Source organism: Staurois parvus, unplaced genomic scaffold (genome assembly GCF_062004578.1).
Source record: "Staurois parvus isolate SC_StPar_1 unplaced genomic scaffold, SC_StPar_1.0 ptg000347l, whole genome shotgun sequence".
Taxonomy (NCBI): Eukaryota; Metazoa; Chordata; class Amphibia; order Anura; family Ranidae; genus Staurois; species Staurois parvus.
Window position 1 is genome coordinate 5,207,089 of NW_028318143.1, and position 121,896 is coordinate 5,328,984.

Sequence of the window (121,896 nt, forward strand, 5' to 3'; positions counted from 1 at the left end):
TAATAATTTTGGGGGTAGAAAATAACCACATAGCTCCTTCTACCAATGAACTGGATGAGCTGGAAAATGTTGTATTCTCCGTGTAGTTCCACTTCCTGCGTTGTTAGGCTGTTAAAAATAAAGTAAACCTTTCCTAAAATAAAACGAAATATGAGAACTGTCACTACTGATTTCCTTCTGAAAATGCCAATTCCCTGGCTGATCTACTTCTGCAACACCATCTGAGTTGGTAACCTGAAACAAGAAAAAAGATCCTGAAACTCAGAACCGCTTCTGGGTCAGTGACTCAGAATGTACTGAAGCCAGCCGATCTGCAGGACATTCAACGAATGAACGTCAGCCTCTTTTCTTCTTCAGAAAAATCTCCTTTAAAGCAACTTTAGTTTCTTTTCTATCAAAGGTTTAGAATGATCATGTAATATCTGGCAGACAACATTAATGACCTTGTTATTACGTTGCACAATAAGATGGCTGGAGGGGACATGGTTGGTGATTGTAGTAATGGGTGCCAGAAAGATCTTATCTGCGTGTATACAAAACAGATTGCTTGCTCAGCAACTATGCAGATCTGGAGTCTTGGACAATGGTATAAACACGCACATAATCATTTTCTGAATCACAAGCAGATTCTCTGTAGGATTTCTATAAGGCATTGTTGTAGAGCAGGGGTCTCCAAACTTTCTGAACAAAGGGCCGGTTTACTGTCCTTATGACTTTGAAGGGGCCGGACTGTGGCCAGCGTGAGTAGAAAATGTCCCGGCGTCAATGGGAATAAACAATGCTTCATTATTGGTATTAGTGGGAGGAATCGTGATCCATTGTTGGTAGTACGGAAAGGAATAGTGCCCCATCATTGGTGTCAGTGGGAAGAATAGTTCCATACCATTGGTGTCAGTGGGAGGAATAGTTCAGTAACATTGGTGTCAGTGGGAGGAATAGTAAGGGAAAATGTCACCAGCACACCGAGGATCACCAATATGGGTCCAAAGGTTTTAATGAACGATCACATAGCAAGGACCCCTTCATCGTTTCGGAGTCTCGCAGGACCCCTTCATCAGGCATGTCACATTCCATATGAAAGGGTCCTGCGAGACTCCAAAACATTGCCTTGCTGTAACTATGTGATCGTTCATTAAAACTTTTGGACCCATATTGGTGATCCTCGGTGTGCTGGTGACATTTTCCCTTACTGATTCTGTTCGGTTCCAGCCGACGGTCACTGCAGCACCCACTTATACACACAGCTATTTTTAACGCAGGAACGTGTGCATTTGGATTGTACACTTGCATTCTGGAGTGGTAGGAATAGTGCCCCATCATTGGGATCAGAGAAAAGAATAGTGCCCCATTGTTGGTATCAGGGAAAGGAATAGTGCCCCAACATTGGTGTCGGTGGGAAGAATAGTTCAGTAACATTGGTGTCAGTGGTAGGAATAATGCCCCATCATTGGTGTCAGTTGTAGGCATAGTGCCCTATTGTTGGCATCAGTAACAGTAATTATGCTCCATTGTTGCTGTCATTAGAAGTAATAGTGCCTTGTATCAGTGGGTGGAATAGTGCCCCAAGGGCCTGATAAGGGCAAGCAAAGGGCCACATCCGGCACCCAGGCCACAGTTTGGAGACCACTGTTGTAGAGGAATGCCTCTAGAAATTTAGATAAACTTTCCTATTGAAAACTGTACACCACCAAGTAATACAAAAATATATTTTGAGCGAAAGTCATGGGAGAAGTATGGGGCTGCCGTTGCATCATGATATTACATGCTATTGGTTTGATTATTTTGGGGCACTGGCCATTTGTATTTTTACAGCACTCCTGATGAAGCCACAATTTAATGTGGCTAAACCTGTTGAATGAAAGGGGGGTTTTGTATTAATTTGGTGCTCCTTTTCTTAGGAAGGTGAATTGTGAGTTGGTTCTTGTTTTTAGATTGAGACTAGTTAGTCCACTTTAAGAGATGGCAGAATAGTGAGTACAGGACAGTCATAGGCCTTGTTGGATAGGAAAGCGAGAGTACTAGCTAAGTGAGATATGTGAAAAATAAAAATGGCAGGAGTGTGAACAAGGGACAGTTGAGGTTCCATTTGACAGTAAGAGAGATCATTACTTTAGTGGGATAAGTGATAAGAGTAGGTACTAAGATTTGACAACTAGGAATAGAGTACCTTGAACAATTAGCAAGGAAGTAATTGTAAGCCCTGCTAGGGATATACAGTATTATGAGAAATAGGACCTCTTCTGCCCAAAGGTAAGATCTCATAACTGCCTGCAGTTCTCTTCTTTTGTAAAAAAAAACAAGTTAAAGTGGAAGTATAGTCAAATCTAACTAATCTTAAACCTGCTTTCACCCCCATTCTAAGCCCTATACTAACTACCCTGTAAAGCACATTTGTCAAACACAAGGCCCACGGGCCGAATCCAGCCTGCCAAGCCATTTCGTGTGGCCCTTCCATGCCATTTCGTGTGGCCCTTCCATGCCATTTCATGTGGCCCTTCCATGCCATTTCATGTGGCCCTTCCATATCTCCTACAGCTGCGGTAACCCCTTCATCTCCACCCCCAGTTGACAGCAGAGAGTAGGACAGAACCCCTCTGCCAGATCCTCTGCTTCCCTGTTCATCTCATCAGACAGCAGCAGAGAGAAGGACAAGGAGGACAGAAATCCTCCTACAGATCCTGCGTCTCTCTATGCAGCCACAGCACCCCCTAATCTCCGTCCTCTGCTCTCAGCATTCATCAAACTCCGGCCCATGACTCCAGCCATCCTCTGTCCTTCTCCAGACCCTGAATTTTCTGATTCCCAACTCCGCCTTCCCGACAGCAGCACAAGGTAAGGTGGGTGCATTGTGATGTAAGGGAGGGTGGGGGACTCTTGACTTCTGATGGCAGGGGGGCTCTTAACATCTGATTTGAGGCCGGGGAGGGGGGTGCTCTGGACATTTAGTCTTACAGATACAACTGGCAACCATAATGCTGATGTGGCCTGCAATGAAATGGAGTTTCAGACCCAGCAGCCAGCTTCAGGGGAAAGGAGAGAGCAGTGACAATGGCTGCAGAACCTGTATGGTGACTTTGCCCATAGGCTTACTATGGGGCATCCATTGTCCGCTGTCCCTCCTCTCCCCTGCAGCGCTGAGAGCAGATCAAGTGACTGTATTGGAGCACCTTGAGAATAGCTATGTATAAGCATCTTTCCTTTACAGGGTAGTTGAGGTGGGAGCAGGTTTAAGCTTTTGACTGGACTTCTACTTTAAGTGAACTAGATTTTCTCATTTTATTAAAATAGATGTGAGATCCAAAATCCAGCTTCCAAAACAAGAATTATGTGAATAAGTGAAAACGTGGAAGCATTCTTACACTGTACATTTGTAACAATTAATAATTATAATAAAGTCTGTTCCAGACTGCGGTGGGAATGGACATGCACAGGGGCATACATGTCACCAGGGGTGGACTGACCATTTGGAAACTCGAGCACTGCCCGAGGGCCCGGGGTCAGTAGAGGGCCCCATGAGATGCCCCTGGTACCCTTTTCATAGGCTTTTTTGAGTTTGGCCAAGGACACAGGGGCCCCATGATCCCCTATTGCCTGGGGGCCCCATGAGTTGTCAGTCCGCCCCTGCATGTCACATACTATATGCAAAGTATTTGAGATCAGTATCTCTTCTGAACTGACCAGATCAGTCTAGGACTCCCTGCTAAGACAGTACAGAGGGTGTCCATGTGAAATGGGCCTGTGAGCCTGAGAATAATCTGTGTAAGGAAAGAGCTCTTGGGAGATGTAGTTCTGGGAGTCATCCCTACATCAATAGGAACTATGCTCCCAGCAGCTGCCCCTGCAATAGTTTTAGTCATGTTGAATGAATCAATACCAATACATGATCCATAGCAAGAAAGGGGGGTAAATTTGGGCCAAGCCTATATAAATCCTTTAAACTTGTTGACTTGTCCTCTCCAAACAAGTTGTAAGTAAAAGCTGTGTTGTCACCTGAGATCCAGGGATTTCTTTGTGAAAGGCCTCTGTGGTTTCCTTCACCAGATCTGTAAGAGCATAATACTCGGGTGTATGTGGAAATACTGGCTGCTCGATGTCCAAATTGATCCCATCCATGTACTGAGTCTTGGCCAGCTTCACCTTCTCTCCAATCCAGGCAGCTCTCTTCTTTGGGTCTACAATTTCCTTCACTGATACATCACCTGAAATGCAAAACAAGAATTAGGGCCAGTTCACACCACAAAAACGCCTTCCAGATCCGTTCCACATGCGTTTCCACATGAGCTTTTTTGTAACGCTTTTCTGATGAACTCAAGTGCGTTTTTGATTAGTTCCAGATGCTTTTTTTTTCTTTTTTTGTTCATTTCAATGGCAAAATCTTTATTTTCACCAAGACAATGCTTTTCCTTTGCTTCCCTTTCCTGTTTTTTTTCCATTTTACTGGGGTCCATTTCTTTGTATGCTTTTTACTGCGTTCCAGTACAGTTCTGTGCAGGAAAAAAGCATCATGTTTTACTTTTTTTTTCTTGAACTGAAAAACACTGTGCTGGTGTAAACTATGCCATTGGAACCCATATAAACTTTTTTCCATGCTTTTTTGATGCAGAAAAAACTGCACTGCCTGTGGTGTGAACGAGCCCTTAATGCAAAGGAGATTTATACTGTCACTTGGGAAGGTTACAGCGTTAAAAGGACAAGTTCAGTTTTGTAACAAAAATTTCTCTTGTTCTCCAGCCCCTTCATCAATTAGAACTACACTGCATCTAGCAGCACAAAACTCTATTTTAGATTGTAAGCTCCATGGGCATTGCCCTCCTATTCCTTCTGTATTGAAGTGTATTGTAATTGTACTGTCCTCCTTTATATTGTAAAGCGCTGCACAAACTATTGGCGCTATATAAATCCTGTATAATAATAATAATTTATTAATGTATAATATTCAAATCAACCCCCTCCCCCCCATCCATGTCTCCATGCTTTATTTTGCTGAGAAATCAATTTTAAAAACACTCCCCTAGCTTTCCTGGCTGTGACCATCATGAGTAAGGGCAAATGATTCATGTAACATTAACTGTACTTCCTGTAATCCATCTGCCCTTAGCTCAGGCATGCAGACAGAAGGGTGTGTTTAGCAGAGAAAACCTCTCCTCCCCTCCTGAAGACTCCTGGGATGTATGACATCATTTGCCTAGACCTGGAAACCAGGAAGTAACTGAAGAAATGTAAAAAAAAAAAGTTTACAACAAGTAAATATATAATTTCCTACTGTTAGCAGAATAAGGATTAAAAATAGTCAATGCTGACAGACAGTGAGGTTCTGCTTTAAAGGGAATGTTTAGTGGTTCTGTATATATTTCCCTTAGGACTTTATTTTGGTCTGGACTTAAAAAAATTAACATTTACTTTGAGAAAGACATTGTAGGAAGGGAAATCCCTTCCGTAGTCTCTCTTTTCAAAAACCCATATTAATTTGCCAATTTTCAGCCATTTTTAATTGTAGCAATGTAAAAAAAAAAAATCACACAGTTGACCCAAACCATAATAGTTTCCATATAAATTAATATAATAAATAGTTTTTATATGGACCGGGACCTTTTTTTTTTTTTTTTACACACACATTCTCTTTGTCTTACCTGCCTGTTTTACCTGTTTTTGGGAATGTACACTGAGGTGGGAATGTACAGGTGAGTGTATGATCCCCGCATCTACCAGCATGAATTAACTCCTGTGCAAGTGCCATGGGAGTTTATTCACCCTGGGCCAGTCCTTCATGGTGGTTGAAGATGCCTAACCTGGAAAACGATCAGGCAAAGCTGTCAGGAGCAGTGCTGGAGCAATGAGGGTCATCACGCCCGTCATAGCCCTGTAGTCCGGCGCTTTGGGAGACAGGTCTGTCATATTGTACAAATATGCTGTTCAAATGCACACATCATGGCAAAAACCCTGGGTGCCAGCAGCAGAGTTTAATTCTGCTTTGAACTTTCTCACAAGCTGTAAAGAAGCTCTCACTGACCTTTGTGGCTGCAGGCACTGTGAAGTAATTAATCCTCAAAGATCACAATGGAGACTCTGAAGTTGGGTTTCAGGTCATTGCTAACTGCTTACAGCACCTGCTGCTTGTTTACACTAGAGGCCTGGCAGCCCGCTCAGTTTATGGTGCATTCACGGCTGTGCGTCCATGTTACTCTGGAAGTCTGTGCATTTGCTGCATTGCATGTGGGAGTCTGCACATTTGCTGTGTTGCTTGTTGGAGTCTGTGCATTTTCTGCATTGCATGTGAGAGTCTGTGCATTTGCTGTATTGCATGTGGGAGTCTGTGCATTTTCTGCACCCCAATTGACTCGAATAGGACTACCCACATGGGGATACACCTGTGCATCTCTGTGCGGGTAAACACAGCTGTCACACAGGGTATGAATGTATGCACCCCTTGTAAATGAGGTCTTAGCTTTGATCTCCCCTCATCCAGTCACAGTTGAATGTCATGGTCTCCCCTCTTCCAATCACAGAACACCTTGTATTGCATGAAAAGGATACAAAACATTTTCTGTATGGATGAGGCAGAGCATGAGCGACCCCCTTCCATCACTAGTAGTAGAACTCACAGCAACTGAGCTGGAAGATCACAGCTGACATAAATCCACCATTATTACACGTATGATTTTAGCATCCTAAGCAGCCCTCTGGACGCAGTATGCCGAGCATTTGAGGTAACTAAACTGGGTCTAACAAATGTCAAAAATATTTTTCCCTTTAACACCATTTGATGAGCCATGAACAAGCCATTTCACATGCCATTCTCACCCGTTAGTACGAATCTTGCTCCTTTGGAGTGTGCAAAGCACATCAGTTCGGGGTCATAAGGTGCAAATAAAGCCACCGTGGTCACCGCAGACCAGTCATAGTGATTCCAGTTTTTGCCGTGAACATAGAAGACATAGACCTATAAAGAGGAACAGAATGATATCATCAGTGCTGTAAAATGCTGCTAATCCGGAATAAAGACATGCTGGGAGGTGAATTGGCCCCAGTATGTGTATGTATGAATGGGAGTTATATCTGACAGCTCACTGTGTTTATTCTGAGGACGAGCGTCCTGGCTGCACTGGGACACATACATGTATGTCCAGGTATAGGGCAACATTGTCCATTCACACACAGAATGCAGCTCGGCCCCAACCCCTGCTGCTGTGTGAGCCAATGAGGGCAGAGATACCTCAGAGAGTTGCGGTTCTCATGCACATCACTTGATTGTGAGGAGGCTAAGGTGAGTATAAAGGGGGAGGGGGGCACACAGAAGATTTTTTTACCTAAATGCCTAGAATGCTTTATAAGGTAAAAAACCTTCTGCCTTTAGAACAACTTTAAAGTAGCTTAAATATATAAATTTTGCCGCGCTCCTGTGTATAAATAATTACAATATTCACTATTTCAAATGACAATCCAAAGTAAAAAAAAATAATAAAATGATATATATACTTATATCTAGTGTATAAAATACAATTATCTTCTGCTTATAACATCATAAATAAATACCGCATACTGTGCTGGTGACAATAGTAAATAGTGATAGTGATAAAAACAATATATATGAAAAAGTGCTCATAGACAGTCCTCTTTCAATTTAAATTATGATGGTGCAATGCCGCTCCCATAATCCACGTGCAGTGTGCTTTTATTATGCGCTCACCTCAGGTTTTGCCTTATAAAAAGGCAAAACTAGCTTTTTGTCCTTATAGGACTGCTGGGATGATCACCAGCACAGTATGCGGTATTTATTTATGATGTTATAAGCAGAAGATAATTGTATTTTATACACTAGATATAAGTATATATATCATTTTATTTTATTTTTTTTACTTTGGATTGTCATTTGAAATAGTGAATATTGTAATTATTTATACACAGGAGCACGGCACAATTTATATATTTAATTTTCTCACAGAACACTGTCTAATGAGTAGGTGTGAGTGCCAGCGAACCACAGGTGTATCATATATTGTGTTTTGTTTGTCAAATTAATTAATGGTAATAGTTTAGACAAACACCATAGTAGCTCACAAGTACACTCATTTATTTTTTTGCACAACTTTAAAGTAGCGCAGTGCCGAATGACACAAAATGGCCTGGTCATAAAGAGGGTAAAGCCTTCCAGAGCTTGAGTGTTAAAGTGCTGTGTAAAGTGTCCGCGTTATATAAATACTTCTACTAAATAAAACACAGAGGAACCCTTGAACAGACTTTCTGGGCTCAGGGACCCTCTGCTAATAATGACTATATCTACAGCTCACAGCACATTAGTGTAATGATCGCCCTGTTCAGCTCCTGACATTGGTGGTCAGTGGGAAAAATACTCCTTACATCTGCAACCCCCAGATCAACAACCAATCAGATGTCAGCTCTCCTCTCCTAACTCTGCATCCCCCAAAGCAACAACCAATCAGATGTCAGCTCTCCTCTCCTAACTCTGCATCCCCCAAAGCAACAACCAATCAGATGTCAGCTCTCCTCTCTTAACTCTGCATCCCCCAAAAGCAACAACCTATCAGATGTCAGCTCGCCTCTCCTGACATCTACAACCCCCAGATCAACAACCTATCAGATGTCAGCTCTGCTCTCCTAACTCTGCATCCCCCAGAGCAACAACCAATCAGATGTCAGCTCTCCTCTCCTAACTCTGCATCCCCCAGAGCAACAACCAATCAGATGCCAGCACTTATCTCCTTACTCTGCAACACTCAGAACAACAACTATTCAAATGGCAGAACTTCTCTCCTAACTGCCCCCAGAGCAAAAACCAATCCATTAGAACAATCTTATAATGCTGGGAAAAATACCTTTTACATCTGCAACCCCCAGATCAACAACCTATCAGATGTCAGCTCTCCTTTCCTAACTCTGCATCCAGCACAGCAACAACCAATCAGATGCCAGCATTCATCTCCCAACTGCACACAACAGAGTAACAGCCAATCAGATGTCTACACTCATCTCTTAACTGCATACAGCAGAACAACAACTAATCAGATGCCTGAACTCATCTCCTAAGTGCATCCAGTGAGCAACAACCAATCAGATGATAGCATTCATCTCTCAACTGCATCCAGCAGAGCAACAACCAATCAGATGCCAGCTCTCATCTCCTATCTGTGCATATTCCAGACCAACAACCAATCATATGCCAGCTCTCATCTCCTATCTGTGCATATTCCAGACCAACAACCAATCAGATGCCTGCACTCATCTCCAAACTGTGCACCCTGCAGAGCAACAACCAATCAGATGTCAGCATTCATCTTCTAGCTTGCAGTGCAGGAAAGACAGCTGCTGACACTGTAGCTCCTCCCCCCCATGACGCTGAGTGCAGCGATCAGTGCGATGTCGGTGATTGGAGGAGGAAGTTACAATGTAACAATATGAGGATGGGGTGGGGTCGGGCTGACAATACCTCGAAGTCCCGGGAGTGTTGGATGGGCTGACAGAGAGCCGGATCGGAGCAGGGACAGGCAGCCAGGCACACAGCAGCCCCGATGATGAGGATGAGAAGCGGCACCCCGCACACAGCGCACAGCCCCATCCTTCCCGTACACTGACCCGGCCCCGCCCAGCCTGGGAGAGGCACCTGGGGGGCGGAGACTAACCGGCTAGGGGCGTGGCCCGGTGCTGGGTGATTGACAGGTCAGCTCCTTCTCATTGTACAGAAAGGGGACCCCCTAGCGGTCGCTGTAGGACACAATCAGTTGACAGTCCGCGGACCTCCACTGATCCATGAGTTGTAGTTGGATAGATGGAATGTTCTATATCAGGGATCTGCATACTGTATGGTCCGTACACTGTATAATCCGTACACTGTATGGTCCGTACACTGTATGGTCAGTACACTGTATAATCCGTACACTGTATAATCCGTACACTGTATGGTCCGTACACTGTATAATCCGTACACTGTATAATCCGTACACTGTATGGTCCGTACACTGTATAATCCGTACAATGTATGGTCTGTACACTATAATCCCTACACTGTATAGTCCGTACACTGTATAGTCCGTACAATGTATAATCCGTACACTGTATGGTCCGTACACTGTATAATCCGTACACTGTATAATCCGTACACTGTATGGTCCGTACACTGTATAATCCATACAATGTATGGTCCGTACACTGTATAATCCGTACACTATAATCCCTACACTGTATGGTCCGTACACTGTATAATCCGTACAATGTATAATCCGTACACTGTATAATCCGTACAATGTATGGTCCGTACACTGTATAATCCGTACCCTGTATTGTCCGTACACTGTATAATCCGTACACTGTATGGTCCGTACACTGTATGGTCCGTACACTGTATAATCCGTACACTGTATAATCCGTACACTGTATGGTCCGTACACTGTATAGTCCGTACACTGTATAGTCCGTACACTGTATAATCCGTACACTGTATGGTCCGTACACTGTATAATCCGTACACTGTATAATCCGTACACTGTATGGTCCGTACACTGTATAATCCGTACACTGTATAATCCGTACACTGTATGGTCCGTACACTGTATAATCCGTACACTGTATGGTCCGTACACTGTATAATCCGTACAATGTATAGTCAGTACACTGTATAATCCGTACACTGTATAATCCGTACAATGTATAATCCGTACAATGTATGGTCCGTACACTGTATAATCCGTACAATGTATAATCCGTACACTGTATGGTCCGTACACTGTATAATCCGTACAATGTATGGTCCGTACACTGTATAATCCGTACAATGTATGGTCTGTACACTATAATCCCTACACTGTATAGTCCGTACACTGTATAGTCCGTACAATGTATAATCCGTACACTGTATGGTCCGTACACTGTATAATCCGTACACTGTATGGTCCGTACACTGTATAATCCGTACAATGTATGGTCCGTACAATGTATGGTCCGTACACTATAATCCCTACACTGTATGGTCCGTACACTGTATAATCCGTACAATGTATAATCCGTACACTGTATAATCCGTACAATGTATGGTCCGTACACTGTATAATCCGTACACTGTATGGTCCGTACACTGTATGGTCCGTACACTGTATAATCCGTACACTGTATGGTCCGTACACTGTATAATCCGTACACTGTATAGTCCGTACACTGTATGGTCCGTACACTGTATGGTCTGTACACTGTATAATCCGTACACTGTATAGTCCGTACACTGTATGGTACGTACACTGTATAATCCGTACACTGTATGGTCCGTACACTGTATGGTCCGTACAATGTATAATCCGTACACTGTATGGTCCGTACACTGTATGGTCTGTACACTGTATAATCCGAACACTGTATGGTCCGTACTCCGTACCAGGGGAGGACTGACAACTCAAAACTATAAATTAAAAAATCCTTTCCTCTGCGGCATTTTTGCTCCAAAACTGTAGTTCTGAAGTCCTGAAGCCAGGCATTGTTGACAATCTAGTATATTTTTCTGATGACAGGTGCAGGGGCGGACTGACAACTCATGGGGCCCCCGGGCAATAGGGGATCATGGGGCCCCTGTGTCCTTGCCCAAACGCAAAAAAGCCTATGAAAAAGGTACCAGGGGCATCTCATGGGTCCCCCTACTGACCCCGGGCTCTCGGGACTGGACATGTGCTTTCTTGAGCAGAGGGACCTTGCGGGCACTGCAGGATTTGAACCCTTGTCGGCGTAGTGTGTTACCAATTGTTTTCTTGGTGACTGTGGTCCCAGCTGCCTGGAGATCATTGACAAGATCCTCACGTGTAGTTCTGGGATGATTCCTCACTGTTCTCATGATCATTGACACTCCACGAGGTGAGATCTTACATGGAGCACCAGACCTAGAGAGACTGACAGTTGTTTTGTGTTTCCCCCCAATACTCTGCTCCAGGGGCAGACTGACAACTCATGGGGCCCCCGGGCAATAGGGGATAATGGGGCCCCTGTGTCCTTGCCCAAACTCAAAAAAGCCTATGAAAAAGGTACCAAGGGCATCTCATGGGGCCCCCTACTGACCCTGGGCCCTCGGGCAGTGCCGAGTTTCCAAATGGTCTGTCCGCCCCTGGACAGGTGTACTATACAGTATTCAGTTTGGTCGGTGATTTTTGTGTTGCACTGAACAACCATTTGACTCATTAATTGAACAATCAAGTGCCTGAAAAATGAGTGCATGTATGGCCAGCATTAGCCATGAGCCCTGGATCCCTCCTGATGGCACTCTATTCATTTCCCACAGAAATTCAATTGTCACTCGTATTATGGAATGTCCACAAATCTTGGCCAGATCAGGCAGAGATTTTCTTGCCCACATCTTACGGGATATAGTAAATCCTCTGTACATTTATCTCGCTTAATTCTGCAAAATATTGCATTGTCTCCTGTTCTTTTGAAGTATACAATGCCCATGGGTTGGTGGTCAGTGGAAGTAAAAATTTACCTAGTGTCTGTGGTCAGTGGGAGGAGAAATAATGGATCAGTGTCAGTGGAAGGACTAGGGATGAATTATTGGTATCATTGTCCCTTTGTACTGTAGGTATCAATAATGACCCAGTGTTGCTGTCAGTGGAAGGAATAGTAACCCATGAAAAGAAGTCAGTGGGAGAAATAGTGCCCCATCATTGGTGTCAGAGGGAGAAATATTGCCCCATAATTGGTGTCAGTGGCAGGAATAGTGTCTCATCATTGGTGACAGTGGGAGAAATAGTGCCCCATCATTGGTTTCAGTGGTAGGAATAGTGCACCATTATTGGTGTCAGTGGCAGCAATAGTGCACCATCATTGGTGTCAGCGGGAGAAATAGTGCCCTATTATTGGTGCCAATGAGAGGAATAGTGCCCCATCATTGGTGCCTGTGGAAGGAATAGTGCACCATCGTTGGTGTCAGTGGGAGAATAGTGCCCTATCCTTGGTGCCAATGGGAGGAATAGTGGCCCATCATTGCTGTCAGTAGGAGAAATAGTGGCCCATCAATGGTGTCAATGGGAGGAATAGTGCCCCATCATTGGTGTCAGTGGGAGAAATAATGACCCATCATAGGTGCCAGTAGGAGGAATAGTGCCCCATCATTGGTGTCAGTGGTAGGAATAGTGCACCATTATTGGTGTCAGTGTGAGAAATAGTTCTCCATCATTGGTGTTAATGGAAGAAATAGTGCCTCATCATTGGTGTCAGTGGCAGGAATAGTGCCCCATTATTGATATCAGTGGGAGGACTGGTGTCCCATCATTGGCTCCCATTGCTGTGTCAGTAAGGAGGGAGAGACCTGGGAGAGCCGCTGCTCCCGTGCACATTGCTAAATCGGACTCAGGCTTGGGGAATTTCTAGGAGGATTCTGGAAGGGAGCTGCACACAGAACCTTCACCCTTTACAACCACTTTATTTGCAGTAAAAGATAGAGACCAGGCTGTGCTGCCGGCCACTTTATTAGGTACACCTGTTCAATTGTTTGGTAACACAAAATGCTAATCAGCCAATCACATGGCAGCAACTCAATGCATTTAGGCTTCTAGATGTGGTGAAGATGATTTGCTGAAGTTCAAACCGAGTATCAGAATGAGGAAGAAAGGGGATTTAAGTGACTTTGAACATGGCATGGTTGTTTGTGCCAGACAGGCTGGTCTGAGTATTTCAAAAACTTCTGATCTACTGGGATTTTCACACACAACCATCTCTAGGGTTTACAGAGAATGGTCCGAAAAAGAGAAACTATCCAGTGAGTGGCAGTTGTGTGGAGGAAAATGCCTTGTTGATGTCAGAGGAGATTGGGCAGACTGATTTGAGATGATAGAAAGGCAACAGGACCAGATTTTTTTTTTTGTTTATCAGCAGCGGTTTACTACCGCATTAACAGTCCCTACATAAGATGACTGCATTAGTTTTCTTTTTTTAAGGCTGCTTTTTCCTTATTTTCACCTGGTTATCCTGCCAGAAAACACTTGCTGTTCTAGGGTGACAACACTCACTTACCCCTGGTTCACATATCCGCATTCCTGCGGGCCGCATTTTGCTCAGTCACGAGAGCCCATTCATTTGAATGGACTCCTGTGCCTCAGGACACGCAGGGAAGAAGTCCCTGCACTTCTTCTGAAAACGCAGCCAGCGCAGGAACCTCGGTTCCCAGTACGGTTACGATTTCCAGTGTGGGCGGCGCCATTAGAATTAATGGCACCCGCCCGCGGGTCCGCATTCTTCTGTGTGGGTGGTGCGGCTGCCCGGATTTTTGTGCGGATCCACAGTGGCACCACCCTCACAGATAGGAACCTAGCCTTACTGCTCCCTGGGCTTTAACCCCAGGCTGCTCTTCTGATTTGGACTACCAACACCTCCCCTTCTCATCTATATTACACAAGGAGGTGTTATGTAGTTTACAGAAGATTGCTTGGACAGCTAATAATATTGTTTTAGAATTCAGTTTGGTACACAGAATATTGCAAGGAAACTCAGTTTCTATCAGGATCATTGAGTACTTTTCTGTAGTTGCGGAAAATGTTCGTAGCCTGGAAAAAAAAATAGGAATGCAGCGACCACCCTAGAGGCTAGCAAGCTACAATAGATGTGGAAATGATTCGTTTAATTCTATCACAGAGAACAAATTTTCCCATTTTCCATCTTCTTGCAGTATAATAGAAGAGTTTGGACAATCTTTGGCAATCTTTGCACTGATTTAAGTCCTATTTTTTAGGGTGCTTGTGTTTATTTTGCTTACAGTATGTATTTTAGGTCTACTAGTTACTAGAACCATAACCATCTGAAAGACAAAAATAAACTTTAAAAAATATTTTATTTAAAAAAATATTCAGTGAGGTAAACAGTTGATTATTTTGATTGATTAGCCATCTTCTTTTTTTTTTTTAACTTCAAATCTGCAGCTTCTCCTTTGTAGTGAGGCTGAGCTTGCACAGCAAGGGTTAACTGCTCATTTATTCCAGGGGAGAGTAAAAGCACTTTTACTTACCTCATCCTCCACTGCCCCAGCAGATGGCTCTCCCCCATACTCTGGCAGTGGACTGTCCCTCAGTGTCATCACATCTAATGTAGGGCTTTGGACGCTGCATTGGTTTTGTTGAGGTCAGAACCTTAGGCACTTGGAGCATGGGGGAAAAGACGCTGTGGTTACCGGTCTAGCAGCATGGAGAATCGGGTAAGAAAATGTCCTTTTCTATGCCCCCCTAAACCTAAACTGGCAGTTAACCCTTGCAGTGCTGGTGCAGCTCCACTATAAGGCTCCAGTCACATTAAGGGAATTTAGAATTGTGGGCAGAATTGGCGTGATTCTGCCCCCGATTCCAAACCGCGGTACAATGCGAGACACGCGTTTGGGCGCCATTCATCCAATTTTGCCATGCAGCAAAACGCACATACAAACACACCTGGCCCAGGGCCAACATTGTATTCTGAGCTTCTTTGGCATGACAAACGCACATACTGTAGCCAATTTAAGTGAATGAGCTGCTCTATGTGCGACACACAGAAAAGCGCGTGAATGACGTTTTTAAAATTGCGAGTGGGAACCCATATTCTCGCTACGCAATATGTGAATGGGGCCCATGGGAGAATTTCCAAGTTTCCCAGAGTTGGGCTTTAAATCACCATAATTTTACACCAGTAAATGTAATTTCCAGACTAGCTGATTAGGATGAAGATCATAAAATTGTGCTTTAGGATCATCTACAATGTAATACCCAGCAGTAAATCATTTGTGTTCCTGGGCTCTAGGTGACGGGTCACCAGCAGCAGTTATGGTATTAACGCCTTCCACATGGCCTTGGTTTGTTGCTGGGCTACTGGATCATCAGAATAATCCAAGAGGTCTGCACTCCACATCCCAATCCCTCGGAGGCCGAGCTTCTTGACGTAGGCTGCCTTCAGTGTTATACTCTCTGGGTCGTCGTACCACACCTGATGGGTTTTCCCCGCCGTGTCCTGGTAAACATGTTATATAATGAGTCTCAGTGATCGTAATGGAAGGAAAAAAGAGCAAAATACTGCAATGGAGCAATCATACCAACCTTGTAATTATAAAAAGGAGCCTTCTGCTCATCATTCCATAACCGCCCTGTCAGAGAACTGTTCACCTGCTTCATAATTGTCCTGTAAACTACTTGGTGACTTACTTCATTGCTGTATGGAGCACCTTGGATTGGACATTTCTCCAAATCACACTTGTTATCCTTAGAGAGATGCAAAATGTTATCTGTTAGGATACAAATCTGACCAAGTTTAAGGCTAGGTTCACACCTATGCAGGTTGCGTTTGAACCGTCTCTGCATTGCGTTTGCGTTGCGTTTTTGCTGCGTTTTTGATGTGTTTTGCAATTTTTTTTAATTTTTCTTGTTGCTAGGCAGATTTAAAAAGCATAAAAAAATGCAGCAAAAATGCACTACATGCTCTTCTGCAGCGTTTCCATTGAAGTCTATAGAACCAAAAACGCAACTTTTTGTGTTAAAAAAAAAAGTTCCTGACCCTTTCCAAAAAAAAGCACCGGGTGAAATAGCACCGGGTCCCATAGGAAATCATGTTAAATGGACTGTACTGCATTTCTTCAAAACGCTGCAGAAAACCCTAGGCATGAACCTAGGGCAGGGGTAGGCAACCTGTGGCTCTCCAGCTGTTGCAGGACTACAAGTTCCATCATGCCTCTGCAAGTCATAGCTGTAACTGTCAGTTTTGTAATGTTGCAATGCCTCATGGGAGATGTAGTTCCACAACAGCTAGAGAGCCGCAGGTTGCCTACCCCTGACCTAGGGTAACAATTGGCAGTTGATGAGATTACATGCACCATTACTTTACAAGTTCTCTGCAACTTCCAGCATTTGCAGATTGGCAGTTGGTTTTGGGAGTGTACTTGTAAGTCAGACTACTGTAGTTTGGAGGACTCTGTGAAGATAGCTTTAAAAAAGTGTCATTCTCCACTAATAAAAATTGGCCAGATTCAGTATCAGCAACTCTGAGCTACCTTAAATGCCCAGTCATACTGGCACGATTTGTGAATTGAAATTGCGCCTGAAATCGCATCTAATGAATGTGAATGTCAGTGTCTTAACACGTTAGATTGCTGCAGCGTGATTTCTAAAGTAGTTCTTGCATTACTTTTTCTGCAGTTTTGTTGCGATTTCATATACATAGAATATAATGGAAAATCGCACAGCAAGTTGCAAGAAATCGTTGAAAATCTTCACAAGTAGCAATAAATTCTTCAGAAATCGCGTTGAAATTGCACACAAATCGCAACGATGTGACCGGTGACTAAATGTACCCATGAAATGGATTTCCCTTGCAGTGCATGGGTTAAATGCTCTTTTGGCTAGGGTATGGAGGGGGGTAGATTAATAAGAATACTTACCTAACTCATCACTCTCCAGGCAGCCAGCACTCTCCTCCGCTTCCAGTTCTCTTGAATGTTGGTAGGTCTTTGCCCCTCCATACAATGCAGGACTGCTAGAACTGCATTGTACGTGATGACATCAGAGAGGACTGGTGGCATGAAAAAGGAAAAGTCTGCAGGAGTGAGGAATAGGGCAAGTATTTGTACTTATTCCATTCACCCGTGTACCCCCCCAGCTAAAAAAAAATCTTTTAACCCATACAGTCCAGCTGTCACTAGATCATGTGTCCCCAGTGGAAGATTTCCCCTTAGCTCCATTCTGGTAACAGCTTCAAATTTTCTTGACTTCAGGTCTACATTAGATGACTGTTTTATTTTTTTTATGACATCCAGTTTTTTTTCTACAAAAAGAACCACAATGCATTTTTAGGGAGAACACAGGTTGAGTTATTAGTGCAAAGTTTTTCTGAAAGTCATTTTTGATGCACCTTCCACATATTGCACGCTCGTTGCTCTATATAATTACATTTCATACTTAGGGCTTTAGATAACTCCTGGTGGCTACGTACTGTATGACCCAGAGACAATAAAACGTTCTAATCACTATGGTTCTAAGTGGACCCCTAATTGTGCTAAGGTGAGAGCCTAAACAGACAGCATGCAAATACAATAGGTGACAATTTAATTCCGGGAATGCCCTTGGTGTAGCACTATGGTGGTGAGTCACACAGTCATTCGCACTTCAGCGTGTTCTGACATGTTGTAACATGCACTGTCCTTGGTCGCAGACCACTTGACTTATGCAGGCCACAGATGGGTCGAACATCGGCCGATTTATCGGCCGAAAAAAAAATCGGCTGTTTTTCGCACCATTAATGGGTTAATTGGTAGAGATGAGCGAAGAAATGAAAAATTCGATTCGACTGATTCGGCGAATTCGTGGACAATATTCGATTCGAGTCGAATAAATTCGCTGTGAATTTAACTTAAAAAAGGGTGTTTCTAGGCTTCAGAGAGACTTAATATTAGTGCAGAACACTGTACCTTTAATTTAAATGCCCTTGGAGTCTGCTGGGGAAGAGAAATAATACTGTCACTCAGTATGACATGCAGATGAGTGCCGTCGATCTTAGAATCACCGCACACTTCACTCATTTGGCCAGTCACGGGGCCAAAACCAGTGTTTGGAGCCACAGTGTGGCGGTGGAGCCAGCAGCAATGGGAGGCCATACAGCAACCTATGACAAAATGGAAACCAGCAGGAGTGTGAGGAGACCTGAAAGTGGCACATGGCAGAGTGGGAGCAATGGGAGGCGGTACAGGGACCCAGGTCACACTGTGGGCCCAGCAGCAGCGTGACCAGGCGGTACGGGGGCCCATGGCCGATTTGGGGCCTGGTGGCACCTATGGAAGGCCTGTAATCTGCCAGCAACCTATGACAAAATGGAAAACCGCAGGAGTGTGAGGAGACCTCAAAGTGGCACATGGCAGAGTGGGAGCAATGGGAGGCGGTACAGGGACCCAGGTCACACTGTGGGACCAGCATCAGCGTGAACAGGCGGTACGGGGGCCCATGGCCGATTTGACCTCGTTCATCCCATAGTCCTGCCGACTCACGAATAGCGTGGCCTCCTCAAAGGGCCTGAGCAAGCGCAGGTGTCACGCATGAGCTGACAATGGCTGACATCTAAGTTACACAGGGAGTACCTTTATCCGCTTTTAACATCAGGAAATCTGTGATGGCCTTTAGCTGTTCGTAAAGGCGGTCTAACATATGTAGGGTTGAATTACACCTTGTTGCAACGTCACAGCATGAGGAGTCGGTACGGGGGCCCATGGCAGATTACGTGCCTGGCAGCAGCAATGGGAGGCCCGTAATCTGCCAGCACCCTATGTCAAAAAATTTAACACACCAGCAGTGTGAGGAGACCTCAAAGTGGCACATGGCAGAGTGGAAGCAATGGGAGGCCGTACAGGGACCCAGGTCACACTGTGGGCCCAGCAGCAGCGTGACCAGGAGGTACGGGGGCCCATGGCCGATATGGGGCCTGGCGGAACCTATGGAAGGCCTGTAATCTGCCAGCAACCTATGTCAAAATGGAAAAGCACAGGAGTGTGAGGAGACCTCAAAGTGGCACATGGCAGAGTGGAAGCAATGGGAGGCCGTACAGGGACCCAGGTCACACTGTGGGCTCAGCAGCAGCGTGACCAGGCGGTACGGGGGCCCATGGCCGATATGGGGCCTGGCGGCACCAATGGAAGGCCTGTAATCTGCCAGCAACCTATGACAAAATGGACAACCGCAGGAGTGTGAGGAGATTTCAAAGTGGCACATGGCAGAGTGGAAGCAATGGGAGGCCGTACAGGGACCCAGGTCACACTGTGGGACCAGCAGCAGCGTGACCAGGCGGTACGGGGGCCCATGGCCGATATGGGGCCTGGCGGCACCTATGGAAGGCCGCTAATCTGCCAGCAACCTATGACAAAATGGAAAACCGCAGGAGTGTGAGGAGACCTCAAAGTGGCACATGGCAGAGTGGAAGCAATGGGAGGCCGTACAGGGACCCAGGTCACACTGTGGGACCAGCAGCAGCGTGACCAGGCGGTACGGGGGCCCATGGCCGATATGGGGCCTGGCGGCACCTATGGAAGGCCGCTAATCTGCCAGCAACCTATGACAAAATGGACAACCGCAGGAGTGTGAGGAGATTTCAAAGTGGCACATGGCAGAGTGAAAGCAATGGGAGGCCGTACAGGGACCCAGGTCACACTGTGGGACCAGCAGCAGCGTGACCAGGCGGTACGGGGGCCCATGGCCGATATGGGGCCTGGCGGCACCTATGGAAGGCCGCTAATCTGCCAGCAACCTATGACAAAATGGAAAACCGCAGGGGTGTGAGGAGACCTCAAAGTGGCACATGGCAGAGTGGAAGCAATGGGAGGCCGTACAGGGACCCAGGTCACACTGTGGGACCAGCAGCAGCGTGACCAGGCGGTACGGGGGCCCATGGCCGATATGGGGCCTGGCGGCACCTATGGAAGGCCGCTAATCTGCCAGCAACCTATGACAAAATGGAAAACCGCAGGAGTGTGAGGAGACCTCAAAGTGGCACATGGCAGAGTGGAAGCAATGGGAGGCCGTACAGGGACCCAGGTCACACTGTGGGACCAGCAGCAGCGTGACCAGGCGGTACGGGGGCCCATGGCCGATATGGGGCCTGGCGGCACCTATGGAAGGCCGCTAATCTGCCAGCAACCTATGACAAAATGGAAAACCGCAGGAGTGTGAGGAGACCTCAAAGTGGCACATGGCAGAGTGGAAGCAATGGGAGGCCGTACAGGGACCCAAGTCACACTGTGGGACCAGGAGCAACGTGACCAGGCGGTACGGGGGCCCATGGCCGATATGGGGCCTGGCGGCACCTATGGAAGGCCGCTAATCTGCCAGCAACCTATGACAAAATGGAAAACCGCAGGAGTGTGAGGAGACCTCAAAGTGGCACATGGCAGAGTGGAAGCAATGGGAGGCCGTACAGGGACCCAGGTCACACTGTGGGACCAGCAGCAGCGTGACCAGGCGGTACGGGGGCCCATGGCCGATATGGGGCCTGGCGGCACCTATGGAAGGCCGCTAATCTGCCAGCAACCTATGACAAAATGGAAAACCGCAGGAGTGTGAGGAGACCTCAAAGTGGCACATGGCAGAGTGGAAGCAATGGGAGGCCGTACAGGGACCCAGGTCACACTGTGGGACCAGCAGCAGCGTGACCAGGCGGTACGGGGGCCCATGGCCGATATGGGGCCTGGCGGCACCTATGGAAGGCCGCTAATCTGCCAGCAACCTATGACAAAATGGAAAACCGCAGGAGTGTGAGGAGACCTCAAAGTGGCACATGGCAGAGTGGAAGCAATGGGAGGCCGTACAGGGACCCAGGTCACACTGTGGGCCCAGCAGCAGCGTGACCAGGCGGTACGGGGGCCCATGGCCGATATGGGGCCTGGCGGCACCTATGGAAGGCCGCTAATCTGCCAGCAACCTATGACAAAATGGAAAACCGCAGGAGTGTGAGGAGACCTCAAAGTGGCACATGGCAGAGTGGAAGCAATGGGAGGCCGTACAGGGACCCAGGTCACACTGTGGGCCCAGCAGCAGCGTGACCAGGCGGTACGGGGGCCCATGGCCGATTTGGGGCCTGGCGGCACCTATGGAAGGCCTGTAATCTGCCAGCAACCTATGACAAAATGGACAACCGCAGGAGTGTGAGGAGATTTCAAAGTGGCACATGGCAGAGTGGAAGCAATGGGAGGCCGTACAGGGACCCAGGTCACACTGTGGGCTCAGCAGCAGCGTGACCAGGCGGTACGGGGGCCCATGGCCGATATGGGGCCTGGCGGCACCAATGGAAGGCCTGTAATCTGCCAGCAACCTATGACAAAATGGACAACCGCAGGAGTGTGAGGAGATTTCAAAGTGGCACATGGCAGAGTGGAAGCAATGGGAGGCCGTACAGGGACCCAGGTCACAATGTGGGCTCAGCAGCAGCGTGACCAGGCGGTACGGGGGCCCATGGCCGATATGGGGCCTGGCGGCACCAATGGAAGGCCTGTAATCTGCCAGCAACCTATGACAAAATGGACAACTGCAGGAGTGTGAGGAGATTTCAAAGTGGCACATGGCAGAGTGGAAGCAATGGGAGGCCGTACAGGGACCCAGGTCACACTGTGGGCTCAGCAGCAGCGTGACCAGGCGGTACGGGGGCCCATGGCCGATATGGGGCCTGGCGGCACCTATGGGAGGCCCGTAATCTGCCAGCACCCTATGACAAAATGGAACCCTGGGCTGGGGCAGGCAGAACCGCCGTATCTTTATCACGTTTTTCCCAGGCCACCGAATGGCGACGATGGATATGCTGACGCAACGCTGTAGTCCCAACATGGGCCCCCTGGCCACGCTTGACTTTCTGGCCACATAGTCGACATTAGGCTACGTTTACTTCCTCGGGCGGCTTGACGAAAACTTGCCACACCGCCGAGTAGGAAACTTTGCACCCGCTACTCCTCACTGGCTGACTGCTACTTCCTCCGTGCACACCGGCACCACTACTGGCTGTGGTGGTAGGCTGCAGTGGAGCTGCTGCTCTACTCCGTGGCCGTTTGCCTCCACTGACACAGCTGCGACCCTGCTGCCTCCTGGCAGCAGCAATGGGAGGCCGTACAGGGACCCAGGTCACACTGTGGGCCCAGCAGCAGCGTGACCAGGCGGTACGGGGGCCCATGGCCGATTTGGGGCCTGGCGGCACCTATGGAAGGCCTGTAATCTGCCAGCAACCTATGACAAAATGGACAACCGCAGGAGTGTGAGGAGATTTCAAAGTGGCACATGGCAGAGTGGAAGCAATGGGAGGCCGTACAGGGACCCAGGTCACACTGTGGGCTCAGCAGCAGCGTGACCAGGCGGTACGGGGGCCCATGGCCGATATGGGGCCTGGCGGCACCAATGGAAGGCCTGTAATCTGCCAGCAACCTATGACAAAATGGACAACCGCAGGAGTGTGAGGAGATTTCAAAGTGGCACATGGCAGAGTGGAAGCAATGGGAGGCCGTACAGGGACCCAGGTCACACTGTGGGCTCAGCAGCAGCGTGACCAGGCGGTACGGGGGCCCATGGCCGATATGGGGCCTGGCGGCACCAATGGAAGGCCTGTAATCTGCCAGCAACCTATGACAAAATGGACAACCGCAGGAGTGTGAGGAGATTTCAAAGTGGCACATGGCAGAGTGGAAGCAATGGGAGGCCGTACAGGGACCCAGGTCACACTGTGGGCTCAGCAGCAGCGTGACCAGGCGGTACGGGGGCCCATGGCCGATATGGGGCCTGGCGGCACCAATGGAAGGCCTGTAATCTGCCAGCAACCTATAACAAAATGGACAACCGCAGGAGTGTGAGGAGATTTCAAAGTGGCACATGGCAGAGTGGAAGCAATGGGAGGCCGTACAGGGACCCAGGTCACACTGTGGGCCCAGCAGCAGCGTGACCAGGCGGTACGGGGGCCCATGGCCGATTTGGGGCCTGGCGGCACCTATGGGAGGCCCGTAATCTGCCAGCACCCTATGACAAAATGGAACCCTGGGCTGGGGCAGGCAGAACCGCCGTATCTTTATCACGTTTTTCCCAGGCCACCGAATGGCGACGCTGGATATGCTGACGCAACGCTGTAGTCCCAACATGGGCCCCCTGGCCACGCTTGACTTTCTGGCCACATAGTCGACATTAGGCTACGTTTACTTCCTCGGGCGGCTTGACGAAAACTTGCCACACCGCCGAGTAGGAAACTTTGCACCCGCTACTCCTCACTGGCTGACTGCTACTTCCTCCGTGCACACCGGCACCACTACTGGCTGTGGTGGTAGGCTGCAGTGGAGCTGCTGCTCTACTCCGTGGCCGTTTGCCTCCACTGACACAGCTGCGAACCTGCTGCCTCCTGGCAGCAGCAATGGGAGGCCGTACAGGGACCCAGGTCACACTGTGGGCCCAGCAGCAGCGTGACCAGGCGGTACGGGGGCCCATGGCCGATTTGGGGCCTGGCGGCACCTATGGAAGGCCTGTAATCTGCCAGCAACTTATGACAAAATGGACAACCGCAGGAGTGTGAGGAGATTTCAAAGTGGCACATGGCAGAGTGGAAGCAATGGGAGGCCGTACAGGGACCCAGGTCACACTGTGGGCTCAGCAGCAGCGTGACCAGGCGGTACGGAGGCCCATGGCCGATATGGGGCCTGGCGGCACCAATGGACGGCCTGTAATCTGCCAGCAACCTATGACAAAATGGACAACCGCAGGAGTGTGAGGAGATTTATAAGTGGCACATGGCAGAGTGGAAGCAATGGGAGGCCGTACAGGGACCCAGGTCACACTGTGGGCTCAGCAGCAGCGTGACCAGGCGGTATGGGGGCCCATGGCCGATATGGGGCCTGGCGGCACCAATGGAAGGCCTGTAATCTGCCAGCAACCTATGACAAAATGGACAACCGCAGGAGTGTGAGGAGATTTCAAAGTGGCACATGGCAGAGTGGAAGCAATGGGAGGCCGTACAGGGACCCAGGTCACACTGTGGGCTCAGCAGCAGCGTGACCAGGCGGTACGGAGGCCCATGGCCGATATGGGGCCTGGCGGCACCAATGGAAGGCCTGTAATCTGACAGCAACCTATGACAAAATGGACAACCGCAGGAGTGTGAGGAGATTTATAAGTGGCACATGGCAGAGTGGAAGCAATGGGAGGCCGTACAGGGACCCAGGTCACACTGTGGGCTCAGCAGCAGCGTGACCAGGCGGTACGGGGGCCCATGGCCGATATGGGGCCTGGCGGCACCAATGGATGGCCTGTAATCTGCCAGCAACCTATGACAAAATGGACAACCGCAGGAGTGTGAGGAGATTTCAAAGTGGCACATGGCAGAGTGGAAGCAATGGGAGGCCGTACAGGGACCCAGGTCACACTGTGGGCTCAGCAGCAGCGTGACCAGGCGGTACGGGGGCCCATGGCCGATATGGGGCCTGGCGGCACCTATGGAAGGCATGTAATCTGCCAGCAACCTATGTCAAAATGGAAAAGCACAGGAGTGTGAGGAGACCTCAAAGTGGCACATGGCAGAGTGGAAGCAATGGGAGGCCGTACAGGGACCCAGGTCACACTGTGGGCTCGGCAGCAGCGTGACCAGGCGGTACGGGGGCCCATGGCCGATTTGGGGCCTGGCGGTACCTATGGGAGGCCCGTAATCTGCCAGCACCCTATGACAAAATGGAACCCTGGGCTGGGGCAGGCAGAACCGCCGTATCTTTATCACGTTTTTCCCAGGCCACCGAATGGCGACGCTGCATATGCTGACGCAACGCTGTAGTCCCAACATGGGCCCCCTGGCCACGCTTGACTTTCTGGCCACATAGTCGACATACGGCTACGTTTACTTCCTCGGGCGGCTTGACGAAAAATTGCCACACCGCAGAGTAGGAAACTTTGCCTCCGCTACTCCTCACTGGCTGACTGCTACTTCCTCCGTGCACAACGGCACCACTACTGGCCGTGGTGGTAGGCTGCAGTGGAGCAGTGTCAGTGGAGGCCGTTTGCCTCCACTGACACTGCTGCGACCCTGCTGCCTCCTGGCAGCAGCAATGGGAGGCCGTACAGGGACCCATGAGAGACTCTGGACTTGGCAGCAGCATGAGGAGGCGGTATATAGGGGCCCATGGCAGATTAGGGGCCTGGCAGCAGCTATGGGAGGCCCGTAATCTGCCAGCACCCTATGTCAAAAAATTGAAAACACAAGCAGTGTGAAGAGACCTGAATGTGGCACATGGCAGAGTGTGGCGATGGAGACAGCAGCAATGGGAGGCCGTACAGGGACCCATGAGAGACTCTGGACTTGGCAGCAGCATGAGGAGGCGGTATATAGGGGCCCATGGCAGATTAGGGGCCTGGCAGCAGCTATGGGAGGCCCGTAATCTGCCAGCACCCTATGTCAAAAAATTCAACACAACAGCAGTGTGAAGAGACCTGAATGTGGCACATGGCAGAGTGTGGCGATGGAGACAGCAGCAATGGGAGGCCCGTAATCTGCCAGCACCCTATGACAAAAAATGGAACACACCAGCAGTGTGTGAGGAGACCTGAAAGTGGCACATGGCAGGGGCATGATTCATGGCGGATTTAGTCAGTTGTGTCAGGAACTGGTGGTTTGAAATCCAGACTAATCCACGCCTGATTCATTTTCACAAACGTGAGTCTCTCCACACTTTGGGTGGACAGTCGTGTCCTCCGCGGAGTTACAATACCTCCTGCCGCACTAAACACGCGCTCCGATGCCACGCTACTGGCCGGGCATGACAGCCTTTCAAGGGCAAATTCAGATAGTTGGGGCCAAAGGTCAAGTTTCGTTGCCCAGTAGTCAAGGGGATTGTCTACCTCGGTTGGCAGGGTGCTGTCCAAGTAGGCCCAAGCCTGTTGTTTGAGCTCCTGCTCCAGGTCCACCTGATGCTGCTGCTGCGGCTGGTTAGTAGTTTCCTCACTGCGCTGGTGAAGAAAGCTACTCATCATCGACTGCAGACTGAGGCAGCCGCTGCTGGTGGAGCTGCCACTGCTCCTGCCACCCCACCCCTCCCCTGCTGCCATGGCAGCGGAACGCGAGCGCACAGGGCCCACAGTGTCTGAGGATGGACGTTGGCGCACAAAGGCAGAGACCAACTGACTACATAGGTGGTTTTTATAGTACGTAATTTTGGCCTCCCTCTCAGCAGGTGTGAAAGAGGCCACCATTTTGGAACGATAGCAAGGGTCCAACAAGGTGGACAGCCAAAAGTCATCCCTCTGTCTGATGGTTATTATTCGGCTGTCGCTACGCAAGCAAACGAGCATGCTATGGGCCATTTGTGCCAAGGAATGCGAGGGACTCCCTGCCTCCATCTCCACAGCATACTGCCACGGTGCGTCTGGGTCCTCTGTCTCCTCCTCCTCCTCTACCAGATGCTCCTGCTCCTCCACTCCTGTCCGCTGAGTGGAAAAACCACCCATTTCACTCAATAATTCCTGAGCACAAATGTCCTCCTCTACCTCCTCCTCTTCTTCCTGTCCTGGCCCCACAGGGGTCATGTGGCGTTGAGATCTGTGCGCCACGTCTACCGCACCCTGACCAGCCATTGTTAACAGCATTTGTTCCAGGACGTGCAACAGAGGAATGACGTCGTTCATCCCATAGTCCTGCCGACTCACGAATAGCGTGGCCTCCTCAAAGGGCCTGAGCAAGCGGCAGGTGTCACGCATGAGCTGCCAATGGCTGACATCTAAGTTACACAGGGGAGTACCTTTATCCGCTTGTAACATCAGGAAATCGGTGATGGCCTTTCGCTGCTCGTAAAGGCGGTCTAACATGTGTAGGGTTGAATTCCACCTTGTTGCAACGTCGCAGATCAGGCGATGCTGTGGAATTCCGTTCTGCCGCTGCAGCTCAATGAGGGTGTTCTTTGCGGTGTAGGAATGGCTGAAATGCATGCACAGTTTACGTGACATTTTAAGGATGTCTTGCAGTGGGATGGTGGATTTTAGGAACCGCTTGACAACCAGATTGAACACGTGAGCCATGCATGGCGCATGGCACAACCTTCCTTGACGCAGAGCAGACACCATGTTCTTTCCGTTGTCGGTCAACATGGTTCCGATTTTCAGTTTGCGCGGAGACAGCCATCTGTCGATTTCTCTGTTCATTACACTCAGAAGTTCCTCCCCTGTGTGACTACGTTCGCCAAGGCATACCAGGTGCAGCACAGCGTGACACCGTTGCGCCCTGCACATGTGATATGCCGGTCGGGTAATGGGACTTGGCACGGGGGTGGCGGCTGAGGACACGGCGGAAAAAGAGGTGGTAGAGGCGGACATGTTTGCTGGACCAAGGACGTGCAAACGTGGAGGCAAAAGCGTCGTGACCTGTCCAAGTTGCTGGTGCGGCTGTGCCGGCACCACGTTCACCCAGTGGGCCGTAAATGACATGTACTGTCCCTGACCGTAGTTACAGCTCCACACGTCGGCGCTGCCGTGCACTTTGGCAGAGACCGACATGCTCAAAGACTGGCCCACCATCTCTTCTACATGTGAATGCAGGGCTGGCACTGCCTTTATGGCGAAGAAATGACGGCTTGGCACTCTCCACCGCGGCGCGGCACAAGCCATCATTTCTCGGAAAGGTGCTGAGTCCACCAGTTGGAAAGGGAGGGACTGCAGCACCAGCAACTTGGACAGGAGGACGTTCAGCTTTTGCACCGTCGGGTGCGTGCTCGCAAACGGTTGTCTCTTGGAAACGGATTCCAAGAAAGACTGTTGACGGAATCCGAGAAGAGGAGTAGCAGGAGAAGGAGCATCTGAACGAGCGGAAGATGCCAACGAGCGACAACTCCCCTCAGCAGAGGTGTTGGAGCCTTGACTGGCTGATAGAGGGTGATTGACGACGTCGGGTGACGGAGCAAGTAACGGAGCGGGTGATGGAGCGGGGGCTGGGGCAGGCAGAACCGCCGTATCTTTATCACGGTTTTCCCAGGCCACCGAATGGTGACGCTGCATATGCTGACGCAACGCTGTAGTCCCAACATGGGCCCCCTGGCCACGCTTGCATTTCTGGCCACATAGTCGACATACGGCTACGTTTACTTCCTCGGGCGGCTTGACGAAAAATTGCCACACCACCGAGTAGGAAACTTTACCCCCGCTACTCCTCACTGGCTGACTGCTACTTCCTCCGTGCGCACCGGCACCACTACTGGCCGTGGTGGTAGGCTGCAGTGGAGCTGGTGCTCTACTCCGTGGACGTTTGGCTCCACTGACACTGATGCGACCCTGCTGCCTCCTGGGCAACCCACCGACTGTTTCGCTCGCTGCCAAGCTGGCACCCTCTTCTCCTGATGATGCGGAAGAAATTGCCTGATGACGACGAGGCTGCCAAGTGCGTTCAACCTCCTCATCATCAAGTACGGTCTCCGCCTCACTACTAGCCCCCTCGGCTGCGTCTGGGTCAGGAGACAGACCTGTCTCTAGACCGGCTACCGAGCCACTCTCCTCGCCAGTACTTGTTCGCCTGGCTGCTGAAAAGGCGGATGTCTCCCCCCGTTCCTGACCGCCCTCTGTTAGCTCTTCCTCACTGTACAGTGGGGCTGAGCCCACAGCATGCGATACTTCGCTTGGTGAGGGAACAGCAAAGGACAGGGGCAGGTAGAGGACATGTGATTTCAGTGGGCTTGCTCCCGGGCCATGCCAACTAACGGTTGTGTCTGACGTACGCACCGACCGTTGGCTGTAGGTGTCAGAGGTGACCTGGGAAGAGGAAGACGACCGAGCCAACCAATCAATGACGGCAGGGTTGTCGGTGGAGACACGACCGCTGGATGACACCGGGAGCACTGGCCTCTGGCTGCGAATAGTGCTGCCTCGACCCCTTCCTCTGCTGCCACGTCTGCTCGCTCCTAAAACATTGCCTCCTCTGCCACTCCTCTGCATGTTGTCTGACATACTCTTTAATTTAACGATTATGTGTCCAGAGTAACAATTCTGTGTCCCTGAGTAACAATTCTGTGTCCCTGAGTAACAATTCTGTGTCTGTCCGAGTAACAATTCTGTGGCCCTAAGTAACAGTTCTGTGGCCCTCAGTAACAATTCTGTGTCCCTGATTAACGTTTATGTGGCCCTAAGTAACGGTTCTGTGGCCCTCAGTAACAATTCTGTGTCCCTGATTAACGTTTATGTGGCCCTAAGTAACGGTTCTGTGGCCCTCAGTAACAATTCTGTGTCCCTCAAGAAACAATTCTGTGTCTGTCCCTGAGTAACAATTCTGTGGCCCTAAGTAACGGTTCTGTGGCCCTCAGTAACAATTCTGTGTCCCTGATTAACGTTTCTGTGGCCCCAAGTAACGGTTCTGTGGCCCTCAGTAAAAATTCTGTGTCCCTGATTAATGTTTCTGTGGCCCCAAGTAACGGTTCTGTGGCCCTCAGTAACAATTCTGTGTCCCTGATTAACCTTTATGTGTCCCTAAGTAACGGTTCTGTGGCCCTCAGTAACAATTCTGTGTCCCTGAGTAACAATTCTGTGTCTGTGCGAGTAACAATTCTGTGGCCCTAAGTAACAGTTCTGTGGCCCTCAGTAACAGTTCTGTGTCCCTGAGTAACAGTTCTGTGTCCCTGAGTAACAGTTCTGTGTCTGTGCGAGTAACAATTCTGTGGCCCTAAGTAACAGTTCTGTGGCCCTCAGTAACAATTCTGTGTCTGTGCGAGTAACAATTCTGTGTCTGTGCGAGTAACAATTCTGTGGCCCTAAGTAACAGTTCTGTGGCCCTCAGTAACAGTTCTGTGTCCCTGAGTAACAATTCTGTGTCTGTGCGAGTAACAATTCTGTGGCCCTAAGTAACAGTTCTGTGGCCCTCAGTAACAATTCTGTGTCCCTGATTAACGTTTCTGTGGCCCCAAGTAACGGTTCTGTGGCCCTCAGTAACAATTCTGTGTCCCTGATTAACGTTTCTGTGGCCCCAAGTAACGGTTCTGTGGCCCTCAGTAACAATTCTGTGTCCCTGATTAACGTTTATGTGGCCCTAAGTAACGGTTCTGTGGCCCTCAGTAACAGTTCTGTGTCCCTGTGTAACAATTCTGTGTCTGTGCGAGTAACAATTCTGTGGCCCTAAGTAACAGTTCTGTGGCCCTCAGTAACAGTTCTGTGTCCCTGAGTAACAATTCTGTGTCTGTGCGAGTAACAATTCTGTGGCCCTAAGTAACAGTTCTGTGGCCCTCAGTAACAGTTCTGTGTCCCTGAGTAACAATTCTGTGTCTGTGCGAGTAACAATTCTGTGGCCCTAAGTAACAGTTCTGTGGCCCTCAGTAACAGTTCTGTGTCCCTGAGTAACAATTCTGTGTCTGTGCGAGTAACAATTCTGTGGCCCTCAGTAACAGTTCTGTGGCCCTCAGTAACAGTTCTGTGTCCCTGAGTAACAATTCTGTGTCTGTGCGAGTAACAATTCTGTGGCCCTCAGTAACAGTTCTGTGGCCCTCAGTAACAGTTCTGTGTCCCTGAGTAACAATTCTGTGTCTGTGCGAGTAACAATTCTGTGGCCCTAAGTAACAGTTCTGTGGCCCTCAGTAACAATTCTGTGTCCCTGAGTAACAATTCTGTGGCCCTAAGTAACGGTTCTGTGTCCCTGTGTAACAATTCTGTGTCTGTGCGAGTAACAATTCTGTGGCCCTCAGTAACAATTCTGTGTCTGTGCGAGTAACAATTCTGTGTCTGTGCGAGTAACAATTCTGTGGCCCTAAGTAACAGTTCTGTGGCCCTCAGTAACAGTTCTGTGTCCCTGAGTAACAATTCTGTGTCTGTGCGAGTAACAATTCTGTGGCCCTAAGTAACAGTTCTGTGGCCCTCAGTAACAATTCTGTGTCCCTGAGTAACAATTCTGTGTCTGTGCGAGTAACAATTCTGTGGCCCTAAGTAACAGTTCTGTGGCCCTCAGTAACAATTCTGTGGCCCTAAGTAACGGTTCTGTGGCCCTCAGTAACAATTCTGTGTCCCTGTGTAACAATTCTGTGTCTGTGCGAGTAACAATTCTGTGGCCCTAAGTAACAGTTCTGTGGCCCTCAGTAACAATTCTGTGTCTGTGCGAGTAACAATTCTGTGTCTGTGCGAGTAACAATTCTGTGGCCCTAAGTAACAGTTCTGTGGCCCTCAGTAACAATTCTGTGTCCCTGAGTAACAATTCTGTGTCTGTGCGAGTAACAATTCTGTGGCCCTAAGTAACAGTTCTGTGGCCCTCAGTAACAATTCTGTGTCTGTGCGAGTAACAATTCTGTGTCTGTGCGAGTAACAATTCTGTGGCCCTAAGTAACAGTTCTGTGGCCCTCAGTAACAATTCTGTGTCTGTGCGAGTAACAATTCTGTGTCTGTGCGAGTAACAATTCTGTGGCCCTAAGTAACAGTTCTGTGGCCCTCAGTAACAATTCTGTGTCTGTGCGAGTAACAATTCTGTGTCTGTGCGAGTAACAATTCTGTGGCCCTAAGTAACAGTTCTGTGGCCCTCAGTAACAATTCTGTGTCTGTCCCTGAGTAACAATTCTGTGGCCCTAACTAAAGTTTCTGTGGCCCTAAGTAACAATTCTCTGGCACTCAGTAACAATTCTGTCTGTCCCTGAGTAACAATTCTGTGGCCCTAATAACGTTTCTGTGGCCCTAAGTAACAATTCTCTGGCACTCAGTAACAATTCTGTCTGTCCCTGAGTAACAATTCTGTGGCCCTAATAACGTTTCTGTGGCCCTAAGTAACAATTCTCTGGCACTCAGTAACAATTCTGTCTGTCCCTGAGTATGAATTCTGTGGCCCTAACTAGCGTTTCTTTGTCCCTAAGTAACGATTCTGTGGCCCTCATTAACAATTCTGTGTCCCTGAGTAATGGTTCTCTGTCCCTAAGTAACGTTTCTCTGTCCCCAAGTATCGTTTCTGTGGCCCTAACTCTGTCCCTGTCCCTAATACAGAGCGGTCTGCCTCTGTTCAATGACTGCAGGCAAATGAAGAATTCCAAAATGGCCGCTATTTATAGCTCGACCATTACACAGTGCTGGCTGGCTGGCTGCTGATTGGCTGATGCGATCACATGTCGTTGAGGAATGCATTATGGGTCAGCGCGCCTTGTCTGCGCGCCTTCCCAGACATCCCCGCTCCGTCGCCGCACATGTCAGCCGCCATTTTCGGAAAAATTTCGATTCGCGCGTCCGAAGTAGGCTATTTTTCGGATTCGGCTCGAATTCCACTTCGGCTACTTCGATTCGCTCATCTCTATTAATTGGTTGGCCGTTTTTCTGGATTTTGTCAGATTTTTTTGATCGGTAAAGTTGGAAAAAAATCGGCTGATTTTGCTGATCGGCCGATTTTTGCGGCAATGATGGGCAAACCGGCCGATCTTTTTACCGATAAAAAATCTGCGCATGGGCCGTGACCTGCAAGAAAAAGAAGAAGAAGAAAAAGAAGAATAAGAAAAAAAAATAAGAGGAAAAAGAAGCAGATGAGAAAGAAGAAGAAGTAAAAGAAGAAGAGGAAGAAGAAGAAGAGAAAGGAGAAGAAGAGAAAGGAGAAGAAGAGAAAGGAGAAGAAGAGAAAGGAGAAGAAGAGAAAGGAGAAGAAGAGAAAGGAGAAGAAGAGAAAGGAGGAGAAGAAGAGAAAGGAGAAGAAGAAGAGAAAGGAGAAGAAGAAGAGAAAGGAGAAGAAGAAGAGAAAGGAGAAGAAGAAGAGAAAGGAGAAGAAGAAGAGAAAGGAGAAGAAGAAGAGAAAGGAGAAGAAGAAGAGAAAGGAGAAGAAGAAGAGAAAGGAGAAGAAGAAGAGAAAGGAGAAGAAGAAGAGAAAGGAGAAGAAGAAGAGAAAGGAGAAGAAGAAGAGAAAGGAGAAGAAGAAGAGAAAGGAGAAGAAGAAGAGAAAGGAGAAGAAGAAGAGAAAGGAGAAGAAGAAGAGAAAGGAGAAGAGAAAGAAGAAGAGAAAGAAGAAGAGGAAGAAGAAGAAAAAGAGAAAGAAGAAGAAGAAGAAGAAGAAGAAGAAGAAGAGAAAGAAGAAGAAGAGAAAGAAGAAGAAGAGAAAGAAGAAGAAGAAGAGAAAGAAGAAGAAGAAGAAGAGAAAGAAGAAGAAGAGAAAGAAGAAGAAGAAGAGGAAGAAGAAGAAGAAGAAGAAGAGAAAGAAGAAGAAGAAGAAGAAGAAGAAGAGAAAGAAGAAGAAGAGAAAGAAGAAGAAGAGAAAGAAGAAGAAGAGAAAGAAGAAGAAGAAGAGAAAGAAGAAGAAGAAGAAGAGAAAGAAGAAGAAGAAGAAGAGAAAGAAGAAGAAGAGAAAGAAGAAGAAGAAGAAGAAGAGGAAGAAGAAGAAGAAGAGAAAGAAGAAGAAGAAGAAGAAGAAGAAGAAGAGGAAGAAGAAGAAGAGAAAGAAGAAGAAGAGAAAGAAGAAGAAGAAGAGAAAGAAGAAGAAGAAGAAGAAGAAGAAGAAGAGGAAGAAGAAGAAGAAGAAGAGGAAGAAGAAGAAGAAGAAGAGGAAGAAGAAGAAGAAGAAGAGGAAGAAGAAGAAGAAGAAGAGGAAGAAGAAGAAGAAGAAGAAGAGAAAGAAGAAGAAGAAGAGGAAGAAGAAGAAGAGAAAGAAGAAGAGGAAGAAGAAGAAAAAGAGAAAGAAGAGGAAGAAGAAGAAGAAGAAGAAGAAGAAGAAGAAGAAGAGGAAGAAGAAGAAGAGAAAGAAGAAGAAGAGAAAGAAGAAGAAGAAGAGAAAGAAGAAGAAGAAGAAGAAGAAGAAGAAGAAGAAGAGGAAGAAGAAGAAGAAGAAGAGGAAGAAGAAGAAGAAGAAGAAGAGAAAGAAGAAGAAGAAGAGGAAGAAGAAGAAGAAGAAGAGGAAGAAGAAGAAGAAGAAGAAGAGAAAGAAGAAGAAGAAGAGGAAGAAGAAGAAGAAGAAGAGGAAGAAGAAGAAGAAGAAGAAGAGAAAGAAGAAGAAGAAGAGGAAGAAGAAGAGAAAGAAGAAGAAGAAGAGAAAGAAGAAGAAGAAGAGAAAGAAGAAGAAGAAGAGAAAGAAGAAGAAGAAGAAGAGAAAGAAGAAGAAGAAGAAGAGAAAGAAGAAGAAGAAGAAGAGAAAGAAGAAGAAGAAGAAGAAGAAGAGAAAGAAGAAGAAGAAGAAGAAGAAGAGGAAGAAGAAGAAGAAGAAGAAGAAGAAGAAGAAGAGAAAGAAGAAGAAGAAGAAGAAGAAGAGAAAGAAGAAGAAGAAGAAGAAGAAGAAGAAGAGGAAGAAGAAGAAGAAGAAGAGGAAGAAGAAGAAGAAGAAGAGGAAGAAGAAGAAGAAGAAGAAGAGAAAGAGGAAGAAGAAGAAGAGGAAGAGGAAGAAGAGGAAGAAGAGGAAGAGGAAGAAGAGGAAGAATAGGAAGAAGAAGAAGCAGAAGAGAAATATGAAGAAGAGAAAGAAGAGGAAGAAGAAGAGAGAGAAGAATTCCAGTCCGCTATTATATTTGACATTAAAAAGTATTGCGGTTGCAACGATGTATCTAATTGTGTCCGAAAAAACCCATCTGTATCCGAAAAGGATACAAATATATACAATGTTGCAACCGCAATACTTTTTAATGTCAAATATAATAGCGGGGCTCTCTGCAGGGACAGAAGTAATTAAATGCCGGCCGTAGACGGGAAGAAAATCTGCCGAATTTTTTTTACTGTTGGTGGTAACGTCAGCCTATTGAACGACCGATTTTTTTGTTAAGAAACTGGACGGTTTTCTCCTCGTCTATGGCCTGCATTAGTCCTTACGGAGCAGAAGAAGAAATAATGCATGTGTGCGTTGAGTTGTTGGTAGAAAATGAGTGTCAGGAATCTGAAGCAGCAGAATAACAAATTTTGCATGAAATCTGGACTTGTGTGAGTGAAACTTTAGCTCTGTTTCAACAGACTTATGGTGAACATTCCATGAAGAAATCAAGTGTTTTTGAATTGGTGGTTTAAGGAGGGGTGGGAACATGTCTACGATGTCACAAGAAGTGGACAGTCAAAAATGCAAAGGACAGATGCAAATATGGACAAAGAGACAGAGTGCGAACAGGAATCTGTTCAGAGGAAAAGACCGAAACTCTAGCCTGAGAAACGGATTTTCCACCATGACAATGCTCCTGCACATGATGTGTTAAGTGTTTGCGAGTTCCTGACCCAGAAATTCATTATGAAACTTTACCAACCACCTTATTCCCCTGACTTAGCACCGTGCGACTTTTGGCTGTTTCTAAACTTAAAAAATGCCTTAAAACAACACAGATTTGATGCCATTTTGGACATCCAACGCACCGTGACAAAGATACTGCGCAGCGTTCTGAAAAATTAATTCCAGGAATGTTTCCGGCACTGGCACAACCATCTTGAAAAGTGCGCCACTTCATAAGGGGACTACTTTGAAAGTGACAACAGTCACTAATGTATAGGTAAGAACACTTTATTTTACAGTCCATTCTTGGAATTAAATTGTCATACCTTGTATATTGTTTAACTATGGCTTTCTCTATAAATACATTAAAATACAAATCTGATCGCACACAAACACATAAAAACGTACCTCTGTTATATTGACACAGACATAATCGTAACCATACCACGGGACACCCATTACAAGCTTCTTAGGGTCAATCCCCATATTAATGAACTGCTGGTAACCTGAAAAAGACACGTAATTTTTAACAAATATGTCTGTAGCTATATACTATAAATCTGGTTCTTCCAAAGGACTGACCAAAAAGAGCTGACCCCCTCCACCCTTACATCCCCTTTGCATCATTCTCCACAGCGTTCCCCTTTACATCCTGTTCCGCAGCGTTTTCCTGTACATCAGAGTCCGCAGTGTTCCCCTTTACATCACAGTTCCCTCTCAAATCATGGTCTGTAGCATTCCCCTTTAGATCAGAGTTCATCTTTACATCCAGGTCCACATAGTTCCCTTTTCATTAGAGTTCCCCTTTACATCGCGGTCCGCAGAGCTCCCTTTTTATCAAAATTCCACTTTACATCACAGTCCACAAAGTTCTCCCTTACATCAGAGTCCACAGAGTTCCCCTTTACATCAGAGATAAAGGAGAGAGAGGGGCGCCAGACTAAGTGCAGTATGAAAAAAATCATTTTATTGCACACAATAGTAAGTAACTCACAGGACTCATGGGACTGTAACATGCTAACCCCATCTCTCCAGCACCAGCTTATGACCTACTGCTACATGCTCCAGCATTCAATCCTATAGCAGAGAGATATTATGTATCCCCATAGCTGAACTTTTTTTTTCTGGATTACCCATGGGACTGTAATATCCATACCCATCTCTCCAGCGCCAATATATTTCCTATTTGTTACCCTTTACATCACAGTCTGCAGGGTTCCCCCTCACAGTGTAAGGGAGAACTCTGCGGACCCTGATGTAAAGGGGAACTTAGATGTAAAGGAGAATGCAGAGGACCATGATGTAAGGGGGAATGCTGCTGACTCTGGTGTAAAGGGGAATTCTGATGTAGGGTGGTCCCTGGTCACCAAAACTCCCCCTTACATCAGAGTCTACAGCATTCCCCTTTACATCAGAGTTCCCCTTTATATCAGGGGGCAAGCTCCTGGTGATGGAGAGCTGACAGGGACATGTATCATCCGGGCCGGTGTCCAGTCCAGAGTGCTGCTCTGTGGACATTGTGGAGAATTTTCATCGCAGCACATGGTGTGTGCTGGTCTACCCTCCTCCATTCTACAGACATCACGCCCCTGAGCCCGCTCGAACCCGGGCACCATTTGGCCCCCACAGTGGTGGAAAGCCAGGGACAGGTTGCAAGTGCGACCTGTGCGACCCTGGTAGTTCCACCACTGGCTTGATTTCCAAAACAGGAGCCTGCAGGCACCCAAGACCACAAAACTTCTAGGATCACCATATTAGTGCCCCACGAAGATCCTTTTGCAAATAATGACTTTTTAAAAAAACGGTATTTCCAAAGGATTAGGCAAGTCTAAAGTTTCATTATCCACATCAATACCCTCACCTTGTAAAACTACCCATTCAATTTAAAATAGAAACGAAAGGCAAAACATTTGTGTATAGATATCAAAAATACATTATAGACACCTTTTCCCCCTTTTTTTTTTTATAAGTGATCAAATACGCTCTGTTTTCAGCTGCATAAGAGCTGGTGGAGGAGAAACAGCACACTAAACTTCCCAATGAATGGCTGTGTGGGGGGAGGGGGTGTCTGATCATTGGAGAGAGTGGGCTGAGTTCCCAGCACAGCTAGAGAGCTGACCATTCTGTGCTCTAATGCCTAGTGTGGTCAATTTTTAACAGGAAAGCAGAGGGAACTGCCAGGAACACCAGGGATTCCACACAAAGGAAGCAGTACAAAGAGAACAGGATATGTTTTCATGTAAAATGTTGGGTTTACATATTTTTTTAAGCTGGCCATACACCTTACAATCTCTTTTGAAAAATCTTCAAATATTTAGCTGACATCAACGAATGCCCCGTACACACGATAAGAAAATCGTCCCAAAAATTTTTGCGGAACCACTGAGCGAACAATTTTCAGCAGGATGTTTTAACTGATAATGATATTGTGAACGAAAAAATCTGGTTGAACAACAGTGAAAAATGTTGTTGTTTCGCAAACGAACGACCGATTTTCTATGCGGTGGTATGACGGTCGTACGAAAAAAATCTATCAAGCGCTATCACACATGAGCGGAAACAGAAGATGACCCGGATGTTTATGTCCAAGGAATCTTCGCCAACACGAATGAAAAATACAAATGTTCAAAGTAGATTGGCCTAATGAGATAATGAAACCAGAATTCTGCAGATTATATTTTATGTATCACTATTTATATATATAGGTCATGTAATACACGATATTATACTCATTGCAGGTAATTGTTGTGTATATCGCTCGTTCTGGCCGGAAGGGCGTGGCTACAAGGTCACACGCACACTGCATCACTTCCACTTGTACGGAAGACATCAACTTTACATATTGCCCGACGAACGATTTTTTTAGATTGGTTAATGTGGGCCACGATTTCGACCAACGAACGAACGCCTCTCGGTCGTTGGATGACCGATCGGTCGATTTTCTAATTGTGTATTCCCACCTTTAGTGTGTGGGATTCCTGATGACGTGGCACACCCCACTCTGTTGACATTAGACATTGAAAATAGGCTCCTCTGGGGCAGGGACTAAAGACAAAGCTTCTATGCACTCTGTGAAGCACTGTGGAATATACTGGCAATAATAGACAAACATGTCAAAACGCAGCTCCATGCTCACCGGTTATGGTTTGGTTGAATGGCGCATTGGCTCCAGCAATACATTCATTCAACATCTGAGGTTGCTCATCGTAGGACATTACAAACACAAAGTCAGACAGCTCCGCTATGGCAGAATAGTTATAGCAACGATCCGCACATTTGGGGGACCACGAAGCATCGAACGTCACCTGTAATTAGAGTAAGAGAGATTGTAAAGTACATCTGAATGAACTCATGCTGCACGTTAAAGCCGAATTCCCACCGAATTTTTATTTTTGGAAAAGAGAGGAAAGGATTGAAGCTCAGCCAGGTTTTTATTTGTGATTCCCACTAAGGAGATTTCTTCTAACTTCCTCTTGGTATAGGGAGTGATGGGTGATCTCAATAGAAGATACACAACAAACATGCAAACACATCCTAGGAACACACCCGTCCTCCAGACTAATTTCCAATTCCACATTATTTTGTACTTATTATTATTATTATTCAGGATTTATATAGTGGCAGGGGCGACACAGTGGCTTAGTGGTTAGCACGTCTGCCATGCAGTAAATGGGTCGTGGGTTCGATTCCCGACCATGGCGCCTCCTGCATGGAGTTTGCATGTTCTCCCTGTGTTTGCGTGGGTTTCCTCCGGGTACTCCGGTTTCCTCCCACAATCCAAAGACATGCTGGTAGGTTAATTGGCTCCTGTTTAAATTGTCCTAGTTTCATCCCTGGCCATGTGGGACCTCCTGCATGGTAGGGGTTGGGGAAAGACCTGGCAACCTACCCTGTAAAAATAATTGCTAAGAGAATTCATGGAAAATGTCACTTACGAGTGACGGTCCATGCAATTGCCAAAGGTCAGATATGACTGGATAGATAGATAGATAGATAGATAGATAGATAGATATGGGATAGATAGATAGATAGATAGATAGATAGATATGGGAGAGATAGATATGGGAGAGATAGATAGATAGATAGATAGATAGATAGATAGATAGATAGATAATAGATAGATATAGCGGCAACAGTTTGCTCAGCTCTTTCCAATTTAGAAAAAAAATGTGAACTTAGCCTTTAGCCTGGATTTGCACTGATGTGGTGCAGAATTTGCAGCATTTTCTGTGTGAATTCCGCATCACAATTGCACTCCGTTCATGGGAAATGCTATGTCCCAAAATCCCAAAATCGATCCACAAAATGCGGTGTGATGTGCAGAATCAGATCGCAATAGTGTGAATACCCATGCAGTCCAATTCTAGTGCAGACCAAAAAAAGGGTCCTGCACTTTTTTGGTGCGGAAGCAGTGCGATTTGATCCATACAAAATGTATGGCTCAAATCGCACCGTACAGAAATCGCATTTGATTTGCCCAGGAATGCAGTGCGGTTCCTGTATGACTCACATCCGATATGCAGCACCGCACAAGTGTAAACCCAGGATAAAAGCAGCTTTAGTTTCTTTTCTATCAAAGGTGAAACGTGATAACCTAATATCTGGCAGACATTATTGACCTTGGTACTGCATTGCACAATAGGATGGCTGGAGGGGACATGGTTTGTGTTTGTAGTAATGGCTGCCAGAACAATCTTTACTGTCTGAGAGTACTAAAGCAGATAGCCTACTCAGCAGCTATGTAGATCCAGAGTCCTGGACGCTGGTGGAAACAAATATATAATGATGTCCTGAATACGGCTGCCAGACTCAGTCACCTTTCCAACCACTCCATCTCCGCCACCCCCCTCTGCCAATCCCTCCACTGGCTTCCGATTGCGCAACGGATCAAATTCAAAATCCTAACACTGACGTACAAAGCTGTCCACCATACTGCCCCGAACTACATCACTGACCTAATATCCAAGTACCGCCCAGCACGCACACTCCGCTCCTCACAAGACCTCCTTCTCTCTAGTTCCCTGGTCTCCTCCTCCCATGCCCGCCTCCAGGACTTCTCCAGGGTGTCACCCATCCTCTGGAACTCCCTGCCCCAACCCATCAGATTATCACCTACTCTCCTCTCCTTTTAGGCGCACCCTGAAAACCCATCTCTTTAGGGAAGCCTACCCCACCCCCTGCTAACTTGCCGACGACCTCCACTCTTCCTACCACCCCATCCCCCACAGCTATCTCCTCCTGTACCACTATCCCCTCCCTCCTAGATTGTAAGCTTGAAAGAGCAGGGCCCTCAATCCCCTCATGTTTTGCATTGTATTGTTATGTCACATGTTCTGTCCCTCTTTGTAATATACAGCGCTGAGCGAACTATTGGCGCTTTATAAATACTGTATAATAATAATGTCCTGAATTACAAGCAGATACCATGAAGGATTTCTACAAGACATTTTTGTAGATCGGGGATTCCAAACTACAGCCTGTGGGGCCACATCCAAGTGGCTACAAGATGTTGTCCATCCCACAGCTGGGGGAAGAGAGGCATCCTCAGACGCGGTGCTTCTGATCCAAAGCTATAAGGCACAGCACCACCTGCCTGGAGTTTGCATGTTCTCCCTGTGCCTGCGTGGCTTTCCTCCGGGTTCTCCGGTTTCCTTCCACACTCCAAAGACATGCTGTTAGGTGGTTAATTGGCTCCTGTCTAAATTGGCCCTAGTATGTGTATTTATGCATGTAAGCTATGGACCTTAGATTGTATGCCCCTCGAGGGTTAGGGACTGATGTGAATGTACAATATATATGTAAAGTGCTCCCTGAACTGATGGCGCTATATAAGTACCTATACTAAATAAATAAGGAAAGTCATTAATTTAAATTTTATTCATAGTTACAGAGTTAGTCTGGCTGAAAAAAGACAAAAGTCCATCCAGTTCAACCATAAAAAAAAAGTTATAATCCTATACCCACAGTTTGCTCCTGCAGGGAAAAAAATTCCTTCCTGATCCCCCGAGAGGCAATCAGATATTCCCTGGATCAACTTTACCTATAAATGTTAGTATCCAGTTATATTCTGTGTATCTAAGAAAGAATCCAGGACTTTTTTGAAGCAATCCACTGAGCTGACCAGAACCAACTCTTGAGGGAATCTATTCCACATTTTCACAGCTCTCACTGTGAAGAAACCTTTCCGTGTTGGAGATTAAATTTATTTTCCTCCAGATGTAAAGAGTGCCCCCTTGTCCTCTGTGATGACCTCAGGGTGGGTATTCATTCATGATTTTTTTCGCCCTTAATATTTGTAAATTATACAATGTGGCCCTTGTACTGAAAAGCTTGGAGACCCCTGTTGCAGAGGACGGCTTCTAGAAAGTAAGCTCAACTTTTCTACTAAAAACTGTACACCGCTGATCAATCCAAAAGTATATTTTAAAGGGTTAGTTCACCTTACCAAAAAAACTGCCTATGCAGACAAGGGGCATCTTTAGATAAAAATAAACTGCAGCTTTGATTAAAGTTGCATAATGACCTTGCTATAGGTGTCGGCCATTTATATGATTGCTTCAGAAAAGTCCTGGATTCTTTCTTGGATACACAGAATATAACTGGATACTAACATTTATAGGTAAAGTTGATCCAGGGAATATCCGATTGCCTCTCGGGGGATCAGGAAGGAATTATTTCCCCTGCAGGAGCAAATTGGATCATGCTTTGCTGGGTTTTTTGCCTTCCTCTGGAGCAACTGTGTGTATAGGATTATAACTTTTTTTTTTCTATGGTTGAACTGGATGGACTTTTGTTTTTTTCTCAGCCAGACTAACTATGTACAGTGGGGCAAAAAAGTATTCAGTCAGTGGCTGACTCACCAATTGTGCAAGTTCTCCCACTTAAAAAGATGAGAGAGGCCTGTAATTGGCATCATAGGTAGACCTCAACTATGAGAGACAAAATGAGAAAAAAAATCCAGACAATCACATTGGCTGATTTGGAAAGAATTTATTTGCAAATTATGGTGGAAAATAAGTATTTGGTCAATATCAAAAGTTCATCTCAATACTTTGTTATATATCCTTTGTTGGCAATGACAGAGGTCAGACGTTTCCTGTAAGTCTTCACAAGGTTGGCACACACTGTTGCTGGTATGTTGGCCCATTCCTCCATGCAGATCTCCTCTAGAGCAGTGATGTTTTGGGGCTGTCGCTGGGCAACACGGACTTTCAACTCCCTCCAAAGGTTTTCTATGGGGTTGAGATCTGGAGACTGGCTAGGCCACTCCAGGACCTTGAAATGCTTCTTACGAAGCCACTCCTTCGTTGCCCGGGCGGTATGTTTGGGATCATTGTCATGTTGGAAGACCCAGCCACATTTCATCTTCAATGCCCTTGCTGATGGAAGGAGGTTTGCACTCAAAATCTCACGATACATGGCCCCATTCATTCTGTCCTGTACATGGATCAGTCGTCCTGGTCCCTTTGCGGAGAAACAGCCCCAAAGCATGATGTTGCCACCCCCATGCTTCACAGTAGGTATGGTGTTCTTTGGATGCAACTCAGCATTCTCTCTCCTCCAAAAACGATGAGTTGTGTTTCTACCAAACAGTTCTATTTTGGTTTCATCTGACCATATGACATTCTCCCAATCCTCTTCTGGATCATCCAAATGCTCTCTAGCAAACTTCAGATGGGCCCGGACATGTACTGGCTTAAGCAGGGGGACTCGTCTGGCACTGCAGGATCTAAGTCCCTGGCGGTGTAGTGTGTTACTGATGGTAGCCTTTGTTACGTTGGTCCCAGCTCTCTGCAGGTCATTCACTAGGTCCCCCCGTGTGGTCCTGGGATTTTTGCTCGTTCTTGTGATCATTTTGACTCCACGGGGTGAGATCTTGCGTGGAGCCCCAGATCGAGGGAGATTATCAGTGGTCTTGTATATCTTCCATTTTCTAATTATTGCTCCCACAGTTGATTTGTTCACACCAAGCTGCTTGCCTATTGCAGATTCAGTCTTCCCAGCCTGGTGCAGGTCTACAATTTTGTTTCTGGTGTCCTTCAACAGCTCTTTGGTCTTCACCATAGTGGAGTTTGGAGTGTGACTGTTTGAGGTTGTGGACAGGTGTCTTTTATACTGATAATAAGTTCAAACAGGTTGCATTGATACAGGTAATGAGTGCAGGACAGAGGAGCCTCTTAAAGAAGAAGGTACAGGTCTGTGAGAGCCAGAAATCTTGCTTGTTTGTAGGTGACCAAATACTTATTTTCCACCATAATTTGCAAATAAATTCTTTCCAAATCAGCCAATGTGATTGTCTGGATTTTTTTTCTCATTTTGTCTCTCATAGTTGAGGTCTACCTATGATGCCATTACAGGCCTCTCTCATCTTTTTAAGTGGGAGAACTTGCACAATTGGTGGCTGACTAAATACTTTTTTGCCCCACTGTAACTATATACCTCCTGAAGCCTGACTGGAATACTCCCAGGGTGTTGCTAAGAGAGGCCTAGTCGTTACGGCCCACCCTCCCAGGAGTAAACCCTCAAACACTGAGCTCAGAGCTACTGAATCAAGGAGAGAAAAAGCATGTGAGGGGGTCTGATTCTGAGAAAGAGCTCACTCCTGTGATGGTGGAAGTGAACAGGAACAGCTAGGCCTCACTTAGCAACATCCTGGGAGTATTCCAGTCAGGCTTCAGGAGGAATGTAAATGGCCGACGCCTGTTGACCTAATGACAGTCAGGGTGAATCCTAAAAAGACGAGATCATTAATGACAGCCTCCATTATGCATCAAATTACATCTGACATCGGTATCTATACTGATCTGACTCTGGAAGGAAAAAGGCTCTTGGGAGATGTAGTTTTGGGGGCATGTCTACATTAATAGAAACTGAGGTCCCAGCAGCTGACCCTGCAAGACATTTACAAGCATAAACGTCACAGGGAGTAATAAAAGCTTTTTCCTGCTACAGGAATTAAGGTAAAAGAAATAAAAATTAATGATCTAGGAGGTAGAAAGACAGGTTTGGGGGTACATTTGGGCCAAGCCTATAAAAATCCTTAAAACTTGGTGACTGGTTGTAAGTAAAAGCAGCTTGATCACCTGAGATCCAGGGATTTCTTTGTGAAAGGCCTCTGTGGTTTCCTTCACCAGATCCGTTAGGGCGTAATACTCAGGTGTATGTGGACGTATTGTCTGCTCGATGTCCAAGTTGATCCCATCCATGTACTGAGTCTTGGTCAGGTTCACCTTCTCTGCAATCCAGGCAGCTCTCTTCTTTGGATCTATGATTTTCTTCACTGATACATTGCCTACAATGTTGGGCAAATAGAGAGAAATGATGCAAAGAAGACTTAGGATCTTCCTTGGGAAGGTTACAGCATTAACAGGACAAGTTCAGGTTTTTTTTTTAACTAAAACGTATATTGTTCTCCAGACCAGAGGTGGATTTACCACAAGGCAAACAAGGCATTTGCCTAGGGCGGCATTTTTCAAGGGGGGGCAGCACTGCCCCTCGGAAAAAGGGACGGAAAAAAGGACACACGCGGCATGGGACCTGGTGGGTTCCAAGAGAGGCTGCGGGTTTCATGATGGTGTATGCACAGCCCGACTCTCGTTATAAGGGATGTCCGGAGCTGTGAAGATGAGTGTCTTTCTCTCTCTCACTGTGCGCGATGGTGGTTGGTGTATGGGGGGGGGGGGGGCAGTGGTAGTGGAAGGCTTTCTCGAGCGGGGGGGGCTCATTTTTGTGTTGCCTAGGGCAGCACAAAACCTACATACACCACTGCTCCAGATCCTGGGAACATATAGTGGTTTGTATGTATTTCCTTTAGGCCCCTATAGTCAGGGCTAAAAGGTGGAACTTTAGACATTGATCTTCAGGCTCTCCTTATCTGCTTTGCAAAAAATTCCTGCTCTATACAGAGATCAATAGCTCAAGCAGAAATGTACAGACACAATGACTCCTCCCCCTCCCTGTCTGCTCTCTTCAGTTGGTTCCCCTGGAGATTTCAGTGAGAAAGATATTGTAGGAAGGAAAACCCCCCTGCTGCATTCTCTCTTTTAAACACGCATATTGCTTTGTCAATCTTCAGTCATGGGAAAGTTGTATTATATTTTTACTTGAAAAAGTAAAAATGGTAAAAATGTCAACATCTTAAAAATAAAAATTGATACAAACCATTAAAGTTTCGATTCAAGTGAATAGATTAGATTACATGCATTGGTCTAAGGCCCCATGTACACGGGACACTTCTGAACGATGGAAACTGACTGCTGGAAAATGTAGGTTAAAAAACGTCTGTTTAGCCGTGTTTGCATAACGCGTTTATGCGCATTTGCGTTTAGAAGCGTTTTTTAAAGATAAGCACAGGAGAACCTCCCAAATGCCCAGAATGCACTGAAAAGTGGTAAATTATTAACTATTTCAGACTGTTTCAGAGAAATACAGAGAGTAGAAGCAGAGACAGCAGTATGTGTTGAGATTAGTTAGGTGTGAGTTGCTCATTAACATTTCTTTTGTTTCCAAGGGTGGGAAAGGTGTCTGGTGGAGTGAGTCATTAAGGTCACCTGGCAGGGGGTCTTCATGAGGAATTTGAGGCGTGAATTGGTCATTAACATATCTTTTGTTTCCAAGGGTGGGAGAGGCCTGAGGTGTGAATTGGTCATTACAATGTGTGACAGCTTGGTAGGAACATCCTGTGTTCAGTGTTTTGTTCATTTGGGTACCTTGAAAACGCTTTGCATGCATTTTTCATGATGAAAAAAAGCTCTGGACAGCATTGGGAACTGGAAGAGTTAAAAAGAAATTTTCAAACGCTTATAAACGCGATTTGCGTTTAACCGCGTTTACAAGTGTTTTGCATTTGAAACGCTGATAAAATCGACTGCTGAACGCAAGTTTGGTGCGTTCAAAAAAATGATTGTAAACTCAAATGCCTGTAAACGACTATAAACGAATATGTGTACATGGACACGTAGGAAAACATTAGGGAGAGTTCAGGGGCTGCTGAAAAAAATCGCTGAACAGCTCCCAAACGCGAGTTTATCAGCTGCAGTGTACATGAGCCCAAACAGTTTACACATTAGAGAACGTTCAGCCCATATCAAGTTTGTGCTGCCATAGAAAATAAAGGAAAAGGAGCTATTTTGATGCCACTTGATAATTTTGAAGATTAATTTCTCCACAGTCCATATAACTATAAAGGTGAATAAAGTTTTGCTTTAAAGTGCTTTTAATGCTTGCAGAGAATATATAAAAATGTTATTGTCCATACTCTGGGGCAGGTACATTTTAGGTACATGTTCCAACAAAGAAAACATGTTACCGCAAATTACCTGGTAGACTGGGAACCTGAGCTGTGGACCAAATGCCTTTGAAATATAGAAATAATAATCTAATACAATTGACCTGGCTACTCAGTAACATCCATTGCATCAATTCTTCATTGTCTTATTGGCTACATGGCAGAATACAAAAGTACAATGCTAACGCGTTTTGGCGGAAGCCTTATTCATACTATAAAGCAGGGGTCTCCAAACTTTCTAAACAAAGGGCCAGTTTATTGTCCTTCAGACTTTACGGTGGCCAGACTGTGGCAATTGGAAGTAGAAGAGGTCCTGAGGTCAGTGAGAAAAAACAATGCCCCGTCATTGGTGTCATTGGGAGAAATTGTGTCACTAAGCCCCATTGTTAGAGTCACTGGGAGGAATTGTGTCCCATCATCAGTGTCATGGGGTCTCATTGTTGGTGTCATTGGGAGGAATTGTGTCCGATCATGAGTGTAACTGGGAGGAATTGTGTCCCATCATCTGTGTTATTGGGCCTATTTGTTGATGTCATTGGGAGGGATTGTGTCCCATCATAGGTGTCATTGGGCCTCATTGTTGATGAAATTGGCAGAAACTGTGTCCCATGATTGGTGTCATTTGGCCCCATTGTTAGAGTCACTGGGAGGAATTGTGTCCCATCACCAGTGTCATTAGGGCCTCAATATTGGTGTCATTGGGAAGAATTGTGTCCCATCATTGGTGTCATCGGGCCTCATTGTTAGTGTCACTGGAGGAATTGTGTCACATCATCGGTATCATTGGGCCTCATTGTTGATGTCATTGGGAGAAATTGTGTTCCATCATTGGTGTCATTGGGCCCCATTGTTAAGAGTCATTGAGAGGAATTATGTCCCATCATGAGTGTCACCGGGAGGAGTTGCCTCTAAGGCATTGTTGTAGAGCAGGGGTCTCCAAACTTTCTGAACAAAGGGCCGGTTTACTGTCCTTATGACTTTGAAGGGGCCAGACTGTGGCCAGTGTGAGTAGAAAATGCCCCGGAGTCAATGGGAATAAACAATGCTTCATTATTGGTATTAGTGGAAGGAATGGTGATCCATTGTTGGTAGTAGGGGAAAAAATAGTGCCCCATCATTGGGATCAGGGAAAAGGATAGTGTCCCTTTGTTGGTATCAGGGAAAGGAATAGTGCCCCATCATTGGTGTCAGTGGGAAGAATAGTTCCATACCATTGGTGTCATTGGGAGGAATTGTGTCCCATCATTGGTGTCATTGGGAGAAATTGTGTCCCATCATTGGTGTCATTGGGAGGCATTGCGCCCCTTCATTGGTGTCAGTGGGAGGAACCATGCCCCATAGTTTATGCGAGTGTAGGAAACATTGCTCCAAGGACCAGGTAAAAGCAAGCAAAGGCTCACGTCTGGCCCCTGGGCTACAGTTTGGAGACCACTGGTATAAAGAACTGATGAAATGGACGTTACTGAGTAGCCGGCTTCAATGGTTTAGGGGATTATTGCTACATTCCAAAGGCATTTTATATATATGTTCTGGGCTAAGGACACAGACCAGCCATGAACGATGGCACTCCGATGATCATCTTTCAGACTATGGCCTGCCAGGTTTAGGAATTCTCAGGCTGTCAAAAAAGATGCCTGAAAGATGTTCACAATGTATTTGTCCAGCAATGTTTTAAACCCTTTCCAATGCATTAGTGAACCAGGTTAACCATTAGCCGCCCGGCCAATGGCCGTTTGGCGGCTTCAGATGTGTCTCTCCATTCCGGGTGCACGCCATTTGGCGTGCTCCCGCACATGCGCCGTTTGCGCTAATGCAGAGCGGCACAGCAGTGCGATCTGTCACCGGCCGTGCACCTCGGACACGGCCGATGACAGATCCGAGTACCGGCTCCCGTTGCTGGTACCATGTGACCTGCTGTGACCAATCACAACAGGTCACATGACAGTTGTATACATGGATGGCTTCATTCATGATGCCATCCATTGTATACTAGTGCCTAGCTGTGAATGGTCACAGCTAATCACATGCACATGTCATGTGATTAGCTGTGACCAAATCACAGCTTAGCACAAAAAAAAAAAAAAGAAAAGCTGAATGAATCGATTTCATTCAGGTAAATGCTTGCTTATAGCAAAGTAATTCTTTGCTATAAGCAAATTGTGTAAAAAAAAAAAAAAAAAATACTGATCACTTCCCCAAAGTAGTACAATGTTACTATGGTAACATTGTACTACTTTGGTCATAGTAAAATATGAAAAAAAATCTTAAAAAAAATAAAAAAAATGTAATAAAAAATTAAATATAATAAAAAAATTAAAAAAAAAAAATATATACAGTATATATATATTTTTTTTTTTCATACTGTCACCAGTCAGTGTCCCTGTTCACCGCCATGCCAGTTATATGATGACGCTGTACTGCACTGGTGACAGTATGTAAAAAATAAAATAGTGAAAATAATTTTTTTAATTTTTTAATTTTCCGAAAAATTATGACAAAAAAATACAACTTCAAAAAACTCGCCATGCCTCTTATGAAGTACGTCGGACTGTCTACTCTGCAAAAAGGGGTCATTTGGGGATATCTGTACTATTCTGACATTCACTTCCCCAAAGTATTACAATGTTACTATGGTAACATTGTACTACTTTGGTCATAGTGAAATATGAAAAAAAAATCTTAAAAAAAAGAAAAAAAATTTAATAAAAAATAATAATAAAAAAAATATATATATATATTTTTTTTTTTTCATACTGTCACCAGTCAGTGTCCCTGATCACCACCATGCCAGTTATATGATGATGCTGTACTGCACTGGTGACAGTATGTAAAAAAAAAATAGTGAAACTAATTTTTTTATTTTTTTCATTTTCCGAAAAATTATGAGAAAAAAATACAACTTCAAAAAACTCGCCATTCCTCTTATGAAGTACGTCGGACTGTCTACTCTGCAAAAAGGGGTCATTTGGGGGATATCTGTACTATTCTGACATTCTTGGACCTCAAGAAATTAGATTGGCTGTCAGTACTTCAGGATTGATCAATATTCAGATCTATACCATAGTTTGTGAGCTCTATAACTTTCCTACAAACTAAAAAATACATCCTAATTTAGGTTATTTTCACCAAAGACATGTAGCAGAATACATCTCGGCCTAAATTTATGAAGAACAATTATTTATTTGTAAACTTTTATAACAGAAACAAAGAAAAATGTGTTTTTTTTTCAAAATTTTTGGTCTTTTTTTTGTTAATTTAGCAAAAAATAAAAACCCCAGCGGTGATTAAATACCACCAAAAGAAAGCTCTAGTTGTGTGAAGAAAATGATAAAATTTTAGTTTGGGTATAGTGTTGTATGACCGCGCAATTGTCATTCAAAGTGTGAGAGCGCTGAAACCTGAAAAATGGCCTGGGCAGGAAGGTGTAAAATTGCACGGTATTGAAACGGTTAAGTATCCTGTGACACTCTTTTGTTAACACCATTTGAGCCCATGTATCACCAAGCCACTTCACATGCCATTCTCACCCTTTAGCACAAATCTTGCTCCTTTGGAGTGTGCAAAGCACATCAGTCCGTGGTCATAAGATCCAAATAAAGCCACCGTGGTCACCGCAGACCAGTCATAGTGTTTCCAGTTTTTGCCGCGAACATGGAAGGTATAGACCTATAAAGAGGAACAGAATAATATTGTCAGTTTTGTAAAATTCTGCTACTCCGGAATAACCAACAATACCACAATGACGTGCACCCTCTGCCCAATGGGGCTGGACCAGCCATTGTCTTCTAGTGACACCAGAGTGCAGCAGGAGTCATGTATCCCTGCACATCAAAGTTCTGGAAATGTTATAGCTATGAACAGTATAGAGCAGCCTTTCTCAACCTGTTTAGCATAGCTTAGTGCTTAGCTCCTCCGCCTGGCAGCACTGGGTTCCTCAGTTTAAATCCCAACCATGACACTACCCGCATGGAGTTTGCATGTTCTCCCTGTGCCTGGGCAGGTTTCCTCCCACATTCCAAAGACATGCTGGTATGTTAATTGGCTCCTGTCTAAATTGGCCCTAGTATGTGTATATATGAATGTAAGTTAGGGACCTTATATTGTACGCCCCTTGAGGTCAGGGACTGATGTAACTCTACAATATACACTATATTTAAAGTGCTGTGTAAAGTGTCCGTGTTATATAAAGACTTCTAATAAATACAATTAAATAAATCACAGAGGAACCCTTGAACAGACTTTCTGGGCTCAGGGACCCTCTGCTAATAATGACTATATCTACAGCTCACAGCACATTAGTGTAATGATCGCCCTGTTCAGCTCCTGACATTGGTGGGCAGTGGGAAAAATACTCCTTAAATCCCCAGATTAACAACCAATCAGATGTCAGCTCTCCTCTCCTAACTCTGCATCCCCCAAAGCAACAACCAGTCAGATGCCAGCTCTCCTCTCCTAACTCTGCATCCCCAGAGCAACAACCAATCAGATGTCAGCTCTCCTCTCCTAACTCTGCATCCCCCAGAGCAACAACAAATCAGATGCCAGCAGGTATCTCCTTACTCTGCAACATTCAGAACAATAACTATTCAAATGGCAGAACTTCTCTCCTAACTCTGCCCCCAAAGCAAAAACCAATCCATTAGAACCATCTTCTAATGCTGCACCCTGCAGAACAACAACCACTCAGATGCCAGCACTCATCTCCTAACTCTGGATCCCCCATAGTAACAACTAATAAATGGGAGTGCTCATCTCCTAACTCCATATCTCCCAGTGAAACAACCACTCAGATGCCAGCACACATCTCCTAACTCTGCATCCCCCATAGCAACAACCAACCAAATGCCATCTCTCATCTCCTAACTCCATATTCCCCATTGCAACAACCAACTAAATGCCATCTCTCATCTCCTACCATATCCCCCCAGCAACAAGCAATCAAATGCCATCTCTCATCTCCTACCATATCCCCGCAGCAACAACCAACCAAATGCCATCTCTCATCTCCTACCATATCCCCGCAGCAACAACCAACCAAATGCCATCTCTCATCTCCTAACTCTGCATCCCCCATAGCAACAACCAACCAAATGCCATCTCTCATCTCCTAACTCTGCATCCCCCGTAGCAACAACCAACCAAATGCCAGCTCTCATCTCTGAACTCTACATCCCACAGACCATTCAGATGCCAGCACTCATCTCCTAACTGCATCCAGCAGAGCAGCAACCATTGAGATGCCAGCACTCATCTCCTTACTCTACAACACCCAGAGCAACAACTATTCAGATGCCAAAACGCCTGTTCTAAAGAGGGGAAAATTGAAAGAAAAATCCTGTACAAGGAACGATCGTTCAATTTTCGTATAGTGTTTACCAGGGGTGGACTTACAACTCATGGGGCCCCCGGACAATAGGGGTTCATGGGGCCCCTGTGTCCTCGCCAACACTCAAGGCACACCCAAAAAAGCCTATGAAAGGTACCAGGGGCATCTCATGGGGCTCCCTATTGACCCCGGGCCCCAAATGGTCAGTCCGCCCCTGGTGTTTACACAACTTTCGACATCTGATTCAGACTTTCTAAACGAAAGTTTCTGAAGGGACAAGCTCCAAAATTGTTCTCGTACGTGAGCAGGACCAGCCATTTTTCATTAAAGTGTTCTGTTTTCATACGAGAAAAATCAGATATGAAACACTGCGCATTATCAGAAATAAAAAAGCCATTTGAGAATTTTTTTACAATTAGTACCATCCTCGGATTTGACTTGCTGTGAAACATCGAGGAAAACTGGACGATCGTTCATCCGATTTTCCTATAGCGTGTACTGGGCTTAACTCTGAATCTACCAGAGCAACGACCAAACAGAGGCCAGCTCTCATCTCCTAACTTGGCATCCCCCAGGCCAACAACTAATTAGATGCTTGCACTCATCACCTAAAGGATAAGTTCACCTTTTGTAACATGTTACACCCATAATCAGGGTGTAACATGTAAGGATGTGACCCCCCCCCCCATGTGACAGCTAGCAGAGATCTTCTCTTCCCCACTAGCTGTCACAATTTTTTTTAAAACGCAGCCATGTGGGGCTTCGCCCACCCAGCTTCGTCATTCATTCACAGCATTCCGTGAATGGGAAAACTACAAGTCCCAGCAACCTGTCAGCTTGCAGATTTCAATGTACTACCACAGCGCTCCACAGTTCACTGAACCTTCCTGCCAGTAGTATCTGCTTGCTTGTACGGGATCTATGGGATGTATTGGATGCAGGGTGGATTTGATTTAAATCAAACTGATTTAAATCACTAGTCAGTAAGGCTTGATTTAAATCCTAGTTTTCTGCATAGACTAATTCTTGCTGGTATAACTTTAATATGCAAGTAGATGAAGATTTTTAGAATAACAACTTTTCATATTAGTTTTTTTATCCCCAGTTTAATAGGTTAATCATTCATATTTGAACAACTTTTCTGTTGTACTTAGGAAGGAGAAAAATAATCATTACCTTAATAATAACAATTTAAATAGATTTATTCATCTGAAACAATAACATTCCAGCATATGTGATTTGCTTAAACATCCATGTTTGTTAACTAATTTGGCTAAACAAAATCTATATATTTTAAGAAACTTAGACTGTCAGCCCCTTCCTCCTCACACTTAGTCTCACTTTCTTCTTGTGCAGATCTATTCCACTCCAAACAATCAGAAAAATATTGTTTCTATTCTATTCACTGAACTTCTTGAAACTTAGCACTGAAGGGGTTGATTCTGTATTCATAGGTTTGTAGAAGTTAGGATGAAGGTCTTTTTCTTAACTCTGTTCATGTTATAACATTTTTGCTGTGAAGAAGAGGCATGTGATCTCCGCTGAGCCAAATTCAGTTTTGAGAACTGCAAAAGTAAAGCAAGCATCTGTGATAATATCTTGTAGGCAGAGAAACTGCCCAATAATCTTACACAAACCTCTGGAAGAGCATGACATTGTGAATGGATTCATGGAATTTATTTACCAAAAAAATTAAACATATACAGCCTTATTCTACATAATTAAAAAACTAATCTTTATTTCATAATGGAATAACCTTTGGATGGTAATATATTTTCCTCAAAAAGCATTTTATTTAAAAAAATCTGATTTAAATAAAAAAAATCCGATTTAAATAAAACAAATCTGATTTTTTTTGATTTTTTAAAAAAAAACATTGATTTTTATCCACCCTGATTGGATGTACGTGATCTATGGGATGTACGTGATCTATGGGATGTACGTGATCTATGGGATGTACGTGATCTATGGGATGTACGTGATCTATGGGATGTATTGGATGTACGCGATGTAGGGGATGTATGCGATCTAAGAGATGTATGGGATGTACGTGATCTATGGGATGTATGGGATGTACGGGATCTACGCGATCTAAGGGATGTAGGGGATGTATTGGATGTACGGGATCGATGGGATATATGGGATGTATTGGATGTACGGGATCGATGGGATATATGGGATGTATTGGATGTACGGGATCGATGGGATATATGGGATGTATTGGATGTACGGGATGTACAGGATCTATAGGATATATGGGATGTACGGGATCTATGGGATGTACGGGATCTATGGGATGTACGGGCAAGCAGATATATTGAGAGGTCAGAAGGAGACCTGTATGGCACCAGTGATCTACTGATCGCTGGTGCAATGCTTTACAGGCTCCACAAACAAAAAATAATAAATTCACATTTTTTTTACCTGCAAAACAATGTGCATTTATTATTTTTTGTTAAAAGGTGAACATATCCTTTAACTGCATCCAGCAGAGCAACAACCAATCAGATGTCTGCATTCATCTCCAAACTGTGCACCCTGCAGACCAAGAACCAATCAGATGCCTGCACTCATCTCCAAACTGTGCACCCTGCAGACCGACGACCAATCAGATGCCTGCACTCATCTCCAAACTCTACAACCTGCAGACCAACAACCAATCAGATGTCAGCACTCATCTTCTAGCCTGCAGTGCAGGGATGACAGCTGCTGTCAGTGTAGCTCCTCCCCCCATAACGCTGAGTCCAGCGATCAGTGCGATGTCCGTGATAGGAGGAGGAAGTTACAATGTAACAATATGAGAATGGCGGGGGGAGGGGTGTCGGGCTGCCAATACCTCGAAGTCCCGGGAGTGTTGGATGGGCTGACAGAGAGCCGGATCGGAACAGGGACAGGCAGCCAGGCACACAGCAGCCCCGATGATGAGGATGAGAAGCGGCACCCCGCACACAGCGTACAGCCCCATCCTTCCCGTACACTGACCCGGCCCCGCCCAGCCTGGGAGAGGCACCTGGGGGGCGGAGACTAACCGGCTGGGGGCGTGGTCCGGTGCTGGGTGATTGACAGGTCAGAAAGGAAGATACGATCATTGTAGGACACAATCAGCTGACGGATCTACAATGATCCTTGAGTTCTGGTTGGACAATTGTTCTTTTCATATCACATATCTGTGCACAGTCCGTACACTATTACTGGGCGTGTTCTCCTGCCCCTGTGAGAGCCTCATGTCTATGGAAGGTGACCTGTCATTAGGGCTGGGGGGGTACCACCACTCCTTTTGTAGGGAGGGGATCGGATGTGGGCAGGGAAGTAATTGGTGGGGGGGAGGGCAATTACTGGAACTGATCCCCTGTAGGGCTCTCTCTGCAGCAGCTGAAAGCTGGTTTCTTCTCCTTCCACTTGCTTTCAGCTGCTGCAAAGAGAGCCGTACAGGGGATCGGTTCCAGTAATTGCCCCCCCCCTGCCGATCACCCTCCCTGTGCATCATACGTTTCCCCCTGCTGCCCATGCTCCCATGTGTGCCCCCCTACCCCCGCAGTGCTGGCGCCTTCCCTCCTCTCCTTCCCTTCAGCAGCTGTAAGCACTCAGTAGGATCCTTCAGGATTGAGAGTCAGGGGGGAGGGTACAGTAAATATATCACATTTGTCAGCCCATTCATTTCTTAAATGAACACAATGAGTGATTGGTACCGATCATTCACCATGCTCATTCATAACTGAAGCATAGCAAACTGTGTTATTTTGGGGAGGCCCTGTCAGGTTGGCTGTATGGGACCCCATGGTTTCTAACAGCAACTCTGCCTAGCTAGCAGGGGTCAAATTGTGGTCAGGGCTGAGAGGCTCTGCAGACTGGCTCTCTGGAATTTCCCCCTGCTATAGGACTTTTGAGAAAGATCTAGAAGCGGTGGGCAGATCCAAGGAGTGTCTAGTCTGTACTCTTAGAGGATCCTGGCCAATTCCCAACAGGAGGCTTGGCAAGGGGCCAGGACAGCCTTTAAGAGTAACTGCACCTCAGCAGCAGGAGAGTGGAGAGAGAGTTCGGGTGGAAGATGGAGAGGAAGGTTGGATGATGAATAGGAGCCTGGGAAGGGCCCAGATGGGAGAAGGGTTCACCTCCAGGTAGGAAGCATGAAAGCTTGGGACTTCGCTGGCCCCTTGAGAGAGGACCACCTGTATGGCAGGGAAGAGGCAGCCCAGCTAGAAGGCCTGGTAGCAGCCACCAACCCACCAGCAACACAGGAAAAAGACTGAGTAAGTAGACCTGCACCCCCTGGGCCAGATAGAGGAAGGAACACTCTGGGAGGAAACCAGATTAGCAACTACCTAGGACCGTCTTCTTTTAAAGTGACAGGTAATGGATCCCCTGCTCAGGGATTCACCCAGAACAGCTGGATTAGGAAAATCTGGGGTCTGGGATAGTACAACAGGAGATGCTGGCTAGCTCTCCAACAGGAGGGATTTTGTGTAAAGAATTGTACATAGTTCAGAAAGATTGTCCATAGTTTACAGTTCCATTGGGCATCCCATACACCCTTTTCCTATCCAAGTTTCAATTCCCTAATAAAATCACAAAACCAAAGCTCAAGGACTGCTTACTGACTCCTGGACGCTAGTCTATGTGAAAATGCATGTTGTCTGGCTGTGCAGGACTATAGGGGGACCCAAAACTTCAGCGACTCCTAAGGGGGTAGTGCTACATATACAATGCCCAAGTGTTGGTGGTCAGTGGAAGTAAAAATTGACCTAGCATCTGTGGTCAGTGGGAGGAGAAATAATGGCTCGGTGTCATTGGAAGGAATAGGGCCACGTTATTGGTATCAGTGGAAGGAAGAGTGTCCCATTGTAGGTATCATTGGGAGCAATAATGACCCAGCATTGCTGGCAGTGGAAGGAATAGTGCCCCATGAAAGATGTCAATGGGAGAAATAGTTCTCAGTGGTTGGTTTCAGTGGAAGGAATAGTGTTCCATAATTGATGTCAGTGATAGGAATAGTGCCTCATCATTCGTGTCAGTGAGAACAATAGCATCCTATCATTTGTGCCTGTAGAAGGAATAATGTTCCATAATTGATGTCAGTGGAAGGCATAGTGCCCTATCATTGATGTCAGTGGAAGGCATAGTGCCCTATCATTGATGTCAGTGGAAGGCATAGTGCCCTATCATTGATGTCAGTGGAAGGCATAGTGCCCTATCATTGATGTCAGTGGAAGGCATAGTGCACTATCATTGATGTCAGTGGAAGGCATAGTGCCCTATCATTGATGTCAGTGGAAGGCATAGTGCCCTATCATTGATGTCAGTGGAAGGCATAGTGCCGTATCATTGATGTCAGTGGGAGGACAAGTGCCACGTCGTTGGTGTTAGTGGAAGGAAAAGTGATCTATGGTTTTTGTCAGTGGGAATAGTGCCCCGTCATTGGTATCAGTGGTAGGACTAGTGCCCCATCATTGGTGTCACTGAGAGAAAGTTTCCCATGATTCATGTCAGTGGGAGTAATAGTGCCCCATCATTGGTATCAGTGGGAAGAATAGTGTCCTAACAATGGTGTCCATAGTAGGAATAGTGTCCTGTCTTTGTTTTCAGTGGAAGGAATAGTACCCTACCGTGTGTCAGTGATAAGAATAGTGTCCCATCATTGGTATCAGTGGGAAGAATAGTATCCTAACAATAGTGTCTATAGTAGGAATAGTGTCCTGTCTTTGTTTTCAGTGGGAGGAATAGTACCCTACCATGTGTCAGTGATAAGAATAGTGTCCCAGGGGTTTCAGTGGGAAAAATAGGATCCGATGATTGTTGTCAGTGGGAGAAAATGGTGTCAAGGCAGTATATTATCATTTGTGTCTCTAGGAAGAACAGTATCCCATCAATGATGTCAGTGGGAGGAACCATGCTATACTGTTAGTTCTAGTTTGAGAAATAGGCACATTGTTGGTGTCTGTAGGAAGAAAAGCACCCCTTCGATGGTGTCAGCAAGAAGAATTATGTCCCTTTGCTGTTGTCTGTGCGAGAAATAGTGCCCAATAGTTGGTGTCAGTGGAGGAAACCGTGCCTAATCAGTGATGTCAGTGGTAGGAATAGTGCCCCTAGGGCCAGTTAAAGGCAAGAAATGGCCACTTCGGCCTGTGGGAAAGAGTTGGAAACCACTGATAAATTACCTCCCCATGCTACCAAAAACGCAAAACAAGTCTTTGCTGCTTCTACATTAATACATACCATACACTTCTTGCAGATCTTATCAATAGAATTAATGGACAGAAAATTAGTTATGTGAGGGAAAATGCTTGTTTGTTCCCACAATCACAATGTTATGTTTAAGACTTGTGTCACACTACTGCGACCCCATTGTCATGCGATTTCCAATGTGACTTTCGTGCTACATTAAAGTCCATGAGACTCTACGACGCATTGAAATTGCATCACAGTAGTGCAGGAATTTGTTTTGAAGTCGCTGTAACTTGATTTTATGTGTTGCAAGTCGCATGACAAGTTGCAGCAATGTGAACCAGGGCTCTTTCTGGTAAGCAGTAAAATTATTTACACAGAATATAACTGGATACTAATATTTATAGGTAAAGTTGATCCAGGGGATATCCGATTGCCTCCCCAGGGATCAGGAAGGAATTTTTTTCCCTGCAGGAGCAATATGGATCGTGCTTTGCTGGGCTTTTTTGCCTTCCTCTGGAGCAACTGTGGGAATAGGATTATAACTTTTTTTTTTTTTATGGTTGAACTGGATGGATTTTTGTCATTTTTCAGCCAGACTAACTTTGTAACTATGTAATATAAACCTCTGCAAATATAGCTTGTTTCTCTTTTAAGTGACTTTAGTTGTTATTTAGGTTTGCATGACCTCAAAAGATATTTTATAAGAATAACAGACATGTTTTGTGGATGCAAATATTTATTGAAAATTTCAGGGGTTACAATGGAGAACTATACACTTTGTTTGAATGTGCGATTGGGTTGATTGGGGCTCATATTTGAGCTCATATTTGAGTTTCTAAGTACAGTCTAGGTCTGCCAATGACCGTAGCCCTGGAATTAATTGGCACACTTCAGGTTTCCACAGGAGCAAGATGTGTGAGCTTGTAGGGTCTCAGTGAAGTCTTCAGCCACGTCATCCAAGTTCTCGTCTTCTTCCAGTTCTGCAAAATAATCAGAGAATCAATCGGTCATACAAAAATAAATTGTGGGCAGCACAGTGGCTAAATGGTTAGCACTTTCGCCTGGCAGTACTAGGGTCGTTGGTTCCAATCCCAGCCACAGCACCACCTGCCTGGAGTTTGCATGTTCACCCTGTGCCTGCGTGGGTTTCCTCCAGGTACTCCAGTTTCCTCCCACTTTCCAAAGACATGCTGGTAGGTTAATTGGCTCCTGTCTAAATTGACCCTAGTATGTGTATGTATGAATGTGAGTTAGGGACCTTAGATTGTACACCACTTGAGGGTTAGGGACTGATGTGAATGTACAATATATATGTAAAGCGCTGCGTAAATTGACAGCGCTATATAAGTACCTGAAATAAATAATAATAAATAAATGCTTGCATTTGCAGCAGTTCAATAATTAGATAAAGTAGTACACTTTCACTAGGACTGTCAGTGTCCAAATTCACATTTAAATGTAATACTGAAATCACAATGGACATGGCCATCTTGAAGAATGATATGCAGTGCCCAGACCAAGCATAGTGTCCAGAAATTTCAGCTCCATACAGCTTTTTACCCTAGAGTTATATATCGAAACAGAAGGGGCATAACTTGATTTTCCGCTGCCAATTGCATGAATTTAAACAAATTTTCTCAACTTTTTTACACCAGAGGGACCCCTAAAAAAATTATTAGGTTTCTGGGAACTCTTACTGCAGCCAATTCATCTGGATCAATGGAAGAAATGCCCCTTATATTGATGGTCATTGGAAATAATGCCCTTTTAGTGGTGGCCAGAATGCTACTCCTAAACCAGCCACGGATGGATTGAATCTCGTCCGGTTCACCAGATTTGATCTATCTATTGGCAGGCTGGTTGTACAAAAGATGATCCATCGATCGACTTCAGTACAACCAGTCTGTCGGATTTTTTTCATGCGCTCACTGCCGATGGCTATAGCCACCAGCAATGATCATTATGCTCCGTCGGCAGGGAAGCGCTGATTCCCCCATCAACACTGATTGTGATGATTGGGGAATCAAGCAATTTTCTTTCCTTCCTAAATTGTGTAATGCTATTAGCTTTGGCAAGTGTGGTGGGCCCTGTAATTATGCAGGCACCATCCAATGAAAGGTCAATCAGTCATAGCTCAAGGAACCCCTAGCAACTCCTGGAGGAACCACAGAACACTGGTTGAGAATGGCTAATTGAAAGTGTATGTATAGCCAAATGTTTTTTTAGTTTTGAATAAAGTAAGTCAAAGTTACACCTCCAGTCAGGTTTTAGTACTATCTATGTTCCTGCTGGGAAGATTCACTTTCATATTTGTTTTGTTGACTATTGTCATTGGGATGGAAAGAAATGGAAAATCTAAAATTTTAGTGTTCTGAGAACAGTAGATGAGGGGAATCTTCCAATGGGGTCACCCATAACAGTGACAGCTATCTAAAAGGGAATTTCCCCTCACTTTGAAGAGTTTTCCTGTGTAGGACCATCATTGGAAGAGACCAGAAAATCGAGACCCAGAAAGAACCTTTGAGTGCTTTCAAAGATAGTAAAGATGGATGGTATATATGCAGCAATTCCTTTATGCTGTACAAAATTATTTATTCATAATACATTGGGCCACTCCAGTGTAAAATTGTAAAATGTCAAACTATGCCATGTGTACTCTCATTTGTACCAGGCTGATTACTTTATTTGCAATTTTGCTATTGCTGTACAAAATTAGGCAATTATAGCAACAGAGGCCACTATCCTTTTAAAATGGGATATTGGCCAATTCCTAGTAAATTGTTGGGTTGGATAATGGTACAGTCCAAAAAAACTAGAAGCCCACTACTACTGAAACTTACCAGTGGACTGGCAGTGCAAGCCAACAGAGACAGGGGTGGTGGAGGTTGCAGTACAGCCCTCGGCACATTGTAGAACTGGGTGGATGGAGTAGCACTTGGATCCCTCATATTCTGGCTTTTCAGTCTTCAGCACAGTGCGACGAAGTTTGCAAGCTGCAAAAAAATAACACAAGCTGCATAAGTATTTCTGTCAACTGGTAAATTACATCTTACTCTAATCTTGGTATGTATAACCAGTATTTTATGGGGCACATACATCATTTTGTAGCTCAATGGTCTCCAAATTGTGGGACGGATGTGCCCCTTTGCTAGCCCTTATCCGGCCCTTGTGGTTATGTTCCACCCACAGATACGAGGCACTGTTCCCCCAATGAGGCCAACAGTGGGGCATAATTGCAACTGACACCAATGATGGGGCTCTATTCCTCCCACTTATTCCTATAATGGGGCTTCATTCTTCCCACTAATTCTAATAATGGGGCACTATTCCTTCCACTAATTCCAATAATGGAGTACTATTTTTCCCACTGATACCAATGATGGGGCACTATTCTTCCCACTGATACCAATGATGGGGCACTATTCCTCCCACTGATACAAATGATGGGGCAATATTCCTCCCACTGACACCAATGATGGGCCATTATTACTCCCACTGATACCAATGATGGGGCACTATTTCTCCCACTGATACAAATGATGGGGCACAATTCCTCCCACTGACACCAATGATGGGCCACTATTCCGCCCACTGAGCCCAATGATGGGTTACTATTCCTCCCACTGACACCAATGATGGGGCACTATTCCTCCCACTGACACCAATGATGGGGCACTATTCCTCCCACTGATACCAATGATGGGGCACTATTCCTCCCACTGATACAAATGATGAGGCACTATTCCTCCCACTGACACCAATGATGGGCCACTATTCCTCCCACTGATACCAATGATGGGGCACTATTCCTCCCACTGATACAAATGATGGGGCACTATTCCTCCCACTGACACCAATGATGGGCCACTATTCCGCCCACTGAGCCCAATGATGGGCTACTATTCCTCCCACTGACACCAATGATGGGCCACTATTCCGTCCACTGAGCCCAATGATGGGCTACTATTCCTCCTTCTCCTAATGACCACAGGTGCTATTTTCCTTTTTTTACTCCCATCCGCCAACAAGTTTGAGGCATCGTGTCTCTTCTGCCTTAAATTCCTTACGTGGCTGTCTGCACTGCACACGTGCAGCTCAGTGTACAATTTCGGCATGTGCCGAGATGAATGAACTGCGCATGTGCGGGAGTTACATCATCTCAGCCTGGCCAATGAACATGAATGAAGATCAGAATGCGGCAGAAGACTGGTGGAAGATGTCAATGGCTGATGAGGCAGTTCCTGGGCCACTGCAGCACTGGAGTGGAGGTATAAAAAAAATAACCAGCAATGGCTGTTCCCATATTTATCTCCTAACATCTCCCTTTTAATTGGCATGGCAGGAAAACTGCTGTAAAAGCATGCTAGAGTCGGCCTGCCTTAGGGCCTGTGCCATCGGGCAATTTTTTTGTGTGTCAGAATTGCTTCTCTCAACATACAGGTCAATTAGAAAGCAAATCAGTGCAATTCAGTTGGAGGTCAGATGGGACAAAGGAGAAACTCAGGATGATCTCAGAAGCATCTCAAAGTGAAGTCAGCTGAAAGCATGCTTCATTTGCCCATCTACACAGCCATAATTTGTCCCTTTTACATTTTTTGTATGGTGTACCAAATGTTTTCTTGTTTTAGACCAGACCTCAAAATTCTCTTGTTGCTTTTCTATCACTGCTTCTCCATCTTGTAGTGTTAGTAATCTTGTTGAAATGACATTGGATGATGATCTTATGAGGTAGGGGTGAAATGCATGATTCCACTGTATGGGTCTGTAGTCTACTTACCTCCTGAGCAGGCGTCTTCCGCCAAGATCCAAGAATGGCCAAAACTGTCGGCATCATTTGCTGTAGCTCCATCTGGCATCCTGAATTCTTGATGTGTCTCATCATCAAAACGACCGCAGAGACCGCACATCTTTCCCCTCATAAAGCTAGTAGGTAAGACCTGTACATACAGTGTCACAATGTTATCTCTAATGACTTCACAAATTGCTTACAGTATGCATTTAACTTTTATAATTAAAGATGAACTTCAATCACATATAAAATACACAAATGAATGCAACTCTGTATTCATTAATACAAATGAATGTTTTACTGCAAGCAGTGGAAGTATCTGAATTTTTCCTGTCATAAGCCACTTGCCATGCCTTGTACAGCAGAGCTCAGACTGGGAGAGGGAGAAGCAGCACAAGGTTCCAATCAGTTGTGCTACAGGGCTCAAGTGCTAAGGGGGGGGGGCATGCTGGCAGGAGGGCAGATTGAGCTCATCAGTCGGCTTCCTACTCTTTCACTGTCCAATCACAGGTATGGGGAGGGACAAGACCTATTAGTGTTACCTAACTGCAGCAGAGAAAAATCAGGCCTTCTGCTCTGTCAAACAGCTATGTAGCAGAGCTGTGTATATCTCATAACTAGATTGACAGAAATTCAAATCCTTTGGCAGGTAAAACATTTTGCATGTGTGTATTTTATTTATATATATACCTGTTTGCCTGGAGTAACTAACCAATAAACAATCATCAGTCACTGCATTCTGTGCTTTCTTTTGAAATAAGTCTTAATAGTGCAGAGGAAACTGTCTTTGTCACTCATATCACCCAATCAAGATACAGCATTTACTTTTTTAATTGCGGTTATAAAACAACATTTCGCTGGTTCCTACATGCTAAATGCATGTGTTCTGCAGCAGTTTTTTTTTTTTACTTATAATTACCTGTGTTGTCTTTCCATCATGGTAAATCTTCTCAATACCGAAATGTGGTGCTGATAGTACAATCTTTCCGTCTTGTTCCTCCAACTTCACATCTGGGATTTAAGTATATAGAGTATATTAATGTTGAAATGATACTTAGCAATGGTACTAATATTTTTTTTAGAGAAAAAGGAGTGTATTAAAGTGTATTAAACTTATTGAAAAGGTTCCAGAGCAGACAAAGCCATGGGCAGTCATGTCATATACAACGACATAAAACATCCTAACAATGGTCATATACAGAATTAAGCCCATACATTGCAATCACTGCTGTGAAGCTGTGCAGGTTTTGTCATATGTCTACTTTGGCTTGCTTGTTTTCCTGAGGGCTTGTGTAGGCATTTAGAGCCAGTTCAAAGTACATGTACTTCAAGATATATTTTGCATGAAGACAATCCCAATGCAGCCTAATGATAAATCTTTACCTTTCAGCCCTGTTGAACCAGTCCTACCAGTTTGCTTTACTCTAAAACCACATCAACCCTCCCTGTACCTATAAGTTGAACTGAGTACAAAAAATGCAGTTTTGCTATGTTACTGGGAATATTTAGTAATCTTAATTGTGATCAAGCACTGTGTAAAATCTACATTTTGTTTGGAATTCCTTCAGAAAAATAGCAGTTTAGTTCCTGATATGTGGTTTTTGCCTGACCACTCTTGTGTCTCCAGCCTCATAGCTCTATATATGAAATGTGAGATCTAAGGCACTGCTGCCTCTGATTGCTAGTCTTAGCAGATTTTAAGTTAAACTTGGTGCTGTCACTACTGTGCTGCTCGCTGTTCTCCTTGCTGGAGGCTCTGACATGAGGAAGCAAAGCCCTGCATACACATAGATACAGTGCAGATCAAGGCATGGGAAGTAAAAGAGGAAGATCAGTTGCAGGCAGACTTCAGGTATTACTTGTGACTATTCCTGCACCTCTGTCTAACTTTTTTTTGGCACAGCTTCTAGAGATCAGTTTTTCTTTAACATAGAGACTCACACTAACGTGTAGCCCTAACATTCTATCTGAGCTAAACACTAACCCTCCCAGGGGCGGACTGACCATTCAGGCCCAGGGTCAATAGGGACCCAATGAGATGCCCCTGGTACCTTTCATTGGCTTTTTTGGGTGTGGTTTGAGTGTGGGCGAGGACACAGGGGCCCCATGATCCCCTATTGCCCAGGAGACCCATGAGTTGTTAGCCCACCCCTAAACCTCCCTATAACACAGAGCCTCATACTAACCGTCCTGTAAGCATAGCACTAACTTGTATCCCTAACATCACACTATCCTTCCCTCCCTTTAACACTGACCCTTCTTTTAGTCCTAAAACTACATCTACCTGTAATCCCTAAGCCAAACCTTCCTGGAATCCCATTCTTAGTACTAACCCTCCCAGATATAACCTTTATTACTTCTTGAAGTTTCACCTAACCTACATCAGAATCCTCTGGACTCAAGACTAGCCCCCTGCATTGAAGGATACCAACACCAGTATCTATTGTTCTGATTTACAAGAACACTAGACACTATGGAGCAGTGCCTTCACCATGTAGAGACATGAGGCAGAATGGAAGCCAGTGCAAACAGTCCAGGTATTGTCTGTTTGCTTAGACCAATGGTTGTCAACTTATGAGCTATAGAGGGCACTACGTCCCCTGAAAGCACCAAAGGGCTGCACGTAATAGTCAGAAAGTGAACACATGCTGAAGGAGATAGTACAAGACTGCAAACATGTCTATGGGTGTTGTTGCTGAAGACTGAAAGCCTTCTCCAGAAGACAGCCAGATACTGAGGACATATTATATGGGTTTGTTAGAAATCACTGTCATTGCAGCTCCTTTGCTAATTAATGCTCCCATTCCCACTACTGGGGTTTGCAAAAGGAAAGTGTCACAGGGCCACATGTGGCCCCGTGGCTCACCAAGGGCTTAGACCAGTGGTTGTCAATTTATGAATTTATAGAGTGCCTCAAATGCGGCCCCTGACATCACCAAAGGCTACACATAATGTTCGATATATGTAATGTTTGAGAGGACTGTCAAAGACTGCAGACCTAATAGAAGACATGAGGGTCGGAGAGTGTGGACACGCTACATTTATGGCTGGGGATATACCGCAGATGACAATACCAAACTGGGAACATGTTACATGAGGCTAGTAGAGATCAATGCTATTACCCCAATCAATGTTCCCACTACAGACTGCTGAGGTCGAAGGGCCACACATCATGCAACAAAGGTTGGGCACCAGGGACTTAGACGACCATATACTTATGTTGTCAGCAGTTAGTATACATTGTCAGTTCATTATTCCTTAAAGATCAGTGGAGCCCACTTACCTTCATTTGGCTCATAAGGCAGTTTATTAATTTCAATGCCGTTAACCAATAATGTGGGCTTTCCATATTCTCTGCGTAGATCAATGGTACTAAATGGGGAAAGAGAAGGAAGCCATGAAGTAAAGCAAGAGCTTAGCAAGTACAGTAAATGTGAAATATGTATACCAAAGCTATAGCTCATCATCATATTATACAGTAAGTGTAGCATAGACATAGAAATCTAATGGTAATCAGACTTAGTTGCCATCAGATTTTAGCATTTACTCTTCTAAGCGTTAGCTGCATTTCTATTGGCAACACTGCAAAGAACAGAACATAGCGACCCAAAGAAACCAGATTTTGCCGTTCTAATTATGGTTGCATAGGCACTTTTTTACTTTACCCTTATTATTTGGTGACTATAATGTTTGTTAGGTCTCCTAAAGATATAAGCAACAGTCTATTACAGCTTGTGAGGTCCAACTTTCTGGTAGGTGCTTTGGCTACGAAGAAAGAGAATAGAATGGCTAACTATTGTATCTCTTTCAACCAAAGGAACCAATTAAATCTACCACAATAGAGTGAAAGAGGGGGAGTGGGATCCTTTGTCTGTTTTGCAGCAGCCTAAAAGTAAGACTTTGTTCCAGGAGCATAAAAAGGTGAATCTGAGGGTGGGAGCTAAACAGGTGCCATGTGCATTCACATTTTCAGATTGATTGGTAAATGTCCTGGGAAATACAGATTTTTATTAAAACACACATGCAGAGATTGTGAAGTGGCAGTGCTAAGGTGTATATATTACATATTATATATCTTTGTGGTTTGGATAAGAGCTCCCTTTGAATTTAATTAAAGAGAGCCTGTCGATAGACCACTTATTTAAACTAAAATCTTCCCATAAGATTATATGTGCCTTTGACATATTTTAGGGATTTTATTTACCTATAGAGCCTCCCATGTGAAGACATTCAAAACCCCCCGAGACTTCTGCTGGGCTCCACCAACTTGATTGTGATGTCAGCAGCCCCAGCAGACGCAGAGCTGTCACTTAAATGGCTCTATAGTTATTCTGCCTTCAGCAGGGAAATTCATTATACAATATTAAATTTGGACAGTAGATGGAGCCCGCAACAAAAAAAGCTAAAGATGCATCCTGGAAGCTCAGACTCCATCATAGAAACTGAGAGAGAAGGAACTAGCCATTGGAGCACATGTAGTGCACTAAACCTACATCCCCTACAGGCAACATCGCTGATGAGCATGGACTTATTGCCATCTGCAGCTTAATCAATTAATTGTGTTTGTATATTTCATATATTGATTATATGTATTTCTTATATGTTTTTCCTAATACTTTCACCAACCCTGTTTAGTTAATAAAGCTTCAAGATTACATTTAGTCCAACTTATTGCAGAATAGGAGGGTTTAGCTGCATGTTGAGTTACACACCGGGAAATGTGTAGTGAGGACAGAACAGTAGTATTTCCTTTGCTCCTCCTCTGGCAGCTACATAAAAAGTTAAGGGAGTGTCAGAGGAGCTGGGCCAACAGAGAGTAATTGGAGGCTCCCAGAAAATGAGAGGGCAATGATGTGCAAGGAGGGAGGTGGCTGTGCTGGGGAATTGGCTCTCCTAGAGTGGTCAAACTCTCTGGGGCACATTGCAAGTGAATAATAAAAAATGTAGGGATAAAAAAAATATTCAAAGTAAGCATTTCAAATACTTAGTTTTCTGTGCTTTTACCCGCATTTTTAGTTTGGTGTCTTTAGCTTAACTAAACCTCAAAAACCACAGGAGATGTAGCATGTATTTTCTGGTGGAAAATATCTCCTTTCCAGATGCCAAGAACAGAGCCATGCAACTACAGCATGCTTGTGCAGGAGTTACATCATCAGTGGCGCAACCAATTGACCCAAGAGGAAAGGCATCAGTAGAAGCGGGGAAGAGGAGTGCGGCAGAGGAGTACTGAGCATCGAGAATGCTGAAGAGTGTTTATCCTAGTTATATTAGATAACAATGTTGTAGCAGATCACTGGTATACTTACAAATCTCCGAGTTGAACATTAATGTCTTGGTGTTCGTCATCAGTGTTCTTGGCCCTCACCATGAATTTGTATTCTTCGGTGCAGTCCTGAGCAAGGATATGAGTGCAGCTTCCAGGCATGGTGTATTGGAAGTTAACATCATTGAAGGTTGTCACCGTGTCATTGGCTAGTAAGCAACGTCCTAGAGTTTGAGCAGAGAATACTAATGAGTCAACGTTGCAAATTTGTTTTGGGTTGGAATAAAAAAAAAAAAGAATTGTCATGGCCGCCTTGCTCCATCAAAATTCAAGTACCACTTAAGGCCCTTTAAAATGTGCTTGGAATATGGTAATGTGGCAGCACCCAGATATTGCAGAGTTCCCCTTTACACTTTAATATTTCTAACAGCTCACTTCCCTCCTCCCTTATTTCCTGTGAAGTAATGTGTTCCAGTCTGTAGCTGGTGTTCTTATCTGTAGCTGGTACTCAAGATCATATACTGCACAGTTTAGAAAGTCTTTTGAATGTACAGAAAGTGAAAGAGGAAATACATGCATTGTGACATAATTGTTGGTATATACACCACGTAAGAGGCTTTTGAAGGCACTTAGCTTTGCATGAGTCTGGCTAGGTCAAACCAGCTGGTGAATAAAAGGTTTGTTTTCCTCAAGTTCGTGTCCGGAGTTTTACCTGGTATTCCCAATGTTGCTACTAGAGTAAAGTGGCCTTTCAATAAGTATGATCATCATTGAAGCATTCCTGAGGTGCTCTTGAGAACACCCTTAATAGTCAGTCACCTTTCCAAATTGCACAGCACTGGACCGAACAGAAGCAGGGGCTGTGTGCAATTTAGGTGTGAACTGGCCCTGAGGGACCTCTTTCCCTGTGACAATGCTCAGGTATAGCAGTCAATTGTTAGACTCAAGCACTTTCACCACTCTTCCTAGTTTTCTCCCCCAGCAACCACTAGGGATTTTAGTGCTGCCTGCAATGGGGATTTAGTGCTGCCAAGGTATATATTACTGGCTATACTTGCATGGGAAAGGTAACAGCACCACTTTAAGTGCCATTGCAGCTTGGTGAATCAGGGCAAATGAATTTGTCTAAATTTGGAGAATTTAGGAAAAAAAAAGCACCTGTACTCTCTATGCTGCAGCTGTCCCTCATTGTAACTGTGCAATCATATGACTGTTGATCACTCAGTTCTTGCTCAGTTCTGAGCAAAGAATGATGACTGTCAGTCACTGCTGTCCACTCTGCCGCTCCAGTGCTTACTGGAGAGCCGTGCTGGAGTAGGTGCAGGTGCAGCTGAGAGCTGGAGCCAGCTATCAATCAGGCAGCGGGGTGGATCCCGACAATATGGTTGGGACTTTCTAGATCCTGGAGTGGCTCTGTGATGTCAGCTATCAGTGGTGGACTTTAGCCTGCTATAAGCTGACTCTTGGTCACAGGAGTGCACAAGTAAGTGTATTCTTGTGACCCACAGGGGAAGTATGATCAAAAATGCTTTGGCCATACGTCCCTTGAACATAGGTTTCCTTTAAGACCCTTTAATATTGTTATATATATATATATATTTTTTTATTTTATATATATATATATATAATTGGCATTGCGGTATACTTTTTTCATTGTGCATCCCTTGGTCCATTGTGTCATACAATAGTCTATGAATAGAGCCAAGCCACAATAAAATGTCATGGGACTGAGCCATATATAAAACTGATCACATGATCACCCTTTTTCTTACCTTGAAGCTTGTCCGCTATGACATTGTGCAGATTGGTGAAAAGGTTAAAAGTTGGCGCTTGGAGGTCAGCAGCAGTTACACTCCAGGCGAATGGAAGGGGTACGGGCAGGTTGAGGGCTTCGTAGTACAGAGTAAGCTGCATTATAGCAAATAGGAAACATTAATCAACATTTTATGCCAATATTAAAACAGCGTTTAGACCAGTCATTCTTTCAAATTCAAAATGCGATCTCGCGTTCTCATTGTGGTATTTCATTTGGGATATAGATGGAGCTGATGATACAGGCATTAGTGCCGATTCACACCATGCTTGCACTAGAATCGCACAGAAATGCGCAGTGCGTTCCTGTGCAATTCAACCTGCATGCAAATAAATAAATAAAATCAGGATTAATAAAATGTTAATGACACCCCAACTGCAGGTCGCAGTGAATTTGCTCACACCTACCTGCACTGGATCGCATAGTACTTTTGTATCATGTGATCCGGTTACAGTGCATTTTAAAAAAAAGTACATGCACTACTTATGGCGTGGTTCGATGCGATTTGAGTCCATTCAAAATGGGCTGCATGTGAATCGCACAGGAAAGCATATCGCATACTTGTACGATTCAGCTCTTAGCATGGTGTGAGTTGGCCCTTTGTTCTCAAATTTTTTAAAAATTCTTTTCAATTTGTACAAATGTCTGACATTAGTGGGACAACTGCTTTAGAACTAGACTCCTTTGACAAGTAAAATGAATGTATATGTTCTTTGCTACACATACAATGGATTTCCATTTAAGGAGACCATACATGTCACACATACCAGCCAGCCTGCGGTAATCAATACATCTGATAAGCTATGCCTGCCATGATCACAGTACATGTCAAATGTCATATCCAAAGGACTATGGCAGTAGAAGCAGGAAAATGAAAGTGGCTCTTACATAAGGCAGCCTGATCAAAACATTTGCAAGTCTGGGGTTGCGGAGAGAGAAGATGACTGTAACTTGTCTTGACGGGTTCCTCTGATATTGTTCGGAGAATCCTAGTAAGTAGGCAACTCCAGGTAGCAAAGATGAGGATCTGAAATAGCAGAGTTTATTTAATATACTATTATCCTATATGGCATTATATTATACAGGAACTAGAGCTATTAAAGCTGAACCCCAGGCAGATCTAAAAAAAACACAAATTATTTAGCTATTCATTCATTTAAAGCAGGGGACTCCAAACGTTCTAATCAAAGGGCCAGTTTACTGCCCTTCAGACTTTAGGGGGGCCGGACTGTGGCCATTAGGAGTAGAAAAGGTCCCAACGTCAATTAAAAAAAACAATACCCAATGATTAGTGTCATTGGGAGGAATTGTACCTCATCATTGGTGTCATTGGACCCTATGGTTGGTGTCATTGTGAGATATTGTGCTCCATCGTTGGTGTCATCTGGAGGAATTGTGCCCCTTTATTAGTATCAGTGGCAGGGGCGGACTGACAACTCATGGGGCCCCCGTGCAATAGGGGACCATGGGGCCCCTATGTCCTTGCCCAAACTCAAAAAAGCCTATGAAAAAGGTACCAGGGGCATCTCATGGGCCCCCCTACTGACCCCAGGCCCTCGGGCAGTGCCCGAGTTTCCAAACAGTCAGTCTGCCCCTGATCAGTGGGAACATGATGCCCCATTGTTACTTTCAGTGGATGAAATAGTGCCCTGAGGGCTGGGTAAAAGCAAGCAAAGGGCCGCATCTGGCCCCCAGGCCACAGTTTGGAGACCACTGATTTAAAGCATTAAAAATATTTTTTTAGTGCAATGAGGGTATCTGAACTTGACTTGGTATCAGTGCTGTGCAGATCCCCTGCACAGCAACTGAGAGAGGTGGGGGGTCAGACCAAGAAGCCAATAAAGTGTGTTATATACAATTATGTACCAAATATGCTGTTAGGAGGAGAAAGCAGAGTGAGCAGGAGGGTGACCTTATCAGTCTTTTGCTGCTCTTTAATTGTCTAGTCAGCAGGAGTGGAGAGAGGACATCACTGTATTCCTTATCTGTAAGTGGTGTCATCCACCTCACTTTTCTGGATGAGGACCTATGAACCTACACTGACCTCACCTACTGCACAGCTATTTTAAATCTGCAACTCAGAAAGTACTGAAGAAATAGCCAGGCTAGTCGTTTTTTTTAAAAGGAGATCAAAAATGCAAGCCCCTATGTTAATGTAAAGGTAGGTTTTCTTTAAAGTGGTTGTAAACCCTTACATACACCCAGTGAAGTGACTGACCTCATGTGATATGCAGAGATGAAACAACTCCTCCTACATAAGTTGTACCTGTTTATCTGCAGTCTTCTCTTCTCTACAGCTGTTCAAATTGCAGAATTGATACAGCTTGTCTGAGCTTTCAGAAAGCAGGGGAAGCTGCACTTACACTCTGCAGAGTTCAGTGAGAGCTGATTGGAGGGAAAGGGCACACCCCCCTTCACACAGTTCACAGGAACAAAGCTGATGCTGTAAATCACAGGCTGTGTGCTGGAGCTCCCTACCCTGTCACCTGTTTTCTCAAGGTGTGAGGAAATTGTGCAGATTGCAAAGAAAGATGGCAGCAGACAGAAGTGACACTTAGTGCTCTGGATTGAGGCAAACACACACTAGAAAAGGATATGCTTTGTTCTTATTTCAGGTCTGAGGTTTACAACCACTTTAAGATTATTACTATAGAGTAATAATAATGTAATATTAATGACTCTTTATTACAATTGTAGCCAAAATAGCATGTAACTAAATCTTACACTTGTTCGATGGCTCTCAGTTTGGCTGGGATTCTAGGTATGTCAATCTTCAACCTTAATGCAGGCTGCAGGCCAAGATGTCCAAGCTCAGCAGAGAGAAGGGATTTGTATTGCTGACAGTTCTCACCCCATTTCACTACAGCCTGGAGCACAAAGAGAGAAGCAGAATTCAGTTAGTTATCTTGAGATGTTTTTGTACTTGTTAGTTGTTTCAGGGAACAATTACATGTACCTTATGATCTGCATAAGCTGGTAATGATCCAATGTAGTCCTTTTAATATATGGTCAATATGGGTCTTCAGCAGGGGCGGACTGACAACTCATAGGGCCCCATGGCAACAGGGGATCATGGGGCCCCTGTGTCCTTGCCCAAACTCAAAAAAGCCTATGAAAAAGGTACCAGGGGCATCTCATGGGCCCCCTACTGACCCTCGGGCAGTGCCTGAGTTTCTAAATGGTCAGTCCGCCCCTGGTCTTCAGTAAGTTCACCATGGGGGACAACTTTCAGGTAAAGTTTATTTGAAGTCACAGAATGGATGTACATTTAGACAGACGCTGTATTAACAACCTCCATTCATAGCCTTAAAGAATAATTCCAGGTATGGCTTTTTTATACATAGTTACAGTATTCCAGCTTGGATCAATGTAACTGTGTAAATGCTATAACCGTGGGGTCCTTCTAAAAGCTGGAAATGACTGTAGTAGCACCGCTAGGGATCTCCGCTAGCTTCCATGTCCTGCACTGAATGGCTGCACTGCTGCAATTTTGAATATAGGAGGTCGACTGCTCGGCAAAGACGCCACTCCATGAATACTAATCATTCTCTGACTGGACAAGGACAAGGTGGAGAGCATGACTTTACCATTCCACCTCTCCACCTTGTCCAATCAGAAAATGCTTTGCATTCATTGAAAAAAGCAAAGCATTCTCTGAATGGTACCCAGCCTCGTGACCCAATACTCTCAGTAAGGCTACTTTCACACGGAGGAGTTTTTGAAGCGTTTTTGTGTTAAAAAAAAGTGCCTGAGAAGCCCAAGAAAAACACTTCCCTACGTATGTGAACGTATATCTATGTATGTTTTCACACTGAGGCGTTGCGCTTGCTGTGCGGTGTAAAAATTCCTGCTTGCAGCATCTTTGGGACATGTTTGATGAGTTAAAAAAATGCCCCAAAAACGCCTTTTCCCATTGAAATCAATAAAAACGCCTGGAAAGCGCATCAAAAATGCCTCTGAGATAGAGGGGGCTCTGTGGCGCAGTGGAAAGCACATTGGACTTCTAGCTGGTGTAGTAAAAATGCCTCTAAGAAGTGTTTTGGTGCAGTTTTTAAGTCACATGTCTTTTTAAAAAACACTCAGAAATCCTATGCATTTTTGCTGTGTTTTTGCGGTGGATCAGTGTGAAAGTAGCCTAACTGGCACTCAGTATGACACCTGGTCAGATGCACCTTCTTCTCTGTTTTAAACTCAAGTCTGAGTGAGGACACTTGGGATGTGATGAGGGGTGTGGCTGCTACTCAGCTATGCTAGCACAGAGTACTGGAGCTCGGACAGAAGCATTTTCACTGAAAGAAATGATATTTTAAGGCACTGCCAAACAAAAATCATAAGAGTAGTGGACAAAAAGGAGTTAAAAAAAGAGATGTGAGACTTTAAGATCCCGGTGCGACTTGGCGTGCAATTTACTATGCCATGTGACTTGCAAATCGCATGACAAGTCACATCCTATTGTCCGCAGTTACAGCAGTCACACTACGTCAGGTGCGACTTGCATAGACATCTGTGCCTTGCAAGCTGCAGATGTGTTGCAAGTCGCACCTTAAGTCGGAATATCATCTGACTTTGAAATCGTGCAACTTCATGGGAAGTTGGATTAGGGTGATTAAGGTGTTCATGGACTTTAGGCCCCGTTCACAATGGAATGTGGTGTGTGAAAGCTGTGTTTGCATTCTGCAGCAGTACGTTTGCCTGCACCGGATCTCATATGGTACAGAAGTAACATACAGTTTGGTTGGAGTGAATTTGGTTGGAGTGAATTTCCAGAAGTAGTGCCTGCACTACCTTGGGTGCTGTGCAGTGTGATTTGAACCAATTCAAAATGAATGGGCTGTAATCGCACCATACTGAACTGCATGGGAATCACACAGGAACTGCACTGCGATTCTTAGTGTGAAATGGCCCTTATGAGTTCTATATGGAAAACACAAGTTTGAAATCAACTGGTCGTCTGTGAGAGTTAATTTTATGGCTGGTATATGTGTAACGTTGACAATTTACGCAGTGCTTTAAATATTATACATTCACATCTGTCCCTGCCCTTAAAGCGGAGCTCCACACAAAAGGGGAAGTTTACTAGTACTAGTCCCCTGCTCCCTGTGAGGGATTGGCACCTTTTGGAAGCGGGGGGGAGCAGGTACCCGATATTAAAAGAGGCCTGCTCCCACTTCCGCTGCGATCGCGGGGAAGGAGTTGTCCCTCCTTCCCCGTAGTCTTCTGGGACCATTCACAAAGTGCAGTGCTACTCACGCATGCGCAGTGGGCACAAGCTGTCACAGCCAGATGCCCACACTTAAGATGCCGGCCCTGGGGAGCAAGGATGACAGGTGAAACCAGCTGCAACGAGGACACCGTGGGATCATCGGACAGGCGAGTGGCTGTTTTCTAAAAGTCAGCAGCTACAGTTTTGTAATCTTTGATTGGAGCTCCACTTTAAAGAGCTTTCAATGTAAGGTCCCTATCTCATGTACATACTAGGGCCAATTTTAGACAAAGGCAAATGAACCCACCAAGCACTGGTAGAACATGCAAACTCCATGTAGGTAGTGTACCAGTTGGGATTCAACCCAAGGACCCTGGTGCTGCACAGCAAGAGTGCTAACCACTAAGCCTCTGTGCTGTTGGTATAAATGGGACCAGTATAGTTGACACTCATCAATCATGATGTACACAATTTGGCTGCAACCTGTCAGGAGCTTAGTAAGCCCAAAGGTAACCTGTTATAAAACACAAACCTATTAAATATTGTAGTAAAATTAGATGTTTACCTGTGCTTTACTTAGGCTTTGAACTTCTGCCTTGATACAAACTCTCCAGCGGGTTTCTTTGTTGATGTCCACCACAAAGACATGCACCACAGGGTTGTCTGAGTGATAGTGAGCGAACACAATGATTTGATACCCTTGCTTCGTGTTGTCAGATCTGACTGCCTGAACGGTGATAACCCATCTTGGTGGCTTTTGTCTAATTAATTTGGCCTGAAAAAGAAAACAAGGCATAATATCAGATACATGTTATATTTTTATGCCATGAAAATTTCAGATTTCTCCCATGTTGTAGTACAGGCATGCTCAACCCGTGGCTCACAGAGCCATCTGATGTGGCCTGCGACCTCAAACCTATGGCAACTGCCTCTTTCAGGTGCATGCCGCTCTACTTAATGATTGCTAGTCCTCCATAGTCCCGACGGCTGTCATACAAAAGCCATGATTGGAGCCGGCTCTTCGCTCATCTCTTTCCTTTCTAACACACAGACACGCCTTTAGCTGAGTGGATTACATCTAGTGGCATCCATAGGGGTTCCGAAGGTGGACTCTCACAGTTGTGTGATGAGCTTGGTGTCATCCCGGGAGCATGTGAGTGCATTGTGTGCCATTTTAGCTTTTCTTAATAAAGATGTTTATTACACTACTAGGGCGTGTGCTTCATTGGTCTGTTGTTTTTTGTTTGGATTGTCCACAGTCCTTGGATAGTCCAGTTATTTAAGGGATGGCTGCAAATAGCATGATATAGTGAAGGCTGCAACACTGGTTCAGAGCTTTTTTGGCTGGTCACAACCAGGGGTGTGCTGAAAACTCATGGGGCCCCCGGGCAATAGGGGATCATGGGGCCCCTGTGTCCTTGCCCAAACTCAAAAAAGCCTATGAAAAAGGTACCAGGGGCATCTCATGGGGGCCCCCTACTGACCCTGGGCCCTCGGGCAGTGCCCGAGTTTCCAAATGGTCAGTCCGCCCCTGGTCACAACTGTGCACAAGAGTGGGATTAATAGTGATATGGGTAATAAAAAATTTGATTTTTTTTGTGATTAAACAGTGGGTGAACATCCAACATGGATTGGTCCCACAGAAAATGATGATCCTGATTGTTGCTTAAAATCTTCATTATGCTATTCAAAATTAAAAAATTCTGAACCATATAATTTCATTGCCAAATCATTTAGCTGGCCCATGCTCTTCAAAGGATTGAGCACCTCTGTTGTAATAGATATCTAACCAACTTTTTGAGATGAGCAAGCAGGACACTCTTGGCTCAAAGTTTGTAGATAAAGAACCCACCGCTGACACTCCTCCAGTTCTGGCTACTGTGAAGAATAAATTGGCAAAAATGTGGTTAAACCCACAAGTGTTTTTTTCACCACTACTTTTCCGATACAATAGCTTTTCAAAAAAAGAGGATTCAAGAATTTTAAGGTTGAATGAAAGGAATAGTGTTCTATAACACTTTTGGCAGTATGGTGTGGCATATTTTATGTAGAGGTCAATCAGACCAAAAAAAAACAGTAACTGAAGAGGAAAGAGGCATTTGGTTCCAAAATAGGGACAGTTCCTTCAAATGAGCTACTATAACATGCTGTGTGTGGCAAGGCCTGACTGATACTGAAAATACATTTTTATTATTATTATTATACAGGATTTATATAGCGCCAACAGTTTGTGCAGCGCTTTACAAAATTAACGCCTAGACTGATATTTGTGGCCACAAACTTGTTATAGAAAGAGTATTTCTTAAAGCAGAAGAAGGACACAGGACAATACCAACCATCCAGATGAGTGGCATGGCTGCCATGTTGATAGTCCTAGTCATAAGTAACAGATTGGCTTACTTACACGAGAGTCCTGTCTTCTGGAAGATGCACTACTGCTGCTACTGCTGCTGCTGCTACTGCTGCTTCTTTTGGACAGAACTGAGTGTGCACGAGCAGAGTCTGGCCTTCTAACCTGATTTAGAAAATGTTGTGCCGTTAGGAGACATCGTAGCATTTTAAAGACAACATAACATAGGAAGCTCTTGTACAGTACAAAAACATTCAAGTATTGTTGAGAAACGTTTTGTTGACCAGCCAGCTAACTACACCCTTCAAGACTGTGCACATATTAATATATATATTTATTTATATTGGGTTTTCATCTAATTTGATTCAGCAGATACTGAGGTCGACAATACCAGGTCATAGCATTTTATAGATAACATAACATAAAAAGTTGTTGCTCGGTACAACAATATTGCAGGATTGTTGAGAAAAATGTTGTTGACCAACAGGCCTACTACACACTTTCCAAGATTGTGGATGTATTATTATATACATTTATTTATTAGGTCCTCATCTGGTTTTATTCAGCACATATAAAGGTAGACCGTGCAAGGTCACATGCTGAAGGGGAATACTAAATGGGAAGGTCTATGTAATAATTTCTTACAATCATTGCTATTGTAGTAATAGGAGCATCTGTTTGGACATGAACTATACTTGCTGGTCTTTCACCAAAGATGATACTTCCAATTAAGAAACAGTGCTGGGGATGCAATATCAAGCTCTCTACAGATTTTGATAGTTTATGAGTCAACTCTGAGTGTAGGGATCCCGGAAAATCCCATTTACGAATTGGATAGACATACTTTGTAAGAAAGAAAATTCTGAATGGATCTGAATTAAATGGCATTGGAGCTTGTGGACATACCTGCAGTAATATTTACCCCAAAAACAAACACACTCTACATAAATGCCAGTCATATTTATAAACTTAATTTCAGAATTATTTTCTTTCAGCTATCAGTTTCATACTCTTTCTTAAGCTGTTGGGGTTTTTAGGGGACTGGGTTACTTGATCCAATGGAGTAACCAGAGGACCTCGGCACAAGACCAGTTTTTGGGCCTCTTATTCAACTTCTGTCCATCTATTCACTCTTCATTGGTTAACAACTAGAACAACATAAGCCTTGTCCAGGTGTCTCTGATAGTGGCAGGGGGTCCTAGCATCCATCTGATCCACATATGGTATAGATGGGCCCCTAAGTTCTAAAGGGCCCTTGTCTGCACAAATAATATGTCCTACTGTGGGTGACTCCACACCCAAGCCTCCAAGCCTTTGTAGAATAATAGAACATTCAGATGAGAGTCATTTATATTAGTAGATGGGAGAAAATCGGCTCAAACTAAACTAGCTCTGCAAGGCAAGAGTGCTAACCAGTTAGTTACCCTGCATAGATCATTACCTACTTACAATGGAATATAATAAAATAAAAACAATTAACCCTTACCTTAATATGAGGTCTTTTAAAGTACAATTGATAAAGTTCCACCTGTGAAAAAAAAAATATATTAATGTATAACTAAGAGCAAATTTTTTTTAGTTGTGGATAGAGTGGAAAGGGATCAGAACACCTGTCAGGTTATTACCATTAGGCAATATTAGGCTTATTGCTGTCTGTGCCCCTGTTAGGGAGATTTACCCTTTAATGTTTGTCCAGTTTACTGTTATCACTGAGAGTGCAAGTGAGAAAGAAAATCCCAATTTTGGGTTGTCACAAGAACAGGGGTGGACTGACCATTTGGAAACTCGGGCAAAGCCCGAGGGCCCAGGGTCAGTAGGGGGCCCCATGAGATGCCCCTGGTACCTTTTTCATAGGCTTTTTTGAGTTTGGGCAAGGACACAGGGGCCCCATGATCCCCTATTGCCCTGGGGCCCCATGAGTTGTCAGTCCACCCCTGCACAGGAATAAAAGGGAAACATTCCAACAGGGTCACTAGTTCTGATAACCGTGGTGTAACCAGGATTCCCTTACTTTGGAAGATTTTCCTCTCACTTCCTGACTTGGCTATGGGACAGGAAGTCAAGGGAAATCTCCGCAATGGGACACAGATGGTAAGAAAAAACACTGACAGGTAAAACCCTCCCTTATTCTATCCAAAATAAAAAAAAAAAGAAGTTTTGCCTTTAATTCCACTTTAAAGCTGGAGTTTATGCATGACAATTTTTACATAGTCCAGCTTGCAGCTTGAAACAGTGTAAGTGTAGAAATTTATTGTAGTATTCATTGTGCCAATAGCTTCTAAATCCTGAGTCGAGTGGCTGCCCTGCTGCCTACTGAACACAGGAAAATCACCTGATCAACACAAGCGTCATTCAGAGAAATCTTTACATTCTATTAAATGCAAAGTGTTCTCTGATTGGAAAGGTGGAGATTGTGCCATCACTGCTCCCATTTTCCACCTTGTCCAGTCAGAGAACACTTTGCATTCATTGAGAAAATGCAAAGTGTTTTGTGAATGCGCCCATGGCTGAGTAACCCACAAGACAGCAGGGCAGCCATTTGGCACTGGACTTTGAAGCTAGTGGAGATCACTGTAGTACCGGTGCCGACTACAGTGATTTCCAGCTTCCATGGGGATTCCACAGGTATGGCACATACATACTTACATTGCATCACAAGAAGATAAGAGGGCATACCAGCCTAGTGCATTATCCAACACACCATTTATTCAAAAGATAAAAGTGAATAATTACACTCACAATTTAAAGGCTCATCAAATGTTTCAGAAGCGAAACCAGAACCACTGTTCCTTCCCCCAGATAGGCTATGATGTCACCACAAAAAAATCCGCAGATGCTGATGTGTTTCAAGGGTATCCCCTCTTCCTACATAGCTACATCCCAAGCTGGACCAATGTAGCTATGTAAAAGCTGCCATACTTCAGCTTCAAGTGAAATATTTGCCAATGATGTGGCAGTCATATGGGATATAATTTATTTAAAATCAGAGTTAATATTTATTAGTGCTATCATAAAGTATCTTTATGCACATTCAAGAATTTCTTGGCATTGTTCATTCATTCAGTCACTAATTCAGTAATGACCACAAAAATGAAGCTTTGTCTTTGCAATACAAAACAAAGCATTAGGTTCACTTTTATGACAGCCAATGAAAGTACATACTTATCTCCCGTTTGCTTGAGCGAGGAGAAGACGTTTTGTGTTATATTCAGGAAACTCTAGTTAGAGCTTAAAATGGATATTGAAGTATTATGCAAGGTCCGCTTATGTCTGGGCTTCCGTTCCCTGTAAAAATCACTGCTATAGTATGTCCAAAAATGAACCTGTGAATAACAAAAGTTAGATTTTATACTTACCTTATCACTTAGGTGAACACTCTTTCCGACATATTGGAGAATGTAGAGCACCCAAAATCTGGCAAGTAGGCATTCATTGAAATGGACTGGAGGGTCTCCCCACAAAATTGGCCTGGTCTACATTCCCTTAGAATGCTGCTGGAAGAGTGATGTCACGGTCAGCGTTATGGATTGTGGTTGTTATAAAAGGTAACCATAAAATCTACCTTTTTCCCTATAGGTATATTTTTGGACATATTTTAGCTAATGGTTTTTACAGGGGGTCCGGGACTAGACAATATAGGTGGACCTTGAATTTTATGAAGGACTCTTTCTTTGCCCCCATGTGATGGCATTGGGCCTGAGCAGCCAATCTCCAAGTGTCGGCCCTGTCACGTGCTAAATGGACTAGAGGGGGGAGCAAAGGAAAAATGCTATTGGGGGACCAGGCATTAATATATAGAAAAGGTCACAAATTTTCTAAAATACATGACACTAATAATACCTCTTCATCTTCTTCATCATTGGCCAAGTTGGATCGGCGCAGCTTCTTTTGTGAGTACTGCTTTTGGTGCTTAGGGCGCTGCTGCTTGCTGTGATGTTGTTGGGAGGGCCTGTAGCTGCTTTCGCTGGAGCTGCTGCTACTGCTGCTGCTGGTTACCCTGGAGCCTTCGCTGTTGCTGCTACTGCTGCTACTACTACTGCTCCACCGCTTGCTGTGTCTTTGTCCTTTATGTTTACTGCCGCTACTACTGCTGCTGGTGCTGGTGCTGGTGCTGGAACTGCTGCTGCTGCTCCCGTTGTTATTGCTGCTGCTGCTGCTGCTGCTGGTGGTGCTGCTGCTACTGTGGTTATGTTTTTTGTTGTGCTTCTGCTTTTGCCATGAGTGGTCTCTTGAATTCTGTTTTCTCTTGTGATAATTGGAATCCTGAACGCTACTCGAGGATTCAGAGGCAGAAGAGCTGCTGCTGGAATGTTTCTTTCCCTTTCTTGATTCAATTTCGATTTGTCGATCTCCTCTCCTATATACCATGCTTGTATTTTTCGCCTGGAATGTGATAACAAATACACATATTGATTAGCAAAGAATGCTAGATTTCTAATATCCGCTAATGACACCAGATCCTGAAAGCCCGGGGATCAATGTGTTATTATTCTTGTGACTAAGTGTGTGTGTGTGGCACTATTCAGGGGCCCTACATAAGTATCACATTATTCAGGAAAATCAAGTGTCAGTGCAGCATTTTCAGGGCCCCAAGTTTCAGTGTGGCATTATATTGTGTGTTGGAATTTCAGGAAATTCAGTATGGCAATGTTCGGGGTGCTCAGCTGTTAGTGTGGTGGTATATTGGGTTCTTACATTTTAGAGGCATTAAACTTGGTGCATGCTCAGCTTATTCTGAGGGCTCAAGTCTCAAAGCGGCATTTTGTTGGAGCTCAAGTTTCAGTGTGGCATTATACTGGGTAGTCAAATTTCAATGTGGCATCATTCGGGGCACTCAGCTTCGAATGTGGTATATTGGGTGCTTACATTTTAGAGGCATTATACTGGGTGCTCAAGTTTCAGTATGGAATTATTATGCATGGTCACCTTATTCAGGGGGCTGAGGTCTCAAGGTGGCATTGTTCTTGGAGCCCAAGTTTCACTGTGGTATTTATCTGGGGCCCAGAGTTTCAGTATGGCATTATAATGGGTGTTGGAATTTCAGTATGGCAATGTTTCGGGTGCTCAGATTTTAGTGTGGTACTATATTGGGTTCCTATATTTTATTGGCAATATACTGGGAGTGTAGTATTATTATGCATGATCAGCTTATTTTGGGGGCTCAAGTCTCAAATATTGTTAGAGCTCAAGTTTCAGTGTGCCATTATATTGGGCAGTTAAATTTCAGTATGGCATTCTTTGGGGTACTCAACTTTGAGTGTGGCATATTGGGTGCTGAAATCTTAGAGGTATTATTCTGGCTGTGGAATTATTTAGCATGGTCAGCTTATTTTGGGGGCCCCAGTGTCAATGTGGCAATATTCTTGTAGCTTAAGTATCAGTGTGGCATTTATCTGGTATTATTATACATGATCAGGTTATTCTGGGGGCTCAAGTCTCAAAGCGGCATTATTGTTAGAGCCAAGTTTCAGTGTGCCATTATATTGGGTAGTTCAATTTCAGTGTGGCATTATTCGGGGCACTCAGCTTTGAGTGTGGTATATTGGGTGCTGAAATCTTAGAGGCATTATACTGGGTGTGGAGTTATTAAACATGGCCACCTTATTTTGGGGGCCCTGGTGTTAGTGTGGCAATATTCTTGGAGCTTACGTTTCAGTGTGGCATTCATCTGGGGCCCCAAGTTTCAGTGTAGCATTATAATGGAAAACTAAGTTTAGAATAGAGTTGTTTGGAATGCCCAGATTTCAGCATGGCATTATAGTGGGAACTCAGGTTTCAGTGCGGCATTATTGTGAATACCCAAGGATCATTATATATATGCAGGCTGGAATGGCTCTTACTCTGGGGCCCATATGTTATGTTCCAGGGCTCATTGCAAATTATATTGTGTATCACAGAGCTGTCAAATTTTAGTGCCAAAAATGCTGAATGTGTGCCTACCATCAAGGTTACTTTTTTATACAGCTCCCAGTTTTTCCTACAAACTAGACACTGCATTAGAGCAAAAGTAACCAGGACGTTTCCATTTTGCTATGCTGTCCATCAACTGTCATTGCTAAACAGGCCTACAGTGTAAACACTGGGAGTGTACAGTGGAAGATGAGGCCCTGTGTCCAATGAGTCCAAAACCTGATTAGAAGTCCATTTGTGATATCGGTGCTGGGGCTCTCTGCCGTCTCCATGAGAAGCCTGCTATGAGGCCATGATAACAGCCAAAATGGCATAAATTGCCATAATCAGGCCTTAAAAGGATCGGCCCACCCATGTAGTAACATGGAGGATTCCCCACCAATCCACAGTTAAATTGCGTTACTAAACACAGTAGTCTTACCTTCTTATTATCATCAATGCCAAGGATAGTCATCAACTTTGACAGGGTCGCAGATTGTTCAATGTGTTCTTCATTGTTCTCCTGCAGATCAGCCAGGGCAGTTATCTTAGAGGAAGCTCTGGGTCCAGCAGCGATCTCCAGCTGCAGTTTCTCAATGTCTGCTTCCTTCTCACCTTTGACTGAAATCAATCACAATTTTAGATACTCAAACTCAAACCACATAGGGGTCAAGATATACATTTCTCTTTGAAAGCTTACAAGGGCATATTTAGGGCCATATGAGGGCAATGCAGTAAAACAGGACTGCACAAGTGCTTCGTGAAGCACCATCAATAGCATGCATTGGCAGTGGTATCAGCTGTAGTAATGGCAGTTTTGTAGCCATTGGCCATACCAAAAACATTAAAGAGTGCCTAAACCAACTAAAGGACAAAAACTGGACATATTGCAGCTTGCCTGTCCTTAGATGTGGTAGCTGCATTACTTTTTTAATTTACTTTATTTTCCCCTGGTGATCCTGCTGTGCACTTCTTGTCTTAGGATGACAACGTCCATACATTGTCACCCAGATACAGAAAGTGTTGAGGACTACAGAGCGCCTCCACCTATGTTATAGGGAAGAAGAGAAGGGAAGGAAGGGCCAACCTTATATTATTACCCTTGGCTTTTTTAAAGAAATACTGGACAATGAGATATTGGATACCTTTGGAATTTCATTTATTGTTTGATGTCTTCTCCTATTTCAGAACAGCACAGATTTTAGATTGCCAATAGATCCTATGACAATTTGCTTGGAAAGGTGCTCATGACAGATAATTATGAGCCCAAGGTAATTTAATGATTACCATAAATTGATTCATAGCAGAATGGAGCCATAGAGCTCTATTTTGCTAAGAATCAATGTTATCATTAAATCATCTTGGACTCTTGGATGTTTGGTTGGTGCTTTCTTTGGATTATATGTGTCTGGATTCTCCACCCTGGGTCCCTTTGTTTAACCCTGAGGGTGGTCGTGTGCTGCCAAACCAGAGCCAGTGTGCCCAGTGACAATTTCAGTGACCCTTAGAAAATCCAAATCCACACTCCCTGTTGGTATTGGTGTTTGGCCTATCACAGATAGTAACACTTTTGAGTGCTTACCTGGTTTAAAGCTAAGCTTGACATTGTGTTCGCCTACAATCTGATACAGGAGGGTATGTCTGTAGTTGCCAGCATTGACGGATTTATGTTGCAAGCAGAGATGGAAAGGAAGTTTAGGTATTTTCATGCATAGGTGTAAGAGGTTGTCATATGTATATCGGTGTTGTGCGGTTCCTGCAGGATAAGCATTTTTCTTAGATCCCAGTTCAGAATATGCCTCCTAGGAAGAAAAAAAAATGACAGAGCGGCGTATTCAATAAAACAATGTAACAGAAAAGGATGAAATGCAATAGCCAATAGATTTCTATTCTTTTTAGTCATTTCAGCTGGCTTAAGGTGTATGTTACCCCAACAATTCTTATTCCTGATATGTCTATTGTACCATGTTGAAAAGAATCCTGTACTCTTTGCATTGCTTCCTTTGTTTGACATCCTTGGTGTTCCTGCCAGTCCCCCTGCTTTACATTTCAAACTGTCCACACTAGGCATAGAAGCACATTGATCTCAGTGTGGCCGTTTTCTGGCTGTGCTGGGAGTACAACCTGCAGTACGTCCTCCAATGGCCAAAACCTGTGCTGACATGCTCCCTGCACAGCCGTTCACTGGGAAGATTACTGTACTGCTGTTTATCTACCTACTGCTGAAATGAGCCCCTACAGTCTCCACCCCCACCTCTCCAACCCCTTCATGCAGCCAAGAGCAGAGGTTATGTGATTACTTATAAAAAAAAGGTTTTACAGATGTTTTGCCTTGCTTTGGTATTTTAATCAAAATGGGTTGTTTTACTTTATCTTTGGAAATCACATATCCCCTGTGCTCTAATAATGTCTACCAGTATTGACCGACAGGTCCATTTAAAAGTGCCCTAGATTAGTAACACAAAGCTGAGGTGCAGGTTGCTTTCTGTGGCCAGTTAAGTTCTGCTTTAATCACCCCAAAGTAGGGCTTAGGGTTGCTCTGAAGCAGGGGTCTTCAAACTTTTTAAACAAAGGGCCAATTTACTGTCCTTCAGACTTCAGGGGGGCAAGACTGTGTTCAGTGGGCGTAGATAATACCCCATCTTAGGTATTAGGAGGAGAAATAGTTGGTGTTAGTGGGAGTAATTGTGTCCCATCATTGGTGTCAGGGGAAGGAATAGTGCACAATTTTTGGTGTCCGTGGCAGGAATATTGCCTCAAGGTCTGGATGAAGGCAAGCAAAGGGCCACATCTGGCCCCCGGGCCACAGTTTGGAGACCACAGCTGTAAAGGCTTCAACAAAAGATACCGGAAGCTGGCCAAAGGCTTTGCCAATGCTTTAAAAAAAGTCTATTGTACACTCTGATCTTTTATAAGCTAAAACCCATAGGCCTTTGTGAGTTTTCCCCTTGCTTCCTGTTTCAGCGACCACTTTGACATTTAGTAAAGAAAATGCTCCTTGGCAGGATCATGAAAAATTCATTAAAAATCTGGCAGATGTCTTCCCTACTCTAACTAAATCAAGGGAAAACTTTAGAATAAAATTCTACGTTAAAATTACCGCAGCTTCAGCGTCAACTTCAGCTTCTCCAGAGGACTTCTCGAACTTTCTCTGCTGGTTTCTGGGTTGGATTCTAGAAGGTACAATTGGAGATTCTTTGGCAGCCTCCAGCTCGAAAACATTTCTGGACATGACAACTGCAGATGTTCTGTATGAGAGCAAAGTGGCACAGTTATTACCATGGTAAACAAGAATGTAATATGCTTTGTGTGTATGTGTATAGTAAAATGGCTTCAGACAGAAGGCAACACTTGGCCATTCGGGCATTAAATGTCTTTTGCCACAGCTTCAATGATAAATGTTAATGGCAGGGCTGCCAGGGAATTTTTGATTAGACATTAATGATAAACATATGTGTTGCCACTCATCTATATCCCCTACTCTATGCATTCCATTCACCGAGCTCTATTGCAGGTTACATGCGTTTGCAGGGTAGGAGTGCCCAGTGTAGTTCCCTGATTTGACCATAAGGTGTCACCATAATTAGCTGTCAGAGTTAAACAGAATTAAAATCTTTTGGCTGATAATAGTTTGACTGAAGAAGAGGTTAGTATGCCTTGAAAGCTGGCTCTGTGATCCATTTAGTTCAACCCAATCCTATCTAGGCAGTTAACATGTGGAAGATGGCTTCAGTCATGCGCCATTCCACAAGCCACACCCCCTGACATGTTTTGCCCCACCCACCGAGGCTTAGACATAGAGGTAAAGGGCGAGGCAGGATTGGATTGGGTTGAGTGGTGATTTTTGTAAGAATGCTACACACTATTGGATGGTGATATTTTCAGCCAGCACCCCGTTCCTGAGTACCATCGGGACTATATACATTCTTCTCCTTTGCTTAGAGCAGCACTACAAGTATTAGCAGGTCCAGGGCTTTTTTTCTCAGAGAATAGGTGCAGGAACTCCTTCCTAGTGAGTCACCCCTTGTCTCTGCCCCAGCCCACCTCGAAGCACCATTCCTTGGTTCCACCCCCCAACTCCCAGTACCACCCCTTTTACAGAATACAGAACCAAGTGGTACAGAACCATAGATTCTCTCCAGCAATAATAGATCCCCCAGCAGCAAGTAACAGACCTCCCCAGCAACAATGGACCTCCTAACAACAACAGATCCACCCCAGCAACAACAGACTCCTAACAGCCAACATCAATAGACCCTCCAGCAGATAGAAACAATAGAGCCCAACCTCAACAGTAGATCCCTGCCAGCAATGATTGATCCCCAGCAACATAAGACCCACCACCAGCAGAAATTGGTCTCCCACCAGCAACACTAGACTCCCCTGCAAAAATAGATCCCCTCCAGCAGCCTAGATGCCCCCAGCAGCTAAAAGCAAAAGACCCTTCAGCATCCCTTGTCATTACATAAATTCAGTGCTGGAGCTGCCAGAACTGCGTTTTCCCTGCTTTCCCACTGGAAAAAAGCCCTGAGAAGGTCACAGTCTATTTAGTTGGTCAATAAATGGTATTGGCAGAAACACAAACTTCTACTTTTAGAAGTAGATAACAGGTTCAGTTCACAAAGCTAAACCATCAGGATAAGGATCAGGGGTGGACTGATCATTTGGAAACTCGGGCACTGCCCGAGGGCCCGGGGTCAGTAGGGGGCCCCATGAGATGCCCCTGGTACCTTTTTCATAGGCTTTTTTTGAGTTTGGCAAGGACACAGGGGCCCCATGATCCCCTATTGCCCGGGGGCCCCATGAGTTGCCTGATAAGGACCCTTATTTTCAGAAAGTTAACAGCTATTTTCAGAGTCAAATAAAATTTAAAATATCAGTCACATCGCCTAAATGCTAACTCCTTATTTTTTGTGTGAAGCTTTGTGAATGGAGCCTATCATCTGTTATAATGTGAAAACATATAAAAGCAGCACAACTAAAATGAATGCTAATGATGGTTGACACATAAAGGCATGAAATACATGGCGTACACATTACCTGGCTGCAAAAAGTTCCTTCTCCTGCTTGGTCACTGGACCTTCAATCTTGAGATTTTGCTCTTTACCATCAAATTTGATTTGAAACTTAGCTTGGACGCCTGCCTTGGCCTTTACATGAAGTTCAGTTGCAGACTGAACTACACGTGTGTTGACTCCCATTGATGCAACAGTATGAGCTGCAGCACTGCAGATAAAGAGAACACAAGATAGATTTGAGGGCATAAACAAAGAATAAAAACCTGTTTTTTACATTTTTTTAGGCTGAAGATTAATCTTCCTTCCCTGATTCATAACATTTTTAAATGTAATCTTTCCGCTTTCATTACATACGTTTTTTTAGGCCCAGCGATGTTATCACTGGGTCCCTGTGCTTTTTTATTTAATGCAAGCAGATCGTGGCTGGTGGGAGGGCCCGAAAGGGTGCTGCAGATAGCCCACATGTGATGATGACCATTCATGATTGAAAGAGCTGAAATGCAATGAATGAAAGGGGCGGGCCAGGACAGTCAGACAGGGAAGGAAATGTGTATGGTCAACCAAGCATGCGCCATACAACTGCATTGCAATAACTTTGCACCTAGCTTCTGAATGCAGCCACTTTGGTAAAGTGTTCCTGCCTAGTTAATGAAGGGGAGCTGCCTGCAGATATTCGTTGTGTTGGGTGGGCGGGAGGGGTAGCAAGGTTTTGTGTCTTGCTTGATCACTCTAGGGTTGATTTTCTAAAGGCAAATAGACTGTGCACTTTGCAAAGTGCAGTTGCACTCTCCAAGTGCAGTTGCTCCAGAGCTTAGTAAAGCTTCACTTTGCAAACAATACCCAATCACATGCAAGGAAAACAAAAAACAACATTTTTGCTTGCACGTGATTGGATGATGGAAGGCAGCAGAACGTCTGCTCATTGACTAAGCTCTGGAGCAACTACACTTGTCAGAGTGCACAGTCTATTTGCCTTTAGTAAATCAATCTCATTGTCCTCCAAGAAAAATTTTAATCCTGCAAATACTGTATCTGGTGATTCAGTGCTAGGAACTTCCATGACATTATGTTCAGAGGCATGGCTGCCTGACTTATTCACACAAGGCTTCCTCACATAATCAACTGTATGTAATCTGACCTCTCCTGATATTTATTAGCTGTATTTATTTCAGGTACTTATATAGCACTGTCCATTTATGTAGCACTTTACATATATATTGTACATTCACATCAGTCCCTAACCCTCAAGGGGTGTACAATCTAAGGCCCCTAACTAACATTCATACACATACTAGGGCCAATTTAGACAGGAGCCAATTCCTACCAACATGTCTTTGGAGTGTGGGAGGAAACCAGAGTACCCAGAGGAAACCCACACAGGCAGAACATGCAAACTCCAGGCAGGAGGTGCCATGGCTGGGATTTGAACCAATGACCCTAGTACTGCCAGGCGGAAGTGCTAACCATTTAGCCATGGAGCTTGCAGATAGATAGCGACTGTTTTTGCTTGGGGCTCACCAGCTGCTTACTACAGGCGGTAAATATACAAATCTTCATAGGCATCGAATTTTATAAGTTTGAAGATGCTCACCTGGCAGCAATGGTATCACTGATCTGGAGAGTAGACTGTAGCAGCTGAGCAACACTTCCTTCGCCTGTCAGGGGTGGGTTGGTCTTCATCGTAACTAGAAAATGTAATATTTTATTTATTCAGAATTTTTGTTTAATGAAAAAAAATGAAGAAATAAAACTATAGATATTTAGAAATAAAGACACAGCAAAGATGAAGAAAACGTTGTCCAGTCAAAAAAGAAACCCCTATTTCTAAGGCTTCTTTCATAATGCTCCTTTCCAAAAAACACAGTAAAAACACGTATGGGTTTTTCAGTCTTTCCGGTGCATTTTGCACCTGGAAAAAAAGGACATTACTCCAAAAACACATCAACAGCATGTTTTTGATGCATGTTTTTCAGCATTTTTTATGTGTTTTCCATTCATTTCAATGGGGGAGGGGAATGCTTTTTTATTAACCATGAACCAAAACTGCAGCATGCAGGACTTTTAAAAATGCAGCTGACTAGTGTGAAAAGCTCCATATGATTTCATGGATTTAATGGTCATGCATTTTTCTTACACTTTTGGTAAGGCAAAAACAGAAAAAAAACTGATCAATGTGTAAGGGGCCAAGAATTTTGAGAACAAAAGCAGTCAGTCTTTGGTTCTGTCATCTTCCCTTATGCTATATGGGCGGTTGACGCTAAGGCTCCCATTTTGGGGGGGATAAAATTATGCTTCTGCACTTTCAGTTCTTCCTTTTGTCTGAACTTTAAATGCTGTCCTAAGACTTGCCCAACCCAACACCAGCAGACATAATATGATGTTATCACAGATGGTGATAAGATGGACTGCAAATCTGATTTCTGATTGGTCTGAAGCTTCAGTTAGAAATCAATCCTGGGAATATAAAATATAGTAGTAATAAATGTACAGTTTGTATTGTTACCCCACACAGACTTCGCCAGTTCTGTCACTAGAAGGCGTGCCGTGAAACTGGGTAACTGGCACTTGTTACATGTATCCTTTTTTATTGCTACATTTTATAGCTACTTTCATTTGATTTCTGATGTGACATAATACAGGTTCTAGTACAAATGTTTTAGCTATTGACATTGTAAAAATGTTTTTAATTTTAATATATATATATATATATATATATATATTATAATACAATTGAATATGTTTAAATGACAAATGGATTAATGATGGGATTAATGGTGGGATTAATTATTGCTTCTATGTAATAGTGTATAGGTAGTGGCCTGGCACAAAACATGACAGCACAAAACATGACAGAATAGAATTTGTTCCTAACGGCTATTTCAATAAAGGATTTGCCATCCTGATGTTTGATATTTCGTGTTGCTGGTATAACTGAACATATTGTAACACTGTTTAAAATATCTAGAGAGGTTGTACAGTGAAAATGTATATGGAATAAGCCAAGTAAGACCCATCATCCTTGTAACTGGGTCTTCATGCCCAGGTGGAAGGAAGAATTGCCTAATCTTGTGACCACTGTAATTGGCTGCCACAGTGGTCACATGATTAGGAGCCAGTCCCATTGGCTTATTACTAGAGACCAGGAGCCGACAGTCACAGTTTTGCTGGGAGTGTGCCAAGAGCGCTCTCTTAGCACAGAAACCTCAGCCACCCATGGACACGTGTGGGTATTATAGCCCACCCTCTTTGCTGCTACACATATGCATTACATGGGTGGAAAAAGGTAAAGGGGGAATGCTGGAAAAACTAAAAATCCTTGATATGCTTGTAATAATGTTGTGCAGAGACAGAATGTTTCGTTGAGATTATTGAAAGTTACAACCCAACTGAGATATACAAACTGGCCAATTAGTAATCATTAAAAGCTTGCTCCCATTTAAAATGAATATAAGAACATTACAGTGCTGTCTATGTGCTACCTAACATTTTCCTGCAATAAATGTAACAAATCTTACGGTCAGCAGCAATGTTGCCTATAAAGGCAGAGTGCAGAGCCATCTCTACAGGAAGACCCGCGGCGGTTGCTTCAATGTGTCTGGCCTCTATTAGCAGCAATGGGGTAACCCACTGTCCAACAAGTCCATTTATGATCTTCTTAATGATCTTCCTTATTACGGGGATTTTGGCAGAAGGTTCAGTCACAGACTAAAATAAATTAGTAAAAACTCAGTCATTACCTATGCAAAAATATTCAATATACAGAGAACCATAGAGTGTAACAATCATGTGTATCAAAATGCAGGAAGCCTTAGCGGCCAATCAGATTTTACTTTGGTCAATTCAGATCATTAAAAAACATTCCTGATTGGATGCTATAAATGATCACATTTTGCACTGACCATCAGCTTACTGGATGAGCAAACTCTTGTTACCTTCACAATATTTTCGATGAGTTCTTTGGTGGCATCGTTGTATTGGACCTCTTGACCATAGACCTTAACGTAAGCAGAGGCTAGAGATACTGATGAAGGAAGATCTTTAAATTTAATCAGCTAAAAAAAAAAACAAAGTCATATATTAATATCATGAAACTCTGAGAGCAAAACCTTACCTGAACCTGACATATGCTTTGTAACAGAGGAAGCTATTTTGGAGGCTGAGCTAATATTAACAAAAGCAAAAGATTTAGTAAAATTGCAGATGCCTCAGAGCACTGGGTTCCAGGGTTCAAAGTTCTGAAGACTTTTTCTAAATGGAGTTTGAAAGTTTCTTCTAGATATTCATGTTTGCCCCACAAGCCAATAAACGATTCCCAAGCTTATTGGTTTCCACCTAACATTAGACCAAGGCTGTTTGCCAGTGAGGACACTTAGATGGTGGATCTGACCAGCCTCGGGTACACCCATCTCTAGACAACCATATGTCTGTGTCTATGAATGGTGGAGAAGAATAAGATAAGCAAAGTTTTTAGAAACTGCTTAAAATGGAGTTCTCATATAGGAACAATAGTGAACAAGGCAAACCTTTTGGGAGGGCGTGGTATCCCATAAACACAAGACTGTCACTTGAGCTTGACAAAAATGTCATGATTAATTGACTACCATCTCATGTCTGAGTCTAATTGTAAATTCACTGGAGCAAGGATTGATGTTGATTTGTTATTATTCATTTCTTTCTAGAGCCTGTAAAACATTCTAAAGCAGAAGTTTTTTATTTTTTTATTAGACATTTTTATTTTTCATGTCTGGCAGTTGAGGTAAACTCTGCAGCCATCGAAGGAGGCTTCATGAAATCCATAACCAGTGTTTGCATTCTGGACCAGTGGGCATATACCGTCCTAAATTTGCTGATGGACGGGGCCATGTCATGTTCCTCTCCCCTCAACACCAAAGAACATGCCCAAGTAGAACAGGTCACATCCCAAAATCATGGGGCCAATGTAAAAAGGCTCTGCTATTCCATCACTCCCTGCATTGCTTACGAACAATAAACTCCACAGTCCTACGTGACTGACAACCATGTACGTGGCACTGTCCTACATTACTGAAAACCTTGAAATAAAGAATAAGGAGAATACAGTGAAAAGTTCTAGGCTCAGTCTTCAAAATGGCTGCCACTACTGTGACTCAGCAATTTCAGTTCAGTGAATGAAGAGTTTGGAATACGCACAGTTTTCACAATCTTGACAATGTTTCTCCTTATGGAATATTCATTATAAGGAATGTTTTGCTTTCTCAGAATTTCCTGAAGTCCTTCAGCCCTCACGCCAAACTGGAAAAAATATCCATAATTATAATAAGTGTAAAATAAGTAGCACATTGGTGTAATGATTTTATATTCTTCGTTTGCTTTACCTCAAGAATATCAGAAGCTGCTCCAGCTATATAACCTCTAATTTTAAAAATCATAGCTGCGGGAAGGGTGGTGAGAGGGCTGTTGATGATGAAGACGTTGACGGCGGCACCAGACATCAGAGCATCTGTAGAGATAAAAAGAATACATTGTTCCAGGATTGAAGTTGCCAGCTGGCAGAGACGTCGAGAAAAGTTATGTTTTTTGGTTAGACCTGCAATCCCCAAATAATGAAAAAACATTGACTAGGGCTTACCGATTCTGATACGTAAAGTTTAACTAAATGCAAACGTTTTTTTTTTTTTTTGTTTTGGACAGAATGGAGAGGGATTAGAAAACCTGTCAGGTTTTTTATTGCTGTCTATTCCCCCATTAGCAAGATACCCCCTCTCTATTTGTCCTGTTTACCCTTGACACAGTGAAAATGACAAATTCCTAAATTTTGGGTTTTTCCCAGAATATTAACAAATCTTCCAATTGGGAGACTAGTTCTGGTGACAACCATGAATTCCCTCACTTTGGAGGGATTTCCTCTCACTTCCTTTTTTGGCTATGAAACAGAAAGTGAAGGGACACTAATTGACAGGGGTATGACCCTCAGTTACTCTATCCAAAAGGAAAAACAGCTTTTACCTTTGGGAAAGCACTGAACCCAGCATGAAATATGTCAGCATAGAACCTGTTCCTACTGTTTTAATAAAGGAACAATATTATTTTGCATCTCGGTGTGCTGCATTCCTGTTGCTGTTGCTCTAGTTCTACTTTAATGAAAGTTTTTTTCATTTTTTCTTTAATGTTGAACTCAAGGCAAAACGTTTCGCTTGGTTTTGATTGGGCAAAGATTTCCAAAAACAACACAATATATTTTTCTCTACCTGTGACTGTCTCATTCTGTACGTTATGTTGCTAAAAATGATTATACCTTTAGTTCTATGCCATTTTATTTTGCTTGCATGGTAAGGTAACTATTTATTACAAATGAAATGGGTGGCATTAGTGAAAAATAGTTTAAGAAATCGTTCCATATCTATACTAACTGGGGCAATTTTCTCTTGCAGTAAAAAAGACAAAACATCTTATTGGTTCTTGCAGTTTCCTTGTGCGCAGACCATGCTGAATGCTGTCCAGTGTATTTACTTACAGTTAAATGTGTCAAGGTAGATGACTTTGCTGTAGCGCCAGCTCAGTTGTTCCCCGCTTGGATTTAGGATATTAAGTGCAAGTCTGCAGGCTGCACTCCTAATTGGAAAATACAGAATATTAGCTCACTAAGTAAAAAACCAAGGGAGGGCCTAAAAAGTCTTTGATATAAGTAGGTTTCTTTGCACCTTCTATTTCCCAGCTAATCCTTGTATTCCCTCCGATCACTTCTCACTACATAGGCTACACTACAGCCTGTGAAGGAGCAACAACATCTAAACTTTCCCTATAAGCAGTAGATCCCTGATTTTCTCTGAGTGTTGCCCATCTCTTTCCCAATCTCAATGTTTCTGTACTGGAGATTGCAGAAGCTCCATTACCATTCTGTACAATAAACTTTTTCCAAGTGTGACTAAACAAGCTTAGGAACTTCATGGATCATACAAGACGGCCACATCATACAAGGTGACCACACAATGTAGCAGAACCAAAGCAGCTCCGTTCTTTCAAAACATACTTATTTATGGTACTTATATAGCGCTGTCAATGTACGCAACGATTTACATATCTATTATATATTCACATCAGTCCCTAACCCTCAAGGGGTTTACAATCTAAGGTTCCTAGCTTACATTCATACACATACAAGAGACAATTTAGACAGGATCCAATTCACCTATCAGCATGTCTTTGGAGTGTGGGAGGAAACCCACGCAGGCACAGGGAGAACATGCAAACTCCAGGCAGAAGGTGCCATGGCTGGGATTCGAACCAACGACTCTAGTACTGCTAGGCAGAAGTGCTACTGTAACATTCTTTGAAAGCACGGTGCATATTAATGTATGGAATTCATCTTCACTTACACTTCATGGGACTCTGGCGCAGTAGCCTTGGTCAAGGCCTTCATGTGAGAGTATACAAAGCTGAACAGCTGTAGATTAATGTTGCTTTCTTTCTCTATGGCAAGAGCCAGCGATATCACAGTGGCAGTTGGTGGTCTGCTCTCCAAAAGGGCCGCGGATGCTGCCATCCTCACTTCATTGTGAAGATTTCTGTCCACTGTCACTTGCAACCAAATTTCTTGAACCTTTAAAATGACATGTAAAATGTAGTGATTGGCATCTTAGGGGATATAGTTTATATGAAAAAAACAGTCATAAGCTTTCATATTGACTTTAGCCTGTAAGGGTGTCAATGCTTCACATCTGGGTTGTTTAGAGCCACTTCATTCTACCCAAGTCTTTTGTTACTTATGGAGTATCCTCTGCTCTGCCTTGTAGAATCATCGATTAAATTTGGCTTCACCTACTTGCTGCTATTGGGTTAAAGGTTTAGTCCCCACAAGGAGAAAGACTGCAATCTACACTACCGCCCTCTTTGCATTACTGCTTTATTGCTTCTTGGCCTTTTGGCCATGATCAAGTGTAGTATTGAATTTAGCCCTTAGGGGTGTCCTTGCTGTCCAGCTGGGTCATTGGGAGCCACTTTGATCTACCTAAGCCTTTTGGTCCCTGTGGGATACCCTTTGCTCAGCCTTGTAGAATCATCAATTAAATTTGGCTTCACCTGCTTGCTGCTATTGGTATAGAGGCTTAGTCCCCACAAGGAACAAGACTTCAATCTACCCTACCGCCCATTTGCTGGGAAAACCTGGAAAATTGGATTCATTATGGATGCATTGGGGTTATTTTAAAATAGTAATAGAGCATGTTCACTTTAAAAGCATATGTTCACTTAGCTTTGTGGGGGAGGTGAATCAATCATCCCACCGTGTGCAGGCAAAAATCTGGATATTTTTACATTTCCCTTTTTACATCTAGGTATTTAAAGTGTACACAACTTCACATTGTTTACCAAGCCCCTATTCCCTTGGTTCTCTATTATCCACTGCAGTCTGAATCCATAGACTACCTCACAGGGCCACTGGATGTGTACTTCCTAAAACTTGTGCATTGTAACTTCTTCTGCTTCTGTTTCCTCTAACACCGATCCCATTCAAACTTTCAGGAAAAAATTAGAATCTGAAACTCCCTAGTTCTCAGATCACCAGATTACTGATAAGGGTGAGCTGATGCCCTACAGCAATTAGGCATTCCTTTGATAAATATATATTAATACATTAAATTGTTGAGTGTCTATTATGTAAGACATCTACTTAGCAGGGCGGTGACTCTCTATAGCTGGATTAGTTATAGCCTCTGTATATTCTGGTTGTAACTGAATTTCTATAATAAGTTCACTTTCTCAAAGAGGCACTCACTTTTTTGGGGTCCTTCTTGGCAATATTCCTGAGTGCCATCACAGCATCAATCTGAACCCTGACTAGCAGTCGGGAAGCACTAGGAGAAAAGGTTGGGATGAATTTTTGGATTGGCTTAATGCTTTCAGTCTGACCAGCGTTGCCCATAGACTTCAAAGCCAATATGATGTCTTCAGTGTTGCCATTGCTGGCAGCTTTAGCAGCAAGGTCATGAAGGGGCTGTAATAGTAATAAGAGCATAAGTGAGTGATGGAAGAAGAGACATGGCGAACAATAAATGTAGGTAAAATTCATTTTAGCGGCCACCAATACAGGAATAGCAGGTAAATATTCAAATTTGGAGATTTCCTCTTAATTCCTGTTGAGTCCACAGAACATGAAGTAAAAGCAAATCTCCTTAATTGGACATCAATGGGTAAAAAAAACAGAACATGAGAGGTGTTTTAACCATTTGTTACTCAAAAAACTGGGCTTTACATATATTTTAACAAATATTTAGTATAAACAGCCAATGCCATTCCAAGGATAATGTGGCAAAATTGTTAATAAGAGATACAGTCATACAGTACAATACTACTAATAATAGCAATGAGGAAGTTCCACTCACTTGCAGAAGTGACGCTGGACAGGTCTCAATAACATTACAGTGTTTATTCAACATGGTAGCATAGGACAAGTAGGCAGCCCTGCGTAGAATTGGTGAGTTTTGGACATTGGGATCACGCAGTATATCCTGGTGGATGAATTTAATGTAATTAATATATCAATGGGGCAAACAGGGAATTATGCAATGGAAAAGGCAGAGGACTCACATTTGCAAGTAGCATAGTGTACGGAGTGGCATGTGTGTATAGCATGGAAAGAGAGATGATCATGGCGGCATCCTGGGTACTTAGGTGTTGGATGTTCTTCTTGACTAGAATAAGAGCTTGATCTGTTCCGATCAGAGGGATGGTTTTTACCAACCACTGCCTGTGAAGTAAAAACATGGCATCAATAGTCCTTTTGCAACCGATGGCCCTGCTTTCTGCCTCCAGTCCTGTTTTGGTTTTTAAAGAGATTGTGGCCAATATCTTATCCCAACAGTTGTTAGGAGTGAATTGCAGGAGCCATTGAGCGTCCTTTTAAGTGTCCAATCAACAAATCTCTATATTCAATAACATAAAATGAATCATGTAAACTGTTAAAATGACTTCTTCTTCTTCTTCCCTTTTTAGATAATTGCTATGGCAATTCGTGCCTGCATTGGGAGATATCCCCTTTATACCTGTTCTGGTGGCAACTCAAAATTTTGAATTTACTCTCACTCTTGTTCCAAGCGCCATTGATGATCAGGAAAATTAGAAAGAATACATCTACTTAATGAGGACAGCAAGAAAAACCTGAAAGTCGTTCTATCCCCTTTATAATCCTAATTCTAAAACCCTAAAGAGGTTTTGTAATTAGTTAAAACGTAAAGCAAAACTATAGACTTCAAATGAAATATTTCTGGCAGCTAGGCTTTTAGTGCAGAAGAGTCACTTCTGCAATAAAAACTCTTCTGCCTGGCAGCAGTGTTTCTTTTAAATGTACACTGAACCCTCCATGTGCGTACTATGGGTGACAAAATAAATGAACTCCCATGCAGGAGTTACATCATCCTGGGCTGGCCAATTCGAATGGCCAACAACACTGAACCCAGAAGATCAGGCAAAGATTCCATTGGTGGTCAAGGATCTATGTGGGAGATCTCAGCCATTGCATCGCTGGAAGGGGGGTATTCTGGCAGGTAAGTCTGCGATTATGTGCAAATATTTGCACACCATGGCAAAAGCCCAGAGGACCTGCAGTGTGATTTAGTTCCTCTTTAAGGGGAAAACTGAACTAATAGTTAAAAAAAGGCACCTACTGAAAATACACTATGCTTTCACTTTAATCACTAATAATGCCTGCTAATTTTCTCATGCCTTTCACTTAATGCATCCTTGAAATTTTGGATTGGTTGCAATCCACTGGGGTCATTCTTGAGAAATAAAGTAAATATAGTTTAGTGGCACACATGAATTTCTGACATCGCAAATGATAAACTGAGGAAATTAAGTCACTGTAGGCCACTTACATGTACACGGATCTGTCAGAATACTTTTTCAAAAGGGCTGAAATAGTTTGAGAGCTTGAGTCACGCATGAGTTGGATTAGTTTCAGCAATTTCATAGGAGCATTTTCCTGGACTTCTAACTGGTTATTCTGGACCAAGTTTTGCAGGGTCTCTTCAAGCTGGAATAAAATAGAAGATTGGGGGGGGGGGAGAAGAACATTAACAGCATAGTCCCAAGAGAAAAGGTGTGTTCTAACCCATAGGAACTTATCAAACTAGGGTTAATTACAGGAGAACGAGGCAGGGGGCAGCTGTAACATGTCCTCATCCATAAATACATTTTACTTCCTGAGAAGGAGGAAGGACCTTCCTTGGTGGTTCACACACTTGGGCGGTACATTAAGTCTTCATGCTTTCCAGCTTTGGGTAGAAAGGGGAAGGGTTCAAAAAGAGTTCAAAGCTTGATCAAAATCTTCCTGTGGTCTTTGTCTATGTTTGGGAGATTCACTCTCATATACTATCCTGTTGACCATGTAGACAGGATCTCTACTATTTTAGAGTAGTCATCAACACAGACGTAGAAGAGAAATTTCTCATTCTAGAAGGCTTATCAGGGAAATTTCCTAAATAATTTCTTAAATAATTATTAAACTACTTACACCTTATCTTTAGGTCCAAGGCCCCCCTTATAATAATAATAATTATTTTTTTAATCTTTGTTTCTTTAATTGATTTAAGTGGGTACTCACACTTTGTTTCTGAGATATGGGGGGGGGCCTTGGAATGGACTGCTTAGGAAACACAAGTGACCTTTCAAATGTAGGAAATATAACACAAAGTTTGTTTTCCGAAAGACAAATATGTTCTTCATCCAATCATGGGCACTCTGGTATTCTTACTACATTCCCCAACTCAAGTCATTTTGTGAATCTAGTATAAAAAAATGACATGTCTGTTGTAGAGCCACTCTATATCCTAGAGCAGGGGTAGGCAACCTACGGCTCTCTAGCTGTTGTGCAACTACATTTCCCATGAGGCATTGCAACATTACAAAACTGACAGTTACAGCTATGACTTGCAGAGGCATGATGGAACTTGTAGTCCTGCAACAGCTGAAGAGCCGCAGGTTGCCTACCCCTGTCCTAGAGGGAATATACTTTAAACAAATTCTGCATTGCTGGATGATGACTTCCATTTTTTTCTTGATCCTTATGTTGCTCCTCACATATTTTCCTAATTTTTCCTAGATCTGTTTTCTTACCTGTGCTTCCATATTCTTAGGCTTCACCATGAGAATAGGCATTTGCAGGACTTCAAGGCCAAGGCGATATCTTATTCCACCACGGTTGATAAGTGGTGTGCTGGGCTCCTTCATGCTGCTGGATTTGATACCTTTCAAGGTGAGAACTTGTCTGCAAGAGAGCAGGTATTGCTATAATTTACTGTTCAAAAGAAGATAATATACAAAAGATCTCATATGAAAACATGCATTGTTTCTGCAGCAATCATGATTGAAACTGTTGGCAGGAAAACTTAGTCCTAGGAAATGTAAAATTGACTATGTTTAGGCTAAATAAAAAAATTCCTAAACTTTTTGTTCTTGATTTTGGAAGGGGTGGATAAGAGCTAGAACACTTGTTTTTCATTGTCAACTGTGTCCGCATTGAAAAGATAACTCAGCACTTTCTGTGATACTGACTTAACAGGAAGTAATGAAAGCTCTTTAAAGTGAACCTCTACCTAGACCAACCACTCTCAACCTTTTTATCCCTGAGGAACCCCTAAATTATTTTTTTCGGTTCTCAGGGAAACCTCTACTAAGTCCATTTCATAGGGATTTAATCAGGAAAGTGCCCCTTACATTGCTGGTCAGGGGAAAGAATGAAACCCTTACAGAGTTAGTCAAAATTCTACCTTTAAAGACTGCTTAAAAGATTATTGGCGTCTTTGTTTTTTTCTGCCTAGTGGCATTGACCTTAAAACTAAGCAAGCACCATCAAATAGGAGGTCAATTGGCTATAGATCAAGGAACCTGTAGCAACCTCTGGAGGAACCCCAGCATTCCATGGAACCCTGGTTGAGAAAGCCTTGCCTAGACTATGCACACTACATTATTCACATTTTTGGAACAAGCAGAAAAAACACTCTAAAACACGCCCTCATTCACGTCTGTGGCTACAGGCATTGTGGAGAAATTAATGAATCTTTACATTCATAACAGAGGCACCAAAATCCTAATTTTTTTCTTGCTACTTTTCAATTGCACCATAATTTTAGCAGCTTGCCAGCCCTCTTAGACACACACAGCAGGAGTTTCTACTCTTTTGGAACCATAGAGTCTTAGTTGTGATATTTGAGCATCTTTGAGAGTCAGTAACTTCACATTACCAGTAGCTAGAAAAGTCATCTATGGCTTGTTTTAGAGCTGTTTTCCTGCTTTTTGTTATAATTTGCAAATAAATGAATAACAATTGGTTTATAGAGATTATCTTTACTTCCTGTTTTGATGACACAAAAGAAATCTCCAAACTGAGAGAACAGACAGCAAAAATGCTTGCATTATCAGAGGAGGAAAGCGTTAGAACTTCAGCCATGAATATCTGACAGATGCTGTAACCCCATCTTAACATTATATGTAAATGAAGAGCTTCTACATATGTGTACTCTTTCATTTAGGATTAGTGCCCATTTAAAGGCTGATGACTAACAGGGTGAATATTGATGATCAGCTGCTTTCTGTAAAAGCAGCACCCAACTCTGCTAAATGTTTTTGGGCAGAGCGCAGCTTTAGCTACTCTAAAGAATACCTCCTTTAAAGCACATAACCCTGAAAAAATAACAAGATAAAAATGAATAGCCTATTAAAAAGATAAAATAACAAATATGGTTTTTGCTGCAATATTCAACTTTAATTCAGGGATTTCCCCCTCAGTACTTTTTTTCTGCCACTACATGCCTTCAGTTTGATAGCCAGCATTATCCAATGCACTTCCTCAGAGCCCAGTAATCCTGGACCATGGATGATGTATTCATGATTACAGTGCTGCATTAGTTTGTGTCTTTTATATCTGCCTAGAGTGCAACTATAACTTCATTTTACATATAATTCCAATAATGAATATATCGCATACGTATGTTGCAAATGGATACTATTACTCTGAATTTGAATACTTTACCTGACTTCAGTTAGTATAGATCCATAAAGCTCATGAAATGGGGAAAAGTGGGTTTCTTCCCTGCCACGGATTTGATCAATGATTACATCATGATCCTTGTATCTTAGTTTATAGATGAACGTCTGCATTCTGCGCAAGTGCATGGATTTCTGAAAAAAGAATAGCGATAGGGAAAGCCCAGTGAATTTTAGGTTTTATCCTTGCCTCATCTAAAACCTGATAGGGTTTTCACAGAAAGACAAAAAATGTTCCCACAATTTACCATAATCCAGATTGATTGGCCAAAAAAGAGCAGGTGGCAGAAGTATTATAATTGAGATATTTAATACATGGTGGGTATGACTGGGCCATTCAATTGACCCCTATGTCAGCTTAATTCAGATATGCCTTTAACTAAAGATTTATCTAGTTCCTTGAGTCATAAATAATATAAAGTAAGACACATATCTTTTACAGATGTTTTTACTAGTACTAAATTGTGAAATGGCATTCAACTTTATTTGAAGTCTTACAAGATGGCTTATGTTTGCTTTTCACAAGTCCAAGCCCTCTTTTGCTAACATGAGCTAAAGTTTGTCATACCTGCTGACATGCTCTGCAAGGCTCCGCGAAGGGCATTCCAATTCTCTTTACTACCTTATTCTCACATCTGTCAAGATCTCTGGCTTTAACAACGACACGAGAGTTTGGCTTCTTGAGAATTGGATAGATCACATACCTGGTCAGGCACTTTCCAACAATGGATTCCTAGAAGAGCAGAAAACAGTGTTGTCAACTTTCTTTCTTTGGCTACCTCATTGAATTATATTTGTTTGTGTTCTACACCCCTGTCCTGTTTTCCCTGTTTCAATATGCTAAAAGGAGGTTAGTGTGATCACAGGGCAAGGTGGGAACCTTCATTCTTGATACCTCTTGCATCACAGCATAAAGTTAGAATAACCATCAAGCATGGCAGACTAGAGAAGGTAGACACCCTAACCAACAGTCATAAAAAGCTATTGTCTACTCTGTACTTACAATGTTCTCTAATCTGTTCTTGTATCATCTTAGGTATAGATCGAGCCTGGTGGGCTGCATGGAGCCCCTGAACTCTTTGTGGACACAAAGAGTTCAGGGGCTTTTCCTGTCCACCTGGAAGTTTTTGGTGCTTCCACCGTGCTTTGTGTGTTCCAGATCCTCCTTTTACATTCTCATGCATGTCATCAATCAAGCCTGTCTCAATCTTTTTAACATGGAGGAACCATTGAAACAACTTTCAGGTGTCAGGGAACCCTTTTAATAATTATTATATCTATAACTCACAAACATCTACAACAGTGGGTTGTAGATATAAGAATAAAACAATAAGGAATGTTGTGTACATAATGTTCTTGACACCCTGGGCTGCTCTATATGACAAAAGTATTTAAAAAAAAAAATAAAAATGGCCAGAAAAAATGCAGAAAGTGAAGGTTATTGTTTTAGCACACTAGTAGTCAGTGGGAAGAATGCTCCTTACAATAGTGGACCGTGGAAAGAATGTTCCCTACATTGGTGGTCATTGGGAAGCAGGCCCTTTAAAATGGTGGTCGTTAGAAAAAATACCCTATTACATTTACCCAAAAAGTTAACTGGTGGCACTAATATCTTATATTAGTAGAAATTTCTAGGGGATTCCCTAACAACCCATGGATGAAATTCAAAGTTCTACCCTGAACCCTGGTTGAGAAAGGGTGTTTTATACTATAAAATAAATAAAAAGCTAACCTAGTGGGAACCCCTTGTAATGGCCACAGCAGGAGTGTAGACCCAAGAAATTAATATTTCAACAACAACTCCCCCCCGCTGCCAAGAGGTCTAAGAACTAGGTGGTTTAGCTATTAAGCAATCTAATAAAAACTGAAATATCATTCTTGGCTTTACTGACCTTTAAATGTTTGCATTGAATGTTTTCATATCATGCTTCCCAACTTTTCTAAAATGTACTAAAACCTTTAAAGTTGCTAAGCAAGAACTATACCTTTCCACACTTCTACACATTTTGAAATATTTATGAAGAGTGCAAACATATAACATTATTAGGTTTAGTGTCATTTGTTTTTGCCCCATAACTACAGTAATAATTGACAAACATTTTTGTACTAACCTCTTCCAAGTCATAAAGATTTTCTGTCCTGAGTTGAATGTTCAACATATTGAGGATGCCTCTAACAACGTTGATCCCAACAGTTGACACTTCATCTGAAGCAAAGATGTTTCCAACTTTACCCTGGGCGTATTCAAACTTGAACGCATGCTTGAGCTCATTTGCAATGTGTTCGGTCAATTTGGAGGATCGGGTGAAAGGCTGTGTGGGCCACAGGCCATGATATTCCTTCACGTCAACATTCGTAACCTGATGAAGAAAGAGGAAAAAGAAGCAACTGAATTAATGTTTTTTAGGTGTTAACCAGTATATGACTATTAGCTATAGCTGTATACGATTACCAGTTCCATTAAAAAGGATTGCAGTTATAGTCAAACTGTCTTAGCAATGCTTATTATGAGTATATGAACTAACTGGCTCCTTGTGCTACTTTTTTCATCTCACACTGTTGTATTTAATAATGTATTAATGAACAAAGAGCTGCATTAGTTTGCGTCTTTTACATCTGCCAAGGGTTTAGTATTAATCAATGATTCCCTTATGGCAGCAAAGGTTTCTCAATTTCCCTGACACTTCAGAACCCTGAATTTGTGCAACAGAAAAAACAGGTAGAAATGTTTAAAAGCTGATTATTTCACTTATTGTTTCTGCTGGATACCATTATGTCCTTACCTGGCCAAGAACAAGCTACAATGGGTCTTGGCCACAAGGTAGGAAAGGGGAGGTGTTCTTTTACAACAAATCTTATTACTCAGTCCTTTTTTCCCCCCATCATCATCAGATTGAAATTTAAAAAAAGGGATCCGAAAACAAAAATGGGATCTGGACTCCATTTATTACCTGAGCAAGGAACAGATTTTGACCAATACTACCGATCTGAATCCATAAGCCTATCTTAAGACCAGCCTTGTTAAGCCCGGTTTCTGAAAGACCGTTTAGAAGAACTCCTTCATAGACGTAATCATAGGTCTTGGCAGGATTTAGGATTCGTCCTGCAAAACAATAAAGAAATATTAGTTAGATAGTTATAGGTTTACAATAAGGAGAACATATTTTTATTGAGACCTTAAAGGGATTTCCAAGCTAAATGCTGCTTTCATAGCTGATAGTGCCCCTTTAATTTCCTGCCTCCCCATGTAGAAAGAGATGCAGTCAACCTACAATGCAAGTCTAGACATTTTGGGGTCAATTTACTAAAACTGAAAAGTGCAAAATCTGGTGCAGCTGTGCATGGTAGCCAATCAGCTTCTAACTTCAGCTTGTTCAATTAGCAAAAGAAAAACTGGAAGCTGATTGTTTCTATGCAGAGCTTCACCAGATTTTGTACTCTTCAGTTTTAGTAGATCAACCCCTGTAACTCAACTGTTGAGATGCTGTATGAAAATTGTACAGGGACTGGGCTGGGGATAGGGACTGATCGCTTCCTGGGCCAATAATAGTAACATTTTTTAGGCTAGTGGTCCTAAGTGGAGATACTTTACCATTCAAATATCAATCAGATTGGACCCACCATCAGCAGCACTTGCTGGATATTTAAACCTGTTGCATTCAAAGGTGCCTTCCTTTCCTGCTGACACCTGTACCCCCATGTCCTGTATGAACATAACAGGGACAGGAAATAAGGGGAAAAATCCACTCTTTCCGATAGGAAGTAACAGGACATTGCCCCAATAGGCACACTGATGGCAAAAAAAAAAAAAAAAAACAGACAGGGTTTTAGCCCTTTCCCTGCACTATCCCAAAAAAAGTTTTGGGTGGAGTTTTTTATTTTAAGCTAAACTGTGTTTGATTGCTATTTCCAAGACTATTTTCATCCAAAGACATCTACTGTTTTCTTCGATCATACTGTGTGGTGGATGCCACATTGTTCTTGTGTCTACTTTAATATCTGGGCATCACTTATGGAGGTATTGGACAGAGGGGAACAGGGGACTTCAGCAATGTTTTTGTTGTTTGTACTACATTTCGTACCTCTTTATGTGCAAAATCAGTAAAAAAGAATTTTCCCCAAAAAATCTGGTGTGGGCTTTCAATGCATGCTGGGAATTATAGTCAAACAACAAGTAGTGGACCATATTGAGTCTATATTATGAAAGTGTTCATAAGAAGACCTGTTTGCTTCATATATCAACTGGCCATGTCTTTCCTTTCATTATCTCCTATCACAGTGTTAGAAAGAAAAGGCCAATCAAATAGGGTACTGGAGAAAAAAAGAACAAATGTTTCTTCATACTCTTTAAACATTAAGTCTGGGCACAGATAAATTAGACCTGTAGCCATAGATAGCCAAGTACATAGCTGCTCCAGATATAAGTTAAACAGAGAAGAAAGAAAAATTCAAATAACACTCACCTTTTTGTGAGTTGTCACTACCTGCGAGAAAGAGACACAAACATAATAATGTTAGTACTTTAAAAACATTATCCATAAACTAAATTGAACAAAAAATACAATAAATAAAAATTCAATTAATTTGTCAGTACACTAAATTTTAATGAAAAATTATTTAATTTAAATAAAAATAAAAACTGTGTATGCATGAAACAATAAAATATTAATTATAAGTAATAGGTAAACAAACAAATATCTGTCTAATTGTCATAAAAAATTAATAATCATGCCAAAGTAATAATAAAAATGTTATAATATGGCAAGGCTACTCACTCGCTAGTGCGAGCAGTAGTGCTAGGATGATTCCCCTCATGATGATGGTGAATACCTGACTGAGGACTGCCCACAGTATTTATAGTGAAGTTTTCCTGAATATGTCATTTTGGAAACTGCTATCGCTAGTAAATTATTAACCTGCAACCAACCTTTCCAAAATGGTTTTGCAAAACAGCTGTTTTGTTTTTAGAAAGAAAATTAAAACGCTAAAATGTAGTATGACCAACACATCCGTTGTGGCACTTAGCAAGTTATATAGAATTTATAAATGCTATTTTTATTTTTAATTTATCTTGTACAATTTACTTAATTGTAATTTTTAGTAAGAATGGTAAATAATTGGGTAGGTCAGGATAACTTTGTTTGTTTGTGGTCACAGTGACAGAATATACCAGATCTAATCTTGCTGATAAGAAATGTGAATGATTCAGCCAAAACAAATTGAATAGAAAGACAGACTGACTATATGGTTTCTCTAACTCTGTTATACAATCTATAATTAATAATACATCCAATAATTCTGGCTTTTGTTTTTCTCATAGCATGAGAATGGGGACTTCATTATTATCAAAATTGATCCAGGCAATTATTAAATCATAAAACCGCTTATTATTATTTAATTACATTCAACAAAAACATTAAAAGCATAAAAAAGACAACAGAGTGCAAACAGCTGCTTCCTTCTGATTCTACATATTGTCAATATTCAACAATCAGCATTTTCTAAGAGTCGTATACTTTTTCCAAACTGTCATCAAATAGTTACTGATGTTTGAATTTTCTACTGATTTTCGAAGAAACAAAGTCAACTTCTTCAGAGGAAGTAAGCATTATGACAGGACATGGGTCTCATCCAAATAAAGGTGGAGGTCTCCGTAATGGTACCAGCAACCAAGAAAAGCCCTTTTCAGATATAACAAAAAAAACATGACCCAGTATTCAATAGAGAAGATGGGACTTTCAGGGTGCATGAACATGAATACCAAACATATTAAAAAGTTATATAAATTTTCTTTTGTATTTTTTAAAAAACAAAAAAAAGGTAAAAATACAGAAACATAAAAATAATGTCAGTATTAAGAGTGGAACTAAGATTCAAACTTGATTATATATTTGTAGTTACTTCCTACATGTTTCGCCCTCACGGGGTTCTTCAGGGGAGATTTTTGAAGAGATTTCAACCGCCGAGGCAGTCTAAAGGTATAATAAAATGAATTATACAATTACCAAACAACTTTAATATATCCAATACAAAGTATTTAATCTAATATATATGGGACTCAATGGCTCACCCTGGATGTGAAAGTTCACAGAGCTAAGATGAAATAACCTGTTATGAAATAACCTATTGTGGTGCAATAATCCTATCTGGTCGCTCGCTCGCCACTTTACTATGACCCAGTATTGTCCAGAACCAGTTTGTTAATGCTCCATCAAAGAGCCCCTAAACATGAGAACAAACACAAATGACTAAAGTGTTTCCATGCATGCTACTGTTCTTCTTCTTATTTTAAATAATAATTAATATAATTATTATAGATCTGTTTTTGATCTGAGTTGAAAATGTATTATTATTCAAATTTATTTTTAAGAGTTGGAAAAAATGAAAAATTATGCTTACAAAATGAAAATGCCAAATTTACAGAGTGAGTAAATATAAGATTGACCCAGCAAATATTTGCTAAATAAAAAGGATACAATACCAAGAGAAAGCTAATATAAAATTTTCCCCAAAACTTGTTTTGATGTTTACAGAAAATCACATGACCTGCTGCCCAGAATATAACTTGCTCCTCTTAGCCAAAAGAGCTCTGTAAGATTTACATAAATTGTTTAACTCTAAAATTTATCAGATCAGCTTAGTTATATAAAATTGTGTTATTGCCTCAAATGTGACAACTTACGATCAGGGGCAGACTGACCATTTGGAAACTCGGGCACTGCCCGAGGGCCCGGGTTAGTAGGGGGCCCCATGAGATGCCCCTGGTACCTTTTTCATAGGCTTTTGAGTTTGGGCAAGGACACAGGGGCCCCATGAATCCCTAATGCCCGGGGGCCCCACGAGTTGTCAGTCTGCCCCTGCTTACGAACAACTACGATCTAGAAATTACCCCCCAATTTTTTTATTTTTTTTTAAAGAATTCCTTGTATGTTTCAGAAACATTATTTCTCCCTTCTTCTTTCAGGCTGATTTACTAAAGAAGGACTGAAAGAACTGAAAAAATATAGGAAATATTTACATTTGCTTTTCATGTGATTGAACCAACGTTTGATAAACCAGCTTCTTTCCTTCTCTCTTTCTCTCTCTTTCACTGTACAATTTCCATGTTGTGAGATCATTATACATTTCTATATTTGTATTTGATATTTTTTATTAAGCTGTGTTTATGTCTCACTCTAAAAACAAAACAATAAAAATGTTTTTATTAAAACAAACTACGTCTCTAATAATATGAATTTATTAAATAGGTGTTTTTTTTTTTTACCCTAGCCTTGTGGACCCGTGCTCACTTCAAACATCCAATCAAATGAAATAGATTTACAAATTATCAAATTAAAAAATATTACCATTTGAATGGAGTTAAGGTATATGGAATATTGTAAACATGGCCTGTTCAAAAATATACCTCCTTAGTTTAATATCTCATAAATAACTTGTGTTTCATAATTAAAATGATGTACAGTATTTATATAAATATTTGCAAATGTATGAAGAATGCAGCCCTGAGTGCTGGGAATATAACACACATAATTAGCTGGGCTATTACTATATTTAACTTGATGGTCTGTACCTTATTATTTAACCACCTGACCTTTAAAAGGTTTTACCCCTTTCATGACCAGGGCATGTTTTTACTATTCAGCACTGCGCTACTTTAACTGGCAATGCTCAATTGTGCAACACTGTACCCAAATTTAATTTATATTATTTATTTCACACAAATAGAGGTTTCTTTTGGTGGTATTTAATCACCACTGAGTTTGTTTTTACATATAAACAAAAAAAAAAAAAACCTGATTGTTTGCTCTCAATTTTTAATATCTTACACCATGCCTTGGCTGATTTATACACAAAGATGTTTGTGTACTGCATCCTCTTGTTTGTTTGCATTACGGTAAACCTTCTCTTCGATTCCCCTTGCTTTATTAAAAATAAAGAAAAATAAAGAATTAAAAAAAAAAGGCTAAAAGATGTCCACTTGGCCACCACTTGGCCACCTCAATGGAAATCTCAAACAGGAGAAAGGTCCAACAGTAGTGTAGTAATTTTTATTAATTTTAGTTAAAAACACAAAAGATCTCACTCACAGGTTAATAGGAGTAAAACAGGCTCATTTATTTCCCTAAAATGGCATTCTGTTGTTACTTCCAGGCCTTAATTTGAAGTGAGCGCTCACTTTGGCTGGTGATGGCAATCTGTCTGGCTGTTTTGGATGAAACTGAAGCACTATCAATGAAGTCACAGTGATTCACACAAACTCCATTGTGGACTGTAGTATTGGGACTGTTTATTGAAGATTATTTACACTCACATAATTATTGATTTATGGCAGTTTTGAATATTAATATATTTGTTAAATATTTATTTATTTATTAATTGAATAGTGTAGATGGTTGTGATAAAGGGCAGTACAGCACTACATTCATAGATATATTGTATTCATTCATGACAGTTTACTTACTACTGTGATGCTGTGATTGGCTACAGCTAATCACATGGTACAGGGTGCCAGGTACCATGTTATAGCTGTGGGCCAATCACAGAAATACAATGGCAAGCAAGCTGTCATGAATGGAAGCCATCCATGACAGTATTGCTTACATTGCAATCCTGTGATCGCTATGATTGGGCATAGCAATCACATGATATCTCAGCCACTCACAGGGGGAGCACTAGTGCGCATGTGCTAGGTGACATATGGATACTTCACCTAGCCTGTAACTGCCACCTGCCCACAGTAAGTATACTGCCACCAGCCGGTAAGTGGTTAAAGCTGGATAGGTAAAAACAGGTAATAATAATTACAATAATCTATTGTTTTGTTTTACAGTATAAATAACAACAAAATAATGTATGAATATTAATAAGCAGGGCTGTATGAGTAATATGACGCTGAACATAGCAGTTGTTATATCTATGCTTATATAATAATAATAGTCAATATTCTCCTAAAATTATCCATACACATCCACTACTTAATGGCACTGTAATCTATTTTTCATGAAATCATGTTTTATTGTGTTTTTCTGTTTCTTTGTAATGTCCTCCATGAGCTCCCAAACCTCTCTCCCCCCCCCCCCCCCCCTTGCTTCTGTTTGTTTGGAACAAGCAATGCACGTTAGTTGCAGTCATACACACTGCTCTATGCACTCTACAAATTCCATGGTCCATAGTTTATCTCAGGAGTGAGCAAGAGAGATCACAGCAAGTAAAAAGAAAAAGACATTTAGAGATTTGGAGCAGGCTGAAGGCAATAGATAGTACTTTCTGAGTTCAGAATACATACTTGACCATTGTTAGTCACTTTGGAAAAAATCTAGGTGGTAAAAATTCTACAACTGTAGTATGGAAAATATCCAGAAGATGGCAGCAAAATGCTATTTTCTGAATGTGATAACGTTTCTCAATCCCCACATACCTTCTAACATTCTGCTAAAACATTGTAACTACTACCTGGATCTTGAAGAAGGGACAATCCCCGAAAGCTTGTCCTCAAAATTGTATGTTAGTGCAAATAAAAAAAAGTATCACGGACAGTACTCAATTGTTTCTAAATGTGATAAGAAAGCATTTAAATGGCTCCTACTCTTGTGGTTCAATTTTTTTCACTATACTTTTCCGATTAACTTTTCTGTTTTGTTTTTATTTCTTGTTTTAAGTGCATTTTTCAGTAGCTAATCATTGCTTGACATGAATGTCTAGTTGCACTATAGAGGCTCACTGTCTGCTGCTATACATATATATAGTCCTCCTCCAGTACTGATCTGAATTTTACTTTAGTCATTTGGTGTTCTTGAATAACAAGTACTGAAATAAAAACTCAACAAAGCTGATATAGTTAGCATGCATTGTTTTCAACCTTCCCCAGACTGGAAGATTTGCATTGTGAGGCACTACAAAGCACAGCCTGCATAGGTAATGAACAAATATGGTCACCTTACTATTATTACAGGTACTTATATAGTGCTGTCAATTTACGCAGCGCTTTGCACTGCTGAAAAATACTAAAGGAACACTTTGAAAACCCATCAGATCTCAATGGGGAGAAATCTCCCGCTGGATATCTGTAATGATATGGACTGGGTAATGTGTTAGGAACATAAGGATGCCCCATCATTTGATGGAAATGAAAATTATCAACCTACAGAGGACTGAATTCAAAGACACCCCGAAAATCAAAGTGAAAAAATTATGCAGCAGGCTAGTCCATTTTGCCGAAATGTCTTTGCAGCAACTCAAAATGGTCCTCAGTAGTTTGTATGGCCCGTACGTGCTTGTATGCATGCCTGACAACGTCGGGGCATGTTCCTAATGAGACGACGGATGGTGTCCTGGGGTATTTCCTCCCAGATCTGGACCAGAGCATCACTGCGCCCCTGGACAGTCTGAGGTGCAACCTGGTGGCGTCAGATGGACCGAAACATGATATTCCAGAGGTGTTCTATTGGATTTAGGTCAGGGGAGCATGGGGGCCATTCAATGGTATCAATTCCTTCATCCTCCAGGAACTCCCTGCATACTCTCTCCACATGAGGCTGGGCATTGTTGTGCACCAGGAGGAACCCAGGACCCACTGCACCAGTGTAGGGTCTGACAATGGGTCCAAGGACTTCATCCCGATACCTAATGGCAGTCAAGGTGGCATTGTCTAGCCTGTAGAGGTCTGTGCGTCCCTCCATGGATATGCCTCCCCAGACCATCACTGACCCACCACCAAAACAGTCATGCTGAATGATGTTCCAGGCAACATAACATTCTCCACAGCTTCTCCAGACCCTTTCACGTCTGTCACTTGTGCTCAGGGTGAACCTGCTCTCATCTGTGAAAAGCACAGGGCCCCAGTGGCAGACCTGCCAATTCTGGTGCTCAATGGCTAATGCCAATCAAGCTCTATGGTGCTGGGCAGTGAGTACAGGGTCCACTAGAGGACGTTGGGCCCTCAGGCCACCCTCATGAAGTCTGTTTCTCATTTTTGGTCAGAGACATTCACACCAGTAGTCTGCTGGAGGTCATTTTGTAGGGCTCTGGCAGTGCTCATCCTGTTCCTCTTTGCACAAAGGAGCAGATACCGGTCCTGCTGATGGGTTAAGGACATTCTACAGCCCTGTCTAGCTCTCCTAGAGTAACTGCCTGTCTCCTGGAATCTCCTCCATGCTCTTGAGACTGTGCTGGGAGACACAGCAAACCTTCTGGCAATGGCACGTATTGATGTGCCATCCTGGAGGAGTTGGACTGCCTGTGCAACCTCTGTAGGGTCCAGGTATCACCTCATGCTACCAGTAGTGACACTGACCCTAGCCAAATGCAAAACTAGTGAAAAACAGTCAGACAAGATGAGTAGGGAAAAAAATGTCAGTGGCCTCCACCTGCAAAACCATTCCTGTTTTGGGGGTCATCTCATTGTTGTCCACCTGGTGCACCTGTTTTTAGTAGCAGCTGAAACTGATTAACAACCCCCTCTGCTGCCAAACTGACCAGATCAACATCCCAGGAGTTTCATTGATTTGAAGCTATACTCTGATTAAAAAGAGTTCCTTTAGTGTTTTTGAGCAGTGTATATATACTGTATATTGTACATTCACATCAGTGCCTAACCCTCAAGGAGTGTATAATCTATGATCCCTAACTCACATTAATACTAGGGCCAATTTAGACAGGAACCAATTAACCTACTAATTAAGTGTTGGAGTAAACCCACACAGGCACAGGGAGAACATGCAAACTCCTGGCAGGTGGTGCCATGGTTGGGATTTGAACCAATGATCCTAGTACTGACAGGTGGAAGTGCTAACCATTTAGCCACTTTGCTGCCCCATTAAAGTATAACTAAAGGTAAAACTCTTATTATTATTATTTACTTTTGGATAGAGTGGAGAGGGATTAGAACCCCTGTTAATTTTTGTTTATATTTATGACTGAGTTCCCATTAGGAAGAGGCAGGAATAGAGGGGAAATCTTTCACTGGGGACACTAGTTCTCAACCAGGGATTCCCTCACTTTGGAGGGATTTCCTCTCACATCCTGTTTCAGTCATGGGACAGGAAATGAAGGGAAATCTCCCCAATGGGATACAGTTGGCAAAAAAAAAAACCTGTACAAACAAATGGCAACCACCCCAACCTATAACTAGCCTTTGCAGCAGGGAGCACATGGAAGGGCAACACACATAAAAAAAAAAATCTGCAATATTGACGGATTTGGCAAACTTAGGTTGTTGCGTGCCCAATTTTCTTTTTAGAGTAATTGAAATGTACGCTGAGTCAAAACATTTTTTTCCTGATTTCCTTTAGGAAAAAAAGGAAGTGATAGAACCCGTCAGACTTTTTTTTCTGTCTGTGTCCCTTTAACTGATTTTTTTCTCACTTCCTTTGTAGTGAAACTATTGTCAGCAGGACGGGAACTGAGAGCAAATCTCCATAATGGACCCACAGAGCGCAGTAAAAAGAAGTTTTAATCCATTCTGCAGACAATTACACAAAACTTAGATTAACAGACAACACTCTTTTGGTTGATGCCTATGGGGGCCAAAAGATGCTTACAATGATCTTTTTAAAAAAAAAACATTCCAGAGAACAATACCAGCAATACCTCTGAAAAATAATGTCCATGAAATTTCCTAAAATGTTACCAAATTCCTAAAATCGGACTGGTAATGTCATGCTGCCCGGCCAAGTAAGTACACAATGTCTGTTTATCTTTCATGATTATGACATGACTGGAGGACACTGTGACCCTGGGACCTGATGCCACCAGTCTTGGCTGAGAATGAAAAAATAAAAGATGAGAAATAACTCCACAATCATACGCCAGAGGGCAGCGTTTAATAAAAAAGAGGTTTCCAACAAAAAATGTTGAATACAACATAATGAATACTGAAAAATATAGATTAGAAATGTCACAGCTATGGGCTCAGATCAAGGCTGTACAGCGGGTATAGAAAAGAATTACCCCCCTTTAACCACCTTCCGCCCGCCCTATAGTACAATGACGGGCGCAAGGTGGTTCTCTCGTTCTGATATGACGTCCTTCCATTCTCACCGCGCATGCGTGGCTCAGAGAGCGCGTATTGCGGCGATCACTGGTGCGCTGTGTCCCTCGGACACAGCAGATCACAGAAAGAGCCAAAGATGTCAGCTCGGTCATGTGATCAGCTGTGTCCAATCACAGCTGATCACATGTAAACACGGAAATGCCAGTTATCGGCATTTCTCTCCTCTTGAGCTGTCACGCTGACAGCTCGAAAGAAGAGTAGAGCCGGTAATCTTCTTTCTGCGGAGGGGACATGTACACTGATCATCAGGGCACTGATGATCAGTGTGCCCTGATGATCAGTGTAGCCCCAGCAGTGCCACCTGTCAGTGTCCATCAGTGCCAGCAGTCAGTGCTCATCAGTGCCACGTGCCAGTGCCCATCAGTGCCACATCAATGCCACATATCAGTGCCCATCTGAGCTGCCTTTCAATGTCACCCATCAGTGCCAGTCAGTGCCGCCTAACAGTGCCAGTCAGTGCCACCTATCAGTGCCATATATCAGTGTCATGTATCAGTGCTGCCTTTCAGTGCCCATCAGTGATGCCTGTCAATGCCCATCAGTGCAACCTGCCAGTGCCTCCTCATCAGTGCCCATCATTGCCACCTTTCAGTGTCCATCAGTGCAGCCTATCAGTGCCCATCACTTCAGCCTCATTAGCACACATCAGTGAAGGAGAAAAATCACTTATTTACAAAATTGTATAACAAAAACTAAGAAAAAATGTTTTTTTTTTAAATTTTCAGTGGTTTTTGATTTGTTTAAGAAAAAATAAAAATCCCAGAGTTGATTAAATACCACCAAAAGAAAGCTCTGTCTCAAAAAAATGATAAAAATTTCATATGGGTACGGTGTTGCATGACCGCGCAATTGTCATTCAAAAAGTGACAGCGCTGAAAGCTGGAAATTGGCCTGGGCAGGAAGGGGGTATAAGTCCCTGTAGGCTAGTGGTTAAAATAAATCACATTTTGTTGCTTTGCAGCCTGAAATGAAGACAGACACAGTTTTTGTTTTATCCATGTGTATTTTCGTATGCAACTTATAACATCCAAGTGAAAGATATAACACCAACATTAAAAATGAATTCATTCCCAATCTGTGGAAAACAGCACAAAAACCAATTGTGCTCCACATATATTAACATTTTTAAAGGGCTGTCTTAGCAAGCTGGCAGTGCCCTGGGGCCCCTGACTGTAATGACTATTTTATCACTTTTTTTAAAATGCTTTAGCTAGGTGTCTCATCACACAGCAGAAGCAAAAGAATATTATATCACGTCCGTTTTCAATGCAAAATAATGTCATCACTTTCACGCCTACAAATCATGTAGTGTTTCAATTTTTTTGTCTAACCTCTGTACCGGAGACAAGGCATTTTGCCTTGTCATGTGGTAGGACTGTAATCGAATAGCCACCCAACACAGTCCTACCACATCTGTGGTGAGTATACCTTACCCACTTGCCACCCACCCACAGTAGTTATATTGAGGGTGGGCGCACAGGCAGGCCAGACAATGTATGTCGCCACCTTTCTTCTGGGTTTTTGGGGCTCACATGCATGCCCCATGCCCCATGCCATCCCATGCTGTGATCGGACTCAGTACAATTTATTCAACAGGTTTCAGCCAATGATTTTGGCAGAAACCTGCTGATCGGCTGTGTCCACTCACAGCACAGAGTTCTGTGTTTACAAACACACAGAACTCTGTACACTGACAGGCATCTGGCTGTGTCTTCTCCCTGACATAAACTCTGAGTTCAGGGAAAAAAAGCAGCCAGGTCTGTTAGTAAAAGCAGCACACATTACACCCATTACACTTGTTAACCCCTTGATGTCAACCCCTTCCCAGCCAGTGTCATTAGTACAGTTGCAGTGTACAGTATTATATCTGATCACTGTATTAGTGTCACTACTGATGTCAGTGTTAGTTAAAATCAATTTTATTGAAAGTACTAAGAAATATATGTTCAAATCTATCAACTATATATACTTTAATTTTTGAGAGTAGGAGCATAAATTGGGGCAGGCTTGTAGGAGCTCCAGTGCATTACTTTGCCCTGGAACCCATGATGCTATTAAGATTGCCCTCTGTCAGGAATGGACTTACCAATAATGGTGGGACTCACCTGCCTTGTGGGCTGCAGTACCAGGGCTGGCCAGCGGGTGCTCTCAGCAATCAGAGACTCAACCCTGCAGTCAGCCAAGACACCTAAGGCTAATCACAGGTGTATTTAAGGGATGGCCAGACCTGCAGTCTGGGCCTTGGTGTGTGTTTTTCCATGGGCCCCTGTATCTTGTTACCTGCATTCCTGTTCCTGTTCCTGTCTGACTGATTTGTTGCCGACCCTGCCTGATCCGGACCTCTGCTGACTTCTCCTGTTTGATCCCTGGCTTGTGACCCCGACCATTCTCTGCCTGACCCCCTGTACCTACCTGCCCGTTAGTTGCTGTACCTGGCTCGTGACCTGACTACTCTCTGCCTGCTCCTCCTGTTCCTACCTGCCCGATTGTTATTGACCCGGCTTGCCTGACGACGCTTGCATTGTATGTATTGTTATCTGTGGGTGGTTTGGTTTGGTTCGTTGGCACTGTGTTATGTTTTAGTATTGCACTGCGTTTATGTATTGTTAGTATTAATAAATTATATTGTTTATAACATATCTGAAGCCTGCGTTTCCCTGCGTCAGTTCACATACCTCTGGTCATACCCGGAGCCCTGACACCCTCTCTAGCCTGACATTTTGACACTTTCAGTCTTTTAAATCGAAAAATTAACACATATGATTCCTTTCTGACACCAAGAATGAGATTACATTACCCTCTGAATGGTATCAGACATATGGGGAGGACCTGACCACATTGTCTTTTCAACTCAGCATTCGAGAATAGACTACTTCCTGATACCATGAATGAGGCTCTAACAGAATTAATATCCAAGCCTGACAAGGACTTGCTACAGTGGGGGTCGTATCGTCCCATATCACTACTTAATAGTGATGTTAAAATATCAACCAAGCTTCTAGCCACCAGTTTACAGAAAGTGATCCTAACCCTAGTGCCCCCGGACCAGTCTGGGTTCATGCCTGGAAAGAACACATTTGACAATATACGTTGCCTGTATTCTGCACATTTTTAGGGCTGCTGCTGAACGGTGGAGTGGCTTGGTGCTGTCTGGATGGGCAAAAAGCCTTCGATACAGTTCGATGGCCATTTTTATGGGAAACAATGTCTCAGATGGGTTTTGGTTCCAGGTTTGTTCGCTGGGTACAACTATTGTAAGCTAATCCCAGAGCCCGTGTCCGTACAAATAGGGACGTGTCTCCAGCCTTGACTTTGTATAGGGGTACGAGGCAGGGTTGTCCCCTTTCAGCTTTTCTGTTTGCCCTGGCCATTGAGCCTTTGGCTCTGGCAATTTGGTTTGCTGGAGGAGAAAATCTTCTTGTATGCAGATGATGCACTGGTATATTTGGATGGTTCTGCGGAGTCATTTTCTGGTCTTATGTGCGTGGTGGAGGAGTTCGGGGAGGTGTCAGGCGTTACCCCTTAATTTAATTGGAAGGATTAACATTTTCAAGATGATATATTGCCAACATGTTTATATGTATTTAGGGCCTCTCCAAATTTTTGTCTCCCTAGAAAACTATTTCAAACAATTGACTCTGTTTTGACTTCTTTCTTTTGGAATGGATCACACTCGCAAGTGGCTAGGTCATCACTTCAGGCATCTAAGGTGGATGGGGGCTTGGCGTGCCCTAACCTCCACAACTATTTTATTGCCTCTCAACTTGTTTATGTGTATGATCGGTTTCATGACTTCTCTCTCTCCTCCTCCACCATTCTCCTGTCTGCCCAGCATGGTTCTGCAGCCTCCCTTTGGGAAACTCTGCATATGTCTATTGTTTCCCAGTGCTCCCACCATTCTCCAATAGATACTAGCTGGCTGGCCTGGCAGGAGGGGGGCAAGGTGTTATCCCCATCTCCTGGGATCAAACTACTGTACCCTGTGGCCAGGGGCGGACTGACCATTTGGAAACTCGGGCACTGCCCGAGGGCCCGGGGTCAGTAGGTGGCCCCATGAGATGCCCCTGGTACCTTTTTCATAGGCTTTTTTGAGTTTGGGCAAGGACACAGGGGCCCCATGATCCCTTATTGCCCGGGGGCCCCATGAGTTGTCAGTCCGCCCCTGCCTGTGGCACAACCCTAATATACCTGAGCTTCTAGGTCACCCTGAATTTCTAAATACATTTTTGCTGCTACGTCATGCTATAAGGGCACAATTTGGGACTCTAATCCTCGAGCTTTCGGAATCGTCCCTGGAAATGTTATTGTCAGACATGGATATTGATAAGCTGGTCATTACATTTTATTCCCATCTTCAGGCAGCCTGGACTAACCCTTTTCATATTGCTCATTATAAGAGGAAGGCGGTGCTTCCTGGGCTGCTTGAAGAGGGTTGGGAGGAGGTGGCAGATGTTTGTTTCCAAGATCTCATAAGCACTGCTGATAGGTTTACTCAATTTAAGTTCATCAACCATCTTCATTACACCCTGGCTAGGTTGGCCTATATGATCTGCAACCTCTTGTCCTCATTGTGGCCTTGGGGGTACATGTTTTGGGCCTGTCCAGCTCTTGCTTCATACTGGCAGGACCTCTTTACTTTTTACTTTACTATGGAATTTTTCTATATGTAATTGACACTGTTCTTTTAGATGGGCTCAAGGTAGCTCCTTTTTACTGCTTTTGCCCCTTTTTATGTAACCTACATACTGAAGATAACTATGACTAACTATCTCTACAAATATTTGACTGCTGTAAGGGGGGTCAGCTGTGGAAATGTGTTGTTACAATGCTATTAAGTGCTCAGTGACATCTTAGCCCCTAGTGCCCATACGGTCCATTGGGACCTTTGTGTGGTACTTGGACCCCAACAGTCATTGTTTTCCTTTCCTAGGAGTTTACCTGGGGAGAGTGAAGGAAAATATTCATTAAACTTATTTTTACTAGCTAAATTGTTTAGCTGTTTTCTTTTAATATTATTATTATACAGAATTTATATAGCGCCAACAGTTTGTGTAGCGCTTTACAATAAAAGGGAGACTTTACAATTACAATACAATTCAGTACAGAAGGAATGTGAGGGCCCTGCTTGTGGAGCTTACAATCTAAAGGAAGGGGGAGGTGATACAAAAGGTGATAGCTGTGGGGGATGATCTGGCGGAGGTGATTTAAGTACAGTTCTTAGGTGGAGGTGTGGTAGGCTTACCTGAAGAAGTGAGTTTTCAAAGATTGCCTAAAGGCAGACAGGGTGGGGGCTGACCAGACATGCTGTGGTAGAGAGTTCCAGAGGATGGGAGAGGCTCTGGAGAAGTCCGGGAGGCGAGCGTGGGAGGAGGTGATGAGGGAGCTAGAGAGGAAGATATCTTGGGAGGAGCGGAGTGGGCGTTTTGGGCGGTATCTGTGGATGAGGTTGGCGATGTAGCTAGGGGCAGTGTTGTGGATGGCTTTTTAAGCTGTGGTTAGTATTTTGAATTTTATACGTTGGGTTAGTGGAAGCCAGTGAAGGGATTGGCAGAGAGGGGCAGCAGTCACTGATCGGTTGGTAAGGTGTATGAGTCTAGCAGCAGCATTCACTGAAGGGGGGATAGCCTGTGTAACGGTAGACCAGTGAGGGGGGAGTTGCAGTAATCAAGGCGGAATATAACCAAGGTGTGGATAAGTTGTTTTGTGGTGTCATTGGTCAGTAAGGGGCGGATTTTGGAAATGATCCGGAGGTTGAGGCAGCAGGATTTAGCCAGTGAGTGGATGTGGGGCCCAAAGGAGAGGTCAGCGTCTAGGATTATGCCTAGCACCCTGGCATGAGGGGAAGGACCAATGGTTGTGCTGTTGATCTTTATGGTAAAGTCATGAGTGGGGGTTCGAGGAGGAAATATTACAAGCTCAGTTTTTGAAAGATTGAGTTTAAGGTAGTGATTAGAGATGAGCGAATCGAACATGGCGAAGTGGAATTCGTTTCGAAGATTAGGAAAATTTCGATTTGCGACGAATCCGAAGATTAGCAGACTTCGGATGCGCGAATCGAAATTTTCCAAAAATGGCGGCGACATGTGTGGCGACGGAGCGGGGATCTCTGGGAAGGCGCGCAGACAAGGCGCGCTGACCCATAATGCATT

At 43.5% G+C, this 121,896-nt stretch overlaps 3 protein-coding genes across 3 annotated transcripts in view; all 3 read right to left on the reverse strand.

Moving 5' to 3' along the window:
- Window positions 1-9,606, reverse strand: part of LOC149456801 (di-N-acetylchitobiase-like) — a 21,076-nt gene extending 11,470 nt beyond the window's left edge. Inside the window, exons 1-3 of the mRNA XM_089684398.1 lie at window positions 9,446-9,606; window positions 6,802-6,940; window positions 3,991-4,199 (exon numbers count right to left, since the gene is read on the reverse strand). Coding sequence (XP_089540524.1) covers window positions 3,991-4,199; window positions 6,802-6,940; window positions 9,446-9,574 — 477 coding nt within the window. The 5' untranslated portion in view covers window positions 9,575-9,606. The remainder of the gene's footprint in view (window positions 1-3,990; window positions 4,200-6,801; window positions 6,941-9,445) is intronic.
- Window positions 9,607-14,796: 5,190 nt separating this feature from the next.
- Window positions 14,797-55,173, reverse strand: LOC149456802 (di-N-acetylchitobiase-like). Its single transcript, XM_089684399.1, has 7 exons — window positions 55,024-55,173; window positions 50,389-50,527; window positions 44,658-44,866; window positions 38,711-38,879; window positions 35,983-36,080; window positions 16,044-16,205; window positions 14,797-15,957 (listed from the first exon to the last, which is right to left on the reverse strand). The coding sequence occupies exons 1-7, from the start codon at window positions 55,150-55,152 to the stop codon at window positions 15,772-15,774; spliced, it is 1,092 nt and encodes a 363-aa protein (XP_089540525.1). The 5' UTR covers window positions 55,153-55,173; the 3' UTR covers window positions 14,797-15,771.
- A 3,897-nt stretch (window positions 55,174-59,070) lies between these two features.
- Window positions 59,071-107,511, reverse strand: LOC149456803 (vitellogenin-A2-like). Its single transcript, XM_089684363.1, has 37 exons — window positions 107,472-107,511; window positions 107,160-107,180; window positions 105,648-105,799; window positions 104,808-105,056; window positions 103,265-103,429; window positions 102,683-102,831; window positions 100,768-100,918; window positions 99,528-99,685; window positions 98,242-98,401; window positions 98,037-98,162; window positions 97,430-97,648; window positions 96,033-96,256; window positions 95,171-95,268; window positions 94,032-94,156; window positions 93,847-93,948; window positions 92,610-92,729; window positions 92,193-92,382; window positions 90,269-90,362; window positions 88,700-88,885; window positions 86,778-86,907; window positions 86,175-86,186; window positions 85,242-85,458; window positions 84,091-84,280; window positions 81,611-82,139; window positions 80,055-80,076; window positions 79,257-79,300; window positions 77,825-77,935; window positions 75,986-76,195; window positions 72,942-73,084; window positions 71,106-71,244; window positions 70,177-70,312; window positions 68,448-68,628; window positions 66,425-66,513; window positions 64,061-64,152; window positions 63,130-63,289; window positions 61,193-61,345; window positions 59,071-59,332 (listed from the first exon to the last, which is right to left on the reverse strand). The coding sequence occupies exons 1-37, from the start codon at window positions 107,509-107,511 to the stop codon at window positions 59,229-59,231; spliced, it is 5,391 nt and encodes a 1,796-aa protein (XP_089540489.1). The 3' UTR covers window positions 59,071-59,228.
- Window positions 107,512-121,896: the final 14,385 nt, after the last annotated feature.

Bases quoted from the DNA above. Each gene is read 5' to 3' on its own strand.
- LOC149456803 (XM_089684363.1), bottom strand. From the start codon at position 107,511: ATGAGGGGAATCATCCTAGCACTACTGCTCGCACTAGCGA. The intron at 98,163-98,241 runs GTGAGTCCTCTG...TTCATCCACCAG, and splicing joins ACACTATGCTACTTGCAAAT to GATATACTGCGTGATCCCAA. The intron at 92,730-93,846 runs GTGCGTATTCCA...TTTTTTTTTTAG, and splicing joins TTGTCAAGATTGTGAAAACT to CTGATTAAATTTAAAGATCT.
- LOC149456802 (XM_089684399.1), bottom strand. From the start codon at position 55,152: ATGGGGCTGTACGCTGTGTGCGGGGTGCCGCTTCTCATCCTCATCATC. The intron at 50,528-55,023 runs GTATTGGCAGCC...TCCTCTTTATAG, and splicing joins AACACTCCCGGGACTTCGAG to GTCTATACCTTCCATGTTCG. The intron at 38,880-44,657 runs GTGATCAAGCTG...CTCTAATTACAG, and splicing joins AAGAAATCCCTGGATCTCAG to GTGACGTTCGATGCTTCGTG.